This window comes from Tamandua tetradactyla, chromosome 4 (genome assembly GCF_023851605.1).
Source record: "Tamandua tetradactyla isolate mTamTet1 chromosome 4, mTamTet1.pri, whole genome shotgun sequence".
NCBI lineage: Eukaryota > Metazoa > Chordata > Mammalia > Pilosa > Myrmecophagidae > Tamandua > Tamandua tetradactyla.
This window is the reverse complement of record NC_135330.1, coordinates 146,675,656-146,798,282: the sequence shown is the minus strand read 5'-3', so window position 1 is coordinate 146,798,282 and position 122,627 is coordinate 146,675,656. Positions and strand designations below refer to the sequence as shown.

At 37.8% G+C, this 122,627-nt stretch overlaps 4 long non-coding RNA genes across 6 annotated transcripts; 1 reads left to right on the top strand and 3 right to left on the bottom strand.

Annotated features, from left to right (window-relative positions):
- Nucleotides 1–7,387: 7,387 nt before the first annotated feature.
- Nucleotides 7,388–113,954, bottom strand: LOC143679419 (uncharacterized). Its single transcript, XR_013173738.1, has 3 exons — nt 113,905–113,954; nt 25,103–25,158; nt 7,388–7,937 (listed from the first exon to the last, which is right to left on the bottom strand). It is a non-coding gene; the product is annotated as an uncharacterized LOC143679419 (long non-coding RNA).
- LOC143679416 (uncharacterized) lies at nt 34,142–91,543 on the top strand. Of its 3 annotated transcripts, XR_013173735.1 has the most exons (5): nt 34,166–34,240; nt 36,008–36,109; nt 38,405–38,578; nt 85,393–85,514; nt 91,397–91,543. It is a non-coding gene; the product is annotated as an uncharacterized LOC143679416 (long non-coding RNA). The 3 variants fall into 3 exon arrangements; XR_013173733.1 differs by lacking the exon at nt 36,008–36,109 and having other exon boundaries at nt 34,142–34,240; XR_013173734.1 differs by lacking the exons at nt 36,008–36,109; nt 85,393–85,514; nt 91,397–91,543 and adding an exon at nt 47,821–48,216 and having other exon boundaries at nt 34,142–34,240.
- Nucleotides 45,701–47,271, bottom strand: LOC143679415 (uncharacterized). The gene is made up of 3 exons (XR_013173732.1): nt 47,141–47,271; nt 46,460–46,489; nt 45,701–46,027 (listed from the first exon to the last, which is right to left on the bottom strand). It is a non-coding gene; the product is annotated as an uncharacterized LOC143679415 (long non-coding RNA).
- LOC143679417 (uncharacterized) lies at nt 87,176–91,480 on the bottom strand. Its single transcript, XR_013173736.1, has 3 exons — nt 91,314–91,480; nt 90,120–90,251; nt 87,176–87,329 (listed from the first exon to the last, which is right to left on the bottom strand). It is a non-coding gene; the product is annotated as an uncharacterized LOC143679417 (long non-coding RNA).
- Nucleotides 113,955–122,627: the final 8,673 nt, after the last annotated feature.

Sequence of the window (122,627 nt, the reverse complement as noted above, 5' to 3'; positions counted from 1 at the left end):
AAATCAGTGCGTCCCACTAGCCAAACCCGGCAGGAAGCCAGTGGCAAGGAAGCCTGGGAAATGTAGTTTGCAGGACTCAGCCCTGTAAACTCAGCGCAGAGCAGCAAAGGTAGAGGAAAGAATCTGAGAGCAAAGTGACAAATCACCAACACAATTACACATCCAATCAGAATAAATTCTCCTAAACGGGCAGGAGAGCAACAACGTGAGTTTTAGTTTTCTGTTCCTAAAATTGCCTCTCTGTATAGAAACCCTAATCTCATGGTGAGGCAACCTGAAATAGGGTGGATTTTCAGATCTACTTCCCAATGACAATCTTTTGCCCATCATGAGTGTCTGAACTTCTGTAAATGCAAGTTGGCCAATCAGGTAAGTTTTGACTAAAGGCTTAGATGTGCTTTGGGAGGATGCCTAAATATAAGCTCACAGATGAAAGTGTCAAACTATGTAAGACTTAATAAAATAAAGTGTTCCATTTCATTCTACAAACTATGGACTTAAACAAACATCCTGCCTCCCCCAACCCTCCCCCCCCAAAAAAGCCCCCAAAATTTCCAGAAAAGAGGATAGCAATAACACATACTTAGGAAAGACGTCACAGAGTAGGTTTCTGAGCATAGTGTTAAAGAAGTAGGCTAAATTAATATAGGAGAAGAAGTTATTAAACTTTCCAGGTAAAAGGAAAAATGTGAAAAGCAGGGATGAAACTGGCTGTTTCTTGAGTCAATGAATAGCTGATCTGATTTAAAAAGAGGATGCAAATTAAAGAGTTACAGAGAAAAAAGTCACCGAATTCATAAGTGGAATTAGAGCATTGATAGAAAGATGAAGGCATGTAGACCAGCAGTTCTTTCAGGGTTTTGCTGCCCCAACACACAAATATCGGTCACAGTGGTTTGCTGGTGTCATGAATTGGGGGCGGGGAGGCAAGTGCAAGTGATTCAGGACCTTTTACTCCCCTCACTGTCTGCTCCCAATAGACAGTCATGGATCTTAGGCATCTCCCCATACAACCAATTGAATCATCTCAAAAGATACTGGCCACACTGTCCTTAAGAAGCTGTGGAGAATTGATGGACAGATGTTAGATGGACAGAGAAGTTATACAAAGTCAAATAACAATTACAGTGCTTTCAACTTTGTGTTTGGAAATTTTTATAATTAAAATTTTTGTGAGAAAAAAAAACCTCAGGAGGGCAGTCTTCTATTTCCTTCCTTGAAAGAATATGTCAGAAAATTCTTCCTATGATTTACTTCCTGATGCATTTTAAATGTGTTCCCTCCTCCCTTAGTGAGTCTTCAGCTCTATGGTGAATGACATCATAATTATTGATTATATATATATATAATTATTGAATATATATACATATATGTATGTCTCTTGCCTCCATAACTGAATTATAATTTCCATAGAAAGAACAGGGGTAACATCTACTTATTTTACTGCTTGAATGGCCGGCATATACTTTTCATTTTTTCTTGGGTGTCTTATGAGCCTATTTAAAATTCTTCAATTGCTGCTACAGGCAAAGGGTTTGTCACTAATCATCAAATACATTTCACCAAAAGTTGTCTTACTAACACACTTAACATGACCTTTAGGTCCTGTGGACTGCATTTCTTTCACTATCCATTTTTTATTCATTTGTATTATTCACTGTATGGTAATGGCGGTATACTACGCTTGCATGTTTCCACTAAATATTTCTATTTATCCCATGAATATGCATTTTATTTTTAACTAGAATTTATTCATTTTATTACAGTAGAAAAATAGACCCATTAAGCTTAAGATGAAAATGACATATTTATAAACAGGTAATACTATACAAAGACAGTTGCATTGCCTAACAACCTCCAGATTTAAAGATATTAAATAAAATATTCCTTTTCTCCAATGACCTACCATCTCCAGTCATGTGACCTGAATTTGACAATTAACTTTCTGTTCACTGATTTAAGATGTGTAGATGTGAATTATCAAAGCAAAATACTTGTCATTCACCTGAGAAAAAGGAGAACAAGCAGTCACTTGAAAAGTTTGATCTCACAAGCAACCATGAAATATGAATGCACATTTTTACACATACAATTCAAAATATTTGAAAGATGTGAGGAACATTTAGAAAGCATTAAGTTCAAAAAGAGCCTTATAAATAGTCCTAAGAGTTGATCAATAGGAGAGATGGAATTTTTCTCCTGCTTATTCACAGAGCCCCCATCACATGATAAAACTGATAAATTCACCAGTTCACAAAATACTGGTCCTGGACTCTCAGGACCCAGATACTGTCCTCTACTCCGCATCTGTGATAGATAGAATAAGTGTTCCCAAAGCTGTCCATCTTTATCCTGGAACCTGTGAATATTGTTACCTTACAGGCAAAAGAGATTTTTGCAGATGTAATTAAATTTATCTCCCTTGAGATGGGACATTATCCTAGATTATTCAGCTGGGCAAAATTCAATCGCAAGATTCTGTATAAAAGGCAAAAGGATCAGAATCAGAAGAGGATGGAAACAGAGCTCAGAACAGAGAGAGATTTGAAGACGCTATGTATGCTGTTGGCTTTGAAGACAGAGGAAGTGGTTATGAGCCACGGAATTCAGAGAAGCCTCCACAAGCTGGGGAAGGCAATGAAATGGGTTCTGCTCCAGCACCAACTCCTGCTAACACCTTGATTTGAGGACTCTGATCTCCACAACTGTACGACTGTAAATTTGTGTTGTTTTAAGCTACTAAGTTTGTGGTGATTTGCTACAGCAGCAACAGGAAATGACAATATCAAGTATCTAGAACATAAATGACACTGTATCTGACTTACCACTCCTGGTCACTCTCATTACACCACCACCTGGTTTGCCTTTATTGGCCACCCATGTCAGTGGTGCCAAATCCAGTGAAACCTTCTCAGCCCTGTTCTTACTTGATTTTTCTGAAGCATTTGGCAGGAACCTTCTCCTCTCCAGGTTCTCCTCACCCAGGACTCCCAGGTTTGCAATGAGATTGACTCCCTCAGTTTCCTTCTAATAACGTGAGGCGTGGCAGGCAGTTTCTGACATGGCTCCCAATGATCCCTACCTAGGGATCAAGGATTGGTATTCCCACCCTTATGTGATACCCTCTCCTCGAATATGGGCTGGGCCTTGTGACTTGTTTCTAATGCCAGAATATGACAAAAGTGACGAGATGTCACTTCTGAAGTTAGGCTACACGATTTCACAGAGAGTACCATTTATTTAGCAAGGAACTGAGGTTGGTCTCCAGCCAAAAACCAGGAGGAACAGAGGTCATCAGAGCAAAAGTTTGTGAGGAACTGAATGCTGCTAACACTGCAGGAGTGATGTTGGAATAAGATCATTCCTCAGCTAAGCCTGGAGATGAGATCACAATCCTGACTGAAAACTGTAATGCAGCCTTGTGAGAAAACTTGAGGCAGAGGCACCTAACTAAATAAGCCAAATCCAGATTCCTAACCAGTAGAATCTATGAAGGGATAAATGTGTGTTGTTGTTTTAAACCACCAAATCTTGGGGTAATTTGTTACACAGCATTAGCTACCTAACACAGTAGGACTATTAAGATAGACATTATGAGATGAGACTCCTGATTGGGTAACCAGAGAGGTTTCGTTAAACACTAAACCATGAGGCCCCTTAGCAAGAACAGAAAGGGCAGAATATTCCAGACTCTCAGAGATTAGAGCATGGTTTAGTGACCAGAAGATGATTCAAGATTTAAATCACCACTGATTTACTAGGTCAGCTCACTCCCCTCAGCAGCAGAAATCTTTTAACTCCTATCTTCATGCTCCACCATGGTAATGACTCAGTTTTCCCTCATAACTACTTTTGTTGCCAATCAATAACTTTGCCTCTGTTCTGGGTTCCTTCAGCCTCTTATGTGTCATGGCTTCTGTTTGCACATGGTTTTGATGATCTTATGGTCCCTGCTGCCTCCCCCATCTCTATTCGTTTTTCAACTCTTACACCTACTGCTAACTCTCTCTCCATAACCCCGGATTCCTGCTAAAGAGAGTCCTACTGACCCACTCAGTCCCTGCCAGCCCTTTGGAGCAAGGTTCTCACACCAAGTCATCCCCTCAGAACCTGGGCCAGCCTGTAAACTGATGACCTTTAAGTGAAAGAGTGTGCTTATCGATGCATCTGGATGATGGAGCACCTCCGTCTGCTCCCCTCCCAGTAGGCTTTGTGGGAAAGACATTATAGGAATAACAGGCAGGAACTCCTAAGCTTACATTCTATTCCCAATTTTACTGAAATTGGGTGCTCCATTAACTCCCATTAAGCATTTGTTTCTCCACCTGTTGATTAAATCTTAGCTCCCAAGCCCATCGTTCTCAACCTTATGGTTTCTTCTTTTCCTAACTTCTTTTCCCCAGGTGACTTCAACCAAACCCATGGATTCAGCCACCTGCTAAACACTTTGGACTTCCAAATCGATTTGCACAGCCCAAGCTACATATTCTATTAAATACATTTATTCAGTGTTTCCTTGGCTCCTCTATCTAGACTCAGATACCTTAGACTTAACAGACAAAAAGCTGAGCTTGCCAGGTGCTCTTCGTAAACATGCCTCTCCTTCAGAGCTACTAGCCTTCCAGCCTCTCAGCTGAGAACACCGCAGTGCCTCCTTCTCACCAGTCATCCTGCCACATTCAGTCAGTTACCAAGGTCTATGGCTTCCCTGTAAATATTTTCCATATTTTCCCCTCAACGCTATTCCCACAGTTGATGCCCTAATTCAGGTTCTCCTCGCTTCTCTTCTAAGTGACACCTACCTTCAGTGCAGGTCTTGGGACATTTGTACACTTGTTTAACTTTTAATTGTGAAACAATTTTAAACACATGAAAGCTGCAAAAATAATACCAAAAAAAATGCAAAGAACTCCAATATACTCCAATATGCCCCCTACCCATATTTATCAGCTTGTTACATTTTGCCACATTTGCTATTCCATCCTTTCTGTCTATTTATTTATCATCTATGTGTTTCTACTTTTCTAAACGTTTGAGAGTAGGTGGCATACATCATGCTCCTTGAACATGTAATGCTTCCAAAAATATTCCCTAAGGAAAAGTACACTCACTTATGTAAGCACATTAAATACAGTTGTCAAGTTCAAGAAATTTAACCTTGAATATACAATCTATATTCCAATGTTTTTTTCAGTTGTCTCAATAATGTCCTTTTGGGCATTTCCTCCTCCATTATTAGATTTAGTCCAGGATCATGTATTATATTTGTCAATTAAATTGTCAAATGTCACTGTAGTCTCTTAGGACAATTTTTTTTTTTTTTTTTTTTGCATGCGCAGGCAACCAGGAATCGAACCAGTGTCTCCAACATGGCAGGTGAGAACTCTGCCTGCTGAGCCACCGTGGCCCGCCCAGGACATTATTTTTTAAAGTACAAAAACTTTCTCATTATTTCCTTGCATGAAATCATTTAATAATATCTGATAGATTAGAGATAAATTAGAGGCATCCAAAACACCTGATTTTCAAGACTCTGCCTACTTTTCTAGTCTTTCACCTCCTTACTTGAAAAACTGAGGAATACTCACTGCAAGATGTTAATAAATAACACGTAAAAATAATTCTATGATCAAACATGACCTAGTCCTGTCCATCTTCAAAAAACCCCCCTGGAACTTAATTTTGATTTTGATTCAATTTTACATTTACATTTATCTGCATCCCCATAGAATCCTGTACAGCACATACTATATGTCCTTACCTAACAAATCGTACAAAAATAGTTAATTTATTTGAGTGTTTCCCCCATTAGGAAATATTTTACTTGCAGGCAAGATCTATTTCCTACCTAGCTTTGTTCCCCCAGAGCCTAGTGCTGTGCTCAATAATTTGTCATTAAATGAATGTATGAATATGTTAGACAGAACTGTAGGGCTAAAAATATGAACAAGTTATAATTATTGCTTTCAAGGAATCATATTAGTTAATGATAGGAACACATATTTTTATAAATAATTTTAATACAAATTTCGACATCTTCTATCACAGTGGTACTCACAAAGCACAAGAGTTGGAGAAGATCAAGTCTCATTTTTTTTTTAAGGAGACCTGGATGAGATGTGTTCAAGACTCCTTTCGATGTTCAAATGCTGCAATAAATGATGGTTTGCAAGTCCATCACTTTGGAGAAATCATCCCTGCATTTCCCAAACATTTGAGCCTTTGCTCTCACTCTAAAGAGCACCAAAGAAGCAGCTTTTATAATTATACACAATAACCTGTCCAAGTCTAGTAATTGGTGAGAAAATTCTCCAGTATAAGGAAATATTTTGTGGCAGAGCTTGTTGGCAGTGTGAAGTGCTACTCTGTAAGATAGGGAGTCCCCTATCACTAGAGCTATCCAAGCAAAAGCTGTATAATCCACTTTTAAGGAATATTTTAGAAAGTATCCCTATACTGGATAGAAAGATAACTAATTTTATATAAGGTCAATTCCAAACATAAGATTCTGATCTCAATGGCAGAAAACAGCTTTGATAGATTAGTCTTAAAGCTTATACTTCTCAGATTTCATATCATATAGTATGTGATTCACATTTTCCTCTCTTTTCTTCATTAAATTTCTCAAATTTCATTGATCTTTTCTTCCACCTTTAACCCCACTTATTGATAAAGTTCATTTTATTTCTGTTTACAGACTGTGTGTATGTGAGAGAGAGAGAGACAGACAGAGAAAGAGAGAGAGAGAGAGGAAAAACACTCCAAATCACTAGTGTCGAGTGTCAAGAGAAATTGATTTTTATTCTTTCCAAATATTGGTCAAAAGGATTATGTTCACAGCAGATTACAAGGGTTAACAAGAGACTTGCATCTTGAAACACCATTTATCTTGAGGTAGCAAGTGCCCAGTCTCCTACAAATGGAATGCCAGGTTATTTTTAGATGAGGTTTTTGCCAAGAAGATGCAGAACGTGGTAAACAACGTGCAGTCTGATTAGCGGCCTTATTTAAGCATGTGAATGGCTATGGTTCCTTAATGTTATTTGCAATAAGTCTGTGGCAAGCCTATTCCCTTAGTGAGGCTGCATTATTTAGTTCATAAATTTAAAAGGAGGGGGGAAGCCTTTCAAAGAATGCAGTCTTGTTTACTAATAACAGAACACTGAAGTTTGAGAGAAGAGTCCTGTTAGAGTACAGGTCTTGTTAAGCAGAGTACCAAGGCGTACTTCCAACTCCAGTTCTCTTAAAGGGCTCTCATCAACATTTATCTTGCAACTCCTAGATCCAGCTCTGCTCATCAAGAAGTCAGAGTCCAAACCCACCACCATTTTAGTAGGTTACCCCCGACACTTAGGAGAAAAGAAAAGACTCAGAGTGTTAGGTAGGAACAAAACAAGTGGCTGCTGCTTTATTAGACCACTGCAGTGGAGAACATCACGTCATGAAAAACAACCTCCCCAGGTAGGTGGTGGGAAGCTTATGAGTATGTATGAAGAGGAATCTAGAAGTAGAGAGCCTTGTGTGGCTGTAATTCTCTGTCACTAAGGAGAAAAGTTCTAAGGTTGAGCTACTGCCTAATAAAAGATGCCCTTGGGGCTAAATAAATGTTCTTTTGGATGTCTATATCCAGACTTTTCCTTTCTTTGAAGTTCCTTGCTGAGACCATACCAAAAAATACATATATAGACAGTATCATTTTAGCAGTACGCCTTAAAAGGCAGATACTTTTTTCAAGTCAAATTCCACTTTTTCCTTCATCTTTTAGGCTCCTCACTTTTATCCTTCAGTCACCAAAGTCTCTAATGCTAGGTGTTGAATACAGCTCTTTAATTAGGACTAGACACTAGTTCATAGAAATCACCATCCTAGGGCACATATGGAAGGATTTTCTTTGAATGGACAGTGAACTCTTCTTCCAGGTCAAGACCCATAATGTCCTTCAGGGAGAGAAAAAAAAAAACTTTTATTTATCACCCAGAGCATTTATGGCAAACTGAGGCTTATAAGCCCAAATAGCAAGCAAACTGATCCCTAGGGAGGATTACTATATATTCAGGTCTACCAGTTGTATCAGAGGACCAAGAGGAGTTAGAAGAGCATCTCTAAATGATGCCTGCCAGCTGTCCTTTACAACCTATTGCAGGATTGCTTGAAGGACGTCCAATGACTCCTTACGTCAAAATAATCTTTGGTGTTGACAAAAAAAATGCACATTTATTGGTCCATTCCAAACATACTGAGTCATAATCTCTAGGTTTGGGGGCCAAAAAACTGCATAGTTAAGTTCCTTGGGTAATTATTATACCATAAAACTTTGGAAAGCACTAACATGGTGACCTAGCCTTCAGCCTACCTCCTCTTCCAGAATAAGGATTGAATAGGAATGAATGTCTGGTTGAATTGGAGACCAAGTTTCCTAGAAATACCAGTAGGGCTGCTTTTAGCACTACACACACACACACAAACCCTAAAACTATTTCCCTAAAACTTAAACAGTAGTCTGCCTTAGATGGGCTTTTCTAACTGGCCTCTGTCCAAATCCCTTTCTCACACACCACACACAGCAAGTTTGTGGGCTGTTTTTGTTCATTAGAACTCCAAATGACCATCGTAATCCTAAATGTTCTCAGACCCAACTAGTTACTTAGAAGCTGAGTTTTTTCTTTGTGGCCAATTAATGGTGTACATAGCAAGGGAGCTTGCTACATGTTTTAGGAGCACAGCCTATAGTCAGTGTTCAGGCCTTTCTTCAATGACTGTACGACCCACAAATTAGGAGACAGGCTCTACTGAAACCAGGAAGTAGTCAAAATCCTTGCAAGACATGTTACTCCCAGGGGAAATTTTCATATCATTTTTCACAAATAGGCATTAAAAATAAGCGTCTTCACTTGGGAACCATTTTCACAGAGAAGGTAAATTTGAAGACCCTTGAGATTCTCTTATTCTTAATCAACATTTCACGGAAAACAGTTTGCAATTTTGCATTTTGTAAACAAAGAAGCATTCTGTAAACTGGCAAACACAAGGAAAAGGTGGCTAGAGCTCATTGAATTAACTCTTTAGATGTGTCTATCATTAAAAAAAGAAAGAAACCAGGGCCTGTCACAGAAATCCCAGAGATTATCTGCTTTGCTTTGGAATTGTAATATACTCCCTTGTTTTCATTTAAGTGATCAAAACGCGGAGAAATGAGATGCTGCCCATTAACCGGAAAATGCTGGCCTGGAGTGTGATGCCACCATTGCAGTCAAAGCTTTTGGCTGAGCAATGTAACAGATGGGGCAGCATGACCCAACGTATAACCCATCAGAATTGGTCGTCTTCCCAGCGTTCCTTCTCTTGGTCATGCTGGAGGCCTTTGTGACATGAGCAGCAACTGCTGTGGGGTAATAATGTGTAGTTATATAAAACGGACTAATGCCAGCCCAGCAAATTACGCAAAAGAACTGGTTGTGTTCCTTGTTAAAGGTTTTGTCAAGCTGACCATGCCCTTTATTTATCTCTAACACAACATGCTTATTCTGCCCCATCTACTGTATTCACCCTGCAAATTTATGAGGCTCTATTAATCTTCTGCCCTGCTGACTATCTCTGTTGCAAAGTGTCAGCAGACTTTTGTACCTTGCTAATGTACAAAGGGCTTCCTATGAGTAATATCAGCATTTTGCCTTTTAATTGCACATATAATTTTTAGGTCTTACAGCTAATAAGGGAATTGAGACCACAGTTCATCACTGTCTTGAATGGTACTCCAGGGGTGTGGGGACTGTGGAAGCTCAGAAAAGAATATAGCTGTTCTGGTTCCAAGCAATAGTTTTTCTCATTATAGTGGTACCATCCCCACCATACAGTTAGGGGGCTGACACTTTTCCCATTATATACCCCACTTTTCTGGGGCTTAACCAGTTTGTAGTAAAAATATACACTTCTTTGAAAACTTTGTGTTGGATCTTAACTCATGAATATTCTTACTACCCTTCATATCAATTTCAAAAGAAATTAACTGAGTGAATCTTACAAAGAAGCTAGTATTAACTATTGCCCAAATTCCTGAACTCCTAAGGTTTTCAAATGGCCGTACTTTTGTTCCTCCTTCAACTGACCTTTTTCTATCAGATTTTTAAAATGCAGACGTGGTTTTAAGTACTTTCAAGGAAGAAAAAAGGAATGTTAAAATAAATGGGAGATTAGTGTTTGCAATGGGGCATTTTGCTTTTGCATTAATAGCCTTTCACAAACATTTTTACTATGCCTGAAAAATGTGCATTATTGATGAGCATTCTTCTTACTGCGCAAAAACTATTAGGAAAGAAATGACAGGTCTGTGGCAAGAAGTTGATGCAGAGAGGACCTGGGTAGACTGTTTTCAGTGAGTGGTTAGGGAGTGCCCACAGGGTGCTGCCGAGACAGAATGATTTCATTTGCATTTTCTCACAGGTACCACCATGGGTAAGGTATTGCAGCACCTCTTTGGCACCTAGAAAATAGACACTTGTAAAACTGTGATTATATCACACTTTTAAAACAACTTGTTCAAATTGTCATACAGTTAATTTAATTAGGATGGGAAAATCAGACACTAGAATTTGGGAAAGAGGCCCTGTTTAGGAAGATGGGAGACTTGGGTTCATGCCTTGCATGTATATGATCCAGAATATTTTCTGGGTCTCTGCTGGTATAACTATGACCTTGGGAGTTGGCCTGTGAGTTAATGACCTTTCATGGCTTTGATTCCAGATAGGCAGGTAAAAAAGGCAGAATTGGAATGGTTCCACCCAATTCAGATGTGATGTGATTCTGAAGGTCTTCAGAGTAGTCTGACTGTACTCATTCCTGAGAGTTCAGGGATTTTTTAGGTCATTGTTTTGCTGAATCCCTGAGCAATGTCAAAAGCCCAAAGAAAGTACCCTGGTGGTCCTGGGTATACCACAAAAGGTGGCAAGCTGAGAAGAGGAAACAGAGGATCTCCATGGTGTGTGGAGATAAATCCAAAGCTCTTTGTAAGAACTGATTTCAGAGGAAGAAAACTAGTTTGAGTGACTACTGTGGGCCATATACTTTCATGTAATGCGCACATTACCATTGGAATTTAGATATCATCTTCAGGTTACAGATTAGAAAATTGAAATTGAAAAGAGTTCTAGGTTCAGAGTTCAAATGTAAACCTGTGTATTTAGTTGTCTTTCTCTATATCATGAAGCCTAAAAGGAGAGATCGTTAGATAGCTTCAGATTTATACTTAAGTCATTGCTTAAAACAAATTATTCCTGTACTGATCCCCTTTCTTTTTACTTTGTTATTTATTCGTGTAGGCATTCATTTAAAAATATTTATTATTTTTTACTATGCACATCATATGCCAATATTTATCCCACAGCTCCATTTGAGATGCCCCTATATTTTCCAAGTGTGAAAATACTGTCACAGAAGGAGCTGCATTCCTGGAGCACGTAGTGGTCCAGAGGTTAACGGGGGAGAAGGAGTGGCTGGCTGCCACGGATGAGCAATGGGGTCTCACCATGTAGCATGCTATGGGTCACGAGCATATTTTTTCACCATGATCTGTGGTTATTTAGCAATAGCTATTGCTAACCTTATAATAGCAACTATGTAACTGAAAGAGCCTTATCATTTAGGCAAACAGAAGTTTGAACAGATAATTTTTAAAAAATGAAAATCAGTTTGATGAAAGGTTAAGAATATCATAGTCCAATTGGTCCATAGAAATTATAGTAAAAACTAAGAATATATTTTCAAGGTCTTTCTAATTGCTTGAAAACTGTGCTTATCCTAGGATAACACTTTTCATTTGTTGCTTCAACAGCAGTGATACCATCCAGTAATGTTGTCTAAGACCTATACAATGACATAGTTCCACAAGCTATCAACATTGAAAATAAGATTATGCATTTTCAGAGCATATTAGCTACTGGAATCCTTCTTGCTGTATATAAAGACAATGCTCTTGGGACTATAATAATCACTAAATGTCTGCTCTATATTAGGGCTATAGGTTTAGATCACAGAAAAAATGGGTACTTTCCTAGGAAAGGACCTTTGAAGAAGGAGAAATAAATTTGCTTTAACTCTTATTCTCCATGATATTTAGAGGAAAACCAATAGTATCGAAGTCTGTGACTATTTGAAATTTTTTCCCTTTGTCACTGAGGTCAGTGTACATTTCAAATATTTTTCAGAAAAGGCACTAACGTGGTATACTAACTGGTGAGTGCATTGACTGATTAGAAGGACTATTTTCAATGTTTAATTTATATTAAGGTTGTGCGATGGTATTTGGATCTCAGAAAGAGTGAGGACTTGGGCCAAAATGCCCAGCTCTGAGTTCCGGCACCACCACCTATCAGCTGTATAATTTAAGGTAAGTTACTTACCTTCTGCCTGACTCAATTTCCCCACCTATAAGATGGGGATCAAATTGAACTACCTCAGATGGTTGTTGTGAGGATTAAATGAGATTATATAAGAAATATAAGATGATTCAAGGCAGCTAGTGGTAAATGTTGCTTTTAAACTTATTTTACAGTCCCCTTTCTAATCAGTGTTTGCTGCTACTACTATACACTTCTCTTAAACCTGCAGAACAGAGAAATAATTTCTTACATATCTTTTATTCTTCAGAAACAATTTTTTTACATAATAAATGGCTACCCCAAAACAAAAAACTCCTAAAATGCTCTTCAAGTTTATCTTTATGTAATTATTGCCATACTTGACAGCATGATATAAAGAGCAATAACTACACAATAAGTCTGTGGTAGAACTCAGAGGGTATTTTAAAAGCATATCTGAGAAATCTGTATCTTGCATGAACTAATGTAGAAGAGACTTGACTACCAGGTGGGTGGACTCTCAGATGACCCACTAGTGATCGCTGTCTCCCAGTGTTCAAGCCCTCATGTGGTCCTCTCCACCTGAGATACGGGCTGGACTGACGTAATAGTTTCTATGGCAGAAGTGAAGAGAAGCCATTCTGAGATTAGGTCATACCTTGACTTTTGTCTTGCTCAATTTCTGTCACTCTCTTGGATGACTGACCCTGGGAGGAAGCCAGCTGCCATGTCGTGAAGCAGCCTTGCTAAGGTGCATGGGTGGGTTGGTGGTAGAATGCTTGCCTGCCGTGAAGCAGCCTCATGGGGAGGTCCACCTCAAGAAACACTGAGGCCGGCCAGTGGCTACATGAGTGAGCTTGGAGGTGGGTCTTCCCCGCTGGTCAAACTTTCAGATGGGACAGTCATCCCGGCCATCAGCTTGACTGAACCTCATGAGAGATCTAGAGTCAGGCAGCCAGCTAAAATAGACCTGGGTTTCCTGGCCCACAGAAACTGTGAGACAGCAAATGTTTGTTGTTTTAAGATGCTAATTGGGATTAATTTGTTACACAGCAATAGATAATTAATACCAATATTGTTGGATCAATAGAGCCAAGTTTGCAGTTTTAGCAGGAGATAAACCAATGACTGAAAACTATGGTTTTTGGGTCAAATTCACTCCACATCCCTATTTTTAACAGCCCTCAAGCTAAGAATTGCTTTTACATTTTCAACTGGTTGTAGGAAAAAAATGAAAGGGAATATGTTACAGAGATCATATTTGCCCAGCAAAGCATAAGATATTTATTATCTGGCCCTTTACTGAAAAGTCTGCTGACTCCTGAGCTAAACACTGCACTTCTCAGAGGGCGGTCAACCCTCCCAAAGGCCCTGGAAAGAACTGCAGACTGTAGAACATGGTTGTTCAATACTCCAGATGGCTGACTCTTCAATGAGCCCCCTTCTCTAGTCTCTGCCAAATGTTGTGTGCATTCCTCTGCATGGGAGTAAAATAATATTGTCAACTGTCTCCAATTATATAAAGTAATGAGAATACTTAGAGAGAGAGAGAGAAAATAAAAGTGCCTTACATGGCTATGCATATATTAGATTTTATTTTCAAGTGTATATTTCAATTAATGTTCTCAAAAACCTAGGATTTGGATAGACCAAATGTATCCCAAGATTTAATTAACTAAGAATATCAATTCTGTGTTCTAGGTGCCAGGAATACCCCAAGACTTAGGACATGAGGACAGTCAGTTACTGACTGTGGCTGCAGAAGAAGCAAAACAAGCCTTGCACTAGTGCTATTCAAAGTGCGGTCCATGGACCAGTGCTGGTCTGTGAACTGTACCTAATCAGTCTGTGCTAGGAAAAGTACCAAAACTGACAGAAAGCATATATAGACTGTAATAGTAATTAGCGAACTGATTATTTTGTTGAACATAATTATAAGATAGCTATTATATTTTATATTACATTTACTACATTGTGTTATAATTATACAATAAAATATAACATAAAATTGTAATTATTATATTTTAAAATGATAATCATTACAATTATTTTTAAACTGGAACTTGCCTTTTGTCTATCTTTGGATTTTTTCTCTTCACTTTTCCAGTAATCATTTTTTACTTCATGCTACAAGCCATGAGTCCACAAGAAAGGGCTAGAAAAATTTTTAAAAGGGGCCCTCCATCACAGCTAGCTTGAGAATGTTTTGGGGGGGGTCAATAAAAGCTTCCAAAATTTTGGGGTTAAATAAAGGTTTGTATGACAAGGCCTATTTCTATTAATACCGCAAATATTTCAGCCAACCATAGCAATGGGCCAAAGCTGACAAACCGAAAGAAATACAAACAAACTGACCATGACCAAGGATCCATCAAGCATACTTAGATGATCCTATACCAGTTCTTCCTCTCTTCCACCCCCAAAATTAGGATATCTGCCTTTCAATGAATATTTAATTTAATATTTGAATATGAGATGCTAAAGACAGGTACTTCTACTCTCCCCCCGCCACCACTTCCATAAATACTAAGAGAAATGCTCTAAAAATGAAAGCATTTATGGGAAGTGATTGGATGGGGCAGTTGAAAATTTACAGCATGGTGTACAGGGATGACAAACCATTATCACCACCTAAGGGCAGACATGGCTACCCATCCTCACATTCTTTCTTGCCTAGCAACTGCAGCTGTAGGAATATTCTCATCGGCACATTCCAGGAAGACAGTACTAAGCAATCAGAATGGGCATAGAGCTAGACCCTCTTTGCCATCTTTTGTATAATGGGAAGAGAACTGGGTCTCACAAGAGTTAGATGTTAACCTGGTTCTGATAGCCAGTCATTTGAATGCGGCCTCCTCTGGTCACCTCCCTGGACCTAAGGGTGTCACTTCTGGCATAAGGGGGTTGGACTAGATCAGGGACTCTGACATTAGAATTTATGGGAGTCTATTAAAAATGCTAATGCATGAGTCCCAGTTTTAGAGACCCTTTTTTAAAGCTGTCTAGTGGTACCCTAGGTACCTGCAATTGTAAAGCTCCCCTGGTGATTTTAATGCACATCCAGACTTGAGAACACTTGGATTAGAAGATCTCTATGTTCTTTCCAAACTCTAATATCCCAAAACTCTATGATTATTTGCAGCAAGGATACAGTCACATAGACTTTAGAGTCTACCAATTAAATTGGATTGGTTAGGACTTGAAGAGCCAGTTTGATCCCTTGGGTGGTTTATAACAAGAGAATAAAAGGCATAGGGATGTTGAATTATGAGGCAATAATTCAATCTTAGGTGCATGTGATCACAGCCACTCACATTTTATTCTTGCAGCTTTTATGACCCCTCAGAATGCCCTGAAAAAATTAGTATAGCTCCATAATTCACTGTTGCCTATCATCACAGATGTCATAATTTATAATAACAATTACTGTTAATAATACTATGTATTATAATGATTCAAGTTATTTTAATTGAGGGTCTCAATGCATTTTATACCTCTATACTCATTAACCTTCCTAAATCTGTGAAAAGGGCATATGCCCATAATCATCCCATTCCATAGGTGAAGAAACTAAGTCAACTGAGTGTGCTTATACCACACACGCACAAACACATATATATTTATTTATACACATACACATACATATTACTTGAAATTCAATCCTAAATCTATAGGCTTTATATTTATGATGTTAAGCAGCTGGAGGTTTGAATGGGGAAAAGTTAATCCTCCCTTAAAATTTCCCAAAGTATAATTATACTTTATTCATCCATCTCAATAAACTTTTGCTGCACTCTTACTATTTTCCAGACACTGAAGATGCATAGAAAAGTAAGTTCTTAGTTTGGAGAAGAAAGAGAGATATATCAGTAAAAATTCACTAATAAATGGTGGCAAGTGCTCTAACAGAAATATATCTATAGTACTATGGCAACATTGGGAAAAGGTGGGCTAACTCCAACAGTGGGAAAAGGTGCAGGCTGTGCAGACAAAACTATCTGAGAACTGGTTTTGAAGGTAACCTTGAGTTCAGCAGATTGAGGAGGTGCCTCTAAACAGAGGCATTGTGTGGAAATACAGTGGCATGATGAAGACCCATGCTATGTGTGAGTGGGAATTGGGGAAGATAAAAATGGAAAAGCAGGTTGGGGACAATACATAAGAGTCCTTGGACAGGCTAAGGATTTTGGTCTTTTTCCTTTAGGCAATTTGTATTCATCAGCTTGCATTGTTATACATACATCCTCCTTTTAATATGAAAACCCTTTCTAAGCAAAGGTAATCTTTTTTTTTCAACATTTTTTATTGCAAAATATAACATATATAACCAAAAAAAGCAATACATTTCAAAGTACATTTTAACAAGTAGTTATAGAACAGACTTCAATGTTTGATATGGGTTATAGTTCTGCAAGTTCACGCTTTTCTTTCTAGCTCCTCCAAGACACTGGAAACTAAAAAGAAATATCACCGTAATGAGTCAGTAGTCCTACTTATTTGCTAAATCCTAATTTCTCTGTTATAACTCCTGCTTCTCTTTAGATCCTTCTTCCAATTTTTAGGGACATTTGGGTTATTTCCATTCTAACTTTTTTTCATGTTGTAAAGGGGTGTTGACAATAGGAGATGGGGGGATGGAATTGGTTGACGTTCTTGGAGAGACTGGCACCTCTGGGTTTCAGGATTTATCTGGCTGAGGAACCATATGAAGGTTTTAGGTTTCTTAAAAGTAAACTTAGTATATGAAACTTTGTAGGACCTCAGATAAGGACCTAGGTCTTATCTTCTTTGGGATTAACAGGAATGATGCTGGTTGGGGGTTAGCAAACTGTGGCAATTAGCAATATCTAGCTGAAGCCTGCATAGGATAACCTCTTGACTCTATTGAAACTCTCTTAGCCGTACCTTATATTGCTACATTTCTTTTCCCCCTTTTGTTCAGGAAGCCATTGTCGATCCCTGCTGCCAGAGCAGGATCATTCTTGGGAGGCACGTCCCATGTTGCCAAAGAGACTCACACCCCTGGACATCTGGACGTCATGTGGGGAGGGTAATGATTTTACATGCATAGTTGGGCTTATGATAGAGAGACCACATTGAGCAACAAAAGAGGTTTTCTGGAAGTAACACTTAGGCATAATTATAGATAAACATAGCTTTCCTGTTACAGAAATAAGTTTCATAAGAGCAAGCATCCAGATTAAGTCTTTGGCCTATTAACTTGGGGGTCCCTATAGTTTGAGAAAGTATCCAGGGTTTCCCAGTTGGGAAAGTTTAATAGTTCCATACTTTTTCTCCAGTCCCTCAAGAGACTTAAGGCAATGATTTTAATGCTGTCCTCTTTAGGAATATATTTTAAAACTGCCAGAAAATAATAGCAAAAAATATGTCAAGGATTTCCCTATATATTTTAAAAGCAAGGGTGTCAAAGTATTTTACTCATCACCTGCCAATTTCCTAAATTGTGAGGGATGTACAATTGTACAATTTTAGAATTGATGAAAACCTTCTGGGCCAACTTTAGAATTACTCTTCATTGGACAAAGACGCTGGTTTTATGCCTGGTCCATAAGGCATTGTGCAGACTTTACACAACTTGATCAGAAAATAATCACCTCTTAAAGTTCTCCATTAACAAAAGGAAGGTTCATGGTCAAAGAATTTAGGAGGAATTGCCTACTAGAGTTCTGTCTTGAAGAGTCACGAAGTACATTAGAATTCCAAAGACTATGAAAAATTCCTGCAGGAAACAGTCTTGTTAAAGTTTGTTTTAACCAGCATTTCCCAGACATATTTAATAATATAACCATTTAAGAACTCCAATTAACAATAATCCTTTTTCTCTTTCATACTTGCTAACTGGTTTGTTTGTTTTGTTTTTGCATGGGCCGGCACCAGGAATCAAACCTGGGTCTCTGGCATGGCAGGTGAGAACTCCGCCTGCTAAGCCGCCATGGCCTGCCAAGCTACCTGGATTTATGGATTTTAACCTGCCCTTTAAAATCTTGACTTTTCTACTTATTTATTGTTTTATTTACTTTTTTCCAATCTGAAACATCTTGATTTCCATCAGCAGAAGGGCTGTCACGTTTTTGCACTCAATTCTTTAGCAGTGTACCCAGTTTATATTCACAATAGACATGAAGGTTACTTGTCCCAGTTAGGAATACAGGCATAAAATTCTCCCTTCAAGTTCTCCCTTGATGTGTCCATCTTTCTTGGGCATCTTTTCCTAGCCACACCTTCCCACTGGGCTCAAGTGCTCATGAAGAATTGTTCCTCTTACTGTCGGCTTCCATGGTGGGCAATGAGCAAAAACGTCAGCCACTCCATCTTAAATACTCTCACACAGCATTACTTCATTCCCATTTCAAATGGTCTAAAACAATGCCAAATGAGCCATTTTGTATTAGGGTCAATTTAGGAAATACAAAAATATTTCAAGCTGCATTTTCCTATAATTCTAAGTAAAAATAGTTTTATTGAGTCCAATGAAAACATTTCTAAATGTTGCCATAATTAGGAATGCTGCTTTACTATACAGAAGAATGTTAATGAACAAATGCCACTGCTTTTAAAGCCACAAAAATGTTACCAACTAACCCTAGTGGAGATGTAGCAATGCATGACACATCTCTACTTTTCATGCCTGATATTTATAACTCTAGTCTCAGAAAGTGGGTCCGCAGAGATTTTCTGACTTCAAACTGGAAACTACTTTGTGAGGCATATAATTATCATTAAATCCATCTTACAGTTAGGGAAATCATGGCTCAAAAAGGTGCATTAAATTTGACAAAGCTTGTTCAACTCTGCTGAGCATGAGTTGACAGCATTCATCATCTCCTTTACTGAGTCTCCCAGGTGAAGCAGGTCCCTTGCTAGGCCCCAGATACAGAGATAAGAAAGACAGGATCCCAGACAGCTCCCAACCCAGACATGACTCTTCATGATAGTTAAATTCATGTGCCAACTTGGCTAGATTATAGTGTCCAGTTATTTGGTCAAGCAAGCACTGGCTTGATTGTTATTGTAAGTGTATTTTGTAGAGGAATTTGCATCTATAGTCAGTTGATGGCATCTACTGCTGACTGCATCTACAATCAACAAAGGAGATTGCCCTCAGCTATGAGGGGAGGGTCTTCATCCAATCAGCTAGAGGTCTTAAAGCAGAACTGAGGATTTTAGAAGTCAGAAAGGAGAATTTCTGTCTCTTCTTGAGCAATCCAGCTTCTCCTAGGGAATACAACTTTACCTTCACTGGAGTTTGCAACTTGCAGCCTGCCTTACAGAATTCATATTTGCCAATCCCCATGGTCATGTGAGACAACTCCTATTAAATGTATATTATCAATTATATATTATAGGAATTTTATATATATTTTAAATTTTATGTATATATATATATATATATATATATATATATACATCCTGTTGGTTCAGTTTCTCTGGAGAACCCTGATCAATACACCATAGTTGAGCATCTTCCCCCTATTTGGGCTGGGAAAGCCAGGTGTGCAACCTGAACAACACTAGCATCCCCAAAATTTCTCAGAAGGGCTGGCTGCTCTGCATTCAGATGGCTACTGGTGCCCAGAGGACCCAGCCTGCTTTCAGTTTGGGTCTGGGCATCAAGGTGGCATTTTCTCCCATACGTGATCCCTCCCCTGGCTGTCACAGGCCTACAAGCAAGAAATTTTAAAGAACTTTTCACCAAGTCTAAGGTGTATCCTTAGCATCAGAATCACCTGGAGGGCTAATTAAATCACAATGTGCCTGTCCCCAACCCTAAAGTATCTGATTTGATGGGTCTGGGGTGGGAACAGAGACTTCTTGTTGTATACTAGTTCCCAAGTGATGCTGAGGCTGCAGGTCTGGGGCTCACACTTAAAGAGTACTGCCTAGAAATCTTCCTTTCCCTCTCCAGTACCTCTTATCCCCCTGTGCATTTTGTTTCACAAGAGTTAAAATTTTATTTTTGCTCATTTAGCTTTTGAGTCCTTCTAGAGGTTAGGTACTTCATCCACTCATAAATCTCAAGTCACTCAAAGCTAAAGAAAAGTATCTTGACTACAAGTGTTCCAAGCAAAACCAATCTTCAGTATCAATTCTTAATTAAGCCATTAGATGTCCTTGCTTTCTTATGTAAATAAGGAGGGGATGGGTCCAACCTCATAACTTATGCAAAGATAAAATTATACCCCAAGTTTAAAAGAATATGATTGTTTATTACTTTAAAGTAGTGATATACAGAAACCTAAATAAGATCTTTTCTTATTGTGAAACAGACTAGTTATGGGGATAAAACTACTAGTCTAAAAATATACAACAAGAAAAGGCAGAATCAGATATGGAATTCAAGCCTATTCATTCGCATTCCAGATTTCCCCCAGGTACACTACTCCACAACAATAACAATAGTAGATAAATACTCAGATGGGGTTTGAAAAGCCTAATATAGAACTCTGACAAGAAATAAAGTGATCCATCCGCTCCTCTAGGTATCTGTTTCAATGGTTCCATTAGTAATAGAATTTATCTTCTGGATGCATAATTGATAACAAAATAAAAATAAAAATAGATCTTTAATCTAAATATCTAAGTACAATACATATTACCGTGCAGCAATCATTCCTGCAAAACTCAGGGGTGTGATTTCATTATGCCAAGTTTCAAATTCCCTTAAAGCTCATAGACAAGAATTTCAGCTAAGCTTGGTCTGAGAAATATTCATGTTTGCATTTGGGGGCTTAACTTCTTCTTTCATAAGTAAGGGTCTTTTTCATTTCCTAAAAATAATCTTACGGAGGTAAATATTTCATTTCCCTTAAAATAAATAATTTAAAACTATATGGGAACTCTTATTTTCTGCATGATTTTTCTGTAAACGTCCATCAACTTCTGTAACAATAATTTAAAAACTCCAACTCCAAGAATGACAGCAAGACAGGAAAAGATTTGTGCTGATGGCAAGAAGAGAGTGTATCAAGAAGCCATCTAGTAGGTAGATAAGGAAACTGAGGAAATGACTTCATGACGAATTGGTTTGCCTTCTTTTAAAAACAGGAGTTTAAGCAGTTTAGAGTTGCAGCTAGGTTACACTTGGCAAAAGCCTGCATGAATATTAATGAGTTTTTAGAGGCCAGCAAATGCAACTCTGATTAATTCAGTTTGATGAGCATTAAGTACCTATTGTATACTTGGCAATATCCTAGTTACTGTGAATGCAGAGATGAGGGGAATCTTGCATCTGTCCTCAAGGGATTTATAAAAGTCCTATTGCAATCATTCAAAATGAAATGGCTTCAGCTTTATGCTTAGAATTACATTGCCAAAATTCAGCATGAATCACATTAAACAAATTCAGTTATAATATAAGTTGGTTTAATTCAAGTTAACAAACATATATTGGGCACTGGGTATGGAGTAAGGGACTGGGCAAGAAGCATGTGCCAAAGAAGACACAGTGCCTGTCCTCAGATTGTGACCCAGCTTCTGAAAAGAATGGCAGAAGGGAAAAGAATGCTGCATAGCAGGGGACAAACAATCTCTTGAGGGAAGAAGCATCTGTAATTCTTAACCATATTTCATAGATGAATAGCATCTACATCTTTCCAGGATCTGAGTTGGGATCTGAGTTGGTAGAACTTCCATGTGCTTGGACATGGGGGCGGTAGGAGAATAACAGCTGCTATGTCTTATTAACATGTAACCTCCATCACTGGGCCTAGCATATCTTAACCAAGATTATTGTCTGTAATTTGTTCCCGACTTGGCGGTATTAAGGTTGACTCAAGTGGGAAGTAAATGTTGGCTTTGAAGTTAGGAAAAGAAGTGAGACTTGTTCATATCTTATGAGACAAAAAGACCTGGAATCAAAATAACTGAACAGTCCCTCTATGTGCTTACTCTACCATAGTCTGATCTTAAATTGTAACCATTTTCAAGATTCTTAAAGACAGGGACATTGCTTATCATTCTAGACCTAGAGTTCAGCAGTGTCTGGAATATGCATTACTCTTAACAGATGTTTGTCAAACACTGGTATAGGACAGGGGTGGTAGACCAACATAGCATATGGTAATGTTTCTCTATACTATGTCCCAGATGTCTGTATCTCTCACTATTCTATACAGTAGCTAAACTACCAAAAACATTGAAATAAGGAAAGACAAGAGCAAAGGTGATAAAGTCACCTTTATAAAATGTAAAAACACATAGGAAGAAAAGACAGATGGAACTATGTCAAATTCCTAAATTTTTCTATACAATGGAATTATGGATAATTTTTTTCATAAATTTAAATGCTTTTCTATAATTTCCAAATTTTCTACAATTAACATATTTTAGCTTTACTATAACTTACCAGTTGCAAAATAGACACTATGTATTCCTCTTTCTCTTGGCTTCTAGATTAGATTAAAGCCAAATTTATGGACACTGTGCCAATTATATAAATTATCTTTTTGGCTAAGTGATTATAAGAGGTTATGTAAGTAATATGAATGAAAATGGAAATGTGTTGCATATATATTAAATCTCTGAAAACAATCAGTGCCAATTCACTATGTTTTTTATAAACAATTGCTGTATCAGTGAAACCAGCACTATATAATTGTGTATTTCTTTCCCAGACTATAGATTAACCCTTTACCCTTTTGCAAAGGTTTCTATAAAATAAAATTCTAATTTAAAATACAAAATGAATAATATTTGCAAGTAAAACCTCAAAAAACTCCTGGGTCTTATATTTCTTTAATGTTGGGAATATTTGTTAAAAGTTATAGTTCCTGTTTTTTTATTTTTAATGAATGGGTTTTGCCTCCAGAGTTTCTGATATGTCTTATATACTGTCCAGAAGCACTTCACAAGATATCATAATCAAATCTATTTTAAATGCTTAGATCATATTAGTAATAACTAGCCTGTCATGTATACTTTCTATATATAAGGCTCAACCTTTGGAATTTTGAAATGTCTGTTCTAAAACCTCTAACAAGGCTTTTAGTTTACTAAATTAGTAGGCTGAAGCCTGATAAAATCACAACAACTTTCAATATTAGTCAAGAAAATGTTTTTATTTGAAGGAGCCACAATCTTAGTTTGTGTTTCCACAAATTACGGGCTTATTTTTGTCAGCACATTTATAAGTCATAGATAAAAGGCAACATTGAGCACTGCGGGGGATACAAAGCTTAATATGGAATAGATATTGCTTTCAGGACGCTTAAAGTCTAACTGAGAAAAACAAGACATGAAAACATATGTGTTTAAAACACAGAGAAAGTGATACAGACTACAAGAAAAGCACAGATAAAATGCTACGGAAACAAGAGAAGCGAATTAGAGAGCAAGTAACATATGAGCTGAAATTGGATAAGTAAAATGCAAAGATGTGGAGCTGGGTACAACAAGCATTACAGCTTTGAGTTCTTACCTGTTATAGTAAATTGAAACTATTGGTTTACATGACTGACCCCACTTCATTAGACAATGAAATCTGAAAGCCAGAGCCATGTCATACCCCATTTGTATATCTCAGCACCTAAGATAGTGACTGGAACACGGCAGTCGACAAAATTTTGTTGAATGTTGAATGACTAGAATGGAAAAAAAAAAACACACAAAAGTGGTAAATTGAGAAAAAAAAAAAAAGTAAATCCTGGAAAGTTTAGGGAGGGACAAGGGCAGTGTAGCAAGCAGTGATTTATTCTGTTTGCTGGAGCAGTAGCTATGTGAAAAGGAGTACTGAGGGACCAGATGAGGAAAGTCTGTCAGAAACGGCTGTTAGCAGGCCTAGAATATCAGGTTTGGACTTTATTCTATTTGTAAGGGTGGAGCAGGTGAATATTTTTGCATAGAGAATGACATTGTCAGAGCTGTTGGCAAGTTCTGGTGGGATAAGGCTGAATTATCACCCAGTCAGAGATGGTGCAACAGAGTAGAGACAGCAGGGAGGGAAAGCAAGGGTGGTAGATGGAGGAGAACTAGCAAGACTTGTCAACTGAGTGAACACAGGGCTTACAGAAGGAAGAGAATGTATGGTGACTGAAGCTTTCTGCCCCGGTACCTGAGGGAGAGTGGTTCCATGCTGAAATGGAAGAGGTGTAAATGCATAAGAGGACTGGGGCATCTATTTTGAATGTACTGGGTGTAAAACTTCCAGCAGCTAGCAAAAGGCCCCAGCAGTGCTCAAATTAATATCTTGTACCTCCAAATGAGTGCTATTTCCAGAACACGATGGCGTCCTTATCTCTTTATTCTGAAATTCATGAGTGAGTAGCTCTAGTTTGAAATTTTCTGTTGAAATAAATTCCACCTGCACTTTGAAAGAATTAATGAGTGTTGCTAAGGAGAGGTCTAGTAATTAAGGTTGATACTGTCAAGCTAAGCCATCTCTGTGACCAGAGCTCTACTTTTTCTCCCAAGTGGCAAAAGTATTTTTCATTTTCATTTTTGGTTTTTATTTTACTCTGGATTAAGTAAATGCTCTCAGCTCTTTACTGGCCTATAGCCTAGATGAACCCTGGGGTAGAGTCAGCATTTTGTCCACCATGGTGGCTGGCACCCAGAAGCACTCAATTTATTTTTCTTTCTGAATGAGCACCATTCACTTCCTGGCCCGAGTGGGCAAAACCTCGAAACCTTAATCTGAGCAGAGGTTCTCTTAAACATAGCTCACCTTCTTCCAAGATCCAAATAACAACCTAGGGAATATGAGGATATATGATTTTTTCCAAACGTATTACCTTCATCCTTAGGTCCTTTTCTCATTAGAAATTCTTCCTGCAACCAACCAGCAACACTGAATAAGAAATATGGAAACAATTTTATGTAATTCACTAACAAATGTAGAACAGTAACTGAATTTGGTGGAACTACTTTGGTCCATATACAAAACATTGAGTAACTGTAAATTGCTCAAATGATAAAAAATATTAAGCCATATCACAGAGCAATAAAAATATTTTACTTTTACCACCATGTGTCAAAGGAGAAGTGGGTCTTGCTATAAATGATTTTATCCCCTATTGGGAAACAAAACCAACACTTCTTTACAGTTTAATGGCTTAATTTTATTCTATTTGGTTTAATTTGTAAGGGAATATGATTGACCCTATAATAATACTCTGTTACAGTGATCATCTACTGTACGTTACATAACTATTTCAGTCCCACTGACAGGACCTGGTGGATAATTTCCATTCTGAGTGGCTTGACTTCTGCTCATTTCACCGTCTTCTTCAGATCTGCCCTAACAACCAAAACATGCCAATTTTTGCTTTCTTCACATTAGTCAGAGACCAGTTAACACTGCCACATAACCCCTAAAAATTCTTATTGGAATTGAAGAGAATGTGGAATGTGTGTGATGGCAGAAATTTACTAAGAGGACTTTTGGAGATAATTCCTACTAGGAAAGATCAGGCAGAAGAACAAATTCCCAATGATTGCTAAGAATATGAAACCTGATTGGTGCCATAAGCCTGTCTGCTCTGCCATTTGTGACTGTGTGTATAGGATCCGTACTATGAGTGGTATTCATGAAGCAGATCAGTGGCGCAACCCTGTGCTGGGAACTAACAGGCCATTACTGGCTCGTTGTCTATTCATTTCAGATTGTTTCTATGGAGGATTTATAGAAATAATACCAAGGTGGCACCAAGGTGGCTATCAATGCTGTTTACAGACAATTTAGAGGAATAAACCTGCAGTTATGCCCGGGCTGGCTTCCCTTAGGGTCCTGGGGCATAGTGTTCTAATCCTATTGTGACGTGATTGTTTCACCATAAAGTGCTCCACAGAGGCCTGTAATTGGCGTACAGGTTCAAATTAGATTGCTGTGTGTTTAGGAAAGCAGGGGTCATTTCACATCAGCACCTCTCATTAAGAAGCAGACTACGAAGTTGGCCCATTACAGGAAATCTAATGTATATATTATTTCTTTTATTATAAAGACAATACCCAGAGTATATACTCAATGACACAGGCCCATATATATTATCCATCTTGTCTTTCATCACCATGCAAAGCAGGGGAATGGGAAAATGCAAAACACATTTCTGAGAATGGCAATTAAATATTTACTAGCAATGCATCATGGAACACCAGCTTGAGGAGCTAAAAAAGGGAAGTAAGGAGGGAAAATATTGGATGAAAAAGTCCTACAGTTAGTTCTGCTTTCTTCTTTAATATCATAATATGCTTGTAGCTTTTTCTTGGAAGCCAAGAAAGCACAATGTACCTGAATTTAAGTGAGGTTTCAAAATAATGCATTCTCTTCCTGAACTCCCTGGCCTCTTTGCAAAATCACCAACTAAGAGTCTCCAAACTACTGATGGCAGGCTTATCTGTACATGGTATAAGGCTACTCTCTGGAAAGTTAAAATCTAGGACAAACAATAATCCAGTAGAAAGAATAAGTTTAAAATTCCCAATCTGATGCCAGAAGTGAACAAGCATTTTTTAGGTCTTTGCTTTCCTGAGACCCATGGAAGGAAAAAACAATACTTAAAGGAGGCTGAAATGAGAAGAAAATTATGTAAGTCAAAAAGAAATGTAATGTTAGAAAATAAGGAAACAAAGTAGTTTTTAAAATGAAGGGAGAAGAAATGTGAAGGACAGTGATATAATCAATAAGTAAAATGCACAATGTAGATCTATTAAAAAGTAAAAACAAGGAATTAAGGGGAGAGAGGCAGTCAAAGGGAACGGGAAGGAATACAGGCAGCAAAGAAAGAAAAATTACTTCCCATTTCCCAAAAGGATGTTGATTTCTTTTAAGATGGGCCAAATGTGGAAGAACACGGAGTGACCATAAGCAGAGCCTCGTGTGCTAGGGAAGGGTCAACTAGTATACACACAAACACATGCATACCACACACACACACTCACATATACAAATTCAAGAATTTCTCTGGCATCCCAAAACAGCTTCTGGCCATAAGCCATGGAAATGAGTCTCAGAGCAACCAACACAAGGTCCCATAGCTAGAGACTTTTGACTCTTAGTTGGTATATCCTTCAGCACTTGTGCCCCAACACTCTGAATTCATCAAGAGTGCCTTCATGAGACCTGCTTAAGATGAACCCTGGGGCTGCAGATGCTCTGCCTTCTGCACAGCAGCCTGTGGATTCTCTGCTACTTTCTTCTCGTGCACATCAAACAGATATAATTACCCGTTGGCAAATGCTTCTGGTTTAGTGTCTTCAGGGACCTATGAGGTTCAAAGCCTGCTGGGATAAAAGAGATTCCCGGAGGTTCACAGGCATTACCTAATATCAGCATCCAGAGAAACAATGCTAGGCCTTGCCCACAATGGCTACAACCACCAGGCAAAAGGTTATACTCATATACGTGCACTTTTAATTGCTTAGTGGTTTCAACAGACTTACTGGTGGAGTTGCATTCTTTCCAAACACACCCGCACAAGTGATGAGTCATTCATGCTATTGTCCCACAGTAAGGGGATGGATTCTTGGTGGAGCCAATCCAGGATACCTTATGGCTATTTCTATATGTTCTGAATTCCTGGGACCCAGCTTCCCTCTCCGGTGCCAGACACTTTCTTGCTAATATGATTTTCATGGAAGGACCTGGAAGACATACCTCTTTGAAACCTGAGTTTCAATCGCCAATGAGGGGATTGTATTTTAGATGTCCCGGAGATGTAGGAGGTCAAAGGCCATGTCCTTCCTGTATTTTTCTCTGAGAGACATTGTACTTTGGAGGGGGGAAAAAAAGGTGTAAATAAGATGTGTGGCCTTAAGTCTCTCTCTTAAACTCATCACAGAGAAAATAAGGGGGAAAGGTATACTAGAAATCTCTAGATGCTCTCTCTGAATTATTTTACTGATACTTTGAGTAGTTTCCCTTCCCTAAATCCTCCATGCTTCACAGGCTTGGATCTCAAATAATCCTTTATCAGCACTGCCTGGCTTCACCAACTGTTTTCTCCAAGGTGAATGCTTCATAGTGAATGCTCATATAGCTTTCTTTGTCTCTTTTGTTTTTTATTATTATTATTTTTCTCTCTTCTTTGAGTCTTTTACAAGTAAAGAGAATGAAGACTTTCTACCCTAAATGAATTCCTAGTACATCAGTGGTTTGAGCAGATTCCTTTCACCGCCAGAAAGCTGTATTATGTAATATAACTATTAGGTCGGGCGGAGCTTCGTCTGATGATAAATGATAGGTCACAGAAAGTTCATGCCCAATAACAACAGAAGTAACGCATCAGTATTACCAGGAGCGCTGATATGAAAGGATGCGGGAGCCATCAATAACCATGTTTGGTCCTGATAATTATTATTAGCTTAGTAATAGTTATTGCCTTCCTCCCTCTTTCTGCTGCTTTGGTAAAGAGCAAGTAATAACAATGAGGGGTCAGATGTGCAAGCCAAACGATACTCTTGCCCAGACACATAATGCAGTTTCTAATGAGCTAATGAATGCTTTCCTCTGTGTTTATGTGTGTTTCCAGGTATGTGCTTAATGCAATAAAATTAAACTTACTGGGAAGCAGGGGAGTTTCCGACTGCAACATTTTATTTGCTTTCAACTAAATCACAGACTTACCATAAGCTGTCTTTGAAACCCTGCAATGTAGAAGGGGCTAGCTAAAGAATTCCCCTTCTGGCTGCACTTTGAATCTTCTTAAAATCTAATTCAAAGTATTGTCATTCTTTTGTAGACACAAGCCTATAAACTCATTCTCCAGATAGAAGTTTTGAAACAAAACATGGGGACTTCTGAGACATGAAGGGCTCCTTAGTAATTAAGATAAAATAAGGAATTCCACACTGGCTCTCTATTAGAGATCTGTGAAAAAGCTCGATACTTCACTTCACTGGGCCGAAGCCCATTCGGGCCATCGAGTTGAAAACTGCTGTATTATTATTCTTTGATGTCTACAGCTTAGTAGCACAAAGCTGGTCTCCAAGCACTTACTCTCTATAAAGAAACTCCAAATGTTTGGCCTTTGGGCTGTAAATATTGTGTCACCATTGATTTTTAACATATACAGTGTATTTTCCTGAATGTCAAGTATTTTCAAAGTACAGGGCCTCCCAAGAGCACAAAGTAGAAGGAATTAAAGATGGTTTAAAAGCTAGAGCTACAAGCAAGGCGGGAAGAAAGGCAAGAGAAGGCAGAAATGAAAGGGAGAAATAAATGTGAACATTATTCCAAGTACTTTTGTTCTCTTTCATGTTTTTGTTTTAAAATATTACGTGAAAATATATCTCCTTGTCACTAAAGGTATTTTAACGCCGGTATTATCAGTGCTATTCATATATAAAATTTGGTGTTCTAAAAACTCTACGTACAGGTCAACAATGAAATCTCTTTGTAAGAACCTCAATGTATTCATTTCTAGAGCTCTTTAATTTGCTCTTCATAGCAAATAGAACCAAAAAAATTTGCTAACTAAATAAATTCTAGCAAATTCTATATGTCCCCTAAGGAAAAATTACATTCCAAAGTACTGCTGTCAAAGTCTGTTAGAACTGTCATTCAAATTAGAAAATAAAATGGTTAATACATAATTCTGATAGGTTGTTTACAACAAAAAAGTCTGTCAAATGTCACTTTTGTGTCTTGGTACAGTATTGAATACAATCAGATTTAAAGTAATAAAATGACCTTTTTTTGTTTTTCGTAAGTTAGAGAAATGTCCCGAGCTGTATCCCAGACCTGGGGTAGATCACCTTGCTCTTTCTTTATCAGTCTCCTGTGCCAAGTCACAATCAGACCATCAAGTTCAATTTCTGACCTCCTAGATGCAAACTGAGACATCCCCTGGGACTCCGATGAGCTGGGGGAGCTATTCTCTTTCTCTCGATCAGATCCTCACTAGACAGATGCAACCAAAGTTAGGAAAAATGTCTTTATACAAAGTAATCCTTGTCTTTATACAAAGTAACCCTGATGTACATTTGCCAGTGTATAAAACTAAACAAGATAAAGATACTGTCACCTATCTTAAGAAAAGGGTGATAAATGTAACTAGGCAAACCTGAAAATCCCTCACTACTTTATAAAAACTTGATATCTCATGCAGCTACATGATATAATTACTCCATTTCAGAATACTTTAAAATGTAGACTTGTAGCTTAAAATTTCAAAGAAATAAAAATGTAAAACTAGAACATTATAGGGACAGACCTAAAGGAAGTCTAAGAGAATAGATTTCTAACAAGCAAAACTGCCAATATACAAAAGGTTGGGAGTAAATGCTGAAACTGTTCCCCTCAACTTCTTCAGATTAATAATCTTTTATCTTATAAAGCTGGGCAGGCTTGCATGGGAGTTCTGTGGTGACTATGATTCTTATAATCCACTTATCCCATGGCCCCTTCTGATCCCCACCTTCCATCTCCTGCCACTCCCCAGGCCATCCCTAATTAACTGGGAAAATGCAATGATATTTATCCTTCAGCAATTTGTATAGCAATAAATAACCATGTTATTTAATCGTGCTGTCTCTATACTTAATATTACATTTGTGCACGTTCTCTAAAGAGTATTTTAAAACAGCTAATAAAATGCAGTAACTATTGTTACTCTCATAAATTGTAAAGGAATTCATTCTTACTTTAGTTTCAATTTAGTTAAATGTGAATCAGAACCACTATTAGTTGCATTCCTCTCCTGTGCTCAGGTAAATGTTTGGGGCAGGGGTGTGGGGTGGGGGTGGGAGTGCTCACAAAAGGAAAAGTGAAAGGAAAATAGCCTTTGCCAGGGGATTAAGAAACCTCTCTACACCATCCTAACACTGCCACGAAGTAGCTGCATAATCTTTGCCCTGTCATCTCCCTGGCCCTTTGTTTCTTTAAATCAAGATAACCAGCTTAGTTGGACTGTAGGATCTCTCCAATTTTTCATATAATTTCTGTGCCTTCTGAGCCTTTAAAACTGTTGTTTCTTTAAACATAGTCTGAGTTTGTAAGTGAATTAAGTAGGGACTGAAGGAAATGAAGCATAGAACTGAGGGATAAAACTGTGAACAATATCTATTTGTCCATTGTTTGACCACAAAGGAGAAATATGAAGTTAAACAATGAGCAAAACTATATTGTTTGCACTTATGGGACTGTGAGCATTATATTTGCAAGAAAGGGGAGATGTTTACATTTTGTATCCTCTTTTTTCAAGATATTACTGTGTATACATGACTATTACTAAATATAATCTAAAATTATGTTCAAATAGTAAGGGCCATTCTTGTAGAAATTTTAGAATATTTAGATGCTTATTCTTAATTGCAATCATAAAACCTTTACCGTCTAAATGGTGATAAAACAAAATTATAAACCAAAATTCTATTTGATGTGCACTTGTAAAGAATGACAGACTAATTATACAAACATTTAACTGGAGCTGTTTCAAGTTCCTTCAACTATTGCTGAAAACCACTAAATGTTGTAGGCATGATATGCAATGTCAACCATGAAAATAGTCACAGGCTGTGCTTAGCAGTGAAGTCCTAATGATGTGACACAATGAATACTGATTATAATTTTATTTCACCATCAATTATTCCTCCATATATAGAAACACCAAGAATCCAAACATACAGCTGACTGGGCATCTTAAAATTCAAAACCTTCCCCTTCAGGAATTTGTAGCCATTTAGATCAATAGCTTCCATAGATAGTGTACTGCCTTTCTCAATCCATTTCCTTGATTGCACTGGATATCTGATAATAGTATTTTCAGTAAGCAGTTTAGGAAGAACATGTTCCCTTCACTTGTTACATTGGATAAAATTCTTTAAACCCCAAAGTGTAGCCATTAATTGCCTATAACTATCCTGTTTTCAGTGCTAATATCAAAGGCTAATAATAGTCATTCATTTATCCATGATCCCTGACTTTGTGCCAGGAACTGATCCAGTTACATCAGTAACTAAGACAAAATCCCTTGCCTACCAGCAACTTGCATTCCAATGTTGGGAAGTCAGATAATAAACAGAATAAACAAAAAAAACTGACAAGTGCTATTAAAAATTTGGCAGTACGCGTGCTGGACTATTTTTTCTTATCTAGTGGTTCAGTTTTGGTGATGAATAATACATCTTGCTTCCACAAAGCATTCAGATACAGATATAATTAGATTCATTTCTGAGGTCTTCCTATAGTTCATGCATCAAACACAGGCCCTTCAGGCAGCTGTGTTTGGGTCTACAGGCCTGGGAAGTTAAAGACATGAGCACAGTCATGCTATCACTGCCCTCGCTCTGTTACAGATGTAGGATGACAGTGATTGCCCAAGGCATTCTAATTACAAAGTATTTAGTAGTCAGGATCTAGCACACACCTGCCAGAAACTTGAGAGGAGAAATACTGCACTAAGATTTTTATCTTACACAGAAACCCAGCTGGAAGCTAAGTTCTAAAGATGCTGGTGGCAGCATAAAACCACACGCCTTCAGAGTTCTGTTGGAGGTCCCTAGAAATCTTCCCTTAAGGGGCAGGCACTGCCTGCAAATGCTTTCAGTCCCCATGGATCAGGCACAAGCCTTGAAAAGGAGAATGTGCTGCTGTGACGACTTGAAATTAGAAATGTAATTCACAAAGCCAGAAGAGTATACTTTTCTTGTGGACATACATCTGAAGGATTTTCCAAATGAGCTTTGTGGGCAGTTTCCAGAAAAGATAATGTTTGGTTGAGATAGGAATCTCTTTCAAATTACTGCAAGTATATGACTCTGAAAATTAAATAGTGGGTATATGTTTAAATAGCTTCTCAAATTTGGAACTGAATGTATTAAATCACAAGTATTAAAGTAAAAAATATGTATTTCATGTAACACAAATTTATTGTTAAAATGAAAATTATCTCAACATTTTTATAAGATGAAAATTGTTGTTGCTTCTACTTCTGCAGATTACGTTCTCTTCACTTATAGATTTGTAGTCTGGTACTTTTTAAAAATAGTGTCTCATAAAAATCCTAGAAAATGGGAATAAATTCATAAATGAATCTGTTTCTATACTGTCAGAAGTAAACAGAAAAAAACATTAAATCCATTTGGCTTATTGCATATAACTGCTGTGTTAATCTGATAATAGGCATAAATTATTAACTGCTACCTCATATGCCGCTTTGTGGGTGAAAATAAAGAATCTCATTTTGCCCATGATCAAGTTAATAAAGCAGAGTCATACCAAACCAGATATTCATTTTGCTTCCCTACAACGAAGGAATGAAAATCCCAAAATAGGTCCTAGTGAAATCTTATTTTATTCGTTTATTTTCTACTTGCTTATTTGTATAGAGCTTGTCGTATTATCCATAAAATATTACTTTGGAAGTATTTCAAATTACAAAGTTAGAATCAGAGGGGACCTGAAATGTTATCAAGTCAGTGCCCATGCTTTATAGCAAAATATCTCCTTAAATGCCCCACACAGGTTTGTGTCTATCCCAAAGTAAAGACGCTCACCGAAGGAGATTCTGAACTGCCCTCTCCGGAAGCTCAGCCCAGGGTTTAACAGTTGCACAATTTGGAAAATACACATTATATTGAACTCAAATCCATGCTTCTGTCGTTTTCAATCAGTTTCTCTGCCTAACTTTCCCACAACAGAAAATGGCGGCTCTTATCACAGTTTTTTACTACCCCCTAGGTAAATCCTACTCTCAGGGTGCTGCCAGGCCCTTCTTCTCTTTTCTAGAGTAAATGTTTCTAGTGCCATTAACCTCACAGTCCTGTTTTCCCATGCTAGAATTCCTAGCTGTCTCACCATTCTAGATTCAGAGTGGTAATGTTTCTATTCCATCAAGCTTGTTGCATCCAGAAATTCTCCTTCTAATCTCCTAGGTATTAAGAATCAAACTGAGTGTGCAATTTGGTTCAGCAGCAGAAATCTCCCAGTGAAGGTGAGCCCCCTCAGGAAAATTCTTGCACTGTTCTGAGCTATTAAACCATCTTGGCCACTACTGACAGTGCCCTATATGAGGGGTCCCTCTTTAAAGGGATGGTCAACCAATTCTCACCTTTCTATCAGGAAATGTATGTACACTGGTTGTCATTTTTCCTTGTGCGAACCGCTCAGGAAGATTAAGAGTGCAGATTCCCATCGCTGTGGCACACCCCTCCCCACCTCACCCTCAGGTTGCCACAAAGGAGGTCTGGACCAGAACCTAGAATCTGAATTTGTAACAGGCACCTCTCCTCAGCACCCTCCCCAACACCCACTCCATTGATTCTTAGGCACATTCCGCGGGAATTACACTTGAAAGGGGGTTTTCTCTATCTGCCATTCTCACTTTCTTCCAGATTTCCTCCTTGGGAAAGGGGGGCATGAGTCCATACCAGACTGACCAGAGCAGGGTTTGACTTGATTGCAGCCTACAGGCAAGAAAAGTTCCACAGCTAAACCAGAGAAAGGGAACCTGATCAGCACGACGACGACGTCTCACTTCCTTTGCATTGATGTGCGCATTTATTCATTAATCCCTTTATTCAGCTTCAACTAACAGTTTCGTGGGCCACAGTCTCAGGGTGGAGATGGGTTCTTCCTGTACCTGTGCAAAGGCTTTTAATGACTTCTGCTTACTCAAACAGGGCTGGAGAAGCCTGTACTTACTGCTGATTTCCTCTGGTTCTATTCTGAGCTCTCTGTATCTTACTAAATGTGAAGCAGTAAACTGGACATTTATACAATGAAGTTCATCAATGATCATTTTTCTGGGCTTCTGTTTATTTTATGAAATGAACTTCTTTCCAACTATACCAGTCTAGTGCTATAATAGAGGAATGGTTCAAACAATAAATGTACAGGAACTCAAATAACTTAGTGTCCTAGTTTGCTAGCTACCAGAATGGCAATACACCAGAAACAGAATAACTTTTTAAAAGGGGAATTTAATAAGTTGTTAGTTTACTGTTCTAAGGCCGAGAAAATGTCCCAACTAAAACAAGTCTATAGACATGTCCAATATAAGGCATCCAGGGAAGATACCTTGGTTCAAGAAGGCCGATGAAGTTCAGGGTTTCTCTCTCAAGTGGAAGGACACATGGAGAGCACACTCAGAGTTTCTGTCTCATCTGGAAAGGCACATGGTGAACACAGTCAGGGTTCCTCTCTCATCTGGAAGGACACATGGCGAACACAGCGTCATCTGCTAGCTTTCTCTCCTGGCTTCCGGTTTCATGAAGCTCTCCGGGAGGCATTTTCCTTCTTCATCTCCAAAGGTCACTGGCTCTTGGACACTCTGCTTCGTGGTGTTGTAGCATTCTCTTCTCTCTCCGAATCTCTTTCATTATCCAAAATGTTTCCTCTTTTATAGGACTTCAGAAACTAATCAAGACTCACCCAAATGGGTGGAGACATGCATCTATCTAATCCAGTTTAACAACCACTCTTGATTAAATCACATTTCCAGGGAGATTATCTGATTACAGATTCAAACATACAGTATTGAATAGGGATTATTCTGCCTTTACAAAATGGGATTTAGATTAAAACATGGCTTTTCTAGGGAACATACATCCTTTCAAACCAGCACAGTTAGAAACCCTAGAAATCATTGTGGGCTGCAGTCTGAAAAAGCTAGAGAAAACTGTTCAAAATTCAACAACTACTTATTGAATGCTTACAACATGGATGGATAATGAACAATTTTTGCTGAACCCTGTTTCAGAAAGCAATAGACAGCAAGATGAATCGCTATTCAACTGTATGAAGCATTTATTGAGCACTTACTGTATACCAAAACACTCTATTCAAAGCTAAGGATGCTAAGGTAAATTCATTCAACCATAAATATTTACGGAGAGCCTACTTCTAGGCACTAAAGATGCAGCAGCGAAAACTTTAGCAAAAATGCCTGCCTTCAAGGGGCTCACATTTTAGAGTATAGGTGGGAGGCACACAATGAAATGAAAGGCTTTTATATTTAAAATATATAGAATGCAATCGGCAATAAAAGCCATGGAGAAAAAAAAGCAGGGAAAGGGTATAGGAAATTGTCAGGGATGGGGGAAGGATTGCAATTATGGTAGGGTGATCAGAGAAGTCTTCACGGAGAAGATGACTCTTAGGTAAGACCTGGAGGAGGAATGGAGTGAGTGATGTGGGTATCATGGGGGATAAGCATCCAGACTGAAGGAACAGCATGGAACTTTGAGAGTGTTGAAGGAATGGCAAGGAGGTAACTGGAGCAGAGAAAGCAAGATGGAGAGGAGTAACAGATGCAATAATTTACAGATGTCAGAGGACTTGTAAGACATTGTAAAGACTTTGGTTTTTACTCTGAGTGAGAATGGGAACCACTGGAGGGTAGCAAGTGTAAGAGTGTGCAATCAGACTCAACATTTTAATGGAAATCGCTGGCTGCTCTGTTGCGAAGAGACTGTGATGGGGCTATGGAAGGAAAAATTAAAAGTACTTAGATGAGTTAGAACAATTCAAGTAAGAGATGCTGGTGGATTGGACCAGAATGGTAAGTGGTAAATGCAAGTGGTTAGAAGTGGTTAGGTCCTGATATGATTCTGAGGATAGAGCCAACAACATTTGCTGATGGATGGGCATGATGTGCGAGAAAAAGAAAGGCATCAAATGACTCCAAGCTCTTTAGCCTGGGAGCCTGAAGTTGTCAGTAACACACACTGGATATTGTGAGAGAAGAGAGTTTGAGGAGGAAAGTTAGGAGATCAACTTTGGACCTGTTGTGTTTGAGATACCTACTAAATATCAAGAGAAGTTGTCAAGCAGGCCACTGGGAGTTTGGCAGTTCAGGGGCAAGGTCAGAGCTTGAAATATAAATTTGGGAAGTCAAGGCATATGATAGCACTTATAGCTATGAAATTTAATGAGATCACTGAGAAAGTAACTGTAGAAACACTTTTGATCATTTCATATTTAGAGTTTGAGAGAATTAAGGGAACTAGCTGCCAAGGAGACATTGGTAATTAGTAAAACTTTTAAAATGACTAGAATTCTACTCCTGTCTCCTCCATTTCATTCTCCATTCTGCATCTTGAATTATTTTTTCTAAATAAAATCTAATTTCCCATCTGCTAACTTCTAGTTGAAAACATCGCAATAACTATTGCTCTCAGGATTAAGTAGGAAGTTCCTAAATTCACCTACAAGTCCCAGCATGGCCTGGCTGGCAGCCCCTTCCTGCCACACTTCTTCATTCATGTCCAGCTGAATAGAAAAAAGCTCTTTCCTTCAACATGGAATAAAAGCCTTTCCCTTAATCCAATTGGACAAACAACAGTTACCAGTGAAAGACCAACTACTGATTGTCAACTCAGGGCATTCCTCAAGCTAAGGATGGGCTCGGGGGAGGAGTGGATGCCTCTGCAAAACTGAAATCCTGTTTTGAGGGAGAAGGAAAGCAGCAGCCACCGGGCAGGCAATTGCTGTATCCATTAGCAATAACTAAACATAATCTAACTTTCGGTCCTAAAACAATAAACTGTCCAGAGAAGAACTTTTAATAACATAAATTTTGTTTCATTTATAATAGTTTGGGTCATCCTTTATCATTTATTTATTTATCCTTTTTTTTACATAGACAGGCACCGGGAATTGAACCCGGGTCCTCTGGCATGGCAGGCAAGCATTCTTGCCTGCTGAGCCACTGTGGCCCGCCCCTTTATCATTTATTAAGCATAGTATCAATAACTTCCATTTTCAATGGTCTTTTCTGCTTGTTTGATTTTGAGCCCGTTGATATGTCTTCGGCTTCAAGAGCGAGTCCACCTGGCACCCCATCCATTGCTTTACATTCAGCAGGATCTCGAATCATTTGACTGACTGCTAAATTTCAGCCAACTGATTTGCTTTACTCTTGGCCTTTCGGCTAACAGCAAGCAGAGCATAAACTTAGTCAGTGTGACATCTTCTATCCAGGGAGTCTTCCCTGTCCTGGCAGGAGGACAAACCCTACGGGCTAATTACTAAGCATGTGGTTTTTAATTAATAATGCCTATGATTAACATGGAGTAATTTTTATCTAATATCAAGTATTATGTAGATGGCAAAACCATAAACATTTCAAAACACTAAATGTGCCACTTGCTTTCAGGGTATCGAAGAAGTAAGCACATCTTCAATGGTTAAAGCATGTATGCATGCGCACACACAGACACAATTTCATGAGATTACGGTTCCCCCTGGTGCAGTGAATAAATTTTAAGAGTCCAGCATGCTTCAAGACGATTTCATTTTGAAATGTCATCAAAGGCAATGAAGCCTGTTGGTAAGTAAGGTCGAATCTTGCCCACCTCTGACAATGTCCTTTTAGAATTACTGTAGTTTGGGAAGATTAAACAAGTGCCATGAAAGTTCTCAATTACAGCTACCCCCCCCATAGATGTAGTTACAGGACAGTAACAGTTGTTTGATTGTTTGTTATTGACATAACATACTTATTTTAGTTCATAGAACAATGCCCCATGTACGTTTTTGCTGACTCAGATGAAATTTCCATTAAAATGAAGAATTTTTATTTATTTCAGGGCATGATATAGTTTATATTCTCTACCTCTACCTATTTTGTTCATAATCTTTTAAAAGCTGATTAAGTAGTCTGGGATTCAGTCTTGCAATTCAATTCTTAGACAATAAAAATGAATAACATAGAAATTATGATGCTACATTCATCATAGCATTTCACAACACAATGATGCAAAGAGTATCGTGTGAAACACTAAATACTATAAAGTAAAATGTACTCAATAATTCCCTAAGTATCCTTAGGTGGTGTTTTCAAATTTCTAGGTCATATCCTAATTATTGTTTTACTTTCTTGCTCCAGCAACTTTTAAGTGATAATATTTGGTGACTGGGCCCTGAAAAATGAATTAAGAAAGTTTAATTATTTTATTATATAATAGTTGATTTAGGTACCCTAAGCCATCCGCCTTTCCTTAGGCTAAATAACAGTCCAGATGGTCTAAATTAATCCTCTAATGGAAGCAGATTTAGTGTAGATAATTGAAATCCAAAAATAAGCACTAACTCAGAGGATATGAAAATTCTCCAAAACCAAATCTCTTATCAGACTTGAAGAAATGTTAATATTAATGATACTAGCAATAATTCTAATAGCATTTACTTTTATGTAAATTACATCATTTATTCCTCACTATCAACCCTATGAGTATTATTGTTATCACCACTTCAGAGTTTAGTAAACAAATTCAGAAAGGCTATGTTGATCACTTGTAATTTCCCCTCATCTTTTGTCTTAAAAAAAAAAAAGTCTGGTACTCTTAACTAAATACCAATGGCACAATCAAATAGCAATTATGCAATGGGCAAGAACTTCTGCAAAATTAGAGGCAAGTGTGATACTCCACAACTCCTGAACAGAGTAACTGAGACAGGGATGAGGAAATCGATTTGACAGTTTATGCATTTTAGCTCATATTACTTGACACACGCTAAAGAATTTGAGATTCTGTAAAGGCTCTGCAGCAAATCCCCTGGCAAGGAACCTCCTTCTCTAATCTGGCATATCATAGTTGCTACTTCACTTAAGGAGGGCAGTGTTTCTTCCTGGTACTTATCGGGAATGAAGTCTTGAAATTTAGGTCAAAAATCACCACATGGATTAAAGATTAAAATGTGAAACAATAATAATTATGATGATGTTAAAGAAAATCATAAAATGCTGGGAGAGAACCTGCGTAATTTTAGGTACAAAATGACTTTTTAAACATGACCCCCCAAAAGAGAACCATAAAGGAAGAGAGCAGTGAGTGGGGTAATGTAAAAAGGAGAAAAAGTTAAGAGAAAAACACTGTCAACAAAGTTAAAGAGAAATAGATAAGTAGAGAAAAATTAAGCAACGGGTATGGCAGACAAATCATTAATATCCTTAATACAGAAAGAGTTCTTACAAGCCATTAGGAACAAAAACAGCACACCACACTTTACACACGCTGACACACACATACACACACCACAGGGAACAGGTGTATGAACAAAACAGCACACCACACTTTACACACACTGACACACACACATACACACACCACAGGGAACAGGTGTATGAACAAAACAGCACACCACACTTTACACACACTGACACACACACATACACACACTACAGTGAACAGGCAAAAATGTTTATACCGTAAATGGCCATGAAATATAATTTCTAAACATTCACCTTCACTAATAATAACAAATAAATGCATATTCTAAGTGTAAGATTTTATTTTATTTATCAATTGTGTAGTAAAGAATAAAGAAAGAAAGGGATTTTTAAAGTTCATTCTATCTTTTTGAATTGAGTTGCTCTATAGGATTAAGCCCTGGTTTTTGTAAAATTTTTTAAGCTTTAGTGAGCAAAATACTGAATTAGAAAGTTTGCACTAAAGCAATTTGAAAGGAAAACATAGATATTAATATAAAGAGTGCATGTCTAAAATTATCCCCATAAGACCCCTCCAAAGCGATAACTGCTCACTATTTCAACTTCTTTAAAAAATGTCATTGATCTGCTTTATAAATATACTTTAGCAAATTTCCTTTTAAAACACGTGGCGCCTTTGGAACAACTAAAGTAGATACGAGGTGGAACCCTTTATGTTTCCTATAACACTGTCAGGGTATCCTCATGTTTGGGGTCTGGGCCAGTCAGTACCTCTCAAGGTTTTGACTAAACATAATTTCTTCTCTTAAATCTGAAATTGTATATATTTAATTGACCTTTATGTAAAGATTGAATCTGGTACAAAGCCAAGTATAAACACTTTAATTCATACAAACCACATGTAGATAAGTGCTTGCTCTTTGGACTAGGGAAGGCCTAGATTTAAACACTAGTTCTGCCACTCACGAGCTTTGTGGTCATGTCTATTTATGTGTAAAATGGGAATTGTACCTTGCTTAGATATGTTTAAAAATTGCAAAATGTCTGGTACATAAAACATGTAAAAATATAGATAATTATTTCTATGACTTAACCCAAATTATTGCTCAGGTTTCAGTATCACTTTTTTTTTTTTTTTTTTTTTCTTTTTTGGCATGGGCAGGCTCCTGGAACCAAAGCCCAGTCTCTAGCATGGCAGATGAGAATTCTGCCACTGAGCCACCGTTGCACTGCCCTTGAGTATCACTTTTAACAGTCTATATAATCGTGATGGTTAACAAATTAGGCCCAATAGACATTCCTTTTGATGGGTCTTCTGGTGGCTTGGAGCTGTAGGGACCCCAGAAGAAAAACGCCTTCTTAAATTTAAAGCCATTTCACGTGGATGTGAACCAATTGTAGGTAGGTAGGACTTTGTGAGGATGTTACTTCAGTTAAGGTGTGGCCCACCTTAATTAGGATGGATCTTAGGCCTATTACTGGAGTCCTTTCTAAGAAAATGAAATTCAGACAGAGAGAGAAAGCCACAGAAAACAAGAGACTCAAGGTCATTGGTACCCAAAAGAGAAGAGAGAGTCCAGAAGAGGACGCCATGTACATTACCATGTGACAAAGGAGCTCAGGACTTAGAATCACCAGGACCCAACACCAGAGAGAAAGCATCACCTTGATGATGTTTTGATTTGAACATTTCCCCAGTCTCAAAGCCATGAACTGACGAATTCCCATTATTTAAGTTAATCCACTGTAGGGTATCTGAGGAAATCAAAGCAAGTACCTAGCACAGCATCAAGGATAAGCAGAGGCACTGGGATGAAGCCAATGGCAATCACAGAGTTTTAAAAAATAAGCGAACTTGCCCATGACATTGAAATAATTCAACCAAATTTCAAAGCTTTCGTTGTTGAAACCATGCAACTAAATAACTTTATTCCATACATCTGTGTATATAAATGTACATACTATTATTGCTTCTTAAAGGTCATAGAAAGGATCCTCAGTTCTGACAAAGGCTTTATTCTAAGAATTGACCCTATATTTAATTTGAAGACTAATCAAAGAAAGAAAGAACTACAACTAAGGAAAGTGATTCCCATAAAGGATCATTGATGTTGATTGATAGATAGATATTAGGAAAGGACAAGAAAGAGGAAGTTTATTCTGCCACATTAGATACAGGTTCTAATCTAATTGAACACAAATCTCTTTTTGTTTGCTTGTTTTTATTTTATAAATTAAAAATAGAATATTTCACTCCTTTACTTATGCGATTAGATTTATGCAGCTCCATTTTGTGTTGACATTTTTTCCCCTACCAAAAGCGAAAAATGAAAAGCATTTTAGAATGTTTTTTTGGCAATTCATTTCTTGTATTTAAAAAGCCTTTAAGGGTAAATCTCCCCAAAGAAGATAATCTTTGAGTCCCAGACCAATTAAGTCTTCTGCTGCATTTAAGCAGCAACAGTTTTGGACTTTAGGAAACTGTTAATACCAGCACTAAAATTTATTCTGTTAATTGCTCTAATAATCAATAAGTAATTTTCATTTAAACTGGGTTCTTTATGTGACTTAAATAAACCAACCTAAGATCATTTACATCCCAATAACAATTCCTAATAATGCCACATCATTAAATTCCACCTGGTTCTTAACTATGTCAGTTAGTGACCAATAAAGGGACTTATTGCCTTGGCCAGGTCCTGAGGGGCATAGAGTGAACTAACGGGGGGAAGAATTTTCTTGTTGCACCATGATACTGAGCAAGGTTTTCTTCTCCTGGGATTTTTAAATTGCAGACTGGCTGTTCTTTCTTTCCCCCTTCCTTGATCCTTCCCTCACTTTCTCTCTCTCTCTCTGTCTCTGTCTCTCTCTCACTTGCTCGCTCTCGCGCTCTCTTTCCCTCTTCTTTTTTCTTTCCCTCCCTCCCTTCTTTCCCTCCTGATTTCTTTCCTTCCTTCCTTCCTTTCTTCCTTTCTCCCTTCCTTCCATTCCTCCTTCCCTCCTTCCTTTTAAACAGAAAAGTTTTGCTCTTGATATTGGCAAAAGATTCATAAATGGAAGAATCATCTATGTTACACTTTTCGTCGCATATGATTAATAGAAAAAACAAAATATTTTAAGAAAATTTTTGTATAGCTTAAATTCTTTATGCTGAAAAGTAAGTGGGAGAAACATATTTTGGAACTATCTATGTATGTAATTAATATAGATATCCTATTTGGGCATTATATCTAACAGAAATATTTTGGACCCGTGTTTTCAGATTGGTTATTTATATTGGCCAAATTAAATGGTCACTTCCGCATGCAGTGCTATATAGTTGCAGTGATTTTTCCATCGCTACAATTTATATGACTGAAATAGTGAAATCATTACTATTTTAAAATACATTTTTAACAATCCTTTTGTGACACCAGCACACTTGCCGATGATATTGAAACTTTTGCGTTAATTAAACAACCCCTAACCACTCAGTACATTTAGATTTGTATACTTTGTAATTACCTCCATTATTGAAATAGCTGGCTTGATTTATCCTTGCCACAGTAACATTGTAGCTCCTGTTATTTTTATCTTTAGAAAAACATAGACCCCAGCAAGGGAATATAAAACTATTACTGTAAATTAAATATTAAAGCTAACTTATTTTTTTTGCATAAGAATGCTGTCAAGTAATGGTGGTAACTGTTGCTAAGTTAGAAACTATTTTTTGTCTTTTTTTTTCAGTATGCACAAATTAAAATCCAATTTTCAGTTCTTTTGGTAAATTGCACATAGTGTATATAGTTTTACTGATGGCAGTAGCTTAAGGGGGAGCTATTACAGTCTTAGTTTAGCGATTAAGAAATACAACATTTGTTGAAGGGCTAGGCCTTTTAGTCTAGAATGGATTATCACTTGATCCTTCCTTAAGCATTTTTATACAGGAGTGCATTATCCTTGGAGCCACCCTGAGCTCCATGCCTCATTAGCTTGGGTGTTAGATAAATCAAAGGCAGCCTCAGAGACAAAGATAAGCAAACTGCAGACCAGCAAGATGATGATGTATGGATCCAGGAGGCTAATAGGAAAGTATTGACAGGAAAGTGGTGTGCTTATCCTGCAATCACTGCATATTGCAATGAGAGCTCCCAAAAGCAGATGGGATACACTTCAGGGAATGAGCAAGTACAAGACTGTTAGGCAGAAATGGATCCTTTCTGTTTTAAATTCTAACAAGAACTTAGTTTCTTTTCAGCAGCATTTAGAATGCATTATAATGTACAATGGCATAGGCTACAGCAAACTTTAAAAAGAGAATCCCATTTTAGAAGAATGAGCGTCAGAATTATTCTCATTCCAGATCTTTCTCACCAACATAACCTTTACATTGTAAAGAACAAACAATCACTTATGCTTGCCGTGATTAAATATCTGCTCCATCAGTCTTTAATGAACGATGAAGTTTGCTCCTTGATACTTCTGCAGGATTCAAAACGAAAACACCTGAGAAAATTTTAACACTGAGAAAACATATGACATTTGATGTATTCTGTAGTTAAATAACATTTCCAGATTCTATGCCACAATCAATGTTTTTAAATTAGACTTTTAAGAGTGCATTCAGAGTCTCATGCTCAGAATCTTCTACTGGTGAAAGTTTTTCTCTTTGAAAAATCATTCACTTTGTACATTTTTTCAATTAAATCAGCCATTTGTAAAATTCAAATATTTAGTATTAAAAAGGTACTATGGTTGCCTGGCCCATTAAAATCACATAGTAAAAAACAAAATGCAAAAAAGCATTCATTAATACTCATTTGACCCAAGTTTATTGGGGTACCGCTACGGATTGAAGGTTAACTAATAGAATTGATTTTCCAAATCATGATGTACTTGTTCAATTGCCTTTTTTCCTGGCTTGAAATAGGATTCCCTGATTTACTTTACATGATGAGACAGCAACTGATCTCCTGAAATGAGAGCAACCATGAGCTCTCTGATTCACCTGTTTTATATCCAAGACCTTGGAAACCAACAATATTTATCTAGATAACTAAGCAGGAGTTAGGAGGGTCCCGCAACCCCATTAAAGTCTGGGTCTTTGCATGAAATACAAACTAACTCATTCACCACAGGCCCAGTGATGTGGGTCTGCTTTGGTCTGCAGTCACTATGTTATAATCATGGTGAGGGTCTGACTGCAATCAGAAGTGAGCCAGAGTCACCCAGACAGCCTGAGAGAAGAATCACAGGACAGTCCCACCAATACGTGAGACCGTAACTTATGGTAATTGATGGGCTAATTTTCAACTGTTGGAATATTCTACATTAGTATTCCTTTTTTTTTTTTTTTTGAATGGACAGGCACCAGAAATCGAACCCGGCTCTCCAACATGGCAGGTGAGAACTCTGCCTGCTTAGTCACTGTGGCCCGCCCTTTACATCAGTATACAAAAACCTAGGATTTTCCCATATTTCAGGTTCTAGAGTACTTCATCTCACATTCTACACGTGTGATTTAGTAGAATCGCTGTTTTTGGAATAAATAACATATTGATTCCTGAAAGACTTTTCATCTAAGTTTCTGAATATCTTCTTCAAAGGCAAGCAGAGACATATTAAGGTTTTGTGGTTTAATTGCATTTTAGGGGCATAAGGCAAAGAATCGATGAAACGCCATTGCCAAGTCCATATTTAATAGATGAGAAGGAGGAGACCCCCAAAATGAAGCCACCTGCCAAAGGCCAATTAGTAATTGGCAAAGCAGAACTAGATTGTAGGTCTTCTGAAAACTAGATGTCTCTAATTGCAGTCTCTCCCATCAACATAGACTCACTGAAGTTACTACAAGCAAACACAGAAGCAAATTCATTTGAAAATAGAACCAAATCATGAAATGTGGCATAGTTCTTCCAGACAACTAGATAGCTCTAACATAATTTCATCATCACAAATCAAAAACAACAGGTTACCGACCCTAAGTGTCATCTGAATGACTGACTAGCCAGAAAGTTCAGTGTGCTGTGTGTTACCCAGGTCTCACAGCCTCAGGAGCTGTGCTTGGTTTTAGGAGGAAGAAATATTATGCCTTCTGCTTTTCACAGACTGAACTAGTCACTCTACTTACTTCTCAAGTGCACCCTTCTCCCTCTTTTTCCCTCCAAGAATTTCTGACTTAACCATTTTTTAAAACAAGTGTTACAGCTATTTTTTTTGCAATGTCTGAAGAGGATCATAAAAATTTTCCTGAATAAAAAAGGATTATAAATTAATTACCTTATCTTGTACTCTGGCACAATACAATTGCTGTAAACATATAAAAAAAAGTCAATTGTTTTACCTTCCTCTAAAACATTATTTCTAAAAGCTGTCCAATAGTTTAAGCTCAGAGATAGAGAAATAGTTGAGTAGCATATTCTCAGTTCTGTTCTTAAAAGTTTTGCTGTCCTTGGAGTTAAGCTGGTTGTCTCATAGGCTCTTTCTCTCTCTCTTTCTTAAGATAGCCATCTATTGAAGAGAATTCACTGTATGCAGAGACTGGCCAGGTTGTGTGTGTGCACGTGTGTGTAAAGCTCTAGTAAATCAGTTCCATGGTAAATTTAAGAGCAATATATAAATGCATTGAGTACAAGGATTTTTAAAACCACAGTTAATTGTGTCACCTGTTATATCTCTGGAGTCACCCAAACATTTATAAACATTATAATCAGAAACTTAGACCTATCAAGCCTGCAGTGCTGTTTCTTAGAAAAGATTCCCTCAGGAGTCTCCTCAGGGGGCTACAAGGAAATCAGACATCCAAATAAACAAATCCAGGCCCATTTCACAAAGGGACACTGGAAGGAACCAAAACAGACTGTCCTAAACGAGTCCCGTAAAGCCTTATGCCCCCAGTCTGGGGTTCCGGTAACCGTCAATGATTTTCCCTTCTCAAGTACAGCCCCGGGAGCTACCCACTGGCGGAGATGCCCTCTCCATCATGTTCTTCCTTTGTTCTACTGGTTCAGGCTGCTTTATCTGCACTGCCCATTAGCCCAGGGAACAGAGTGATTGATGCACATGCTCCCTGCCCCAGTCAGCGGGCCAGGCCGGGGGCTGCTCCCCGCCGCAGGTCCCGCGCCGTGGCCGGCGTCGCTGCGCCTTTAACTGCCTTCCCTTTATCTGCCCGCCCCGCGGCCCGCAGCTGGGCTCCCCGTGGCCTGAACGACTGCCTCCTGCACCCTGGGACTCGGGCAGGGTGCATTCATTACTCATCGGTGACAATAACCCATCGAATAAGATGTAGAACTCAATTCCAGCAGAAAGACCTATAATGTAGGAGTCAGGAGGTTATCGCTGAGGGACTTGCACCTTGCTCCTTGCCTCTCTTATCGAGAGCTCGACAGCCTCTGCTGGGGCAGCAGCTTGTAGAGCTGAGGGCGGCAGATTTGGTTGCAGATTAGCATACATCTTCCTAAGTGGTACTACATTTAATTAAAAAGTAAATGTTCGTTATTTTTTTTCTTTTTTTTTTACTGTAGTATAGGAAAATAAGTGATCCACATTGTAAAACTGGGTTGATGGTGGAGGGGAAAGGAAAACAAATCCCCTGAAGACTTCTGACCCTGGCTGCTTCTAACTCTTCCGCCTCCCAACAGAGAGAATTACTCATTAGAGTCCAGGAGTTCCTCTTCCAGCATTCCACAGTGCTTGTCCAGATACCAAAGGGCATTCTGAGACCACACCACACCTGGTCCATAGGCCTGCAATACATCCTGCAACTGCCCTGTCAGATCCGCATCTACCCACGTTCCAGCCTTTTATATCTTCCTTTGAGAGGCAACATGTCTGAGCTGTCGACTGAAGTTGTATGTGTACATTACTGAATGGAGCACTTGCCACTCCCTAAAAATTCTGATTTGATGGCAGTTATGAAACGTAAAGAGCACAGCACCAAAGAGGTGAGACCAAGAATGGGGAGGGACATGCTTCAAATATGTCTTTGTATCATTTAATCAACTTCCAGAACCATTTACATCACAATACTGAAGTAAAACATGAGTTAAAATTGCTTCAATTTCATTATATCAAACACATGTTCATTAAACTGCAATAATTAGACATTAAAAAGATGCATTATGCTTGATAGGAAAAGTCAGGTCATGACTACAATATCATTGAAAAGCAATCATGCAATTAAAAACTATATAAACTGCTCAAAATAGTTTTCAGTGATTCTTGAAGGCTTATTGACTAACAGGTAATATTGCAAGACTTATCTGCAGAACATTGGGAAAACAGGAAAAAATGAACCAAGGGAAATTTTAATTAGGCATGATTTGAAATAGAGTAAAACTAACCAAAATAATAATAAACTGAGTTCATTATTTCATGTTACTATAATGGTAATTATGTATATTTTTTTCTAAACACCTTATTATGACATCATCTTCCTGCAATTTCTTATGAGGGCTTAACCTAAATTTTTAGCAGGTTGCTCTTACCTAAATTACAGTCTTCTACAGCTTTGCCTTTTTCTGGCATTGCACTTTCTGCCACTCCCTAACTCCCCTACTACCATTTCCACCTATGCCAATCCTGTGCCATTTTCATTAGAAATATCCTAAAATATATAACAAAAATCGCCATCCCCCATACCCCCCCTCTCTTAAAAAGACTGTCCCAGAAAGCATACAGACATTTGCTTAAGAGGTAAGAGATAGCATAAATAAGGACTTCCACAGTGTCCCATGCTTCTTTGTTTTTAACGATGTTTATAGTTGGTATTTTTAAAATGTAGTTAACATTTGGGAAAGTCTGGATTTAAGGAGATCAAGCTTTTCCAGAACCTGTAAAATATCTCCGTATGTTGCAATACTCTAAGAGGCAAAACCAGTACTCACTTCCCAATCTTTTTAAAGTAACATCTGTGGGGAATAACTTCCCACAGAACACACTTGGAGATGCCTCTGCCTTCTCTCATTCTGGATGGAGTAGGAGGACATTTATAATATTGCAACTTCTCATAGAGGGTCATAAGGTTGAAGGCAGAATAAACTAAGGAAGATCAAATGCAATAAAATATGCAAAAGTTTTAGTACATTGCCTGGCCCCTAGAAGACATTATTGACAATTATTACTATAAAAAGTCACCTCCTCTCTGATGCCCTTTGTGACTACACTAGGCAGAGTGCTACCGTCCCAGGGTCCCCTGGCAAGGCACTGAGATCACTATCAAAGTGGGTATCATGTTGCATTAGAATAATCACCCTTTCCACCTGCTTCCTAGAAGAGGGTAACATCTAATTCATTTTTCCATCTCTACCTCCTAGTACCACGTTGGGCACATGGTTGGCATTAATAGATATTTGTGGAGGGAATGAATCAACCAGTGGATAAAAATTTATTCATCTTTGAACACTAAAATGCTAAAATGTAGCAGGTTTCTAAAGCTATAGCAGAATCAAATGCTGCCCTCTACCATCCACTATCTTAAAGAAATCAAGTATCAATCATACAACAAAAATAATATCAACAAAAACAAAAACTGCATACGAAGGACATACTTTATCCCAGGTATTGTGCTAGGTGCTTTAGCATACATTAGCCTCTTAATCTTCATAACAACTCTCTAAGGCAGATGTTAGTATTTCCACTAGATAAATGAGAAAATTGAATCTTGGAAGGACTAAATTGCATGCCCTGAGTCATGGGGGTGGATAACAGGGAACAGAGTTTAGACTCCAAGCCAGTCTGAATCCAGGTCTGTACTTCAGCTGATCTGCTAACAAGGAGACCACAGATCAGTGAGCAATAAAAATGCTGCTTTAAGCCACTATGTTTTGGAGTAATATTATGTGACATTATTGTGGCCAAAGATAGATAGTATATCTTATAAGTAGCCCGTAGTTGGATTTTATTTTCTAACCTGATTTTGAGATTTTCTGAGTTAAAATTTGGTCATTTAATGGGGGAATTAAACTATAATATATATTTTTATAGGCAATATATTTAGTCTTATTTCTGCTTCTTTGTTTTAGGTTTCCTGTATTTTATGTTTTCTTGATATTTCTTTTGTTTTCCAACTTTTGATGTATGGTGTTTTTTTTTTTAGCTTTATCATCTCTTGTGCTTTATCAATCTTTGTTTTTAATTCTACTAGTTGTCCAAGTTTTTTTAAAAGAGAATCTTTAATCTATATATCTGCTTAATTATCAATTATGCCTGAAACAATATCATCTGGAAAATGACAGATTTAGTATGTTTTTAACAGACTCGTTCTCTTCTAAGGAAAGATTTTTCTGTTATACTTTTTAATTATTCTATTTGTTCTAGTCTGCTGTTCAGGAAGACATATAACTTTATACAGCATGTATCTCTTCTGTCCTCTATACTTTGGATTTCTTTGTCCTTTTTCTAAGTGTTCTGAAAAAAACTTTTCTGGGTTTTCTTGCACATCACTGATACAATTTTCTGATGCATCCATTCTGTTTGTTTTCACTAAATGCTGATTTTAATCCTGCTATGACATTTTTATTTTCCTTGCAGTCTTTCCTTATTTATTCTTTTCCCTTTCATATCAGTGTGATCTCTCTGTGTGATTTTTATATTTCACTGAGCTGTCTTCTTGAATCCTATTGAGGTGAAAATGAAACAAATCCTACACTTTTCCCATAAGTTTGTATTAATTATCTTTCTAGTGCCCATCCTCAAATGAGGAGAATCTATCCAGGCTCTTCACCAATAGATGCGACATGTACTTTGCTCTTTCCCTCGCCCCTAACATGTGTTGAGTGGTGCCACTCTTTGATGTGTAACTGGAGAGCAGATAATAGTGCAAAAACACATAAACTTGAGCCCACAATAAAGGATCTAGTAGTTGCTCAACAAATGAAAGCCAGCTGGATTGACATGAGACTCCTCTGTCAACTACTTCTCTGATGTTTCATATTGATAGAATTCATGAAAAACTACAGTCCCAGCATGCAGTGCTTCTGGGGACATTCTTCTTCTGAAATCCATCTATATTTTACTCTTTGGGGAATTTGTTTATCAAAATTGGTATCTCTCTCTCAGTCTCTCCCTTTCTAGCACTGTGCTGTATCCAGGGAGATTGGTTCTCTAAATTAGAGGGGATGTTGCAATTGATAGGCCAGGGAAAGATAATACACATACAGCTGCCTCTAATGAGAAATTCTGAAGCACAGGAACAACTCACCTCTTAGGAAAATAGACAATAAATATTTGTTATTGATGATGACGTAGGGTTGAATATTTTTGAAATTTTGGTTGTAAACATTATTTCTAAAAAAATATATTTTTAAGTTAATTCAAATATTGTTCTGTCCCATATACAAAATACATTTTACCCATTCCATGGTCCCAAAAAGTCTCATCCCATTACAGCATCAAATCAAAGCCAAAAATCCCATCTAAATCTTATCCACCGCAGAGTCCAAATTCGCATCATCAAAATCATGTATGGGAGAGGATCTGGTTATAATCCATCCCAGGAAACAATTCCTCTCCACTTACGGACTCATGAAACTCAAGAAATAAGCAATTTACATCTAAAATAAAAATATGCGACAAACATAGGATAACAATTATAGATATTCCATAAAGGGAGAAAATAGAAGGGCAAAGGAGTTAAGGGACCTAAGCAACTTCAAAATCCAGAAAGGCAGACTCTGTTTTGTTGCAAGGCCTGGGAATAATCTTCTGTGGGTCTTGGCTCACCCTCTAGGCTTGTGCTTCTTCCCTCTAAGTCATCATTCCTTGTTCATAAAAGGTAGCATATGTGTGCAGCTGAGTAGTTTTATCAGCCTATTCTCCGATTGTAGACCTTTGGGGAGCCACCATCTTGCATTTCATATTCTCTATGTTCCTTTCAGTGCAAGCCAGCAATGTTTCTGCTAATATAAAATTCTCAAGAAACTTGTGGATCTCCTGTGTATTTCAAAGGAATTCACTCTATTAGAAACTGAAAATTTATACACAGATCTTACCTAGATAATACCATTTCTACTTTTGATTTGTGCTAAGATTGCTGAGGGACAAAGTTCTTAAGGTTCCAAGATGCCTTCTAATTTGATTGAGAGGATCTGTGAGTCACAACCTTAATCTCTTCAAAGAGCCTTTACGTAACTAAATACATTGATTTTTCATTCCTTCTGAGGTGTTAGCGAAAAGTTGTACAATCATGCCCTCACCTTTTCTTTACAACAAGCCAACAAGCTTTCCTGACAGTGAATCTCTTAATTTTTGCCTCTTTTGCCATTGGGGTAGACTGAGAATCTCCCAAATCATCAAGTGCAGATTCCTTTTTGTTAAAAAATTATTCCCTCAGTGATGAGGCAAGAATGACTGGGCAGGACAATGGAGGCATAGTATCATTTACATATCTGCTTGATCCTGAAAAGGGGAATAGATAAGGAGCTGGGCACCTCTTCAAGGTACTCCAGCTAGATGGTTATTGTAGCAAAAGAGACAAGATCCTTAAATTTCAACTCAAATGTTTAAAAAACTCAGTCATCTTTTAGTTTGCTGATTTTGAAGCCATTTGGGTTACCCTCAGCAGAGTAACTCCACAGGAAAAAAGAAAGCCCCTTACTCTCCTAATAGTACTGATGTTGGTAACGAATTTTTATCCTCAAAGAGGGTCAATAAGTTTTCATGTTGCTAAGGTCCTGGGACTCTGGACTAATGGTTAAAAAGACCCTCTGTGGAAGTAAAGGAGCATTAAGGGGCGTTTATGTGAGAGGAACCAGAAGGAGTGGATGGAAGTGCAGATAAGGTTGGGAGAAAGGAAGAAGGACCAAGTAAGAAGACACTCACTAGCCCTGCAGTTTCAAATGCCTGAGTAAACCTCATCTCAGAGTGTGGTCTGAGAGGGCATATACTTCAGGGAAGTGCCAGGAAGTGGACCAGGAAAAGTACTACCATACAAAATGCTGTTACAGTGTCCAGGAGATTTGCTGGACCAGAGATCCAAATTCAAGCCCACTGAATGTGGACAACTTGCAAAGACCAGCTACGTTACCATATCCCACCTTTGAATCATCCCTATAAATGAGAAAATTACCATGTAATGAAGGAGGATCATGAGTCTGGCTATGCCCCGAGTGTTTGCACAATTATTTATCTATGCCAAGAGGACATTCCTCTGTTCTTTCTTGGAACATTCATAAGCTCTAAGGGATACCTGGAGATGTAAAGGAGAGTAAAGGTCTCATATGTGTTTTTGGAGACCTGACAGGGCACCCTATAGCTTCAGATCATAGTAAATGCTCTATTACTTGGAGAATTGGCCATGGTCTTTGCAGTAGTTAAGTTCAAGTGTCAGCTTGGCCAGATGATAGTGCTCTGTTATTCTGTTGCTGTGGACTTAAATGATCAGCATGTGAAATTCATCTATGGCTGATTATATCTGCAGTAGGCTAAGGGGTGTGCCTTCCACAATGGAGTGGCATTTTAATTTGATCAGCTGGAGGCTTAAAAGGACGAGTCAGAAGACAGAGAGTGAGCTCAGACCCAGATGTTTTGAGATGCAGAAACAAATCACCCTGGGGAAAGCTGTTTGAACCCAGAAGCCCGGAGGGAAGGCCAACTGATGAGCTGCGTACCTTCCCATATGACAGAGAAAGCAAAATGAAAGCTGGTGCCTTTCCTCTGAAGAACTGTAAATGTATAACTAAATAAATCCCCTTTATAAAAGCCAGTCCATCTCAGGTGTTTTGCATTCCAGCAACGTTATCTAACTAAGATAGCCTTCATTACATTATCAGCAGAGAATGTGGGAATTGGAAGAAGTACTGTGAGCCAGGGCTGGAAAGAAGAGGAATCTCTCTAAGGATAGTCAGTCAGCTCTTATCAAGTCCTCACCCAGTTTAGTGACTTTACTCATGTATAATTCAGCTTTTCAGCACTGAAGACCCCCAGTGGGTGGGAGTCTTCTTTCCTTCCACCCCAGAGTCAGAATCAGAAGAACAATCAGACCACCTGAGGACAGTGTATTAAGGAGGCTAAATTAGGATGAGCATCTCTATAGGTGCTTTACATTAATTCTACCTGAAAAATGAATTAGTGTGAGGTGTGGACAATGTTAATAAAATGACCAAAATTCTAAGAGTTTACAGCTTATGGTAGCACAGAAGTCCTTTCAGAACATTTGAAGTTAAAAAGTTTTGGAGACTTCCTGGAAGATGGCGGCTTAGTAAGACGCGCGGATCTTAGTTTCTTCTCCAGGACACCTACTAGGGGAGTAGAAACGATACAGAAAGCGCCCAAAGCCACAACAGAGATAAAAAAGACAGCGTACCCCATCCTGGAACGGCTGGCTGGCTGAGAGAAGCAGCTCGGGTGAGATCGCCGAGGCGCGCGGGCCTTACCGGGCGGGGCGGGAAGCGGCCGGAGTTACTCCCTTCCCCCTTCCCGGGCCGGCTGGGAGAATTGGAGAGGTGGTCCCCTGAAACCAAGGCGACTGGCGCCCACACCACGCGCAGCCCCCGGACCAACTGAGAGAATTGGATCGGAAACCCCCAGGCCGCGGAGAACGGTGACCCCGTGACTCCCGGGGAACGTGCACTCTCTCGGGCGGGCCGCTGCCGCTGGCGCCCTCCCGCCACGCGTGTTGCCCAGGGCCGACTAGGAAATTCGGACGGGCTCTTTCCCTGGCTGCGGCGACCAGCAACCCTCCCTGCGTTCGGACCCGGGCCGGCTCAAGCCTCTTCGGCTAGCGAACCCCCAGGACGGCGAGAGTTTTCCAAAGTTTAAGGTCCCACAGCACCTTTTACTGGTGGGACCCGCAGACAAACGTGTGCCACGAGCGCCACCTACTGGGCAGGATAAGAAAAACAGAACCCAGAGATTTCACAGAAAAATATTACAACCTTGCTGGGTCCAACACCAAGAGAAATCTGAATAAATGCCCAGACGCCAGCAGCAGAAGATAACTGTCCACGCTCAAAAGATTGAGAATATGGCTCAGTCAAAGGAACAAACCAATAGCTCAAATGAGACACAAGAGCTGAGACAACTAATGCTGAATATACGAACAGAAATGGAAAACCTCTTCAAAAATGAAATCGATAAATTGAGGGAGGACATGAAGAGGACATGGGCTGAACATAAAGAAGAAATAGAAAAACTGAAAAAACAAATCGCAGAACTTATGGAAGTGAAGGATAAAGTAGCAAACATAGAAAAAATAATGGATAGCTACAATGATAGATTTAAAGAGACAGAAGATAGAATTAGTGATTTGGAGGATGGAACATCTGAATTCCAAAAAGAAACAGAAACTATAGGGAAAAGAATGGAGAAATTTGAACAGGGTATCAGGGAACTCAAGGACAATATGAACCGCACAAATATACGTGTTGTGGGTGTCCCAGAAGGAGAAGAGAAGGGAAAAGGAGGAGAAAAACTAATGGAAGAAATTATCACTGAAAATTTCCCAACTCTTATGAAAGACCTAAAATTACAGATCCAAGAAGTGCAGCGCACCCCAAAGAGATTAGACCCAAATAGGCGTTCTCCAAGACACTTACTAGTTAGAATGTCAGAGGTCAATGAGAAAGAGAGGATCTTGAAAGCAGCAAGAGAAAAACAATCCATCACATACAAGGGAAACCCAATAAGACTATGTGTAGATTTCTCAGCAGAAACCATGGAAGCTAGAAGACAGTGGGATGATATATTTAAAATACTAAAAGAGAAAAACTGCCAACCAAGACTCCTATATCCAGCAAAATTATCCTTCAAAAATGAGGGAGAAATTAAAACATTCTCAGACAAAAAGTCACTGAAAGAATTCGTGACCAAGAGACCAGCTCTGCAAGAAATACTAAAGGGAGCATTAGAGTCAGATACAAAAAGACAGAAGAGAGAGATATGGAAAAGAGTGTAGAAAGAAGGAAAATCAGATATGATATATATAATACAAAAGGCAAAATGTTAGAGGAAAATATTATCCAAACAGTAATAACACTAAATGTCAATGGACTGAATTCCCCAATCAAAAGACATAGATTGGCAGAATGGATTAAAAAACAGGATCCTTCTATATGCTGTCTACAGGAAACACATCTTAGACCCAAAGATAAACATAGGTTGAAAGTGAAAGGTTGGGAAAAGATATTTCATGCAAATAACAACCAGAAAAGAGCAGGAGTGGCTATACTAATATCCAACAAATTAGACTTCAAATGTAAAACAGTTAAAAGAGACAAAGAAGGACACTATATACTAATAAAAGGAACAATTAAACAAGAAGACATAACAATCATAAATATTTACGCACCGAATCAGAATGCCCCAAAATACGTGAGGAATATACTGCAAACACTGAAACGGGAAATAGACTCATATACCATAATAGTTGGAGACTTCAACTCACCACTCTCATCAAGGGACAGAACATCTAGACAGAGGATCAACAAAGAAATAGAGAATCTGAATATTACTATAAATGAACTAGACTTAATAGACATTTATAAGACATTACATCCCACAACAGCAGGATACACCTTTTTCTCAAGTGCTCATGGATCATTCTCAAAGATAGACCATATGCTGGGTCACAAAGCAAGTCTTAACAAATTTAAAAAGATTGAAATCTTACACAACACTTTCTCAGATCATAAAGGAATGAAGTTGGAAATCAATAATAGGCAGAGTGCCAGAAAATTCACAAATACGTGGAGGCTCAACAACACACTCCTAAACAACGACTGGGTCAAAGAAGAAATTGCAAGAGAAATTAGCAAATACCTCGAGGCGAATGAAAATGAAAACACAACATATCAAAACTTATGGGACGCAGCAAAGGCAGTGCTAAGAGGGAAATTTATTGCTCTAAATGCCTATATCAGAAAAGAAGAAAAGGCAAAAATTCAGGAATTAACTATCCATTTGGAAGAACTGGAGAAAGAACAGCAAGCTAACCCCAAAGCAAGCAAAAGGAAAGAAATAACAAAGATTAGAGCACAAATAAATGAAATTGAAAACATGAAAACAATAGAGAAAATCAATAAGGCCAGAAGTTGGTTCTATGAGAAAATCAATAAGATTGATGGGCCCTTAGCAAGATTGACAAAAAGAAGAAGAGAGAGGATGCAAATAAATAAGATCAGAAATGGAAGAGGAGACATAACTACTGACCTCACAGAAATAAAGGAGGTAATAACAGGATACTATGAACAACTTTACGCTAATAAATACAACAATTTAGAGGAAATGGACGGGTTCCTGGAAAGACATGAACAACCAACTTTGACTCAAGAAGACATAGATGACCTCAACAAACCAATCACAAGTAAAGAAATTGAATTAGTCATTCAAAAGCTTCCTAAAAAGAAAAGTCCAGGACCAGATGGCTTCACATGTGAATTCTACCAAACGTTCCAGAAAGAATTAGTACCAATTCTCTTCAAACTCTTCAAAAAAATCGAAGTGGAGGGAAAACTACCTAATTCATTCTATGAAGCCAACATCACCCTCATACCAAAACCAGGCAAAGATATTACAAAAAAAGAAAACTACAGACCAATCTCTCTAATGAATACAGATGCAAAAATCCTCAATAAAATTCTAGCAAATCGTATCCAACAGCACATTAAAAGAATTATACATCATGACCAAGTAGGATTCATCCCAGGTATGCAAGGATGGTTCAACATAAGAAAATCAATTAATGTAATACACCATATCAACAAATCAAAGCAGAAAAATCACATGATCATCTCAATTGATGCAGAGAAGGCATTCGACAAGATTCAACATCCTTTCCTGTTGAAAACACTTCAAAAGATAGGACTACAAGGGAACTTCCTTAAAATGATAGAGGGAATATATGAAAAACCCACAGCTAATATCATCCTCAATGGGGAAAAATTGAAAACTTTCCCCCTAAGATCAGGAACAAGACAAGGATGTCCACTATCACCACTATTATTCAACATTGTGTTGGAGGTTCTAGCCAGAGCAATTAGACAAGAAAAAGAAATACAAGGCATCAAAATTGGAAAGGAAGAAGTAAAACTATCACTGTTTGCAGACGATATGATACTATACGTCGAAAACCCGGAAAAATCCACAACAAAACTACTAGAGCTAATAAATGAGTACAGCAAAGTAGCAGGTTACAAGATCAACATTCAAAAATCTGTAGCATTTCTATACACTAGTAATGAACAAGCTGAGGGGGAAATCAAGAAACGAATCCCATTTACAATTGCAACTAAAAGAATAAAATACCTAGGAATAAATTTAACTAAAGAGACAAAAAACCTATATAAAGAAAACTACAAAAAACTGCTAAAAGAAATCACAGAAGACCTAAATAGATGGAAGGGCATACCGTGTTCATGGATTGGAAGACTAAATATAGTTAAGATGTCAATCCTACCTAAATTGATTTACAGATTCAATGCAATACCAATCAAAATCCCAACAACTTATTTTTCAGAAATAGAAAAACCAATAAGCAAATTTATCTGGAAGGGCAGGGTGCCCCGAATTGCTAAAAACATCTTGAGGAAAAAAAACGAAGCTGGAGGTCTCGCGCTGCCTGACTTTAAGGCATATTATGAAGCCACAGTGGTCAAAACAGCATGGTATTGGCATAAAGATAGATATATCGACCAATGGAATCGAATAGAGTGCTCAGATATAGACCCTCTCATCTATGGACATTTGATCTTTGATAAGGCAGTCAAGCCAACTCACCTGGGACAGAGCAGTCTCTTCAATAAATGGTGCCTAGAGAACTGGATATCCATATGCAAAAGAATGAAAGAAGACCCATCTCTCACACCCTATACAAAAGTTAACTCAAAATGGATCAAAGATCTAAACATTAGGTCTAAGACCATAAAACATTTAGAGGAAAATGTTGGGAGATATCTTATGGATCTTACAACTGGAGGCGGTTTTATGGACCTTAAACCTAAAGCAAGAGCACTGAAGAAGGAAATAAATAAATGGGAACTCCTCAAAATTAAACACTTTTGTGCATCAAAGAACTTCATCAAGAAAGTAGAAAGACAGCCTTCACAATGGGAGACAATATTTGGAAATGATATATCAGATAAAGGTCTAGTATCCAGAATTTATAAAGAGATTGTTCATCTCAACAACAAAAAGACAGCCAACCCAATTACAAAATGGGAAAAAGACTTGAACAGACACCTCTCAGAAGAGGAAATACGGATGGCCAAGAGGCACATGAAGAGATGCTCAATGTCCCTGGCCATTAGAGAAATGCAAATCAAAACCACAATGAGATATCATCTCACACCCACCAGAATGGCCATTATCAACAAAACAGAAAATGACAAGTGCTGGAGAGGATGCGGAGAAAGAGGCACACTTATCCACTGTTGGTGGGAATGTCAAAGGGTGCAACCACTGTGGAAGGCAGTTTGGCGGTTCCTCAAAAAGCTGAATATAGAACTGCCATATGACCCAGCAATACCATTGCTAGGTATCTACTCAAAGGACTTAAGGGCAAAGACACAAACGGACATTTGCACACCAATGTTTATAGCAGCATTATTTACAATTGCAAAGAGATGGAAACAGCCAAAATCTCCATCAACAGAAGAGTGGCTAAACAAACTGTGGTATATACATACGATGGAATATTATGCAGCTTTAAGACAAGATAAACTTATGAACCATGTAGTAACATGGATGGACCTAGAGAATATTATGCTGAGTGAATCCAGCCAAAAACTAAAGGACAAATACTGTATGGTCCCACTGATGTGAACGGACATTCGAGAATAAACTTGAAATATGTCATTGGTAACAGAGTTCAGCAGGAGTTAGAAACAGGGTAAGACAATGGGTAATTGAAGCTGAAGGGATACAGACTGTGCAACAGGACTAGATAAAAAAACTCAAAAATGGACAGCACAATAATACCTAATTGTAAAGTAATCATGTTAAAACACTGAATGAAGCTGCATCTGAGCTATAGGTTTTTGTTTTGTTTTGTGTTGTTTTGTTTTGATTTTACTATTATTACTTTTATTTTTTTCTCTATATTAACATTCTATATCTTTTTCGGTTATGTTGCTAGTTCTTCTAAACCAATGCAAATGTACTAAGAAATGATGATCATGCATCTATGTGATGATGTTAAGAATTAATGATTGCATGTGTAGAATGGTATGATCTCTAAATGTTGGGTTAATTTCTTTTTTTCCGTTAATTAAAAAAAAAAAAAAGAGAAGGGATAATTGGAGATGAAGGGATACAGACTGTACAACGGGACTGGATATAAAAACTCAGAAATGGACAGCACAATACTACCCAATTGTAATGCAATTATGTTAAAACACTGAATGAAGCTGCATGTGAGGTATAGGTTTTTTGTTTTTGTTTTTTTTGTTTTTTTTTTCTTTCTATTATTGTTTTAATTCTTATTCTGTTGTCTTTTTATTTCTTTTTCTAAATTGATGCAAATGTACTAAGAAATGATGAATATGCAACTATGTGATGTTATTAAGAATTACTGATTGTACATGTAGATTGGAATGATTTCTAATTGTTTTGTTAATTCTTTTTTTAATTAATAAAAAAAAAAAAAGAAAAAAAAAGTTTTGAACAAAATCATGAAGTTGATTCTTGACCTTTGAAAATCAAAAATAATTTATTAATAGAAGTATAATTAAATTTTCTATTGGGCTTGTTCAATAGCTAGGATGTGATCTTTGGAGGCTGTGTTAGTTTGCAAGCTGCTGGAATACGATATACAAGAACTGGAATGACTTTTAAAAAGGGGAATTTAATAAATTACAAGTTTACTGTTCTAAGCCTATAAAAATGTCCAAACTAAGGTATCCATGTAAAGATACCTTAGTTCAAGGAAGGTCGATAGGTCAGGAACACTTTGTCAGCTGGGTAGTCACCAGGCTGGCATCTGCTGTTCCATTGCTCCTGGGCTCCATGCTTTCAGCTTCTGTTCCTGTAGGGTTCCTCACTTTACTTCTCTGGGGCTGCTTTCATCTCTTGACTTCCCTTGGCTTGCTCCAGGTTCTGGCTAGCTTAATGTCTCATGGTGACGCCTGCTGGGCTCCAAGCATCTCCAAACATCCATGTCTCTGTTCTCCAAGTGTTGGCATCTGTGTCAGCTCTGCTCTGAAGTTTCTATCTGCTCTCTCTGTGTTAGCTCTGAGCTTTCTCCAAAATGTTTCCTCTTTTAAAGGACTCCAGTGAACTAATCCAGACCCACCTGGAATGGGTGGAATCACATCTCCATCTAATCAAAAGATCACACCCACAATTGGGTGCGTCACATCTGCATGGAGCTAATCTAATCAATGGTTTCCAACCTACAGTATTGAATTAGGATTAAAAGAAATAGTTGTCTCCACAAGATTGAATCAGGATTAAAGTATGGCTTTTCTAGGGTAAGTAATATTTTCAAACTGCCACAGAGGCCATTTGGCTTACCCTATGGAAAGAATGTATCTGAGAGATGGAGAAGAAACTAACCTGTGATTTTGTCTGAAGTGTCTACAAGATCCAAAAATGAATAGAGAATTTGTTAAAAAGGAATTTGTTGAAGATTGAATCATGTCCCATACAAAAAGCATCTTCATGGCTCAACCCCTGGTCCTGTGGATGTGAAACTATTTGTAATTGAAGATGTTATTAGTTAATGTGTGCCCAAACTGGATGAGGGTGGTCCTTAATCCAATATCGTTGAAATCCTTATAAGGAAAGGAAATTGGACATGGAATAGAAGCCACGGGAGAAGCAAGAAGCTATAAATCAGTAGAATCTGGAAGAAAAAGGAGAAGACACTGTCATGCACATTGTCATGTGATGGGGAAGCCAAGGAACCCTGAGGATTGCCAGCAAACCAGAAGATACATTCTCAGAGGGAAGCAAGTCCTCTAGCCTCTGAAAACATGAGCCAATAACTTCCTGTTATTAAGCCAACTTATTGCAGGGTATTTAATAGCTGAGAAACTAAAATACATGTTGAAGGTTTTTGTTTGTTTAATTTTGTCTCTTTAATTGAAAGCCAGGATAGCACAGTAGATGACAGAAAGTTCAAGGTTCATATTTCTAGATACAGACTTCCTAGATTTAAATCTTGTCTCTGACAGCTGCTAGCTAGGTGATCTTGTATGTTATGATGTTATATAACCTCTGTGTACCTCAGGTTCTAATACATAAAATAGGAGGTAATAATAGTGCCTGCCTTATACAGTTACTATAATAATTTCGTGAATTAATGCATGTAAAATACTTAGAATAGTGCCTAGCATGGTGAAGCATGCTATAAATCTTACCATCATAATTAAGAGCTAAGAGAGTAGATTGCAATTGGAATGTGGGATTTTCATGCTATAATATGGGCATTTCAGGGTTGACAATGGGATAAACGTGGGAGTAGGGATCACAGTGCCAGGCAGTGGAGCTCTTAATCATCTAACTATTGTGTGATATTCATATATAAATAAATAAATATTGGTTTATAAATAGAGACATATAAACATATATAAATAAATAATAATAATGTCTTGATATATCACTTACAAATGTAACAATGTACACATCCCTCGAGACAAATCAGATGTAATCACAACAATTTAGATCCTTATCATGCCCTATCAAGTATTTGAGACCCTTCTTAATAGACCTGCATCTTTAAACTCACTGGGTCTCATTTTTCAAAATACCAAATAATGGTAGAATGGAAATATTCACTCCATTTCCCAAACTTGACCGTTGTGTGTTTGTGTTTGCAGGCTTTTTTCCCCCTCAACCACATTTACTTAAACTTTTGAAGTATATTAAATTTCTGTATCAGAAACTTCACCTTAAACATGGCAAATTTCCTCCAATATAATTGATTATTTGTATCTTAAAAACAAACTTTTGGATCTTAAAAATGTTGAGGGAAAAAAAGCCTCTCTGTTATTCAAGCTTGTTAGAATTAGTTTTTGCATCCAGTTCAACTCGGGCAACTTATGAACAGTGAGATGGAGATAATTCTATTAATAATTATATTGGAGATTGGTGATCCTTATGGATTCTATGTTAGGTAGAAGTGAAATTCTAAAAAAGTTATTTGATTCTTGAAAATCTTTTTATCAAATTATAATTAAATACATAAGCGAAGTAGAAAGTCTACTGGTTACTTTTGAATTTTTGGAAAAATTCTAAAATTAATTAATGGGTATTCCCAGAGAGAGTATCAGGTAAAATTCAATGCTGATTGAACATATCAGCCTTCTGCTTCTGTACACCTATATCTGTCTACCTATACATACACAGTACACACACACACCACATTCACCAGCAATACAATCCGTATGGTCAAAGAAGACATTTGGGTCAGTGAAGACATTTAGGAAAAAAGAGCCCACAAAGGAAGGATGACAGAGATTCTTTTAGTAAGCCATTAAGGGAAAATGAAAACTGAAAAATCATCATATTTTTATGTTTGCTAGCCAACTGATGCCCATCTTGCCACCAAGCCTGTACTGTACTCTTTATAAGCCCTTTAAAATTGTCTTTAAATTTTACTATGTTGAGTCAAACGACTAGTGATAAGCAGGAACATCTCTGAAAAGAGGTGATTCTCAGGATGCAGAGATGGAAGAAAACCATTGATTGATGTGTTATTGGTCAGAGTGATCTACTCAGAAGTCATCAATGGTTTAATGTCAGACTTGGGGGCATATTGAGTGGTGGTCTTCAAGGGGTCAGTCCTATACCTGGTGCTGTTTAATGTTTTCACATGTGACTCCAGTGATGGGCCCTAGACTGTGCTTAAGCTGGTTTGTACTTTAGCAAAGAAAACCATAATTCATACTTGATATAATGGAGAAATAAGGAGATATGAAAACAGGGTGACATACAGGAGAAGTACAAGGAAATCCATTTTAGAAAGCAAATTCCCTGAATATAACATGCAGAGTAGCCGCTCTGACATCTCCGCCCAGACCCTCCTTTCATTTCTCTGGCTAATCCATAATACCTAAGTGAGACTGGGCAGGCTCTCTGCTGCCCTGAGTGAAACCATCTGAGACGTTCCTTGCTGGGTTGGTTTCCCACTGAAGAGCCTGGAATGAACTGGGCCTGGGAAAGATGCTCGAATGACCCTCACATGTAATTTTGCAATATCTTTAGCATCAACATTGCTGTTAGTTATGAGTGATGAGACCGCAGGTATCTCAAGAAGAGCAGCTGGGATAAAGAATGCTCATATGCTCATAATTACTTTGATGGGAAAAAGTGAAATTATTGTAAGATGATATTTTAATTGATTGGGCTATAAATATATACTTCTTATCACATAAAAAGATAAATTGTTTACAGCTATATATTTATTTTCCATTGCACTTATTAGTGACAAAAATAAGTCACTAATTATTCCTATGTTTAGAATAATAGAAATTCTGAAAATAAAAAAAAATCACGATGGATTAGGATAGACAAAGTAGGCTCCTTTTTCAAGCTGAACTTGGGAGGAAAGGGAGAATCTGGATAAAATAAGAGAGGAATTTCTAACAAAATACCAATAAAAAGTGAACTCTAAAGCAGCGTTTCTCACTCTCAGCATTGTTGATGTTTTTTCCTTGCTGTGAGGAGCTGTATGTACACTGTAGATTGTTTCGCAGTATCCCTGACCTCATCCCACTAGATGCCAATATCACGTCCTCAGTTGTGACAATCAAAAGGTCCCCATACATTGCTGTCCCATGGTGAAGGGGGAAAATCACACTTTTTGGAGAACTGCTGCTCTAAAGCAGAGACATTAGACACCTAAAACTCATTCTCTAAAGAAGAACATTAAAGTACAGTGAGATTAAGTAATTTGGTCAAAGTCACAAAGCAAGTAAAAGACAAATTCAAGACTAGATTGAACTTAGATCTGCTATCTCCTAGTCCAGCCAAGACTCTTCCCATAACTTAATTCTGCTGCTCTGAGCTCTTGAGACTTCGACAAAGTCAGAGAGAGCAGGCTTGGAGAGTCCATTTCTAACCACACCAGGGACATGAGGTAACTGTGGAAGATACTGTGCTTGATACATGCCTTGGGCACTAGAATACCACAGGAGCTAGACAGATGTATTCTGATGGGCTCTCAGGATGGATTCCTTACTGTTTCAAGGGTATGGACAGGATAATAAAAGGAAAATGGGGAAGTTTGTGGAGGCAGTGAAACCCTGAAGTGGTAAATAATTTTTAATGCATTGCATTGATTTCAGAAAATCCACAAAATATCAGTCTGCTGAATAGAAATAGGCCCAACCACCTTAAAAGTAAGGAGGAAAGGACTCCATTTGTTAGGTAATCAGAAACATATCAAAAAGTGTTTTCACAAGTTAACTTGAGCCACCAAACCCCAAAAAGTGGGTGAACATTGAAAACACAAGTGATAAAAGAACAAATTGGATTTCATTAAACATTAGAAACCTCTGTGCTTCAAAGGACATTATCAATGCACTAGGATAACTTTCCAGAAACCTACAACCTCTAGATGGGTCTCTGGACCAGATAAGTCCTGAAATGCAGAGGGGCCAACCTCTCCTGAACATCAACTACTTTTATTTTCCTATCCTATTTTATTGACAGCCCCTTCCAACATGAAATAGCTAGAATGGGCATAGCCCAAACACCCCTAAAGAGTGGGAGAAATAGCAAAGGTGATAGTGGAGTTATATTTGCAAATCATGTACTTCATAAGGAACTTATATCTAGAATACATTAAAAATCCTGATAACTCATTAATAAAAAGACAAAAACACCAACAAAGAAATGGGCTAATGATTTGAATAGACATTTCTCCAAAGATATACAAATGGCCAATAAATACATGAAAAGATTCTCAACATCATTAGTCACAGTGTCAGAGCCAGACTCATCCCCCAGAGTCATGCCCCAAGTTGTCAGGCAGATTTTCACCCCTGACTGGCTTATACCATGTGGCAGGGAAGGCAATGATTTTCCTTGCAGAGTTGGGCTTAGAGAGAGAGAGAGGCCACATTTGAGCAACAAAAAGTCTTCCTGGAAGCAACTCTTATGCCTCATCATGAGTGGTCTTAATTTCTCCTCTACAGAAGTAAGTTTCATACAAGCCTCAAAATCCAGAGCTTGGGCTATTTTCTTGGGGTTCCCAAATGGTTAGAAGGGTACCTGGGGTTTTCCAGATGGGAAGAGTTTTCATAGTTTGATATATATATATATATATTTTCCCCTTCAGATCCTCAAGGGACTCTATCAATATTTTTTAATTATCAGCCTACCATAGTCTAAGATATATCCTGGCACTACACCAAGCCACAGAGTTACAAGACCTCGTACTCATTCTGGACTCCAGGAGTCTGGGCTTTCTGAACGAGTGTCCAGAAAGGTTGATTCAAACTATGTGTTACAGAAAATTTAGGTTCTAGACATAATAAACCTCTCTACCTTTGATCTCATACAGTAGCTGAAGGTCTAGAATACATACACTATATCATTTACCCTGCATTCTAATTTACCTTAGACCCCACCAGATTGGCTTTGTTTTGAACTCTAATTGAGGCCTGATCTCTTTCTCGGTTACGTCTTTCTCGGTTACTATATAGCTGTGCTAATTTTCAGCTCTACAGCAGTCTATTTCTGAGAACCAAGTATCACATAGCTACTCAAAGTTCCAGGTCAATTCCAGCTGATACACATATAGTTCAGTGTCCCATAATTCAGAAATACATCCACAACTTTAGACCAAGTGTAGCTGCTATAGGGGCCCACAATCCAGGCTCTCATTTTTTTAGTAAGTATTTTTTGAGAGAGATCTTAGCATTTTTGTTCTTTTGTTTCTGGCTGACTCTGCACAGACCATTGTCCCCAAGGTTTATTCAGTTCATCGTGTGCCTCTTGATATAGCATTAGTGGCCAAGAGAGATCAAATGAAATCAAGAGGTTGTTCTAGTTACACAAGCTTGAGTTAGATAGTGCTATTTGTCATGGTTTCCTAAACCCCACATCAGCATCACTCCTATTGTCTCTTAAGAACACCTAGGGTTCGAACTGAGACATCGCAAAGGTTTCATGCACTAGGTTTGTCTTCCTGGAACATATGAATTCCTAAAGGGTTCCTTAGGTGTGCTAGTCTGCCAAAGCTCCCAGAATGCAACACACCAGAGATGGACTGGCTTTTAATAAAAGGGGGTTTATTTAGTTAAAAAATGTATAGTTCTTCAGAGGAAAGGCAGCTAACTTTCAACTGAGGTTCTTTCTTACACGGGAAGGCTCTGGGTGATCTGTGCTGGCCTTCTTTCTAAGCCTCTGGGTTCCAACATCTTTCCCCAGGGTGATTTCTTTCTGCATCTCCAAAGGCCTGGGCTGAGCTGCAAGTGCTGCTATGAGGTATGCTGAGCTGCTTGGGCTGTGCTACGTTAAATTCTCTTATTTAAGCATCCAGCCGACTAAGACAGACATCATTCATTGCAGCAGACACGCCATCTAGCTGACTGCAGATGTAATCAGTGACAGATGAGGTTCACATGCCATTAACTCACGATCACAGCAATAGAACTAGGCACCTTCAGCTGGCCAAGTTGACACCTGAACCTAACTACCACACTAGGTCAGATAAATCCTGAAACCCAAAGGGACAAGACTCTCCAGGATTATCAATTAATTACATCCCCCTATCCTTCAGTATGGACACCCCTACTCAACATGAAAAAGTTAGAACAGGAATTCCCCAAAGATCCCTATAGAATGGGAGATGGATTAAAGGAGAAGGAGAAAGTATAACAGGGAAAATGGAATTTAACAAATGAGTATGGCTGCTGAATTACTATATTCATATTCCTTCTAGCTTCCATTGTTTTGGAAGAGCTACAAGGAGAAATCTGAGATGATGGAATGGTAGCCTATGACAAACTCTGGGATCTGTTCTGAAGCTATTTGTTCTTTCTTTTCTTTGTATATATGTTATGTGATACAATAAAAATTTTTTTAAAGAAAAACCTTAATTGAAGTTAGTAATTACAGAATAATTTACACCCTATAGTCAGTTTCTACAGTGTCTCAAATCAAAGGGAAAAAAAAGTTTGGCCGAAGTTCACATAGTAAAACATAATGCCAGAACAGTTGAGTTGAGGGGGAGGAGGTGGCAAAGCATGATTTCAAAGTGGTTAGAGAAGAAGGTCTCCAAACAGATAATGATATCATGATAATTTTTTTGTAAGTGCAGAGCATAAAAGATAAGGCGAAAATGATATGCTACTGTGAATAGACAACAGCAGAAGAAAAGAAGGTTCATTGCCCTGATCAAAAGCCTTCTATGGAGAAAAAACGTCAACAGTGATGATAAAAAAGTACTTAAGCCCTCTAGCCTCCTATATTCTGGAGCAGCTAGAAGGGAAAATATGAGAGGATCATATGACAAACTCTGGGATCTCTCCTGTAACCACTTGCTGAAGAGTGCTTTAAAAACTTTTGCTTTTTTATTTCTTTGCTTTGTATATATGTTATACTATACAATAAAAAAAAGTTTAGAACATATATATTATATATATATAATGTGATCCATGTATTTTTTTTAAATGCCTTCTATGAGTCTCGATCGTTTGTGAGGCATCCAAGGGCCTTCTTAACATGGACATAATTTATCTTTCCAATTTTCCACCTTCTCTAGAACAGCTGCCCCTTTTGGAGGGACTGTAGGACTTCTAGAAGAAGTAGAATATTGGAAAGGTAATTATAGCCTTTCGTATCCTCTAAACCCAGGCTCCATTCTGGGTTCCCCCACACCAATACTTTCACTACCTCTCCCCACGACCCATATCCTTCAGGGTGCATTGTCCTTGCCCCATCTTCACCTGTTGAAATCCAATTCACTTTCAAAATTAAGCTTAAAGTCCCCTTTTTTTCTTGAAGCTCTCCTAGGATCCCCTTACTAGAACTAAGTCTCTCCTCTTTGTTCCACAGCACTATGTATATCTCTCCTGGCATTTACCCCATATTTATATATTATAGTTCTCTGTGCAACTGTCTTATATTCCTTCAATATTATAAGCTTATTCAGTTAAGAGGCTGTGCTTTCTCATCTTTATATCCCTACCTAGCATGTGCCCAGAAAAGACTAAGCTCTCAATAAATTTTGAGTGAAACTTTCAAAGTAAAGAGTAAAACAGATTCCACCTTGAAACAAAAAATCAAATCTACATTCCATATCAGGTAGTTTCCAATAACAGTGCTCCAAAGGAACCAAATTAGAAGCGATAAGAGTTTAATTCTCCATAAATATTATAATTCATAAGAGACAATGATGTCTAAATAAAGTGAAATAAGATATTTTTAATATGAAAACAGAAAAAACTATCCTTTAAAAAAGTTATTGTGTAAATCAACTATCAAGCGTATTTACTATGTAACAAAATGAAGTAAATAAATCTGGAAGGCTTAGAAAAGAGTGAAGCTTGGAAACAATAGAAAACAAGATCATTATTACATGCAAAGTGGATATTAACAGCATGCAGCATTTCAGAAAGAAGAAAGTCTTGTGATAATGGGAAGGAAACAAAAATTAAGAACTTATTGATATAATAAGAAATATCTCTTTGGGAGTATACATTTATTTATTCAGTCAACCAAACACCCAAATATATTTAAGCTATTATATGTCAGGAACTAGCACTAGGCATTGAGGAAACAAGGAAGTGTTCATAGGAGATACAGATATATTAAAATGTGAGCAAAATAAAAAATTAAATGTGTTTTCGATTCTATTAGATATAGTAGAAGCCAAATGAAGCTATGGTCAATTCTAACTTTGCAGAGGGTAGAGGGTAGTTCATTCATGGTTTAATAGAGAAGGGGACCCTTCTCTATTAATGTCTTGAATGTCTTCAAGAATTAGTAGGTTGTCATTGGCAGTGATGTGGAAAGAGGAAAAGGTAAAGGCGTCCTTATAGCGGGAAGTTTGGAAGCAAAAGCACAATGACTACTGAACCATCAATACGTTCTGAGAATTGCAATGAGATCAGTGGGTCTGCAATCCAGGGTACAAGAGAAATACAGAAAAAGGGTAGATAGAGAGGCTTGCTAAGCTAAGAAGTTTGGACTTTATCTTTAGGCAATAAGGAACATTTGAAGAATTTTTAGCTTCTGGTAGACCAGCAGATTTGCATTTCCCACTTTGGAGGGAGGGAAGATGAATTAGAGAGGAGCAAGACTAGAGGAAGGATGTAATTAGGAGACTCTTACAGTACTCCAGTCTAGAGATGATGAATCATGGAGGACAGTAGTGAGAATGAAGAGAAGTGATGAGTTGGAAATATATTTAGGAGGCTGAGTCAATAAGACGTAGTGATTAATGGCAAATGGAGAGGAAGAGACAATGAGGAGTCGAGGTTTTTGGCTTAGGCAATTGGGTCATGTCATTTTCTGTAGTAGAAAAAAATGGAAAGAGAAGTGGTTAATGGGAAGATGAATTCTATTTCAGACACCTTAGATTTGAGGAAAATATGAGTCATCCAAGTGGCAATTTCCAATTGACAGTTGGATTAATGTGTCTGGAGATGAGGGAGAGGTAGGAACTGGAATCAAAAACACGATGTATCTGGTCATTTTATCATGGGAGAATGTGAAACTTCCATGGCCCATGTATAGAATTTGAAGAGAACTGAAACTTGGAAGAAATCCCAGGACACATCAAACTTCAGGTACAAAGTCCAACTATGAAGCAGAAAAGTTTGCTACTTCACAGGAAATGCATTTGGAAGTCAATGTCTGCCTGATATTTTACCCAAACCAGCCCCCTCCAGTATTTTATCCTCTCTAATCCAAATCCAGCCTTCCCTCATGAAAAATTATTTTCCGTAAAGTTTCAGTTCTATAGGAACAAACTCTGGACAACTTCACTCATTCATACAATACAAAAAATTCTTTAGAAACCCCCTTTGCCCAAGAAAGAAACAGCATAAGCTCTTCCATCCCCACTACAAAAGCTAAATAGCAATGTCTGTGCGTTTTTTCTCTTTATAATACAATTTTTAAAATATTGTCCCTCTAGTTAGTTTGTTAAAAAAAATTCATTAAGTCTACATTTTGTAATTAAAATACTGATCTGTCTGTATGTGACACTAGAGTTAAGCATATAGGAAGTCCTAGCAGCTGATAAACAGTCCCATTTAAGCCCTAAAATCATATGATTGATAATTTAGGACTTACGGGTAGTGAAAGTATCATAAAACAATCCAGGGACCATTCTTTCTGAACTATCATGCTAGTTGGAGGACAGTGAAGTGTCATGAATGCCACAATCAAATTGTCAAATCAGTGAAGAGGTAGAAATTTAGGAGTTATGTGGAAGATAATAAGATGCATCAGGACCTGGGAAGGGGTGGGGGGAGCAGCAAAGAGAAAGAAAGATTTACATACATGCAGATTTTGTTACATTAGCCTCTGTATTTTGTTTGTCTGAAATTTTCCATAATAAAAGCTTAAAATGAGAGAAAGAAAATCCTTAATCAAAGGCACAAGAGATGAAAATCAGTTTGCCAACTGAAACTGGCCAACTAGAGAGGAAAGGTGATTGAAGGAGGTGGGATATTATGGAGTTAAGAATGTCAACTCTGGAGTCAAATTCCTGGGTGTGAATCCTGGCACACCATTTTCTCCACCATTGTATGACCTTAGGAAGTTTACTTAACCTCTGAGTGTATCATTTTTCCTATCTGCAAAATGAGAATACAACTACTTGTGCCACTTTGAAACTCTTGTACACCCCAGAAAAGCCATGTTCTTTAATCCTGACTTAATATTGTAGGGCAGGATCTTTTTGATTGGATTGTTTCCATGGAGATATGACATGCCCAATAGTGGGTGTGATCCTTTGGGTAGATGGAGATAGAACTCTGTCCATTTAAGGTGTGTCTTCATTAGTTTACTGGAATCCTTTAAAAGAGGAAATATTTTGGAGAGAGCTTAGAGCTGACTCAGACAGAGATGTTTGGAAATGCAGAAAGAAAATGCCCCTGGGGTCAGTATTATCTGGCTATCCTGCAATATTTGGGTTCCTTGCCTTTTCTATCACATGACAATGTACGTAGCAGCATCTTTTCCTTTCTCTTCCAGTTTCATTGACTTCCAGTTCCTGCCTGCTCCCCTTTGGCTCCTCTCTCTCTGTGGCCTTCTTTATGAATCCTCCAGTGATATAGGATTAAGGCCCATCCTGATTCCATTGGGCCACACCTTACTTGAAATGTTCTATTTACAATGGGTTCACATCCACAGGAATGGATTAAGAGCTTGTTTTTCAAAAAAAAAGAAAGAAAGAACTTACTTTTCTGAGATACATAATTCCAAGCCACTACATTTCAATCCCTGACTTTTTAAACACCTAACTTAATTCCCATAATTTTATATTTCAAGTTTACTCTCTGAATATTTTTTCCTATATACAAGCACTTTTTCTAGCCTTTCTTTTGTTCTTTCTTTCTTTCTAGTTGTTGATGTCATGTATTGTTGTGGGGTTTTTTTGAGCAGCAAAGTATTGATTTTATCAAATCTGGATGATCATGTATGTATCTTTTTAATATTCTGTGTGATGAAGTGGGAAGGATGCATTTCTCCTCCATACTGAAATATAGAGGCTGTCTTGAGGGAAAGTACTTGTGCAATTGTTTGAGTTCTGAGCTGAACTAGCTGATCATTTCTTACTGTGTAAGAAATAAAACATTTCTTATGTTTTATATATATATATAAAACATAAAACGTCATTTTGACCATTTTTAAGTGCACAATCCAGTGGTATTAATTACATTTACAATATTGTGCTATCATCAACGATTTCCAAAACTTTTTCATTGCCCAAAGCAGAAAATGTATACCCATTAATCAGTAATTTCCCATTCTCCTTCCACCAGCCCCTGGTAACCACAAATCCACTTTCTATCTCCACGAATTTGCTTATTCTAGATATTTCATCTGAGTAGAATCATACCTTATCTGTCCTTTTGTATCTGGCTTATTTCATTTAACATGGTGTCCTCAATGTTCATCCACGTGGCAGCATGCATGAGAACTGCATTCTTTTTTATGATTGACTAGTGCTCCATTGTCAGGATATATACCACATTTTGTTTATTCATTCATTTGTCAATAGACACTTGACTGGTTTCCACCTTTTATCTATTGTGAATAATGCTGCTATGAACATTGGTGTATAAGTATCTGTTTGTGTCCCTGCTTTCAGTTCTTTTGAGTATACACTTAGGAATGGAATTGTTGGGCCACACGGTAATTCTATCCTTAACTTTTTGAGGAACCACCAAACTGTTTTCCACAGTGATTGTACCATTTTACATGTCCACAAATAACACATGTTCCAAATTCTCAACATCGTTGTGAACACTTGCTATTTCTTGTTTCTTTAATAATAGCCACTCTAGTGGGTGTGAAGTAGTGGCTCACTGGGGTTTTGATTTGCATTACCCCAATGGCTAAAGATGCTGCACATCTTTCCATGTGCTTATTGGTCATTTGTATATCTTCTTTGGGAAGATGTCTATTCATGTCCTTTGTCCATTTTTAAATTGGGCTATTTCTCTTTTTGTTGTCAAGGTGTAGGATGTCATGCATTGTTTTGATCTCAAATTGTTCCTTGGTCCGCAATGTTTTCGATGCAAGTATGTAGCATGTTCTATAAAAAGTGATGCTCTAAATGATCTTATTTTAGCCTTTGCTTCAATCTCACACAGATATTATTACTCTCATTTTGCAGGGTAGAAAAATTGACCAGAAGGGTAATTTTCCCAAGGTCACACTAGTAACCATGTCAGGAATCAAATGCGCTCTCTTTTAAAAACCCAGGCAGATTCCTCTTTATCCACTGGCAATGCTGAAAACTAGAAATAGATGTGGAAGAAAAAAATCAATCCTCCATGTGAGATAAGAACACATTTATACAGATATATTTAGAAAAAGAAACCAAAGTATTCTTTTTGTTTTTATGGTCGCTTTCAAAGGAGGGACATAAGGTTCAATGGAGACAAAGAAAGGAAACTCCGAAAGCCTTCTCTGTTTCTTTCTCACCAAGTCAGGGCTGCTTAAAAAAGGGATCCTGGTGCCACAGTTTGAGACTTTAGTTCTCAGCAGTGACAGCTCTTACTTTAAAACAGTTGCTCTGTGGGTTCTGAGTTCCTTTTTATCTAAAGCTCTATGCTTCTCCTTATTTGTAATGCTTTGGTTTTTTTGCCTCCCTTATGGCAGAGACAGCAGGTCGTCGGAGAAATGGGAGAACAACACCAAATCTGCAGGAGGGGTGAGGCCAGTCTGAAAGGGGTCCCAGCCAGATTTCTACATGCAGCAGACAGGAAATTCTGGGACTCATGGGAGCCAGTGACCTATAGCCAGCCATTTGTCTGCTTGTGTCCTCAAATATGTTCTAGAAAGACTATAGTCAGTAGCAGAAATTGGCATTACTCCATCTCTTTACCCAATTTTTATGATATAAAGTCACACAACCTAACAGTGAACAATGATACTCAATACATATTTACTGTATCACATCTTTGGTTCTTAATTATCTGCAGCATAAACAACGTAGATGCAATTTCTGGCCAAAACTATGCTGAAAGTTTCTCAATTATAATTACCACAGACTTCAAATCTAAGCGTTGGTCTATATTCCTAGCTGCTTGCTAGGAAATTGTATTGCTGAGGCTATTTTTTACAAAGGACACAAATTTGGCCCTGGAAACATGCAGATAAAAAACAGATGGATTTTTATCTATTCATTCAAAGTGGGGGGGAGGGGCCAAGTGATTTGTGTGTTTTGTGTATCTCTATTGGAGGACAATAAACTGATGGAGAGGGTTTTTTAGAAAAAGAAAAAGCAGACATGAACTAGATCAGCAACCATCCCTTTGGATGCCAGATGACCTCGGATGGAGATTTAGTGCTAGATTTAAAAGGCTTTGTTTACAGACAATTAAAAACCACATAAATTTAAATTGTCAAAGAAGAAATGGCTTCCAAAGCCTCTAACAGCTCCATACCCCTCCTCAGCCCTGTGCAGGAGAGGCCCAGAGGCAAGTACAAAGCCACTAACACAAATGCCTGTGGAGTTTGCCAGAAAGCCAGTTCCTGCTGCTTCTGCCGCTTGCCACTGCTATTGAAAGACAAAAATCTTACACAGCTTCAAATGTAGATTCTTTGAGTGCTAATCAAACAGCAAGAAGGCAACAGACTACCACGGAGGAGGCTGTGCACAAAAGTACACCACAAAGGACGAAATTATTGCAATTAGGCCTTTAGGCAATCTGTGTGTCTGATCCTCTCTATCCATTTTCCCATGGAAGGAAATAGTTTTAAAGATTAAAAAGCAACAAAAATACAAATGGTCATAGGATTTTGAGTCTGAAATCTTTCAAGTTTCCTGGTCTGTTTATTTTACTTCTTCCCATCAGCCACCAGACAGATGGACACGAGCTCCAGAAAAGAGCAGCTCCATGGGAAAAAAAAAAAGCATCCTTGCATGTCTGCATCAATATTTGGTGCTGATGTTGATGAATAAGTAATGATGTGTAGGTGTTGATAACATTTATACACATCCGTGATTGGTTCTGACACAGGTGCTCCGTGGAGGATGAGGTTTACAAGCCGAAAACGGTCAGGAGAAAGCCATGGTTTCAGGCTGCATCACAGTCCCTGCCCCCACAGATGTGGGGTTTTGCACCTGTGTTTGAAGTCACTCTTTCATTTCGTTTCTCTGCAGAAAACCCAGGCACCATGTTCAAACTGGGAGCACCTGTGTTCGGGGCCAACTTGGACTATTTTGCAGCCTGAAGTGGTCTCTCAGGTTCAGTACATAAACTTAACAAGAAAACTTTTCTTTCCTTGGAGTTTTGAAGTTTCTGTTTTAAAAAACTGAATTATAAATATACAGAGTCACCAAACTCTGTGCAAAGTGCTGTACAGTTTGCTGACATACTGAGGGACTTGGGTGATATTAAAAATTGGATGAGGGCTGAAACCATGCTCATCGATTCAAATTGTTTAAATCTCAAGGCCATTTTCCTTTGTTTCGTGATATGATATTTAGGTATCACAGTCAACTGCTAATTTAAACAATCTTCTTTTCAAAATGAAAGTCAGAAATTGACATCGTCTACAACTAAATTAAAATTTGGAAGATTTTTTTCTCTAATAAACTGACAACAATATGGATAGATTCTTCACTCTCTGCTTAATTGGGTTAAGGACATGAAAAATTCTCTAGCTTAAAATAATAAGTCTTTTGCAACCATAACTAATCTTTCATTCCCTAAGGTTTGGCCAGTGACAACTGGAGGCAAATCAAGAAGAATTTATCACTTCGACTCATGACCACATGTCTCATTTTAAAAATTGCAGAGAACAATTAAATGGCAGAATCAAAATCTTTGGGATCGGAATTGGTAAATCTAAAGATTATGAATATGCATTATATAAATCTGTATGGCTTACTTGACAGCTTCTTTAATTTTTCAGTCAAATTAGTAACATATGAGTTATAATCCAAAATCAACTGTTTCAATTTTTATTAAAGAGCAAACGTAAGGTGAAAATGATATACATGTTTATCTTCAAAGAAATAAATACAGCTGTCTGACCAAAATTCCACTGATAAAGTATGCTGGCAGCAGCCTTCTACAGAAATAGAACCCTTATTTAGATTTTATATCCAAGAGTAGAAAGTGTCAATCAAGTAATTATGTGTTAAATAAATATTGTGGAATTGTATCATAAAAAAGGTCATGTGTAGATAAAAATTGTTATATTATTTATGACTTTGAACAGATAACAATTCTGACTGGAAAAAATGTTCAGAATTAACACTTGTGTTATTTTTTATCAATTAGCTATGACTTTGATTGGAATTCTCCACCCTCTGGCATCAAGGAGATGCTTTTTCTTTTCTTTAAACAAAGGATTCTTCTTGCTCAAAAGGGGTTTGTCTGGTTCTTTTATTGTTTTATGTCACACAAGGGAAAAATGCTTTTGAGGCATCAGTACTGAATTTAGGAGGGACGAGAGTTTACTGCTATATAATCATTAGTCAATGCAGTAGCTGAAACCCTAAACAAAAGAAAACAAACTACAAACAGGCAAGCATCCCCTAAAGGCACATCAGAACACTAGAGAGAGGCGGCATGGATTTCAAACAAGGTTGCCCAAGCATGTGCTAAATATTGCTGCTCTTGACTTTAAACTGTACACCAAGGAATACAGTTTCACCTTCTATTTTGAAACCATATTGAGAAGCAGAGGGAAAAGAATTTAAAGGGTTTAGCAAATGCACTTTTCTCCCACTCTGTGGGAACTTCATGAAAATTATATTTCAAACCTAATAACATTTCTCAGTATAGGGGGGTCTATCATACAGCTATTAGAAAGGGATTCTTAAATCGCAAGCATCTTTACATCTTGAGCCATGTGTTATTATTTCATACAAACTACTATCGTATACAGTTGCAGTCTATACTATAAATGATTGCTGTTAGAAATCTTGGGGAAACATGTCAGAAAGATTTCCTGCTTCCAAACACACTGATGATTTTTGCATCAGATTCTTAACGATGAGGATAAGTATTAGAAGTTGCCTATTAGAAGTCCCTAAAGCAAGCTAATGAGGAAGTACTGCTTTGTGAAAACAAACATATGTTAAAATATATATATAAACGAATAAATAAATAAATAATTGAACAAGAAAGAGTACGATGGAAGTAGTAATGCCTTTTTAAAAAGCAGGCACAGTGCGTGGGGAATACATTTCACAGATAGGAACCCATGTGTTGGGGTTAAAAATAGTGTGTGGTATAAGAAAAGTACCTTTTTTGACAAACTCTTTAGTCTGAAATATTTCTTTAAATTATTGATTCTACTCTCTAGGTTTTGTGTATGTATTTTCTTTTTAATTACTGTAGTCATTTTGGTTGTTGTGCTGTTATTCAAACTTGCTGATTAAAATTGAGCTAAAGATAATTCTGTAATAGAAAACCCGAGCTACATTGGTTGCTAGTCAGCTTTTAGCAAACTGTGTCTCGGCCAGAGTATATTAATTAACAGAAATGCGTGTTTATGCTGTACATTCCCAAGCCTTATATACCTTCCTCATCCTTCTTTCACCCCCCCAAGATATTTCTTACTTTTCAAAAAATATTATTCCAATAACCACAGCTCAATCAGAGATCATGTAGCTAATATAATCATATACAAAACTCCAGATTACATTGATTTTGTTGGCTTACTGTATTATGTGACAAAAAGAACTCAACAGGACAGAGACTTGAAGGAATTTAATAGCATTAACTACGATCCCAAAATACGCAACCTAAAATTTTAACAAAATAAAGTATCACTGATGCTATTTTTCAAATGAGATGTGGGAAGACAGGTTTAAATGTCTTAATTAATTTACTATTCCCCCCAAGTTAGAATTAGTTCAAAAGCTTATGAAAGCATTACTAGTTCCAATTTTAGCAAAACTTGTCTAGTCTCCATTAGCCCTCGAGAGGAAGGACTCATTCTCTTCCCATCCCAAAACCAAGCCCCCTCTTTCCCCATCCTGCACCCTTGCCTGGCTCAATAAAATGTATTAAATCAATCAATCAGACAATCAATCAATCAATGAATTAACGAGTATCTTAACCACAAGGGAAAGAAATCAAGAAACATAGATAAAGTAATTGAAACATGAAGACTCAGATAGATTGTGGTGGGGAGCAGCAGTAAAAAGTCTAAAGAACAGGGCGGTGCAATGGTGGCTCAGTGTCAGAATTCTCACCTGCCATGCCAAAGATCAGGGTTCGATTCCCAGAGCCTGCCTCATGCCAAAATAAAAAAGTCTATAGTACATATTTTCCTGAAATAAATCAATAAATGATAGAAAATTTCACATTTTAAAGAGTTCTGATATAAAATTATCTATTTAAATTTATTTCAAGTTGAATCTCACAGTATTTAACAAATACAGACACCAGCCAAACATAGTAATTTGAATGGGCAAGCCAGAAAATGAAAATAATTATCAGAACCATTGCTTCCTAAATCTATTTTGTTTCCCTTAGAGATCTGGATGTTGACATTATGTCCAGACAGGCACAAAAAGTTGAAACTGACCAAATGTCAGCTACTTACCTGCTCCAGATAAATAGTCAATTACTCTCCTCTCACAAATTAACCTTTCGACCCACAGCAAAGATTTTTGCCTACATAATCTGGGTTGCCGAAACTCTATTTTGCCTATATACACATATTTGCATCATGGTGATTAAAAAAAAAGTTTATGTTCATTTAGAAGAGTTTCAATCAATTTGGCTCTACCAAGGAAAAAATTATTCTTCATAACCAAATTCAAACTGCAACATTTTTCAGATAAAATTAAAAATCAACTTTTTTTGGTATCTGAAGCACTTTTCTTGTATATGCCAAATGTCTTCATTTTCAAAGTGTCCTTAAAAGACTATAAAACTATTCTATATTACAATGCTTGCAAATCTGGCTTTTTTTAAAATAAGTTAATGATGTGGGATGAGAGATATTTCATCTTTCATACAGTTATTTGACAGTGATGAATTTAATTCATTCTATCACATTGAATGATACATTTATATTCAGTATGTAGTTTAAAATTTCATAAATGATTAAAGTCCCTGTCGTTTTAATTATAATATGCAGAGAGCAGCCAGAACTTATTTGCAAAGAATAATGTACAAGTCAATAAATTTGGTGAGTACTCCTGACAACATATAAATAATAACTTTAGAAGTGTAACTACCTGTGGTTGGAAACTAAATAACAAAGGTCCGTGTTTTGGTTTTTATGAACAAAATGATCTAGCTTTCTATAGAAGTTCTTTGGTATTTTAATTTGCTTTATTAAATTGAAAATACAATAGTGCAATGACATTACATTACTCGTGAACCAATTTATCCCAGAGACCAACATGAAATACATCAATCCTGGCCATGCGCCTACTCCTGAACCTTGGTCATTGAAAACAGTATTGAACAACCTTAACTTCTCAAGGGTCCTTTAAGCCAGGAATTGTCTCTAAGAGAGTCAGACTCCCTACCCTCCTTGATGGCCCCATGTTTAGGATGGCATTGCAACCCAACCCCATTACTCACTCCAGATTGATACTGCCACTTGCAGCTTGAGTCATTTCCATAAAGAAAAGAGCCAGGTATCCACTTTACCCGTTTGGTCATTCATTTATCAAATAATTCTGAGGCATTAACTACGTGTCAGGCACCACTCTACCCTCTGAACTTATAGTAGTGAAGAAGAAAGTCAAGATCTACCCAGAACCAGATGAGCCTGTATGGGGTAAAAAATGACAGAAATCAGATGATCAGGAATTTATGGGTCTATGGGCAGCACATAGAATTATAAGGTGTGATCCACTCCCTCTTGGAATCTACAGTCCATTTATTTTGATACATTCCTGTCCACCTCAGAATACCACTTCAACACAAGAGAGGAAAGCTATATTGACAAAGTAGCCAACGCTTATTCTTTTTTCTTTCATCTTTAGGAAAAATAGCAGCAATTTATTACTATATATCACTTAGTGATTAAAATGGGGCAGAAAACCATCCCTTCTCTCAGGGACATCTGAAATTAGCCCCCGCAAAGGGTCCATTGGAGAAACAGCCCTTTGGGTTGCTCCTGCAATCTTAGTAGACAATCTTGGTTGATGGTCTTGTCCAACCAGACAAGAGAAGGTTGATCTTGGCCAACAGATATAGTGGCTCAAGCTTCTGGCTAAGAATGTGAGGCTGGTGTCATCTAGAGTAGATCAGAAGTGAGGCTTAAACTTGTGCCCGGTAATGATCATGACATGTGGGGCACAGTTTTTACTCAAGGTTTGTGCTACGTTTCCTGAGAACATAAGATAGAAAAGAAGCTGAAATTATAACACCATATAGCCTTAGTTCAATTTCAAACATCTGTGGCCAAATTCTGCAATTCCAGGCAACATTTTTCAAGAACATCACTACTGAATTTACGGTAAGCTTTGTTCTATAACTGCAGATTTGCATCTTTAGTTTTATTGTAACTGATCCTTTGGATGTTTGCCTTTCTCAGAAAAAAGGAAGGGAATAAAAAAAGAAGAAGAAGAAAAGAAAAAGGGAGGAAGGGAGAGATGGAGGGATCTAAATAAGGAGGCCATGCCTCCAATACATGAATTTTGCACACACAGAGGAGATATTAACATCTCAGAGGGCAAAGGGACATAAAAAGTGGAAAATATTTTCTCTGCGATGCTGTGAGTAAGAAAGCCTATACCCATTTTGACCAAATTCACTTTTCTTTGTTGCTTCTCCTACTCTACAATTCCTCACTCCAACCCCTCCACCCCTACACAACCACTGAAATATGGAAGAAAGCCATGTTCCTGCTCATGAAATGAAGTACAAAAATTTAAACTCTTAGCCTATTACCAAAACAAACAAGCTAACTACCACCCCAAAACCTGATATCTAGTAGAAACAATGACAGACCTTAAACTGGAGTGCTGCTGCTGGGTGACAGCCTAACAAACTGCCACCTAGAATCTCTGAGGGTTAATAAGCCACCTGTCTTGAAAGGAGCAGTCGTATTGGTCTTCGAAGCCTATCCCAATACTTAAACTCTTGATGAAGTTCTTACTGTGCCAAAGGAACTTACTAACAAAGCCACTGAGTCAATTTAACCTAGGGAAACTGGACCCAGTAGACTAGGCTATCAGAGTTTTGTGTTGAGATAATTACTGCACTAAAGAGAGCATATGGGCTGTCAGAGCTGGCACATGGCCTGCACCAGCTGTTACCTGGGCGCTTTGAAAAACCTACTGAACAGCATTTTGGACACAGCACAGCTCTGTGTAAGTTTTCCAAGGCTTCTACTGGGAGTTCTTCATAATAAATTTATTTCCTGTAGAAGGGAGGATTGCACCCAGTAACGTAACTGGAACAAGCATGTTAATTTTTTCTGGCAGATAGAGTGTCAATGGCTAAAAGGGAAAAACAATCTGGGGCATAAACAAGCACAAAGCCTGCAAAGCCAGAAATAATTAAAAAATTAACTAGAATAGTTCTCCTGTATTAAAAAATTAAAAAGGTAAATTTAACATGTTGAGATTTTTTTGGGAAAACAAATGATGTATAAGATAATGTATTTAACTAACACATTTGTCATAGTATCTATTTAATAAATAAATGATAGCTGCCATCTTTATCATTAATCCTACCTAGTAGGCACATTCAGGATTCCTTAACGGCTTGCTATAAAGCAGTCCGTTCTTTTAGCATTCCTGCTAGAATCATTTTTACCTCAGGAAAATGTTTTTCCAAGAATAGCTGTCAAAGTGTCAGTCAACAAATACCTCTGAATAATAACAACTTTTATTAATATGTAGCATGTTTTCTTCTAAATGAGCCCAAAGTCTGACAAATGTACTATATGTGATTTATACTATAGAAATTCAGCCATCCCTGAAATTACCATGCATAGATCACATGTAAAGAAAGATCTGAAGATAAACCCAGGAGAAAATGGGGTGGGAGAGATAAGGTTTTCACACTAGAGATCGCACACAAAAAGAATAAATCAAAGGTAAACACAAATACGTTATAAACATTGAACCTTAATTCCAAGAGTAATGTTAAACCATTTGTAACTTAGGTTAAAATTCCTTATTCAAATATGATTACTTTTCCTTCAGAAACATAATTCTGGGAAACAGCAGACTCACATGTCCTAAAAGTCACTAAAACGACACGATTTTAGTATCCAAGCTAACAAAATGCCTGGATTTTTATTAAATCCAAACTTTGTAATCTCGTTGAAAACAGAGGTAGAAGAAACTTGACATTCACAGCTTTTCCCCACCTGTTGGGGAAGGAATGTGAGCTTCACTTCAAGGAAACAATTTAAAGCCAAGTTTACTTACAAAATAGGTCTTGCTTAAGGTTTCCTTCTGAATTAGACATTATATTTAGACTCGATTAAGTGAATTTACTTTCAGAAAATACACCACAGTAAAGACAAGCTATGAAAGCACCAAGTACATCCCCTTTCATCATATTTCTAAAAGGAAAGCTGTTTTGAGTTCCCAGACAAAGAAAGTCATGTTTCAGTGAAAATGAGTACATGTCCAAATTGGAAAAATTCAGTCATTAGATTTAAATTTTTAAAATGTATGCCTTGAAAACATTCAGGGCATTTAGAAAATCTACCACATTACATCACAGTAAGTGCATCACTGCATTATATTTTGCAAGCTTTAGCAAATAAAAAAATCCCCCAGAAGAATCTTAATTCTTATCTATGGAAAACATTAAACTGCTAAGCGCTAACAACTGGAATTAGTCCTTAAATCTCTAATGAGAATAATAAAACATGAGTGCAGTTTGTGCTGTAACTTGATAAGGCCTGAATTTACTTGCTGTTAGGAAAAGTCACTGATCTAGCAGTATAGCTTTTTACTCCCTGAGGTACAGGAAACAATATCTGTCCTCTAGGAACCTCCTCTGCGGTAAGCACTTCTGATCTGTGCTATCAGAGGACAGAGATAGCAGGGTAATATCTGGTAACAGCAGCTTTATGAGATGATCCATTACTGATTCAAATCAATCTCAAGCAGGTAGTTTTCATTAACCCATTCAGCACAGCCCTGTCCCCCCGCAGAAAGGAACCTCAAACTCTCCCCAATTACTGTGTGCTCTGAACCTCCTAAGGAAGAAACAAACTGCAAAACCCCACGTTCTGTCCACTAAACTAAGCGTCTTATTAAAATCTCACTGCTGTGAAAGAGTGCAGAATTTAGGCTACTGACCAAAAATTGGAATCTAATTGTAGCTATAATTATCAGTTCCGTGTGCACTTGGTAGATGTACATACATAGCAGGAGCTTAATGAGCCTATTAGCAATTTGCTAAGACCCAACAACTTGCTGTGAGAAATGGAAAGATGAAACAACTCTCTTTCTACACTCGAGGAATTTTGTTAAAGACGTACTTGCCGGGAAGCAAATCCCACTGTTCGTAGGCACCGATCAGAACAAATGTAGATGGAGGAATGTGTAAGAGCAAAGGAAGCCCTGCGTTTCTGGAATTAAGTTAGCAGGAACCTCAGATTTTAAAGTGCTGGTAAGGCACAGGCATACAATGTTAGAATCCGTATGTTCTCTAATGAAAAGTAGTTTCCTAAAACTTGGATAAATAAATGCTAAAGATAGATTTCAGTCTTACTTAACAATGAAACACATACACAGAGAGATGTAAAATAAAAGATTTTAGAATATGAAGAGGACTCATATTTCTTTCCACCCCACTAATTTTACCCACAGAAAACAGAGACCATGAGAGGTTCAATAACTAATCCAAGGTCACAACCAGATATTGACAGAAATGAAACCCCCTAACACCTGCTAGTGTTTTTTTCTTCTAGTACACCTTGATGTTTTTAAATAGAAGTCTTTGTGAACATAACTCCACACACATATGAGATTTTAGCACTTCCTGAATTTCAGAACTAATTCAAACTATGAACAAAACAGTAGTCATGTATTAAATATTTAAGATTCCTTTATTGACTTTTGGTTGGTGTTTTATTTCCATATCAACTACATTTGAATACATTCTCCTTTTCATTCAGTATTAGGAGTGTAAAGTGTCAATGTCAGATATATGCAGGGAAAAAAATCAACTCTGATATCAACTATGCATGGTTTTGGATGCCATTCTATTTTTTCTCACATAATTCTGCCTTTAAAACTGGAATAAATATTCAAACTTCTCCACTGATACTTAATTGTTAGCTTTCGAACTCTGTGAACTCCAAGAAGTTAATGATGGCACACAGAATTGTCATTTCACTTTTTTTGCAATAGAAACTAGTAAAAATATATAAACCACAATGTTGCTGACACGTCCTTTGTAAAAACAGGCTCATGCTTTCAATTTTCCAAGATCAGCATTTAAGCACTTTTCACTAATGCAACTTTTTAAAAGTTTATTAAAGGCTCCAGTATTAGCTGCATCTAGCTAATAATATAATAAAATTGACAGTGGTTTTTTATATTTTGGTTCTTTTTTTTTTAGAAATGTATTGATAATTAGGCACCAGCAAACTAAATAAAAGTATTCTTTACCAACTTTTCTGCTAGAAATGTACTTCCCTTCTTCTCCATTTCTGCCTTTGCTATTTCTATCTTTTTCCATCTCCAGACTGTTTCACCTGGAGGTGTCCAGTTGCTGAAGCACAGGCGACCACCTAGAGATCTACAGTAATGGGCCTCCCCTGGAGAGAGCCTCACGGGACTTCTGTTCATTCCTTTCATGTGGAAACGGTATGCAGGGTATTTTATGATTCATTTTCCCCTTTTTGATAAGATATGAAATAAATATCAAAAGAAATTCAGAGATATTTCCATTTCCTAGAATGAGATAAAGTATAAGGTGCTTCTACCTAAGAAACACTCTTTTATTCCAGGCATTCTGTGTTCATAAAATAAAAAAATTATTTTTACTGCTTCTCTTGTTTGATATCTGAAAGCAGGATTCAGTATCATTTTGCATCTTTAACACTTTCAAATTCAATCACCTATCTAGATGGATTTAGTTAACATAAGAACTAAGCAAAAATGCATAGCAACGGTAATTTTAGTAAGCACCAATAGCCATTTACTTAGTAAATTAGCAGCACTCAAAAATGCAGCAGAAAGATGCAAAGGCTAAAATATTTAATGTGCCCCCAAATTAAAAGATAGTATGTTCATGAGCCAGATAATACTTTTTATATATTTTTAATGTCTTGGATATTGAGCTAATATGTAACAAACATTTTTAATGTAACAACAGAATTATCTAAATATTGTATCCAAGGGCTCTGGGTTTATAGAAGCAAACAGCCTTCCCTCTTTGTGTTATTTACTTACATTTTCTAACACATTTTCAAATTTCCAGATTGTTTCTAAGATTTGAGAGAATGGCATTTTTACATTTGTGTTCCATAATTAAATCACTTTGTCATTTATCGCTGCAACGTGCTTTAGTTTTTCAATGATTTTGTGCAATCAGAATCATGGATATTTTAGCAATCTTATCGAAACACCACTTTAAAGAAAACCAGGATCAATGAATTTAGTGTCACCTACACTATATTTATGCAATGGTCTAAAACTGCAGCTTTTTCCCCCACCTTGTCTGTGCAATAGTTAATTCTCTCACTGAAGAATATGAGTCTGATATTAATATATTTAAATCAAAATAACATTCCACTGTGTGGTCTTTGTAATTCCTCTGTATGCCTCTGTAAACGCCTGCTGGCAGCGCTTTACCTGCTTTACCATTGACCTTGTTTATAAATGACCTATTATCAGATTTCAGAAAAGTTTGCTGCCAAAGTACCCTTGGTTAAGTATACAAAAAAAAAAAAAAAAAAAAGATCCTTCAGTCAAGATGCTATTAAGACAATTCCAAGGCATTTTATAACAGATACCAGTTCAATATTCCTCTTCTTTGGACATTACAATACCAGAAACTCAGAAGACCTTTACAAAGGGAACACTTGGGGATTTAAAAAATAAATCTAAGTCTGATACTACATTTCAGCCATCCTTCTCACTTCAATTGTAATAGTGAGGAAGAGGGGATAAGTATTCCAGAGCTCTCAAAGTATTTGTACACCAACTATAAATTTTAAAGGGATTTACATTTTGCTTATAGTTAATACTACTCTTGGAAATCTGCTTTGAACTAAAAAAAATGTACACCCCTCTTTGTTTTGACTCATTTCCCCCCACCCTAAACAAGTACTTATACGTTCACACGGAAAGGAAGATAAGTAATAATACAGTGAAGGCTCCAAGTAAAATCTAGCCCAGTACAGGCAGTGTACTAATGATGTCATTAAGACTCCTAGCTGAATGGGATTCAGACAGAGCTGTTGTATAGCTGCAGACATAAATCTGAAAGAACTTTTTGGCTACATTCTCAGACTTACCTTGAGAGATATTTAGGAGCTCCAGCAAAATGAGTTGAGAGAAATGCACTCAGAAGAAGAAGGCATGTAGACTGCAGACAGGGATGCAGGCCCTATAGGTGCATCCTTCTGAGATACAGGAGGGGACAGTTTGTTAAATGGATAAAGAGAGAGAAACAATCTGCAGAAGAAGAGAACAGAAAACAAATAAACCTTAATTCTAGTACAAATAAATGAGAGAAAGGCAATTGTGGGGCTGCTCAAAGCCTTTTTGCCTAGCTGAATGAAAGCAATCCCTAAGACTGAATGGGTAATGAGATCCTGGCTCCTGAGATTTTAGCTTTCTTAATCATGTTCATAATTAATTCAAGAACATTGATAATTTCATTACATTCTTTTTGTCTTATCAATAAATGATGTGCCTGCACTTTTGGTCCTGTGTACAGGGAGAGGAGAGATGCTTTGGGTAATATTGCACTAGGAATAGTGGATATATATGATCCAAAAAGGTGAAGTGGTAATTATTATCCTTGACCAGCCTTCTATTATCAGAACACGATGACAAGCAGCTACAAATAATTAATAAGCTTTTTATGCAGAAATGCAAAGCCTTTGAAGAAAAATATGCTGCAAGTAGAATTCCTTACAAAAGATTATGTACATAGCACAACACACTTCTACAGAGAAACCATTTAAAATGGAACTCGCTAAAATGCCGGCATCAGAAATGCAAGAAGAAAACCAATAACTTGTTTATAAAATATCATTTTTTAAAACTTTTCTTTAAAAAATGTTTTATTAAAAAAAAACTCTGTGTCCTTCCAATTGTCCTCCTGAAGTCATTTCAGGACCAACTTACAAAGATGTTAAATTGAACTACCCACTCAGTAAAACCTCCTTTTTTAAACCAAACAGGAAAGCTGTCATTATCCATCAGTCATCATCAAAGGGACTGCTTTCCTTTACAGTTTTCTACTCACTCCCATGTAAATTTTCACAATGCTATCCCTCATTAGTTTCACAGTCTATTTTCAAAGGTTTGGAGGAAATATTTAATGCCATTTAATAGCATGAAGCAGAAAGGCAGTTCTGTCTCCCAAATCATTTAGGTAATTAACACCAAATTAAAAACGGGTCAGTTAGGAAGATCTGCAAATATGAGAATTCTCCTAATTGGTAACAGGAATACAATTTCAGTCTTAAGTACGAAGGGTGTAGCAAATAATCTGTGCTCAAGTGCACATGAGTGATGCATAAAGTAACATTTTTGTAAGTAGACCAATATGGTGGGATAAAATTTCAGCAGTGGAAACCATCCCATAAAATGTCTCAGAACTAATTGTGCTAGTAAAGATAAAAACAATTTAAACTATGCTAAAAAGTATTCATGTTGGCACTTTGATCTAATTACTAAACAAAATAGTCTTTGAGAAGACACTGCAGAATCACTTAGTAAAGCAAGCTGTTGTCGGTGACATTGATATATGGGACAGAGATGATGTATATACTGGGTGGCTTTATCAGTAAATCACTGACTCTATTTACTTCCCCTAGGAAAAAGACTTGTCCCTGAAAGAGAACTCTTTGTTAGAACCACCAGTAGGGGATTAATATTGGCAAAACATTCAATTTGGATATAGTCCTGCAGAAGATTCATAAAACAATAATCTAATAAGTTAACGGACAAAGATTTAGCACATTGGCAGCACACAATTGCCTAGAGAACATTAAGATTCTTTATTAATTTCATCACAAAATTATTTCTGTGAATTCAATTATATAGCTTCTAGCCAGAAGCAACATATTTCTCAACTAAAGGAAAAAAATATATGAGAAATTCTGAGTCCCTAAAAATAGCCTTTCAATAACATGCAAAATATGAACACCATATAGACAGTGACTAGTTAAAAGATTATTAAACAACAGGTTAAATTTCAGCCTTAGATGTCAATTTCCACATGTTCCAGACATATTTAGACATTTCTGATCTGCTTTAGCAAGTCCCACACAGGAGGCAGACGCTGCAAATCAAATATGCCAATCAATACACCAAGAAAATGCAGCTCCAGCCATTTCAGAAACAGAAGCAGGAATTGTGAATGCTTCCTGTGCAGTTTCATAACAGCAATAAAGTGAGAAAGGCAAACCTAGATCTGATGTAGTGCAGCTTGCACTGAGGTGTTTCAAATTCTAAAGCTTTTACCTATTCACCACCAGCCTAAACCTCCCCACCAGCGAGCTCCCAAGCCCTCACATGCCACCACCAATTCCTGGGCATCCTTATGTGAACGCCCCTTACCTGAATGTGTCTCATTATTCACCGCCTGTGTCTCCCCCAAGGCTGCTTCCTTTGCTGCCCCATCCAAGGATAGCACCATCATCCTAGGGCCTAGCACCAAAGCATTGTTCTTGACCCATTCTCAAATCCTTCCCCCACATTCAGTTGACCATCAAGTTGCTAAGCTTCAACCTCCAGGTGTCTCTGCAACCTGTTCAATTTTCTCCATTCCCAAAACTAGCAACCTGGTTTAAGCCATTGACCTCACTGTCTGAATTACCTTTTGAAATTTCCTTCTGGCCTCCTCTAGGCTCATGCCTCCTTTTCACTCTCACACTACTGCCAGTCCTTTTTTCCAAAACACAAGACTGAGGCTGTTATTCCTCTGCTTAAGCCTTCAATGGCTGCCAATTACCCTCCTGCAATACGGCTTTCAAGGCCCTTTGGATCTGACTCCTCCTTACTCTCTTAGCCTCATCATTTAACCATACTGTTCCCCAGTCATGTAAAACTGAAGTAGATTTACTTTCTATTCCCCCAACCTGCTCTTTTCAAATGGGTCCTTGGTATATGCAGCACCCCTTCTATAGTTGGTGATCAATATTATTTTCTAACTGATTTAATAATACTTTTGAAGAATTTTCCGTTGCTCTCTGCAATTTCACAAAGTACATATTAGAAAGGAGTCTTTACCAATGGCATTGATGGTTCTGCTTTGGTTGATTCTTGCTGTAGTCCATTGGTGGACTTTCTGCACAGCTTAGCCTCCCAGGCACACTGGCCTCTCATCTTGTCATCATGGTCTGGAGCCTCTGCTGTTTGCTTCTTCACAAAATTAAGAGTGTCAAGTATAAGTAGAAAGTCTCATGTGTGTTTAAATTTAACTAAATATTGTCTTTTCTTGAGAATACAGGGTATTGTCCTTTTATCTCATTAGAGCAATATTCTTGCTCCTTATTGCAATTATTTTATCAGGGTCAGACACCTTTTCGTTTTCCTCTGTTTTACACCTGAGTATTAATCTGTATGGAAAGTGAAGTTAGCTAGAATACATATTATCAAAATATGTTGAATTTTAGTATATTTAACTGCATTTGTTTTCTTAACTTCTGTTCCTAACTTGGGGAAAAAATTTTAAATATACTTAATATGGGATTCCTTGCTTTTTATGTGCTAGACATTTATGTAAATCAGGAGGAGTTAAGTAAAAAGACACAGGACAATGTGTGGAAGATAAGGGGTGCTCAATAAATCTTTGTTGAAATCATAATTTAAAAAGCAAATTGAACTTTATAAAACTCTGTAAACTTCTAGGTCACCACACTATATTTCCTGCTGACTGCTTTTCAAGAAAAATTTAAATTTGGTCAATACAGACATGGAAATATTGACACATTTTGCAAGGGTTTTCTTCACTAGTACATTTTAAAAAGTGTCAACATTTAAAGTGTTCTTGGAATTCCCTTATCAGTAAGAATTTACTTCCTGATGTTACCAAATAAATAAAGTCTAATGGCAAAACACACAGTGCCTCACCAGAATAAAAAGAGGAGAGGAAGAAGGCAAAGGCATGGAGACTTATAAGGAGTAAAGAAAGCTGCAGTCAGTCGACAGAGGGGTAATATTATAAGAGGCAGACTGACAAAGTAGCCAGGGGATGCTAGAGCCACCCTCAGCTCCAGCTGAGCCACGTGGTCTCCATGGGAAGAGCTGTTCTGCTTCTGAACAAAAGGAAGTTTGCAAATTTCACTCAAATACATCATCTATTACTTGATACTGGAGGTAATTTCAAACTTCAAATTTATTTTACCAGGGCATTAAGACTTAAGAGAATATTTTAGAAGAAAATATAAGGAGAAAAGTACACACACATATATATATACTTACCCTTTTTCTCTCCTCCTTCCTATTTCAGAAAGTCACTTTCTTCTGTTTTACATCTGAGTTTAAGAATTCTCTCTTTTCCCTAGTTGGAGATTCAGAGGCCCAAATAAGAACTAAAACAGTGTTCTTCCAAGACAAACAAAAGGAGGAGAAGATTGTTTTTCCACAATAATTTTTCCTTATATAAGAGGTAATACCCGAACTCACATGTTTAAAATCTTTTAGAATTTGAAAATGCCAGTAGTTAAATAAAAAATACTTCATTTAACTCCCTGTTGGGGATTGAATCATGTACCCCACAAAAGCCACGTCAAGTCTTAATCCATGTTCCTGTGGGTGTGAGTCCATTTGTAAATCCAACCTTTGAAGATGTTATTATTAGTTAAAGTGCAGCCAAACCAAATGAGGGTCAGTCTTAATCCAAAATATCTGGAATCTTTTTTAAGCAAAGGAAATTAGATAGGGAAGTAGAGGCCAGAAAGTCAGAGAATAAGGCTAACTGCCATGTGACAGAAGCAGAGATGTAAGCCAAGGAACCCGAAGGATTCTGGCTAGCCAGCACCAGCACTTTGCAGACTCCACAAGAAAGTATGGCCTGTCAAGTCTTTGATTTTGGACATGAAGCCTCCGAAACTATGAGACAGTAATTCCTGTTGCTTAAGCCAGCCAGTTTTGAGGTATTTGTCAAAGCAGCCCTGGCAAACTAAGAACAATGTAGGTTAATTTCCTAAATTCTGCAGAGGGCAGTTTTTCAGAAGCATATTGGAACGTTCAATTTTAATTCTTTTCTCTTTTTTTGGTAGAGATTTTGAATCTGTTTGTTAGACAGTTCTTGACTATCTTTTACTCTGAAATGGTATACATTGAATATTTAGTCTTTTCTTGGTGACTTGGAGTCAGATTTGAAATACTCAACACTGTTGCTCTATAAAATTATGTCTTCAGAGACATGCTTAACTACATTTTATCAGTTCCATTTTGTAGATAAAATAGGATGAAGGAAGTTAAGAGAGTTGGCCTGGGTCAAACTGCTTGTAAATGTTGAAACTAGAATTTCTTCTCCTTACTCCACGGCCTTAAATATAATGTAGGCGATCTAAGTGGCAAAGTTCAAATGAAATAACCAATGGCAAACGACCTAACTTCCCTTTCCGTGTAGGCGTCTCCTTTGCTTGGAAACAAAAGATGTCAGGATTCCAGTTAAAAGTGAATTTATTTCCCAAAAGCTGTCCTAGAAAACCCAGAATTCCAAGCAGCAATGGGAAGAGATGCAACCCGCCTTGTTTGGAGTGTAGAGAAGGGAGGTGTTATCTAGGCCACTTCTGGGGAGAAAGTGCACAAATGTAAAATATTGGAGCCTCACAGCAGAGCTGGAAATCTACTAGGGCAGAGGGGAGTATGGCTGCAAGGTCACCAGGCAAAACTTTGTCCTCAGGCTCCTCCTATGGTAGAGATTTATTTAGGGGGTGGGAGGAGTCTGCTCCACAGGGAAACATTTGGCAATTCTAGAGACATTTTTGATTATCACTACAGAGGATGAAAGTGAGGAGGAAGTTGCTACAAGAACCTAATGGCTAGAGTACAGGGATGCTGGTAAACATCCTACAATGCACAGTGCATCCCTCCACAACTCAGAATTACCTGGGCTAATATGGCAATAAGGCCTATGCTTAGGAACCCTGGTTTAGGGTTAACCTTTTCCAGGCTCTTTTCTTCTCCACCTTCCCTCAGTCTTGTTGAGGATGGATTTGGGAACAAAGGTAGTACATAATTTCCTCTTCATTCCCTTCTCATTTAGGTAGCTGGTGTGAGAATACCAGCATCTGGTTCCCCTCCCCTCCCCCTCCAGCTGTGCTTGAGAAGCCATGTGGCTAGTGAAGCACAGACTTTGGAGTCAGCCAGATCTGGTTTGGGTCCTAGATTATTCATTTACAAGCTGTGGGACCATAGGCAAATTGTTTATCCTTTTCAAGCCTGAGTCTCCTCTCCATAAAACTATCAACGTAATCATACTCACCTCCCAAATTGAAGGTAAGCCTATTTTCTCAATTTCTAGGACACAGGCCTTCACGTATATCTCATATTTTGCCTGGATTCCTGCCATAATCTCTTCATTTGTCATTACCTACTAGTGAGGCCCGCTCTGCATCGCTTCACTTTACAGGAAAGGCCCCCCTTTCTCAATCTAAATCATTCAGCAATACTCTCCCCTAGGTCCAGGTGTGGGTAGATGGCCAGACTTGCATAATTAGGATGTTGCCTACTTCTCCCCACAATAGTTAGTTCAGGCATGAGGACAAAAATAAAGTCAGGTCCACGGGAGCCATCTCCAGGGCATTTGCTGGAGCTGTTGGGAAACAGGTACATACGTTCATCTGGGATGATTTTCTGACAATGATGGAAAATTAACACAGCCAAGATGCTGGAAAAACATAAAGCTACATCAGAAAAAAGCAGAGCCAAGGGATGCAAAGAGAGTGAGAGAGGCAAATTCCTGACTACACTGTCTGAGCACCGAGGTATAGTAAGCCCTCTAGCAAGTTCTAACTCTGGAATTTCAATACATAGCCAATTTTTTTGTTTGTTTTTGCTTATGTAAATGATTATAAATAGATTTCCTTGTAAATATATTTCTGTCATTTGAACAACAAAACTCTTTTGACATCAGCCTTTACTCCCTCCTGTTGTCACTCTGCTTCCCAGGGTTTTGTGACTAATGTATAAATCTTATCATGACATTCACCTGTTTTAAAGCACTACCAGCTCCATGTTGCCTACAGAACAAAATCCAAACTTCATGGCATGATTTAAAAAAGAAAAAGGCTCATTATGGCATTTCAGGCCTTATTTCTATGCTATGGCCAAATGAAATTTCTTATTGTTATCCCAACATAGCCTGGCTAATCCTGCCTTGCCTTTGAGGCCCTCTTCTCTCCTTCTATGTATCTTCTTCTACTTAGCCTTCAAGACCCAATTCAAATTTTACCTATTTTGAACGATGTTTCCTTAAAAATCGTAGGCAGAGTTAGTGGCAATCTTAGTTATGAAACTTTAAGCTGCAAGAAACCGTGTACCCACTCAGAAGGGCTTAACAATGAGAAAAACTTGCACCCTCACGTGATAAGAAGCCAGGCTCCCAGGTAGGTTTATCCAGCAGCTCAGTAACATCCCAGGATCAAGGAAACAGATTCTTCCCGTCTCCCCCTCTGCCATTATCACCAACAGGGGCTTTTGCCTTTAGGATTGCCCTCATACCCAATGCAGTTTCAGGCATCCCATATAAATACTGCGAAGTCAGCTTTAAAAATCGATGAATGCCGGGGGCTGCGAGGGTAGTTCTGTGGTAGAATTCTCTCCTGCCATGCCGGAGACCCGGGTTCGATTCCTGGTCCATGCACCTCCCAAAAACAAGCAAACAAAAGGAAAAAAAAATTCAATAAAAAATGTTTATAACAGTTTTATCTGTAATAACCAAAAGCTGGAGGAATCAAAGGGTGAAGATGTCCTTCAAAGGGTGAAAGGTTAAACAAACTGTGGTCCACCCTTACCACAGAATAGTACTCAGCAATAAACAAGAAAGGACTATTGATACACGCAACAGCTTAGATGACTGCAGGAAATTACGCTATGTAGAAAAACTCCAAAGGTTGCATACTGTATGATTTCATTCATATTACTCTTTTAAATGACAAATTGAGATACGAAGGACAGATGAATGGTTGCCAGAGGTTAGGAATTGGGAATAGGGGATGGATACGGGAAGAAAGTTGGAGGGATCCTGTGGTGATGGACCTGTTCTGTGTCTTCCCTGTGGTGGTGGATTCATGACCTACACATGCAATTAAGTACACTGTTCCAGTTTGCTAAAGCTGCCAGAAGGCAATATACCACAAATGGGTTGGCTTTACAATGGGGATTTATTAACTTAGAATTTATACTTATTAGGCCATGAAAACGTCCAAATTAAGGCATTAACAGGATGATAACTAGACTCTGAAGAAAGATTGCCAGCATCTGGGGCACCTCTGTCACATGGGAAGGGGCATGGCTGGTGTCACTGGTCCTCACAACTGGCTTCCATTGCCTTTAGCTCTGGTTCCAGTAACTTCCTCTGTTCCAGCGGCTTAGCTCTTCCAGGCTTTTCTAAGCTCTCCACAAACTTCCCTGGGTGTTTTCTCTCTGAGCTTTCTTGGCTTTTTCTATCCTTTATCCTCTCATAAAGGATGCCAATAAAGGATTGAGATTCACATTGAATAGAGTGGGTCACGTCTCAACTGAAACAACCTAACCAAATGTCCACCTATAACAGGTCTGCACCCACAGGAATGGATTAAAAGAACATGGCCTTTTCTGAGGCACATAACAGCTTCAAACCAGCGCATTCACACATACACATAAATGAATCTAGGCAAAACTGGGAAATCCAAAATAGGTGGGTTAGGTGGAATCTATCAATATTCTGGGTGTGATATTCTACTACAATTTTACAATATGTTACCATTAGGAGAACCTGAGTAAAGCTTACACAAGATGACTCTGTATTATTTATTACAACTACATTTGAATTTACCATTATCTCAATAAAAAAATTCAATTAAAAAAGCACTGTGGTTCTTTATTATAAAGTAACTGAGGTTTCATCGGGAATACTTTTAGTTCTTTTTATTCTATAGAGATTTATTGAACCCATAATTTCAATTGTAGCCTGATATTTGCCATTAACCAAATCCTTATCCTATCCGCATGGGAATGAGTCATTCCTTCCTTCGACCCACACCGTACCTTGTATTCTATCTCTGTTATAGTAACCATGCACAAATTGTGGTCTCTTTTCTGCACATGCTATGACAGACACTGCTACTTGTTCACTTGTTTCAACCACTTCCTAGGCACAAAGTTTGGCCACATATTCCAGTTTTCCTTCAGTTAAGACACAGACTAGTTGGCTTAAATGACAGAAATGTATTGTCTCACAGTTCTGAAGTCCAGAAGTCCAAAGTCAAGGTGTCTGCAGAGTTATGCTTCCTCTCAATGGCCAGAACCTGCTCCCTGCCTCTCATGCCTTCCCACAGATGGTCTGCAATCCATAGTGTTTCTTGCCTTGCAGCAATATAACTCAACTTCTACCTCTGTCCCATGGCCATCTCTCTCTGTCTCTAGCTACCTGTCAATGTCCAAATTTCCTCTCCTTATAAGGTCACAAATCATATTGGATTGGGACCCACTCTAATTCAGTTTGGCCTCATCTTAAATTAACAACATCTTCAAAACTCCTATCTACAAAGTTCTGAGCAATGGATGGGAAGAAATGATTGATGTACATTACTGCCTGTTCTGGACCCTACTTTTATTCTGTACATTCTTTTTCCTGATCAGATACAGGAATCCAGCAGAGGACCCAACAACACAGGATAAAACAAAGCAACAGTGGGAAAAGCCCGAGTCCCTCAATAACAACATGGAAGACAACTCGCCACTAAGAAGTAAACGTCCTGTGTGTGTTAAGGCATTGATATTTGGGTGCTTGACTACTACAAAAATTAACCTTATTTACCCTAATACACATGCTTATCTCCACTCTAGGTTTTAGGTTCTTTAAGGGTAAGAATTATGTTTTGTTCACCTTTATATCTCTTGAACTTAATACAGTACCTGACACAGAGGAGCCGCTTCATAAATGCTTGTTGCCAATCATCCTCAGTGACAGACTTTAACCTCACTTGCTATGCATTGCTTTTAATACACCTGCTCCCATCCTTGAGTGTGGGAAGAAGGTTTTGGGGACTTCATCCCCAAGACCAAAGTCTCTCTCGTGGCCTTGAGAAAAGGCAGTGGTCAAATGAGCAAAGATCTAAATTACTAGTTGGTTGTTTCATATCCTACTCTTAAGCACATATCTATTTCCTTTTTTAAAAAAAATTAAAATGCATTTAGTCTATTAGGACCCTACTGATTTGAACATAATTTATCCTTAAATTCAATGTTTCACTAAATAAATATTTCTGTAACAATTTAATAGCAACCTGCTCTAGTGAGAGCTCATATTTAAATACCATCATTTTTCAAAAAAATACCACAGGACACTTACTACCACACTATGAAGTTGTATAAATAATTAAAATAAAACCTCACATATAAAAATAAATAACCTAAATACTTTTAGTGATATATTGTCCTTTTACTTCGTGGGTTGGCTTGCTTACTGGATAATTTGCAAAAAAATTCACTTGCCAAAAGTAGGCTGTCTAGTCATGTGAATTTATAACTTTAGAATGCTAGAATTTTGCATCAGTGATAGACTGACATATCTTCTTTGTGCCTCATCTAAGTATACAAATGCATCATATCTTCCACCCTGTTTCTTATAACATTTGACATTCCTTTATAATAATATTATTTTAGTATTTTGAATGCTGTGGATAGCTGTACTCTCACACTACTTGTCATTGGAAAAGACCTTAAAGATAGATCATCTGGCTTGATGCCTTCATATAATGATAAAGAAACCATTTTTGAGAGGTTCTATGACATCTAAGTTCCATATTCATCGCTGAGGAAGGAAGAGTCAAGTCTAGAACCTAAGGTCCTAGCTCCTACCAATGATGCTTTGGAATTTTAGATGAATTTAGTGTTGATTATAATAGCTTATAAGCTCATTTATGAGTTTTACTAAGCATAAATTATTTGAATTTATTTGTGTGATTTAAACTCATGTATAATTACATAACAGATGAGTTTAGTGGAAGTTGGCTAGGCTATGGTTTCTTAATATTTAAATCAACATTTGTTCATTTAAATTTTATGGGGTTTTCTTGGGGGATCATTTCCTTTCATTTTCAAAACTTTTTAAAATTCCCTTAAATGCACCCAGTCCTATTCAGACACTCAGTATTCACCATCATTTTTCTTATTTTATGGCCTGAGCTCTTACACTTAACTCTTTCATCCATGTGAATTTTATTTTATTCTATGGTATTGAGTGAGAATCAAATTTTCTATTTTTCCATTTAATTAGCTATTTTTGTGCCTTCTCCCATTTACCTGTGTTGCCTCCTTATCACATATAATATCTTTTGAGTAATGGGTTTGTTTTCTAGTTATTTATTCTATGCTCTTGAATATATTTTTATATCAGTGTATCACTCAAGCTAGATTAGGTAGTAGCAATCAACCTCAAGATGACAGCAGCGTAAAAGAGTTTTTTTCTCACTCAAGTTTCATATCCAACACTGGTCAGTAGGGAGCGCTGTTCCTCATGGTCACTCAGAAACCTGAGCTACCCAGGACCCATCCCCTAGGAAGCTGCTCCCCAGATCAATGAACACAATGAGGGTGTCTGCCCAAATGCTCGTCACTTTTGCTCTGTGCATTTTTTCCACAATAAATTTTGCAGATGTTTTATTATGGGCTGTATAAATATCTTGGTAAAGCTATTCTTGAAGTCTGTGCTTTTTTTTTCCCTTTTATCTTTTCAGATCTCTTGTCGTTTAAGCTGGTTTTGATTATTTAGAACTTTTTCCCTAATTAATCATGTATTTCATTTAGATTCTCAAATTATTAATTAAAAATTGTACGTAGTTTGCTCATACAAGGAGTTTTTATAACTGTTTTATGATTTCTAATTGCATTTGTTTGTATTTTATCTCTTTAATCATTCACTAGATTTGCTAGGTTCTCATCTATTTTGTTGAATTTCTTAAAATATAAACCAGTTCTTAGATTCATTTCCCAATTCACATATTTTGTTTTCTAATTCAGCAATTCCTGTAATTAGACTTACTATTCCCATCTTTTTTACTTTTCATCTGGGGTTTTCTTTGTTTTTCTTCTAACAGTTAAGATCAATGATTAAATGATTTATTTTCCCTCTTTTTAAACAATTAACATGTTTAAGGCTATAAAGTTATTTCAGAATATATCTTTAGATATACTATACATTTTGGTACGTATTATTCTCATATTTGTTCGTTTAAAGCAATCTACAACTGTATTGTTGATTTCTACTTTAACCAATTTACTAGGAGATATTTTTTTCTTTATTTTTTAAGAGCCTAGATAGACATTTCCAGGTAATTCTTCAAATAAAATTCCTTGTTTCTAACACTATGGTGACAGAGCTTGGCCCTTGTAGTTTCCAAATTCTCCCTAGCTTTATGGAATGCACGTGGATGTGCATATGGGCATGTGTATGTTGTGGCTGTTTGAACTTGATCTTAATCGGGTAACAAAATAAGTCCCAGGGTGCCAGTGTTCTTGGGTCCACTGTTCAACTCAGGATGTATTAGATATCACAAGTAATTTTATATTCAAAAAGAGACGCTACCTCTATTCTGGCTAATGCAGAAGACATGTTCTAAGCAGTAGGTGGTAGCTGCCCAATTATCCGCCCCTGCTTCTTCATCCACGAAGGCAAAATGAAGAAAAAAGTCAACATGCTCTCCATCCTGCCTGAAAGCAGCCATACTGCCACAGTTCGAAGAGCATGTGTGGGCCATGTCTGTGTCTGATAATCGTTTATACGCTCAAACCAGTACCTCCCAACCAGAGATGGCAAGTCACCCTCTCTTTCACACTTTGCCATGTGGTTAACTGTCAACTTTAATTTTCAGGAGTATTCAAGCCTTTCATATTTTTATGTCTTCACTGGTATCTTTTTTCCCCTTTAATATATTCTTAATTTTTATTAAAACATAATATTTTAACCCAATTTCCTTGCTTTTTAAAGTGTCAGTTGAGGGTTATTTTCTTCTTTAGCTCTTCTCCAACTCTACAAATTTCAGTCCCCCATGAGATATTTTGGAAGTTTCCAAGGCCTGTGTTTTGTAAAAAATTTTGTGCTTTTTGTGGATATTTTCATAGGAAGTTGGAATAGGTCATCTAAGGGACTGCTTTTAGCCTGTCACTACCTTACTGCGAATATGTGCAAATTTTTCAAAATCAAAATAAGAACACATACTTTAAGGTATTCAGACTTTCTTCCTATACTTGCACTTCCAAGTGCTCACAGCTAAGAGGAGTAATTACACAAACAAAATATGTCCAGTGTATAGTATACAATCAGAAAGACTGTTCAGCTTTTAAATAATGTTTGATGCTTTCCTTTAGTAAAATTTAGAAACTGGAATGAAAACAGCCAGTGCAATTCTCAATATTTGAGATAGTAACCAAGTGTTGAAGTTCTTATTTTGTAGAGATTATAATTAGCTGATATTAACCATTTCTATTATAAGTGACAAATAAACTTAAAAAAACAACTGCTAAATTCTATCCCTGCTTAAATAGCCTTTATTTTAAATGTTAAACCAATCACAATTCTCATTGTAAACTATCGTTGTTACATATGGCATTAGTTCTACCTATAAAATATTACTTGTGATATTATCTGAGATATATTTGACATATAAGTGTCTGATAATCATTAACACACACATAATTCTTAAAGAAAAGTAAGAATGTTCCACAAAATATGTGCCTGTAATTTTCAAAAGTCAATAGAGCAGTAGGGAACACACATCTCAAAACTGAAGTTGAAAATCTGCTCAAAGCCACATGGGACGGCAGCACTTGATTCAACCATAGTTATTAAATGGCCCCAAATTCTCACATCTAGAAAGAACAATGGAAGACTAAGTGAGCTGAACTGTGAAAATTTATACTTGAGATACACAGGTATAAAATTCTCGAAAGGATAGTGATGAAAAGAATCCTGCTTAGAATTTTCCTTCCTTGTTAATATTTTGTGCCTAATGTTTTATTTTCAAGCCCACAGAGCCCTGTGGCCAGCAAAGAGCAGTTCTAGGTGCTGTGGTCAATAAAAACATTGGTGAGACTTCGTTTTTGGTCTTTGGGACCCACTCGTCAGCACTGGACACAGACACACACATAACTCCAAAGAAAAGGTATTGAAGACAAATGTTATAATAGAAAACCTATTTATATTTTTTATAAATAGAAAATTCCAGGAAAGAGAGAGATAAATTCCAGCTGAGAAGGAAATTATAATTTAAATTAGGACTTTGAGGAGGGAAAGGACTTGAGATGGCACACAACTCTGTGACAATATATTGCTGATTATGAAATGATTCTACCAAAATCACGAGGCTGGGCTGCAAAGGACATAACATAGAAAAGTAGCTCCCTGCATTCGGTGCTAACCAGTTTCCACCACACTCTTCAATTCATTGGCCCTTCCCTTCTCTGGAAAACCTGCAGTTAGGGTTGACTCTCCTTTATCCAGCAATTCTCAAAAGACCGAAGGCAGAGTTGGCCTCAAACAAATAGGGTCGGCCTCATAGAAAACCATGCATACAGAGGAAGCTCTGTCCCTCCTGGGGGACTGAGTCCAACAATAATCAGCCCTTCCGTCCTTTCAAAGACAAGCGATCACTCTGCCCACTTTCTATATAGAAGAAAATGCCATACAGATCAAATGCTTTACAGATCAAATGACACCGAGAAGGTGTGAGAGCTTTTCAAACCATAAAATCCCACATAAATGTCAGGTGCTGATATTACTGTAATAATCCTAGGGGAAAAGAAGCAGTAAGAGGGAAAGGTGGGAGTTGCTGTTCACATCCAACCCAAGCTCACATTTGATCCCTGGGTCTGAGGGAGAAGGAAAAGCGTAATGACCTAGTGTCTTTCCACTTCCCTTCCAATTTCTCAGAGACACCTGCACCTGTTGAAAGTGGTAGATGGGCCTTGGGCCCCTTGAAATCTGTGAATTTTTGGCTATTAAAGTGTCTCTCAAACTTGAACAGTTCACATACTAAGTAACTTCACGATTTTGTTCTATCCTTATATAGCCTATGCCATTATTTACTTAACTATTTTCTTTGAATTGACACCCGTTTTACGAAAAAGTGCATTAATTTTAAAAATGGAATTTCATAGCCCTACCATAAGTAGAAAAATATTAACACTGATCATAAATATAAGGAAGCCATGATAACACATGAAATTATATATGCGTATATATATATATATATTTATCAAACTCATGAGCTATGGTTTTTGTATATAACAAATATATTTTGTATATAACAAATATATATATTTGTTATCAAAATCATGAGCTACGGTTGTTTGTAAAGGCTGCAGGAATGCAGGCACACGAGAGAGCCCAGGGAAAACCAGTGGAGCAATTGCACCCAATCAACCCACAGAATCATGAGACATAATGAATCCTTGATGATTTTAACATTAAGTTTTGCAGTAGTTTGTTACCCAGTTAAGGCAAACCGAAAGTTCCAGTGACAGCACTTTCAAACCTAAATATGCCTAAAAATCACCCGGGGATCTTGTTAAAATTTGGAGTTTGATTATCAAGGACCGGGCAGAGCTTCAGATTCTGCAGTTGTAACCAACTCCTAGGTGACGCCAATGCTGTTTAGTCTGCAGGTCATACTTTGACAGCAAGATTCTCTGAGAGCACAGTCTTTTATTCAGTAATTAGTTTTTGGTTATTTGAAAACATCCAAAGAGGAAATCATGGCATCTGAGCTGGGACTTAAAAATGACTTGAATTTTCTAGCAGAGAAGTAGGATGAGGCCTATTTTAGGGTGCTGAGGGGACAACTGGAGCTCAACCAGACCAACATGGAATGTGCATATTTGGCAAATAAAATGGTCATGAAGTGACAGAAAGCCATGCTACTGCATTGAGTGCTGTGATTGTTTTAGAGTGTCTCATTATTGCCAGATCTGCAAGATCCAACTCCCCATTCACCTCCCCACCAAACACATGGAATTCAATTCCCACTATAAGGAGAGCCTAGCTCCTGCGCCTTAAGATAGAGCAGACTGGTCTGCACAAACGCAGAGCCGCTCCCTCTTTATCTGTGGCACTCAACCCAGCCTCTGTCCCTGGAGGGCACCTGCTGCAAACATCTTTTCAGTCAAAGATTGCAGGTGCTGGAACATTCCTCCTACTGAAATCTATGTAACCCACAGCAGTGTTATAGCCAGAGAAGGAAACAAAAGGCATCTCCTGCCCATGCTTTTCTCTCAGGCTGATAATAAATAATAATACATAGTATTGACGTAGCACCTTTCTCAAAGGAGCTCAAAGTGCTTTCCAGACATTACCTCACAACATTGCTGTGATCCTAACCTGAGAAGTGGCCGCTAAAAGTACAGCCCTACTCAATCACCACAAGAAATCTAGAAACCAATAGGTAATATATATTCTTTTAAGGATAAAAGTGGAACTACTTAAATACCACTGAGGGGCTTTTGTTTTTCCAGAGTGCTTAGATAGTAAGGCAACAAGCATTTTTGACTGGATGATTATGTACTCCTTAGCATCTACATTGCCAGCGTTGGGAAGAAAAAAGATGAATGTGTTCTACAGGCTTGACTCGTACCACCATGCACTTTGGAAAACTACCCCATAGACCACAATACTTCCTATTTAGCCTTTCAAGTATCTGAAAGAGATCTTACAAAAATATTGCATTCATGAAAGCCAATGAATGAATGAAAATGCAAGAATGTATTAGCCATGAGATCACTGCCACTTAATGGTCCTTGTGTCTACATTTTTCCTTATCCTCCTGCTTTGGGAAATACACACTTATATACTGAAGTCATAAGATGGTCCTTTCATCTGTTTTCTTTTCAACTCTCTCTAGATGAGGCTTTATGGCCATTTGAAGACAGAATAATTGTCTCCAAGATAGCAGTGGTCTTTCCTTAAGGACAGTCCTGAAATAGGGCAAGAAATCTGAAGTCAGACAATCCTAGGTTTTAATTCTCCAGTGTTACAAGCTGTATGGCTTTGGGTAAGTAGCTTTACTCCTCTCAATCTCCATTTTTTAATCTATAAAATAGAAATAATGATCCCTACATTATTAGCTAGTAAGGGTATAAACTAAACCACATCAGTAAAGAACTTAGTGTCATCCTTAGAATATCTTAATTCTTCTGAAGAATTAGTTATTAGTAATAACAAATAACTAATCAATAGTTATTACTATCCTCCATTTTACCTATGGCATTAGAAACAATTGGAGAAAGAAAGCAGAAGAATACTGTGAGAGAATTTGGGAGCCCTCACATGCCAAACTTCACATCCCCCCATACCAAAATAAAGGTATCACTTGGGCCACACCCCTCATGAGGTTGCAGGGAATTTTGTTTTGTTTTGTAACATGCTGCAAACGTCTTCTCAGCACTCTACTGGCATTTTACACAAGGTAATGCTCTCTAACATACAGTTGAGAGAATGAGAATCATTAAGTTCAATACTATGCAAAATTTTATCTCAAAATAAAATTATGGAAAAAAATAGCTAAACATTATATGTTAGTTTAAAGTGAGAACTGCTTTGCAGCTACTGGATCAATCAGCTGAGAACTTGAGGCTCTGCCTACTCTGATAGGCTGAGCAAGCCATTTTTCTATTCCCAGCTCCTACTTGCCTTAAATAATGGAAACTGGCCTTGGTCATGATACATACACTCCAGAGTTAGAAACTATTATTTTCTCTGTCCTGAAAACCCTTGATGGTATTTACATGCTAAATTAAACTGAAGACTGTATATTGATTTTAATATGTTAAGATGAAATTCAATTTCATGACTAGTGCTAACATCACAGAGCATGTAGGATCAATGTGTTTGCTGATTTCCTGCTTACTACCAATATCTCCCCAAGGATTTGATACAAGAATTACAAGAATATTGTTTCTGAAGATGCGAGCATAAACATGCTATGAAATAAGCTGAAATGCATTACATGTTAGGGATTAAATTATTTGTTTGCTGTATTTTAGACAGCCTCACATAATTTCTGATGCATCCTTTGGAGAGTTCACTGCTATCGGTCAACCAAGCAAAGCCCACTTCCTGTCCCCAGGAGCAGGGCAGGCAGGAGAGATCTTTGTGGCTATTCTTAGGTTTCCCCTGAAAGGAGGAAACGCATGTCAGCTAAGAAAGAATGACTGGTGCTTGGGAGGTGACTCCTGAGATGGCAGCAGGCCCGACAGCCAATTAGGTACCAGTAAGTACATGTGTGGGTGTTTGGATCTAGCTCCATAGAGTCTTCCTTTGACAATAGATGAGAAAACTCTAATGCAAGGGAGGTAAGCATGGACTTGGAATAGGACAGCACTGGGGACAGGTCCAGTTACGCCATTTACGAGGTGGATAGTTTTGGGCAAATTACTTAGCCTATCTGTGCCTAAATTTCCTCATCTGAAAAATGAGAATAACAATAATTATTTCACATAGTTGGGAAGATCAAATGAGGCACTACACACAAGTATCTCCCCACAGTACTTTGGCACTGAGAAAGAGCTCAACATAGATGTCATGCTTAGATGAACCTACTAATACCACAATCATTCAAAAAAAGTTTTTAATGTTTTCTCAACTATGAACAAGAAATTCCATAACGTATAGGAGAATGCCAAGATGAATAAGATATAATCTCTAGTTTGGAGAGGTTTAAATTCTACTTGAGTAAAGAAACATAAGTAATTATAATAGATAATGAAATGTGGTAAAGTGTGAAAAGAGAGGCATAATAAAGAGTTATAGTGGTCCACAAGGTAAATAGATTACTTCTACCAGGAAGATCAGGGAAGCCATCCTGTAATCTTTATGAGTGAATGGAACTTGAAAAGAGTAAATGTGAAAAAGAATAAACACAAGGAAGCAGAAAAATGTCTTGAACAGAGTTAAATGTGAAAAAAGAATAAAGATAAGGAAGCAAGGCAATGTCTAATAGTTTTGGCTCCCTGGAGTTGTATGTGGCAATCTAATGGAAAGGAAATTTGGAAAATAAGGTCAGAGGAAGACAATAGATAGCACAGAAGGTCAAGTTCAAGAGGTGGTCTTTATTTGAAATAATGGAATCAGGAGCCATTGAATTTTGCTCCACTTAGAAGCAAATTGATCTGAGTTCTGCAGCAGGAAAAGTAAGCTGGCAGCTAACACTTACCCAAAAAAACTTGGCACTGTTTGAAATGTTTTACATTCATTAACCCATTTTAATCCCTATAATATCCTATGGGGTGAGTACTATTATTGTTAGCATTTTACAGATGGGTAATTCAAGACAGAGACACTGAATAAACTGGTCAAGATTACACAATTAGTAGTTGAGAAAGACTTTGAACCCAGGCAGTCTGACTGCCTGAAATTGGACAGACTCTTAGATGACCTTGTTCAGTAACAGTTTCTCCATCTACCAAAATAAAGATTTCTAAGGTTATTTTAGGATTAAATGAGACATATGATTACAAAAGTGGCTGGGGCAAAGGAAGCTCTCAATAAACATTAACTTCCTTTCCTGCTGAAAAGATTGGTGAGCATGGATGAGAGAAGGAGAGTGAAAGAGGAAGAGGCCACCACAGAAGGTTAACCTTTTCTTTTGCTGGCTGGTGTGCTCTGACTTTAGAAATTCCACAAGAGACTTGCACGGCAAAGCAAGAATTGAGAAGCAGAGACTAAAGTTGTGTTGGCCCCAGGTGGTCCCAGAAATGCATCGGCCTGGGGAGGGAGAGAGAAAGGAAGATGCTGGAGGAAAAGGGAAACGTCTGAGGACTCATGATGGGGTGGCATTCTGATTTCAGGCTCCACATGAAGGCATGTTAAGTAAGAGGATGATGCCTATGCACATTTCCTTTCAAATTAGCAGCCAGTGCCTGTCAAATGATTTAGCCACATACTGAAATGTGACCTTCCAACCAATCTGTAATATAAACTTGAAATTCAGACAAATGTAGACTGATTCTGCACCCTTTTGAGAGAAGCTCTGGAGTCCTTCCTCAACAGACTTTGCAGCGGAACCATTTTCACCACTGGATTCAGGGAGCTAACTTGAGCACCAGGGAGAAAGGTCACAGAATTGATGAGTCCTGATCAATTCTACAGTCAGATTCCCAGGAAAATGAGAAAGCTTGTACAAGAACCTAACCTACAAACTATTCCTCAAACTGCTGAATTAACTAATCTATGCCAGTGAGGAGACAAGGAAAATCATTGCTCAAAAATAAGGAAAACAATGAATTTTCTAAACAAGGAGAAAAAAGGAAAAAATTCACTTAGAGAAGAGGTTGAATTAGTCTTATGGATACTCCATTATTTACTGAATAAAAGGCTCCGATCTCAGAACATCTTAAAAAGGCACCTCAGAAACTTTAAGCATGGCTTATCAAGACATCTAAATGACTAGGCAGATTTGTTTTATGCCTAAAATAGTAAGCCTGAGCTACCTTCAGATTATAAAGAAGCAGAAATGCTGTATGACAACTACCTCAGACTCCTCCTAAATGTTATGATGGCGGGACCAAAGGATGCGACCGTATGAACGTTTCATCTCCAGTCCCAGCTACTGCGTCATAAACATCTTTTATTTCACCTCTTTCTGGAGCCCACACCTCTTTATTCTGGATATTCTTCCGGACTATCTAGACCAGGTTTGTGATTAGGTCTAAAACCCTCAAGATTTGAACTCACCTCTTCAAGGCTGTGTGCCTTCAGCCAATGTTTCCAGTTCACCAGCAAGGCAGGAGCATGGAGATCATTCTACAAGAGCAGTTCTCATAGCATGGTCTGAGGACCCCTGGAAGTCCCCAGGATTCTTTCCCAGGACCTGCAAGTCCTCCTTTTTCTAGCCATGTATCTGTGTGAAGCCAGGTTTTCTTTACGCACTTCAATCAAAAGAACATTATTTGTAACACACTGGATGCTGAAGCAGTTATGAAAATCCAGCTATCTTTTATAAAAACAAACATTAAAAAGGACATGCAAAAATGTAAAGCACTACTCTTCACAAAGCTGTTTGGAAAACAGTTATTTGTCAAAAAATGTTAAAATATTTTTTAAAGTTCTCAATTTTAATTAATATAGTTAATATCAATAAATAGGACCCATCAAAATTACAAAAATTCTTTGGAGACTTCCAATAATTTTTGAGTGTGTCAGGAGTTCCTGAAAAAGTTTGAGATCTGCTACCCCAGAAAGAGGGTATTTGTTTTGTTTCTCATGTTGGCTGGGATTTCATCTTGACTAAGAGGCTCAGATTGTTCAGACACATATATTACAGAAAACTGCCATCAGGGATTATGGGGAAAGCCTTACTCTGGTAATGTGGCTACCATTTTACTGCCTTTGGGCAAATAAATGCAATACCATTCTCCATACTCTCTAGAACTTTTTATAAAGAAATAACAAAAATATGATCACAACTCACAGACTGCCATATAGCTCAACTTCTGACCACTACCTGGCCAACTACAGGTCCTATTGTTATCTAATCTAGTTATTTCAGCGTGTTAAATAGCTAGAGTACAAGTGTTAACTACCAACTACCATTTTTTTTTTTTTTGCTTCTTAATTTAGAGCAGTGATTCTCTAGGTGCCTATTCTTGAGTCACACCCCATATCTTTTGATGCAGAACTTCCAGTGTGAAGCCAGGAAACCTGTATATTTAACAAGGGCCTCAAGTGCTGTGATGCGCAGCCAGGTTTGTGACCTAACAGAGTATTTCGTCTCCGCCACAGCACTCAAATTAACCTACCCTAATTCATGTATTCATTTTTCTTTCGTGCAGAGTAGCAGCCTTTACAAATTTTTCATGACTCAGACACACTCACTTCCAATTTTCCCATCTTACTTTCTTATTTAAGCTCCCAAAGTGTTTTCATATGTTAGAGGCACAGTAAGGTACTTGTTTTGCCCCAGATTTTACTAATTCTCTATTGGATTTATTTCTACCAGTGAAAGACTTTCTGAGCATCTTACGTATAAAGAAATCAGGTCATTTTGCCACAAGAACAAGCATAAGTTAAACAAAGTTAAATCACAGAATATCATCAACAACCGGATAGTCAGGGGTATGGTCGTGAAGCCGCTGCCATCACACAGAAAGCAGAGGAGGGAGTGGAAATGCAGCCCAACTCGAAGTTGGAAGCAATGAAAAGGACGACTGGGAGGCACTGGGTCAGTGAATAGTTGCTTATCAATGCTGCCAAGGACAGCTCTAGGTAGTTTTGTTCTGGGATCTTCCACTCCAGTTTAAAAGTGATCCATTGCATTGGGAAGGGAGGGAGAGACTACTCATGTTGGACCCCGAAAGTGGGCTCTCTCAAAGATAGGATTTTGACTCTCTTGGGGTGCAGGCTTTGTAGGTAACATTAGACGAGAAGCCCTACTGGATTTTCTGTTACTTTGTTTTGTTGTATTTTCTTAGTATACACATCCTTATGGGAGAAATAGCAGAGAACAAGGCAGAGCAAGCATCCGTAAATGTGCTGGAGTAGACGAGTCATCTTCAAAAACCTGGGTAAGACGGTGCTAATAAAGGCCTTTGATTTATTTTAAATTATTTATACTTTGCTTGCGTTTTTTTTTAAGTAGGCATCTAATTTATAATAGAAACAGAATTAAGAAGGAGACCATTCATCCCTCTCGTCCTGTCAGCACGGGCTTGTTTCCTGCAGTCCATTTTGGAGTGCTTCGTCTTGCAGACACTCTAACTGTTCCACAAAGAGCCTAATGCATTAGTCCTGCTAATCACGTGTGCGGCGGCGATGGCAGCAAGTTATTATTAGCATGAGGGGGCAGAATCCCGGTGACAGGGCTTTACCACTCACTTTGGAAGACAACCTCACATTCATATTGAATTGCCCTGGGAAAATATTTCCTGAGACTCTAGTTTCTAAAGTTCCCTGTGCTCCCCACTATGCCATTACTAATAGTTAGGGATTTCAGCTGTCATTGATGGAGAGGTGGGGACGCCATTGTTCATAAGTGCTCCTGCAAAGTGCTGACTTTGGCAATCCTGGAGAGAGAGGGTTTTATATATTCCCAGAAGGGGCAGAACCTAAGCGATGGCAGAAGGAGTTTTCCACGTTGGCTTGCCAACAAATCTCAAACTTGCTTCGTTAAGCTTATTCATTGATTTTTGGTCGGAAGGCCTGAAGAGGTGATAGTGAATGGGAATGTATGATGGTACATCTAGGAAAGCCCAAAAGAATGTCTCAGGAGCCAAAGAATAGCCAGAAATGATTACCTTGATTCCTTCATGCTGCAATTAACTACTCCTAGCAACTCTCTGCTGCCTGCTCCCAAACTCATTTGATTTTTGAAAATACCATCGGGTTTAGGTTTCACTTTTTAAATTCTTAAATTAGAGTAAAAATGTATGAATATGGATTGTGGCGATGCCTTTGGTAATAAACATCAAAAAATTATAGAAAAATTCTATAAAACCTTCCTCCCTTCTCATCTCCCATATCCCCAAGGGAGGATGGGGGAGAACTGCTGAAGCCTATACAAGATTTATTGACAAAAATATTCAAGACAAAAGGGAAGTGAACATGATAGAATCGTATCTAATCATGCTGAATTCCCTTAAAAACTGGCTTATAGAAAAATCTGATTCTTCATTTTTATTCCTGTCTCTCCACAACTTGAAACAAGGTTCCTGCTAGGAATAATAGTATTAATTTAAAAGTATAAACAATTATTAGAAATATATAGCCTTGGAAACCATTAAATTTGTTCCTTAAGCAGGTTTATTACTTTTCTGCATTCTTGCATAAAAATTTGTCTTCTACCTATTTGACATAAAATAGCCAGGATCAGATTTATTCATCTTATCAATACTATTATTTTATGCTGTCAGGTCATCAGAAAATTATCTGGGTAGCAGGTATAGTTCCTCAAAAAGCAAACTCTCCCCTTGCCCCTCCCCAACTCACCAATGTTGAGCAATTATTTTGTTTGTTGAAAAATAAGCTTAGCCTTATATCAAAGGCTCTGCTGTACCTATAGTGATTTAGATTTCAAATGTGGCTAATTTATAAAACAACCACATTTCATGGTTCACAGCAGGAATCAGGTACTTAATACAAACTCCACTCAGACACAGTTAGTTTCTTTTCTCAGGCATTTTGCTTTCAGAAATATCTCTAGCGAACACTAAGGAACATTTCTTTTCTACCAGTCTCTGAAAGTCACAAGAACCCAGCATCACAATATTTTGGCTAATATTTTGGTTGACTGAAAGGGCACTTAAGGACTGACAAGGGGTCTCCTTTATAAAATCTCCAGGTCGTTTTAACCAGTAATCTACACATATAGCAAACTAGGTCCAGGAGACACTGATTGGACAGCAAGATTGGAAGAGAGAGAGTGAGAGAGTGCACTCTATAATCAGTTTAGGGCATTTGTCTCATGAGTTGCAGATAAGTTTTGCAATTGATACTAAACAAAAATGGAAGGCCTGGCGTGTGTGCCAAAATAATTTTGTTTTAACACAGATTCAAAGCCAAAGAGAATGAAGGAAAGATGGAGAAAGGAAGGGGTTTAGAGGAGATGGGCAGGGGAGGGAGAATGTGACCTGGTAATTAAGGCATTGATATGTGGCTATGGGGCTTTAAGCAAGTCGAATTTTCCTGCCCTCTGAATGCTTGCCTAGGAACCAGGGCTAATGATAACTACTTAAAGAGTAGTTAAAGAACAGGAAGGAAATTTGTGAAAGTGTTTTGTGGACTAAAAAAAAAAAACAGCAAAGAAAAACACTTTTAATCAGCAGCAGCATCATTCTCTTACTCTTCCTTTTATTGTAATTTTGCCTCCTTTTCTTGGTTCTTTCCACTCAGTTAGGAGTTTTTTCCTGTCCAAAATCCTGTATCTGCTTTGATAACTTCATTTTCTTTCCTCAGTTAGTACCTGGGTTACAATTTTCTCATTGATTCTATCACCCATCTGGTGCCAGACTCATGATCTCCTGCATCTGAGTCCATTCATAAACACAACCATTGTGTTCCACTGCTAAGCAGAAATCACCTGCCACATTCATATTCACTCCACCACACAATTTTGGAACCTAACATTTCCATTAAAGAAAAAGAGAGAAGAGGAGGAGGTGGGGAAACCAGTGTCTTTAGGACTGTGCCCTGATGTTAATGTTTTTGAAAGAACATACTGATAATCATGAAGAATAAACTCACAAATGCACCTGGCTTCAGACTGAACTGCCAGCCTCAAGAAACATAGGAACCAGAGCAGCATCCAGAAATGTCAGTGAGGAGCAGGCAGTCTCCTATAGATGCTGGTGTCAAAATGATTCCGTTTCAACCATCTTGTCTCAAGTATCTCTCTGTTTAAGATTAAAATTCCTACATAATGGAGTGTGGCCTGGTTTGGTTCATGGACTTGTTCCTTAGCCAAGGGATGAGGATAGGAGGTGGTCCACAAGGGCTCTATGATTTACAGTTCTATCAGGACCACAAAGAATGGGTGGGCACTTCTGTAAAGGCAAATAAGTTATTACATGAAAGACAAAGACAGAGAGCCAGAGAAGGGGGTGGGGACAAAGAGAGGAGGGGGGAGAGGAGAGAGAGAGTGAGAGAATGAGGGAATGGCTATTGGACTGCCTAAAACTATAGATTTTCATTTTGCCATACAGAAGATTTCTACCTCTGCACACAACTTAGTTTGTCTTTATCTCCTTTAAAAACATAAATAAACCAATTTATTTATTGTCCAATTAGCTCCACTTGGGATCTACAATATCTAAAATGCAGTGGGACTCTTATCAACCTTGCTCTGGCTGATGCCTAAAATTACATAAGCTTTTGGCAGCCACTTCACATTATTTTTTTATTTGAGAGCAAAGTCAGCTGAAACCCTTAAGCCTTTTTCACATGAATTATATTTAAGTCAAGTCTGAACAGCACCCCTGTACTTGTGCAGCTGTTTTTTTAACACAAATGTAAAATTTTACATTTACCTCTATTAAGTTACATCATTGGTTTTAGTCCACCAGGACCTTTTTAAAATCCTGATCTGATAATTTTTAAATCCTGACATCCAATAATTCAGCCACCTCTCTAAGCGTGGTGCCATCATGTGCAGATTTATAAGCTTCTGAATAGAGCAGTGGTATAGAGAGGGCTCAGGAGGCAGAGGCTTGATTTGCATCCGCCCTTCACCACTTACTAAATGTGAGACCTTGGGCAAGTTTCTTAATCATTCTGAGTCTCAGTTTTCTCATCTATAAATTAAAGGTAGTAGTGCCTACCTTGTAGGGTTTTTTTAAAAGAAGATTAAATGAATTAATAATCTGATAATCATTATTTAGTATAGTATTGCCCATGTACACCTTCTAAGTCAGTGATGAAAATGTTTAGGAGAGAATCTTAGCAGAGACTTCCTTCCATATGGAATATTCTTTGTGTAACACTGAAATAATTGACACATCTCCTCAGCTTTGCCCACCCAAGTCTAAAAGAAACTAATATTTAGCCATGTTTTCCCATGTCACTTGAATTGGATGGTGGCCTGTATACTCTGTTACACCTAGGGCAAACTCTGCAAGGCCAGATGCCTTGGGCACAAGGGTCAAATGCCTTGGGCACAAAGTTAGAAGGCTCTGCTTCCAGTCCTAGTCCTCTCTTAGCTGAGTGAGTTTAGGCAAATCACTTCAGCTCTCTGGAATCTCCTTTTCCTCGCACGAAAAAGATGGAAAAATTGGACCAGAATTTGATTTCCTTCAAAGTTCAGGAGTTGACTTTTTAAATTCTCACAAAACACTTTCATGTCAAAATCTAGCCTATAACTCTAGAAAATCCCCGTACCTGTGTAGCCCTGACCAGAGTGATTCTGTCTGGTCTTCTGTGGGGTAGTGCCATGATCTGCTTTACCTGTGTGGGCAACTGGGCCTCATCTGGCCACTGTGACTCAGTGAGTCACAGTGCAGAATCTGTACTGTCCCCACAGCACTACCACAGTAGGTGCTAGGGGCCCAAGGATGTTCAGGTTCCCACTCACATGGGAAGTAGATTCTGAAAGTGCACCCAAAATATGCTGAATAAGAGTTTCAGGGGATCGGGCCTAGGAATTGGTCATTTATTACAATCCTCAGGTGGCTCTTATGCATACCAAAATTTAAGAACCACTAATTTATACAGAGCAATAGACCCTGTAGGGAATTCATATATGTGTGTTAGATGAATTCATTCTCTGTACATGAAGAGGAAGTCTGCCAGGTATATTGTTAGAAATTGAACATGGTCACCTTTATTTTTGTCTGCTTACTCAGGGCCACACAAAGTTGATAGTGTACAACTATCCATTACCTTCCCATGCTTTTTCATCTGTGATATCTTCTGCAGAGGCACTCAAACCACAGAATCTACTCTCATAAATTAGTGCTGGAAAAAATATTTTCGAAAATAGTCAGAGATGAACTTACCCACCAAGGATTGCCTAAATCACTTCTGCTTTAGTAAACAGATGATCATTTTCTCAATGGCTCTTGACAATCCATTAAAGACCCCAAACCAAAATGACACCATTCTTCCAAAACCCCAGCCAGAGCACTCACAGGGTGAGGTCCCACACACCTCACACCAACGTGCTATCCATGCAAGTAAGCACCCCATGGAAGGAAGAAGGGAGTGAAAGAGAATGCTCTCTTTGCAGAGAGCTGCTCATCCAGACAGAGAAACAAGAAGCAACTCTACAATAAAAAAATCACTGAGAGCTATGAATGCTAAAACTGGGACTGTTTACTCAAGTTCTCAATTCTTCCAGTTTATCAATGCTCATTTATAATCAACACTTATCATGAAGGGATGCTGAATGTGCTAATTAATAGCTTTCAAGTATTATGAATGCTAATGCTAACGTACTTTTGAGTCTGTGCTACAGAGAGATGTTATATTTTCAGAGCTGTCAAAATGACATTTCCATTCATATTAAATTTCTTCTAAAAATTAGCTTAGTAAAATTTTGTGAACCTTTCCAAGGGATAAGAGAGAAAAGAATATTTATGTTAGTTACTTCTTAATTCAGTCTTCTCCTTGCCTAAGTTTAATAAAACTGGGGAGGAAGGAGTGAAAAAAGCCTAAAGTCAGGATACTTTCGTTTTTAAAAAATTCATGCTAGTTAATTTTTACCAACACCCCCAAGTTCTTGAATGCCTTTTCTCAAGGCAAAATTATTCTATTCTCTACTTAAATTCTATTTCTTTGCCAGCATACAGTCATGCCACTGGGACAAAAAAGAGATTTTGTTAAAGACATTTGCATAATGAAACTTAAACTCTATATTGTTGATTGGTACAGAGAATTGAAATAATTGGTGGGACTGACTAGTCTTAATTATAGAGCAAGTTTTTAGTATTAGGTTTTATTGCTTCAAATCGATGTGATAGCTAAATTTAGTACTAAGGTGTTCTTTAATAAATAGATAGCAGATGTCCATCATGACTCTTAAGCCTACTGTTGTATGTTTAAGGGTTTTAGATGGTACTTCTGAAATAGTGTTTATATTATCAATTTTCTTACCAAACAAACTTCATTCATTGTTAATATAAAGATAAATTCAACCCCATGCAAAATCATCATAAGTTCCCAATAATTGGAGGATATTTGGAGGGAAATTTTGAGGTTCCTAAGAGACTTATTGTTTATAAGGATAAAGATTATCTCAAGAAATTATTCTGTAAAATGGAAAGATTTATATTTAGCATCTAAAAATCTCAGTGATGGAAAGAAACTTAGCAATCAACTAACTTGACTATATTCCTTCACAATAGAGAAAAGGGAAACTCAAAGAGGTGACTTTAAATATGCAAAGCAGAATAGTCAGGTTCCAAGTAAAAAAGTCCCAACTGAAAGTAAGGGAATGTATAACCTAGAATAAACAGAAAATCCAAGGTTCACAACTTCAGGCATAGAAGGATCCAGGGATTCAAATACCTATGACCCTGCTCCGCTTCTTTTTGGGTGTTTCTCAGGCCTACCTTCCTCTAAGTTGGCTTTACGTGGCAAAGATGGACATTGAAAGACACTGGCTTAAATTATCCTTTTCCACCCATGTGGAAAACAAGTGCCAAATGGTTCCAACAAAATCCTTGAGAAGACACCATTGGACTGCTTGGTCAAGTATCCCTCCCTGAACCAGTTGCTGTGATCATGGAGATAAGATACTAATTCATTGCCATAAATTTACAACCCCACAAGTACTGGCTCCTAAAAGAAAAAGATGTCATGCAGTTAAAAAGTAAGGAAGCCTGCTGCCCAAAGCCGCACACTCAGGTAGTGGCAAAGCAGCCAAGTTTCCTGATCCCAGGTCTGGTCTTTCCTTTCATGAAGTTGGTTTTTGTTTTTTTTGTTTTAATTTTAGAGCCCATTTGGTTACTCTTTCTTTGGCATAATTTGGGGGCTGGGAGAGGGAGAAATCTTAGATAATGTATCTAAGATACATTAGATCTTAGATATGGCGTCTTATATCTGGCCATATATATTTTTTTCATTTCAAAAGAGTCAATCTGCATCTCCCTCTGAGCCCAACATAAGTATATGCTCCTCTGTGGACAGAATTCTCATGGGAGAGAAGTTTGAGAGATTCTTAATGTCGATTTTGCCAGGTTCCAACATATGGTGCAACATGTGGCCAAGAAATGCTGAGGGTGTCTGGTTCCCCCGCGCTGACTGGCTGCCAAAAGTGGTAGAAAATACTGATTAATATGTGTCTTGAATGACCCAAACCTTTTAACTCTTCTACAAGAGGCTCTTACAAAAGAGTCCACATTTGCCCTAAGTGGGGCCTGTTTGAAAAGGGCCACTTCTGTGATCTCGCTGGTTTTCCCTGAGGCTGGCACATGGTCTATTCATGGAGAGTGAAAGAGAATAAGTGCAATCCATCAGCCTCCTTCCCTCGTCTATCAAATGTAAGTGGTGTTATAATATTGATATGATCAAGACTAATGAGCCATTAATTCTAATTCAAAAAAATGAGGTAACTGAACATGATCTTTTACAGCGCATTGATCTGATACACCAGATGAAGGCAAGGTTACATTTCCTCTTGGAAATGTGCCTGCTCTTCACAAGCAATTTAAAAATGCTCCCCATATGGATGTGCTCTTCTGTGTGCCAAAAATAAATCTAATAGAAGGAGACAAATATAATGTCTAAGGAGAAAATATGTCCACCTTTTAGCAATCCTCATCCTTCTCCTTCCTCCAAGGCTTAGTGGCCAGTCTTTTGTGGCTCACCAGCATTTGCTTGGGGGAAGCACTGATTTCCTACTGAATGCAAGTGTACAAAAAGGTCAGAAAATATGCAGATCTGTTAACTCTTCCTCTCTATATATACAGTAGTACACATTGGTGAGAATTGAGTTTTAATTAGTGGACATAAATAGCATCTAGGGACTAAATTCACACACGTGATTTAAGGTGAGCTGACATAAAGACCTTTTTATTCTGTCATGTTAAGAAGTAGCTTACTGTGCCAACTTTTGGTTGCAAAAAAGACTTGGGGTACATTTTTAGAAGACTAGTGATACATTTTCCAGAAAAGACTGTTTTCCTTGGAAGAGACTAGACAGAAACACATATTCTTATTCAAAAATAGTTCTATTTTTTTAGAGACAAAAACAAAAAGAATAGGGTATCACTTTGGAGATTTGGTTCTATGGCTAGGGCAAATCGGTTGTTGAATCGTGATTTCGTAAAATTATTTTAAATAACAGTCACAGGCTGGTCTTTAGTGCATTTTGATCAAACTTTCTTTGTGCATACTTGAATAGCAACTTGAGTAGGGGTGCTAGTAGGGTCCTGAATTTCTTAGTGATTATCTTTTATTGAGAAGGGTCCTGAATATTTGAGTGACTATCTTTTATTCTAAATCTTGTCTTTAGAAAGTGGGTATAACATTTTAGAAGAAACAAGAATTAATGATGTCAAGAATACAGTAATTAGAAATTATCCCTAAGAAAGAAAGAATCCAGTCTTCAAATGTCAATTTTACTTTCAGGAGCAAAAAGTAATTTAAAATATTCAACACAAATGAATCACCCACGAATGTTTGAAAGGCCATTTCAGAGAACCAAAGCATGGCAATAATTTAGACATCTACTGCAAAATTGTCATTTGAGGATTTTAAAACAGAAAGAAATAACATGTTTTCACTGGGCCCAAAAAGCTAATTTTTTAATGTTTACAAATATACCAACTCTTAATTAGAAAATTTCCCATGCATGTGGCCACAATATTCCAAGCCTAAATAAAGCTTGGACTTCGGGGACTCCACAATTGAAAGGGCCAAGAAACCTTCAATGCTGAAGAAGACATGTTGTTGCAGAATCCTCTTTAGTCCTAAATTTTGCTAATTCAAAATATTATACTAACAATGTGGTTGAAGAGACACTCTGGTTCAATTAAACATTGTACCTATATTTTATCCAGTTTAGGTGTTTCCTCCAAATTCATGAATGGCTTCCAAACACTAAAGACAGTTTCTTTATCCTGGTACTAACTATTCTTGCAATTTCAGGAATCATTAAAACAGTCATGTGTTTCATAAACTGGAAATTCTAGGGGTCTTCTTTGACATCCTAGAAAACAAGCTCCATGAAAGTGGGCTTCTCTGCCTTCCATTACTTCCCCAGGACTAAGCACTCCCTCGAGATCTTCCAATCCCATAACTTTAAATGTCACCTATATGGTATCAACATACATTTCTAGAGCAGACCTCTCTCCCAAACTCCAGATGTTTAAATCTAATGGTTTACTTGACATCTCGACTTAGGTTTCTAACACACACCTCATCCTCAAGATGCGCAAAACTGAACTCCTCATCTTCCCTTCAAAACTCTTCCCTGCTCAGCTTTCCCTGTCTCAGTTAATGGTAATGCCAAATTTAGTTGTTCAAGCCAGAAACATTGGGATCTTTCTTGACTCCTATCTTTTACTCACGATATATCATTCAAAAATTCTGGACTCTGATGGCATCTCATCACAGTTACCTACCATCCAAGCCATCCCTCTCTCATGGGTTATTCATGAGTGCCCCCCTAAATGTTCCCCCTATTGCTACCGTTTCCCCTCTATAGCCTATTTCTAGCAAAGGAACAAGAGTGATCCTCTCAAAATAAAACGGATGTCACTCTTCTACCTCTACTCAAAACCTTGGGTTTTTTTTCACTCAAAGCCTAGACAAAATCCTCATAATGTCTGCATGAATGAGTCCCTTTCCTGTTCTCCTACTACTATCCCAGAGTACTAATTCTGCTTCAGCCACACTGGCTTTTGGTTCTGTACATACTAAGCTCATTCCTGCCACAGTGCCTTTGTACTTCACTTGCTGTTCCAAATAACAAGAAGGGTCCCCTTAGATCTTAACATGAGGGGTTCATTTTTTCCCCTTCAGTTTTCAGTTCAAAGGCATATCTAAGTAAGATCTCTCAAACTGCCTTCTCTACTTCAGTCTCTTGTTCATCCTTTATCACAATTCCCAATTTGATTTTCTATATAATACATCTTTATTGATGGTGTACATAGTTATTGTCATCTTTTCTTCCTCATCCCCCCTCTAGAATAAAAGTTCCATGAGATCAGAAGTCTTTCCTGTCTTTTTCATCACTATATCCAGAATATTATAGATGTTAGGTAACAACCTTTCAAATTGTTTGATTATACTCTATCATGAGACTAACCTGAGACGTGTCCCCTGTAGTGCAGCTAGTCTGGGGTATTTAATAAAGAAAATCTGGTCACTTAATTGTTATATTTCCTTTATAATGTTACCTAATTTACTGTGTCCTTGAAACCACTTATCAAACTTGGGAAAACTCCCAGTAAGTCCATCAATCCTCAATAAATACTTCTAGGAATAAAATTTTCACAACTTCCCCTGTCTCTTATCTGCAAAGGGACAATGGTCAGGCACACAGGTTTCAGCCTTGCAGCACAGCTTGCCAGAGAGCAGGAAACCTCCACAGCAGTGAATCTGTGGCTGCCCTTAACGGGAGACTAGAAGCCAGTCCCTTATCTCCTTTATGGGTGAAGTTTATATACCACATGAGAAATTCAAATTATAGTACCTGTACCATTTTTGTGTACATTTGGGTAAATTACATGCTGTAAATCATTTAAATGATCCAACTAATTAAAACTAATTTAAAGCAAATAGTCATTGCTTTTATTTAAAATTTTTTCTTGTTTATATTAGATCATAAACCTCTTGAAAGAAGAGACCATTCATCACTCAGACACAATGTGTTTATGAAACACATAGTAGAGTCTCCATCACATTGATATATTTGATTGGGTTCTGGAAGTGGTCTGATATTTATTGACAATATACTCAAAGTAGTTGACACATTTTTGCTCCAAAATCTTACCAAGCTCTATGAAATGCAATGGCGCAATCTCTCTTCATGAGACACTTACAGTTCAATAAGTGGAATTTAAACAGGGATGATAGAAACATAGAAATCATACTCAAGCTTAACAAATTTGTTTTCTATAAATTCTAATTAAAATATTCAAGGAACTAGAAAACTAGAATAAAGGAGGCTGCCTCAACCAAACTGCTTATGGTGGCCAGAATTAGGGAGATTTTATCAGGGAAGCATAAAAATAAATCCATAATGCCATTTGAAAGAATATAAGTCATGCCTTCTGGTGAGGGGAAATTTACAAGGTATACTATACTAACAGTGGGAAAAACCATGGAATTTGGAATCAAATCCAAGGATAAATCTCAGTTCTACCACTTACTAGCTCTATGTCCTTAGCCAAATTATTTACTCTCTCTGATGTTCAACTTTCTTATTAGTCACATAGGAATAATGACACTATGCCTGACACCATGACTGAACAGAGTGCTCCGTAGATGCAAGTTGCCTTTAGAGATGAAAGAAGAAAAGGGCCACATAAAAGACGTGATAGGTTGAATTAGGTACCCCCAACAAACACATGTTCTTATTCTTAAGCCATGTCCTTGAGAGTGTGATCCATTATAAACAGCAACTCTTGAAGATGCTATTTTTAGTTTAGATGTGGCCCAATGGAATAAGGGTGAGCCTTAATCTGGCCTACTGGAGGCATTATAAAGAGGACATAGAAGTCACAGAAGCAGGATAAAGGAGAAGACATCACCAAGTGATGGGATCAAAGAAACAAACTAAGGAACCCCAAGGACTGCCAGCAGCCAGGGCCAGAACATACAGACTCTAGAGAAAGCAAGTCTTATAATATCTTGACTTTGGACTTCTTCTAGCCTCAAAAACATGAGCCAATAAATTCTCATTGTTTAAGCCAACCCATTATTAGCATACTATTTGTGATAGCAGCTCAGGCAAACTAAGACCGAAGATAAGTAGTAGGTTTCAGATTGGATCACAGTGTCCTGGGAAGCAGGACAATTCGATTAAGGAGTGGAGGCTGGTTTTAAACCCAAGATACAAAGTTTTTTTTGATGAGACTGGAAGCTAATTTTGGGATCTAAGGAGAGTCACAATATCAAAATAATAGCTTTGAAGATAATACCTTGCCCACGGGAGATGCTGAGGTCTCATGGGGCCTGGAGGGAAAGGGATTTATGTGATGGTGGTGAAGGCCTGGTAGAAAAGTGATGATGGTTATAATAGGTCATGACTAATAGCATGGCTATTTATATTACAGTGTATTAGAGCAGCCAAGTCCAGCCAGTCTCAGCAAGTCTTGGTACAGTCTTTTATTAGGCTTTGTGGACTCAAATTTGGATGCTTTATGAGGCACTGTTTGTCTTACTGGCTTTTACTGACTTTGCTTTCACAATAGGAAAATATTATTTTTAACAGCCAAAAAAAAAAAACACCAACAGAAAGCCTTACTTTTTAAAAAAAGTACAGTTTTTTTTTTTTTAAATAATTAACCCATCTCAACCAGACCCTGAGTAAGGCTGAGAATGGGTACAAGCCCACTAGAGCCTCCTTTAAGCCCTAGTATTCACACCATTTCACAGCAATACTTTTCTTATAAGACAAATACCTTCTTCTTCAAATGGAATAAGATTTACCTCTGAAAGTCTGGCAAAGCCTCAACAGTTTCAGCTCTATTCGGTAAAAAAATAGAAGACTTTCATATAGTTCTTCTTGGATTTAGATTTTTTAATATAATAGATCCCACTTTTCCAAAGTTAGGTAAAAACCTTCATGAGTTTTGGGGTTCTTTTATATGGATCCCGCTTTTCTAGAGTTTGGGGATTTCCGATGACACAAATGCCTACCATTTATTGACCTCTCACTCTACGCCAAACATGTATTAAATGCTTGACACATTATTCTCTAAAGCGTCAAAAACTCCTTATGAAGTATTACCTGAAAGTGTTATGAGGACTTGCATCTTAGAATAGTTTAGAGCAAGTTTGACTCTAAATTAGAATGACTTGAGAATATAAAAATATCTCCATGCCCAGGATGGACCTCTGATGGATTAAATCAGTATCTCTAGGTGTTGGGACCCAGGTTCTAAGATATTTTAAATACTGCAAATGATTCCAATTGAAGAGAAGTTAGGAAC